General features: G+C 39.4%; 1 protein-coding gene across 1 annotated transcript; it reads right to left on the bottom strand.

The window, feature by feature from the left end:
* Positions 1-20,713: 20,713 nt before the first annotated feature.
* gbe1b (glucan (1,4-alpha-), branching enzyme 1b) lies at positions 20,714-86,882 on the bottom strand. The gene is made up of 15 exons (XM_029446528.1): positions 86,658-86,882; positions 76,802-76,971; positions 73,713-73,828; positions 71,450-71,575; positions 69,947-70,082; positions 66,614-66,704; positions 64,737-64,946; positions 57,110-57,225; positions 55,856-55,983; positions 55,514-55,612; positions 46,892-46,895; positions 45,663-45,847; positions 39,139-39,269; positions 31,178-31,295; positions 20,714-22,460 (listed from the first exon to the last, which is right to left on the bottom strand). The coding sequence occupies exons 1-15, from the start codon at positions 86,753-86,755 to the stop codon at positions 22,398-22,400; spliced, it is 1,791 nt and encodes a 596-aa protein (XP_029302388.1). The 5' UTR covers positions 86,756-86,882; the 3' UTR covers positions 20,714-22,397.
* Between the last annotated feature and the right edge of the window lie 17,366 nt (positions 86,883-104,248).

Here is a 104,248-nt window from a genome sequence, read left to right as displayed (position 1 = left end):
ATCAGTTACTAAGGCTGTTATTAATGTCAGAGGAAATATTGAAGACATTTTAAAAGCCTGATTTAAAATGCAAGAAAGTGCACCGTGACAGATGCGTACATTAATATCTTGTTTTTAATCTGAAAACTTCTCTCAAGGCAAAGTTTTGCATAGCTTATGCCAGTTTGATTAGCAAAGCCAACATGTGCACCCTGACGTCCATAATACCCATGAACATCTGTGCAGTGCATTATTTACTCTCTCAGGGACAGGGTCTGTAAGGACTGGTACTGTAACAAACTCCAGGGGAGAGGAGCAGAAATGTAAACAGCCTCCTAATTGGCTGGCTGAATAATCACCTTATCTCCCCATAGGCGATACTGTGGAGTAGGAGAGGGATCCTCAAACACTGCCTCATTCTGCTCCAGAGCCGGGGAAACGCCGCTTTTGCTGCCTGCTTGTCTGCTTTGATAGTGATGATTAAAAGAAGTGCTGCTCTGTGCATTGTTCCTCCTGAGGAGGAAGACCCCCTCCTCCACACTTCCACCGCTCTACTCGCCGCGATGGTGTTTTATTGACAGAACAAAGTCATTTTGCAATAACCATCAGAAGAATATGGAAATATTCTCTCAGAGGTCATCCTGCTTGTGGGAAAACTGAGGACATGGATTTCAAAAAGGTTAATCCTCCTAATACAAACAATAAAAACCTCGACTTTAAACATTCTAACATGGAATGCGTGTGAATTGTAAATATTTTACAATAACATGTTGCAGATCTGATTAGAGTGCGCTTCACGCTGCTTGTTGTGCATTTCCAGTCTTGTGGATTGCGTGTGTACTGTTCCATGCTCACGTCTGTGGCACACAGCACTCTGGAAATGAGGCATAGTTATAGTAATCAGAGTTCTCTGGCAAACTTCTCTGCAAGGAAGCGAGGACCAACACAAATTGGTAGTTGGGAGCTTTGAGCGATTACGTCTTTGTTAGTGGCTACAGACGGCTGCAACAAACAGCCTGCAGTTCTGCTGTAAGTATTGTAATCAATACAGCTTTTGTGAATAAAGGGGAATGATTTAAGAACACAATCAATTTTGCCCAATGAGCAGAAGGAAAAGAAGGCAGTCCGAAGCTTGACGATTAGAGCCATTGGTGACCTGAAAACAATCTGGGCCCGACCATGATTGGATGCAGACCGAGACACCACTTACTATCACCCTGATGTGGGTGAACAAGAGCTGAGCCAAATGTGTATGCACATCTGAGGAATGTGGCATGGCCCCTTACAAACATTCTAACAGTGTAACTTCACTGTTCCTTCAAGTTACATCAGAGTGGAAGAAATGGTAGAAACAGAGTCACAGAGGAATAAGAGGCTCGCTCACCGTCAGCTGGATGACTTAAAGCGAGAACTCTTAAAAGGCGTCCGTAGATGTCCATCACTTTGTGGTAAAGAGCATGACGCGTATAAAGTACCGTTTAACACCCTTCAGCATAACTTGTATTATTTTAACTCCGATGTATTGATTTGATGTTTCAAGTTTTGGTGGGAAACGTACTTTGTCATGCTTTTTATAAAAAGAGATGATCATGCTTTTATTTTGAAATTATTCTTACATATGAAATAAAATGCCAAAGCAATACAATTGTACAGAAATAAACATTGTTGTTCGAGAGGGCTCGAATGCTATTTATCGTTGAACTCGCCGTCAGTGGTCAAACTAATGGTGGACTACAATAATGGTGTCACTATATTTTTTGATAGCTTCACTGCTCCGTCTAATCGGTAATTGTCGCCTTTGCATTTACAAAGTCAATTGTGAGATTGAGCAAAAAGCACAAGCAGTGAAAGGACCCGACACATTTTACATAAACCTCCAGGTTAGCCAACGTATTTGAAAGAGAAAACGAAGGAAACCGTGTTGGAAAAGAATATTTAATTATTAGTGAGTTGTAAAGATCCATCGCAGTTTACAGTCTGACTTCTTGGATCGATCACCATCCAAACTGGTTTCCTGTATTTTCCTGCACTGCGGGATTATTGCCAACATTTGGTACATTCCTGTGTTTTAGTCTCTTTATTTTTAGTGAGATTATTAATCAAAAGGTTGTTGCCGATGATTTTTGAATGACCGATTAAGAATCTTTTGTGGGTTTGACTGTCTGAACTGTTGAACCAGACTAATTACTGCAGTTTAGAAAGGGAGCAGGATTTCTTGTCGGCTTTATAGAGCTGGCGGAGAAAAAAATTATTCTAAGCTTTTTTGACAATGTGTTCCGTGTTGATCTTTATCAGAGAATGAAGTTGGTGCTTACATGGAATAAGCAGTAAGTACGGAGGTTTTAGGGTGTGGTTTATGCCCTAAAGTCAAATATTAATTCAGGAGTTTTGGGCGCTGTGCATCAGATATCTTAACTTACCTGTGCAGTGTTTTATTGTTATTGGAACTGAGGCTTAAAATGGTCGTGGCATTTTTAGCAAGCCTTGGCCCCGTCGCTGCATCGAGGGGCCTTAAGACTTAACATGGTCTGGGCTTTATAGATTTTACAGAGCTGTGCTGGCATGTGGTTTTATGTTAGACTTTGGATTTTTAATACTATCTGGCCCTCTGTAGAGGGCCCCAAATTATGTTTGGTGTTTTCCTCAAACTGACCACATGACCTAACAAAACATTTCACTTATAAAGTGATTTGACGTCACATTTCTATTCTAAAGTTCCGTCTAGATCAAGCCCAGCATTTATCCGGGAAAGCTCAAGTAACAAATTGATAGAATAGAGTCACGATGCATTTTTGCTAGGAGCTGCAGCAGCGTGCATGAAATCCCTCCCTGTCTTGTGTGCAGTCCTCCTGGGTCCAGACTCAGAAACATCCTCTTTGTGCAGGTCAGACCCCCAAATCTGAGACTTTGCAAGATTGCATTCTCTCGCTCCAGATCTTCCCGCCCCTTTCCCTTTAGGCATCTCTATGCTTGTGAGCCCCTAAGAAATCAAAAACAAAGCGTGACAAGAGAGACTACGCTCCGGTGCTATCAGGGTTACTTCTCATTAAAGCACATCAAATATGTCCTGGGAATGCTCATTCCAGTTATTTCAACAAAATAAACACCTGTAAAATTCAGGTGCACACAGCGAATATTGTAACTTGGCCGTCGTTTGCTGCACTGTTTTCAGAAAGGTGCTGATTTAACTCAGGTAGGTCTGAAGACATAGTTTTGTCAGTGGTGGTTTGCATTACACTAAGTGGTGTCTGTACTTGTCTACTGGTTTGACAAATGTGCATGGTAATTGATTGAATGGCAGTTATCTTGTTTAAAAGCACAACCCCTGGATTATTCATCGTAAATTCACAGTATGAGACCTTTCAGGGTATGATAACCATCTCAGAAACTCTCCGTTTCACAGATATCGGTATTACACTATTATATTTTATTATTATTATTATTAATTATCATCAGTTACAATGGATCTTTACTGATTGAGAACGGAATATTAATAAATCATTTAGCTAAGCTAGGCAGTTGAGTTTTTTACATGTCATCATGTTAATTAATTGACTAAATCAAAAAATAGCACACATATCACATCCAGAATTTATTGCAGTGGTGGGAGTTATATATTTTATATGCACTTGCATTTATTAGATTAGAGAATTAAAAACTTAAAAAGGATGTCATTTCGCGTCAGATAATGTGTAAGAGATTTGTCTCTTTTTTTTTTTTATTAACCGAGAAGAAAGAAAAGCCTTAAAGTGACAACAGGGTTTTAATCACAGCTGTTTGAAACAGCTGGACATAAGCTACAATTGTGCTTCCCAAACTGCTTTCATGGTGCAACGGCCATTTAAAAGATGCGTGTAATCGATGCCACGCACAAAGTCAGGATGCCCTGGGACATGGAAATTTAATGTTTATTGTTGATGAGTTGGTTTTCATACCCGTACATCATTTTGTGGGAACCACTGAGGCGTACTCGTAATACGTTCCCGCATACCCACATTTCACACAGCTTCCCTGTCCACCAAATTGAAACTGAAACTTTATTTTCTGGAGCGATGTCATTCCTTCTTTTTTGTCGTCCCAAACACTTTCATAGCGCTTTTCCCTATTGAAGTCTGTACGTATTCTCCTACACATTTTTATTTTTATTTTTAAATCAGTACTTGCTGAGGGAGTACCATTACAATCATTCCAGAAGTGGCGCAAACGGGATACAGAATTTAGTAGTCAACGGCACACCAGTTCATCCACATTTGTCTCGTGGCTGACAGGCACTGATTTATTTCATTAGTAATAATGAAAGAAATATGCCCAAATAGTACGACTACTGCGTATGCAGACATCAATTTACTTTTAAGAACAAATGCATTTTGGCATCGGTTCAAACGACAATGACATTGGGTCAGATGAGGGAGATTTAAACACTCCACTTCAACAGTCCCTCACAACCTCCTCTGAAATTGTAATGCAGAGTTGACCTGTCTTGCTGCTCGAGAGGTGGAGAAGCATTTGCTTTGGTGGGACAAAATGACAATGGCCATGTTCATGATAACTTTTGGGCTAAACAAAACAGTCCGACAACACATACAGGTGTTTTCTTCAGCTGCAGGAGAAGGAAGATCAAAACTTGCCATATATTAGCTACAAGCTCACCCGTTGAGATCTGTACTAATGGCAGTAGGTGTGGATCACAGAATTCTCAGAATCCATGCAGTAAATCTAAGCATTAGCTTTTATTTAATCTGGGATGTCCAAAATGGATCTCTGGTTCACATTAGCGCTTGATAAACGTGCAGATAAATGCTGAAGTTGCCCAAGAAGAAAGCCATCGATTCACATGGAAACAAGGAACTTTTATGAAAACAAGAGAACATAAAGGATGGAAACGGATAGCATTCCGCAAGGCATTTGCAAAAAAACAAATCACTTATGAACGACTTTTTAATGACGTTACATTGAGGTTCCATCACAGTAAAGGTTTAGTTAGAATAAACAGGCATGAGGTCTAAGAGTAATTTACAAGATGAAGAATGACACAACATAAGGGGGGTACTGTTACGGTGGGTGAGGGTCTATGCGATGGGGTAGTGTACCAGAGGGATGGCAAGGCGATGCATTAACAAAATATACATGGGTAAGTCAGTAGTGGTGAAAAAGTGGTGACTAGAAAGCTTCACAGAAATCAAGCTGTAAAAGTGATTATTGTATCCCACGGAGTCTTTGAATCAACGGCGGCACTGGTGTAACAATGCCAAATTTAGGCATCTAATTCTCAACATTTGCTTACGGCTAATTACAGTGGCGCGATAATAAGCCCCATAAAGGGACCACAGCGAATGGGGGCGACTCACCGAGGTACTAGCATAGACTTCAAACGCAGACGGATTTTACAGAATACGCAATTGAATAGTATAATAATCCATACAGCAACTCCTATATTTTGAACTCGATATGCATTATATTGTTCCAGATACGTAACAAGTGGGTGCAGCATCGAAAAAATGCCAATGAAAAAAGACAGGAACGGAACCACAAATGAATGAGATATACAGGCAACAGGAATTGCATACTCATAATTGTCAAGTCTGAGCAGAACGAAAGATACGCGTGGGTCATCGGGATTGAACGCCACGGAGAATAAAATGTGATCTGTATTTGAAAATATAGAACACGAATCAAAAGTAAGAAATTTATATGTCAAACACCATGCTAGCCATGTCCTTCAATTGTGGTTTCGGATTCTAATCAGTGATGGGCTGTTAATCAGCGTATAGAGAATGTGCTACGAGCAAGGTGATTTCGTGTCCCAGGTGCGATGGTGTTGTTGTCACAAGTAAAAAAAGGTACAAGGCCAAATCCACAAGGGGCCTATAAAGGTGGCGGCTCTGCGAGATAGTGATTGATGGCGGACGGCAGGCAGGTGTGTGTAGGACAATAATGGTAAATGCGAAGGGCTAGCTAGACTGGTTGTGGTGTGGGACGCTGCGAACCAAAAGATAGGACCGATCTGTAGGAAATGGTAAAAGACGAAACATCTAAGGTCAGACCTAGTGGGTTTGATTTACAAGCAGCACAGCTAACGAGACAAATGACTCTGTTAAAGTGCCCGCCCGGGAAGTTGTAGCCAACATAGCGCGAAAACAGGACTTGATGGCACAAAATACGTCGTTGTTATGTTATGGTGTGGAGTGGTACATAAGCGACCCAGGTGACACTAGGGGAAAAACGTGAGAAAGAGGAATGATTGAATAAGCACATCACAGGATGGTGGAAGGCTGTGTGGTAGTCTCCTGTGTCTACGAGGATGCGCGGAAGACGGCGTGCAGAGACGACGTTCAATGCCTCTTCTAACAGTTAACAGTCAATAAGTCCCCTCTTGTGTCCAGGACACATAGCTGTATCGGCAGTATGTAGACCTGGAGATAGAGAAAGATAAGACAAGAGGAGTGAGAAGTAAGATTGACGTAGTTCAAAAAAGATTAATGGAGAGACTCAAAGCAGCGATAAGGCCGATGAAATGGTGCGCGTGTATCAATCTCGCAATCACTCTCGCGTTATGATAAACCTTTTTTTTACAAGTCAGGACATGGATGGACACCGTAAATGCGGGAGACTAAGAGTAGCCTGTGCATGCTCACGATGGGATTGCTTCTGCAGGAGATGCAGGGTCTGACACGGGAGGATGGCGTACTTAAAGGGGAGGAGGAGAGGGTAAAAGACTGGTATAGTAAAAGAGGATGGGGGGTGTATCAGAGGGATATTCAGCTGTCTTCAGATGAGACCGTAGACAAACACCAAAGCCTTGATCAAGAGGAATGTCAAAGTAAGAGGTATATAATCAAGTGTGACAGAGTTTTGCACTACGTTAAGACACTCTGGGTGGCACTGGAGTCAGCAATCGCCGCTCCAAAGTTGTGCCCGTGAGCTGATATCTGGTAGCAATTGCAGTTTAAGCTTTGAGCTATGGAGAAGATGCATCCGGGCGTAGCTGTGCTGCACGTTTCTGATCAGTGACTTAAACTGTCCACATCATTAACATGTACAGTGCTTAAATGTGTGGCATGCAATGAGAATCTTTCCGTAAAGTGGGTGTAAAAAAATCAATACAAAAAACAGAATGTTCATTCAGAACTCTCCAATCAATGCAATTCCTGAACGTTCATCATCGCTATATAATGGCTGTGGCATCTAAAACTTTGGATTCTGTGAAGATCATCTGCCATGGGCAGAGGCTGACTACAAGATTCCTCCTAGTGTTGGTGGACTGAGGAAAAACTTCAGCAAATAAAAAAAATAAGCACACCATAGCCGAAATAAAAGAACGAAGGAACCGGAGCCTGGAAAGTCAGAACCTTAATATATAAACACAGTACAAAGAAATCTTAGTGAGGGGTTTTGTTCGGACGGTGTAGCGTACTAAAGTCTTTGATCAATCCTTTTGATATTCACAGTGTTGCAAGGAAAACTGTGTGCCATTAGGCATTTCAGATGTAGGCCAGAGGAAAAGCTCAAGCAGAACATAAATGATGCTATATTTCCCACAAAAACTGAAAACAGTGGCAGAACTGTAAACAATTAATGCACCCCTGAACTCTCAAGCCGCCCCTCAGCATCAGTGGATGCTGAGCTCGCTGTGGATGTTGTTTCTTTGGCAACAGTTTGTCACCGAGGGAGGCGAGCAGCGCGGAAACACGGACACAGACATTGGTGACTATTAAACAGTCACAGTGGGATTCGTCTCCGTACAGAGCGCCGCAGAGAGAAGGGAAGGTAGAATGAATCATTGCACCTTTTTTAACAAAAACTACCACGTGCCTAACCGTGAATACTGTCAACCACTTTTATTTCCAACAAATATATAGGCAATAGTGACCAATTCAAATCAATCTGCAAACAAGACGAGCAGATAGTCCCAAATTTTGGTACTGGCCATAAGTGGATGGCGTTCTAATTAACATGCCAATCCTTACAACATGAGTGATATCAATGACATTCATACATACTCACATACTTTAAAAGGACCTGCTACCCACAACCTTATAATTCAACTACAAAGAATCAAATATTTCCCATTATGTTACATCTTAGTCCTAAAACATCTCATCAACTACACTTCCGGTGTATCGTTTGATAGAAAATGAAAGGCTATACTGGGGATTCTACACATTTGACTATTTTATTACATATGACGCGAACCGTTCTGCAAACTCTTCTGCTGTTCTTGAAATGTTAAGTGTTTTTCAACTGACCACCATTCAATTTGTTTTACTATTCATTGGGTTTACATACATATAAAACACCTTCTGGCGACCCTGACACAGGTACGAGCTGTGTAATCCATCAGAGAGAAACATCAAGTTTGCAACAATTGTTTTGTTATGCCACGTCATCATTTGTGTAATGCAGTTAAAGCACGCCCCCGTGTAACTTCTGCTTGAAAGCGGCCACTTCGGGGGACCTTTTGCTCTCTTTCAGGTTACAAATAGCAGTTAAAGGAGTTATATATTTCCATACTAGAAATCCCTTTTAAATGTTCAACCCATCAGTATGTCTCACCAGACGCGCCAGGTGCTTTTTTTACCCCGAACCATCTGAGAAGCAGTTCTTGTAAGCTGTTTGGAAAGGACATGCACTTTAAAATATGTATCACGGTCATCATGGGCTGTCTGCCGAAGCCATCAGAGAAGAGCTAAAACATTTTTCCATCGCGAAAATCCTCCTTCATTGTCGTTCTTTGCTCTTCTTTTCAAAGAATACATACGCTCCACTGATACTGACTGCTATGCCGCTCCATCCTACCTCTTAGGAGCCGCCTTTTGTCATTTTTCAAGCAACAGTCACGAGAAGCAGCTGCCGTGCAAGTCGCATGTTACGATTATCTACATTGTTTCAATCATAGTGTCACACTATCTCCCATCATGTGCGCACATTCGCTGCCAACGTTTTGTGAAGCCGATGTGGCAACAATCCGGTCTCAGCCATCTGAACTGCATCTGCTGCTTTCAGATGTTCATTTCTAGTAGTGTTTTATCACTTCACCAACATCCACATTTAAGAATCTAGAGCACAGCATTCTACCAGCAGCCAGATCCAACAGCACTTCCTGTACAACAGAACAGTACGAATATGGCGAATTGTTCCAAGTGTTAATATCAAGGCAAAACTTTGAGAAGAATAGGAAGTAAGCAGTTGGCTTTCAAAGTTCTGTATTGTACGTGTATAAAGTTAGCAAGGCCGTGTTTTTTTTCTAAGACTTTATTTTGTCTTTACGGATTTCTTGTATTCCTCGCATCACACTCTCATATGGAATTTGGATTTCTGCTCACTTCAGAGCAGAGTCCAGCGTGGGCTAGAACTCAATATTGATCAATGTCAAGACAGCACTTATAAAGGATTCATGAGGTGCTTCACAGGAGATATCATCCTCTTGTTTCTGTATCCTGACTGGGCTGCTGGCAAGAAGCATAGCCTGACTATCGTGCACTTTACGTCTCCAGGCTGTCTCGTTGGATCCATACTCGCTTAACAAGGATCAACTCCCTTTAAGCCCTCCTGTGGTCAGCAGGTTGTACTTTAGGAAGACCAAGGATTGACCGGTAACAAACACAAACTGGACTTGGATGGTTTAACAGAGTCAAGGCTCAATCACAGGATTTCTCTGCTATCCAATTTCACAGAGCAGCACTTCTTTATTGAGTATAATGTCATCAGAATAGGAATAATAACATGAACTCACGTGAAATGGAAAAACATAAAATAAGATCACGATACGGACGAGTCCAGTGTATCTTCCTGTAAACGAAGACGAAGAAACTAACATCATTTATTGAGAAAACTTTAAACTGCAGTTATTATCGGACACTAATTAATAAATGGAAATAGATTAACTGCATGTCGGATTCTGGATCTTGCTTCCCAGACTGTAAGGGTATACTACTCAATATTTCAACAGTATGCACAGTAAAGTAGTGCTAGCGGATTTCTGTATATTTGTAAATTTTCAGGTCCTGTCACGTTTTGTGCCTAGTTCACACTCCACATCACCCATACATTTTTTCTGATGGAAATGTCTTTTGATCATGTTTTTACAAGCCAGCACGTTTCACTCACTTTCTTCCTTCACACTTCAAGCTTAATTCCTTTTTGGAAACGGTCAAAGGAGACAACCCCTTGAATGCATGTAAAGTGTATCAACGTTTCGAAGCAGCTACTTATTATCAGTGTTGTTCTTAGCATTATGTCTTTGCATTATTACACTCAAATAAACTTGAAATGTGTCAATACCAGAACAGGTTACACCTAATATCATTTTCTCACTGGAGAGACACTAGGTTTTGCCCTACGCTAAATGATACATTGTAAATCTTTCAATAGTCCAAGTTTTCTGATGTGAGAGATTCCTTATGAAAATCCTTCCTGAGTACATCAAGCTGCCATTCACTCACTGAAGGCTTAGCTGGCAAAAACTTTTCATTATTTGCAATAAAGAGAAGAGTGCAATTTCCTATTTTTGTTTGACTTTAGCTTCATGGCAAGCTGTTCAAACATTCTAACTCATATTACTAGGATGACAAATTAAACGATGCCGCGACTGTTAATTTCTTTTTGCTTATTCTACTAACAAACCCTAACGTTAAACAAAAGAAAAAGCGTGAAAGAGCGATGAGAGTAAAGTTAAACTGTACATTTACAGACACAGACCATTAATAATCTTAAATTACGATAAACTCTGTAAAGCCGAAGGTGAGCTGCAGATTAGGGTGATAATTCTCTGTAGGCCCTTTCAACAATCGTTTCCCATGTCGTCATTCACTAATATTTATGTAAAAAAGGGGGGGTCAACTCAAAACCTTTAGGCCTTTTCATTTTAATCGACTCTCGCAAGGTCGCGCTCTTCGGCCGCTTTTCCTCCATACCCTATTAAACTGTCTGCTTGAATTTTCCTTTCTTCGAAATTAATGCTTATCCTTCAGCGCCGGCGCCACAGGACAACAATTATATGAATTAACGTTTATACAGGTATTTTAAATGTGGCATGTGAGCCTGCTTTGAGTAGATGACAGAGCGCTCGACCCACAGGTCTAACTCAGCTGACAGCGCTTTCTTGTTTCACTGATACCAGGGATAGAGAGCCTCATCACCCAATTGATGTTGGGTAACATGACCTGTACAAATGGATATCTGTCCTCCATCAGCCAAAACCTGACCCGTTAAGCCCGGTAGTAAATTGTCATGTCATTAGCTTGCATTTCTTCTTTATTGATGATAAACGTTTTTTAATAAAGGATTTTGATTTTCATTGTTTCTTCTGTTAATGTGGTGAAAGCACTGGGCTGTTTTATTGTTGATGTTAAAACTAAATCACAACCAAAACTATATTATAATTTTAATGACATCTCCTCAATTAGTAAGAAAGATAAATCAGTATGTCTTTAGTATAGATGGTACTTTAAAACACTTACAGTACTTACTGACATCAACAATTAAAAATGGAACACTTTTTTTTGTACCACTTCCTGATCACATGTCCTTTACCCAGGATTTATAATTCATGACGACAGCTTGATAAATGAATGAATGTTTTATATAACCCATATAAAGACGTAGTGTACGAACTTTAAAGACCATTTTGTAACAGGGAGACTTATTTAACCAAGAATCAAAATATATATATATATTTTAAACAAGACGGTTGGGTTATGATGATCATTTTTTGAAATTAAACCACAAGCACAAGACGGCTGGCCTACCATTGGGGGGACGTCCTACCACAATATGCGCATTCCTTTGTATCCGCACGTGGAACTTGTTCACCATCTGTTTCACGTCAGTACAGGGTTCTACTTTGTTCTTGTTGTTTGTTTGTTGTTTGTTGTTTTTGTTTTGAGGAGGTGGGTAGCATTTTTTCCTTTTTATTGATTTTTTCTATAATGGAGAAAAGACATGACTGAAAGAGATAGAGATGTCAATAACAGCAGTCTCGGACCAATTGTAACACAGGCGTTCTACAGTTTACATGTTTGTTCGACCACAGCCTACCGAGCCACCGGGATGCTCTCGACTCTGTTGGCTTCATCCAAGTTATGGTGTATTCTCAGTCTGATGGAGTGTTGCATTCTTGGAGATAAGAGTTTTAATTATTGCTCATAACGAGGAAGCTTGGAGAACTGACAGACCCATTAAAAATACAGGGAGGAGAAGTTTTCGCAGACTTTGAAAGCAACATGTTGTTTTACAATAACATGACGATTGTAGGCACCGTTCACAGCCCCCACATAGGCACTTTTCTATTATTCTTGTGTCATAAACCATGTAGGTGTGATGAGGAGAGGAAGAGGAGGAGGTGAAGCCATCTGTTATGCAAGACTACAGTCTCCCTGTGCATCCTCTACAGGGTGACCTACGAAAAAGGAGATGCGTATTCCAAAGGGTCCTTCCGACCCCCCGCCGACCCCGGTCCGGGCCCCACATCCTCTCACTCCCTTTCATTCCCCCTAAACCATGGATGGTGGCCACATTAGGCAGATGACTTGTTTAACTAAACTTCACAGTTTGGCCAAGAGGACTGGGTGACAGCAGTGGTGTTTGAATTCATAAGAGATTTAAAGTAATGTGGAATTTGAGTCCTTATCTGATTGAAACCTTATCTACATACATGGATGCCTCACTGTCTGTGGAAAGAGAAGAGGGCTTTTTAAGGTTAATATTTGCCACCATTAATGCTCTAAGAGCATGTGTAGTTTGTTTCTCCAAGCACATATATTTGATGCATTAGGGTGTTTCCGTCCGATCTCTTAATATACAGTCATGTAGAGAATACTCTCTATCCATTAACTGCAACACTTTTCAGTATTGATCGTGAGGAGGTTCAAGTTGTAGTTTTCAGATAACAACACCTGATCAGTTCCATGTCACTCCTGTACTAACTGTAACAGCTTAAGTTTACCGCCTGGAGTATTTATTATTTGGCTAAACAAACTGGAAAACCACGAGGGAGATGATTATCTGTGGCAGAACCACTTCCAACAGACATCACTGCCTCACACATTAATTGGATTCATTAACATAAGATCTACACAGCAATCAGCCCAGTTTACAGTTGGAGTGTTGGGTAGCCGGGTGCTGATCTTCACGAATCCCTGACCTTATCATAAATCATCATTATTGCCTTTCATCAGCATGTTACATCAACAAAAATTACATCGACAAGCATAGGACGAATCCTCAGAGCTCTCTGTTAAATGCAATAACATTTTCTTTCTATTTTCCAGGACCAACCTAGTTCTGCTATTAGCCTAAAGCGTCCCCATGATGGAAGCCAAGTATATATTGTTCTCTCACACAGATAGTTCTTTTCTTGCCCCTCAGTGATCAGGCCAGTGTGAGTTTAAGAGCGGGCACATAAAAGTTATTCTAACGACCGATGAATCATGTCACACCTTGTTTGCCGGAATCTGAAAGAGCTTGTAGAATCAGATTCACGTAACGCTCTCATACTCCGGATACACTGCCGCAATGAGTAAATGCATAATATGATCTTCACCAACAAAAGGATAACAATCCCCTATAGACACTCAGACTTTCTATTTTTGGAATGCAGTCAAAAAAAAAAAAAACACAAGGTTTTGATCATTCTCTGGATTCTAGCATAAAAAGCTCATCATATTAATGAAGAAGAGATACTAATTATGAGTCCGTGGTTACACTGAGACAGACCAGAATCAGAAGATGGTGGCTTTTTTGCCGAACAGGCAGCCCTCTTTCTGACAACACCCTTCAACCCTCATTAGAAGTGCTCAAAGGATCCGCTCACTACAAACTCTATGTTCGAGCTATTAAATGATTTGTGAAAGCAAACACAAAACATAAAAGGATAAACATTAATAACAGGACAGACCATTTCATCATATTTTGTATCGCTACAAGCAGGTTGAGTGTACACTATTTATCCTGTATAAAGGAAAAACACCCACCACTGCAAGAACATCAAATTCCCCCTTGATTAATGCAAAGAACAACAGCACGCTAGAGGAACATTAACATTATATATAAGTGTTGGCAGTGCTGCAAAGTCCGTCAACATCGTCAGTGGCCATCAACAGGCACATAATAGACCTCTTCATAACATTCTGACTCGTCATTAGAGGGGAACAAAAAGGTGTAACTAATAGCATTATGAAGGCTTTGTTCGCATTTAAGCCGCAAATTTTGTTTAACATTCCTTCACGGGCTCATCATGGCTACATGTTTTCTCAGGTTTTTCACGAGCGTTTTCTTTGTGTGGGCCACCAGAAATAAGCGTCCACAGGATACAATTACTCACATGAATGGTGGGGGTAGTACTGAATAGGATGTGAAGTAAGGCAGCATATAGTAACCCATCTCATGGTTATTCATTTTTACATCGTGGAAGATATTCTGATTGGGACCAGGGAGGATTTCGGCACTCATACTGTCGACTAGTGGATGTACATATTTAATGCTCCAGACCATACACTATTATATATATAGCAGTCGGCTGTATTATGTTAGTGTACGTGTTGCAGGATAGTTTCTCTTTGTGGGTTTAACGAACACTTTAATTAATTTTATTTTTTAAGCTAGTGGTCACACCATGTGCCTTCCTGGCTACGACCAGTCAACATATCTCCGACGGAAAAGCCCTGAATCCAAACAATATGTCAAATACCACATAGCTAGTAAACAGAAAGTGAATGCACCTTTTGTACTTTATTAAATAGGAAACGATGCAAGACATGGTGACTTGGTAATGCTTTACAGGCAAATACATTGGACCAACAAATCGAAAGAAATAGTTTAAGCGCTGCTTTTTTTCCTCTTTCGAGATGCAGCTGTCCGTCCCCCACCACCCACAGCTGCTTTTGATATTTTTTCAGCTGTGATGCAACTCCATCCTTTCATATGGCATTGGGTAAAATATTGCTCTCAACAGAGACCCTTCCAAAATCATTTTAGTATGCATACTGACATTTTTGATAACTTAGTTGTTCACTTTTACAGCGTGAAGTACAAATCCTCCACATGTGAAATTCTATGCAGATTGGGATGGTGATACACGCTAGAGATATTTGAAAAGTGGCCGAAGAGCTGGACTCGACAGCAATGGCCCGGACTTCTAATTTGAGTGCACTCCATAGTTAGGACTTGATGAACGTTCAACAAAAGCATGACCTTTGATGATGTCAAAAAGAATACCTTGATGGAGTTTGGGGCGGCCCGTTGAAGGGGTGGGCCTCGTGAGGAACTCCGTGTTGTGGTCCAGCCGTCCGTGACCACCAACAAGCTCATCCTGAATCCAGCTTGATGTTGGTATCTACAAGATTGACGTTAAGGCAGCAATAGCAGTGGGAAACTAGATTAAATCTAAGACACATGAGCACAAGGAAAGGTTTATCAACCAGTGCTTTTGTCTGTTCAACTTTGAGTTAGGCATGTGCTCAGTGGTTTATATTTACATCGAAATCTTCTCTCCATCAGCATTCAGTCTCCCGTCCGCAGCTCCTACAAAGGACGAGTCGAGCCCTAACCAGACAAAGAGAAGCTGCCTAAATGAACATAACTGCAAAAGTGATTCATCCATGGCTCAACCATCCTGCCTTGCTGTCTAATTATCTAATCACGTGCTAAATAATGAGTTCCATCAAATTGATTTCATTAGAGTGACACAATACGACACACAGTAAACACGGTCTATAAAAATAATCCATTCCTCTAGGACCGTTTCATTCAAAATTACTTATTAATTTCAAAGTGAGAGAAACGCACTACAAATTGACATGTAAATGATCTGCCCAAGTATGAATCAACCACGGATCAGCGTAATACATCTGGACACTGCTATTTTCCTATACAACATGTTTTCTTTAATGTGAATTAGTGTGTATTTCTTATTGCACATATAATTATTTTACTTTGCAATTTAGAGTTTTTACTCAGTTGTTCATTGTCACATTAAGGATTGATGATCCACTTGTGAGTCAGTTGTAAAACTAATAATGCATTGTCTTATCATTATAGTAAATGTTGTCTGTACTGTCGTGTGTGTGTGTGCGTGTGCGTGATGTCGGAGTAGGCGGCGAATGTCCTCCACCTGCATCCGCTGCTGCTTCTGAACAGGATGCTCAATACGATGACAGCGTCCTAATAAGGTTGGCCACAGTTTCATACAAGTATGTGCGTTCTGAATAAGTATCCGAGATGATACAAGACATTGCATGAAATATAAATGTAAATCCATGCCATATGCCTCCAGTGAGGCTTTAGCATATAATCACCATTTTCTCAGAAAGTTGCAGGATCAAAATCTGTTACATGATGAGTATCCCTTCAACCAGAGGTAATGGAAGACGTACAATGTGATATATAATTGGTTAGGACAAGACTCCTAAGTCTGTCTGAAGAAACAATATGTCCGGGCAACTTGTAGAAAACCCCTCCTTTCTTTTTACACAACAAGGATGGATGTCATATCAGTTTACTAAGGCTGTTATTAATGTCCAGAGGAACTAGTGAAGACATTTTAAAGCCTGATTGTAAAACAAGAAAGTGGCACTGACCTTTTGCTTTGACTAGCCTATAACTACATGTATTGAAGCTTACTAAAAACCTAATTGGTAAGAGAAGTGCTGTATATGCGGACTCATCTGACATTTCTAGATTTATAGTTGACTGCCGCAAACCCTGTGGACCAATTGTGGATCGCCTTGATAAATGGGAGTCAGCACTCTGAGGTGATTTTAAAGTAATGCCGTTCCTGTGGGACTCGTAGAAAGACGCATGCTCCCCCAAACCACATATCGCTGCATTTTGATTTTTAAGATACACTATCTGTTCATTTAACGTGGCTTCTTTCCCACCTCATGAATTTATCTTTGGATTCTGTATTAAAGGCGTTTCTACTAGTGTTTCACAGCTCTAGTTCTCAGGAGCTCGAGTACTGATGCTTTTCATTCAAGCTGTTTAATGAGGAATGAATAGACTCTAGATACCAGGAGAAGGCATTTAATTACCTGATACAATAGAAAACAAGTGGCACTTTGGGTCCCAAGGATCTCCATTGGAATCAGTCACTGCAAGTGTTGCATAAAGATGAAAAATGGACTGTAATGACAAAAGGAATATCAGCACATTCTGCTCTCTGCTGAGCCTGACAACAGTCTCGTCTCCTCCGCCTGATGTCAGAGTGCTCCACTCAGACGGCCTAATTCAGCCACCAATGATCTTTACAATTATATCAATCACAATAAAAGTAAAGATTCAAATCAGTCTGACCCAAAAGGAACACAACATCCTCCTACTCCAGAGTTTGATACTATACTCCAATGAGAGATTGATATCCATTTCATCTTCATTATTTCAGTAATGAGATAGCTTGTCACAGTTTAGCACATTGCTTCCAGCACAAACCTCAGAAGCTCGGAAAAGAAAAGTGACAAAAACAACAAAATGAGTCCCAGTTCGTGCCTCTCATGTGTCACATTTACATTCAAGTCACAGAGATAAGCATCCTTTTTCCAGAAAAGAAATAATAATACACAATGGTCTTTGAAAAACCGGAATCCTCAAGTCTTTGAGGATTCAGTCCATCTGGAAAAAAAAATATTATGCACCAAAAGAAGACTTTGAAGTAAACCCTTTTAACCCTTTTACACTGTTTACTAATCCAACAAAGATGGCAGCCCAGAAATGTTGTTCATGCTCAATTTCTAGCACATGAAACAACTTTCAAAGTGTTCTTATCATATTATATTTACGTGTATATATATTATAATTGTGTTGTTTTTTATTATTTTTGTTTCATACAAAATGAGCAAGGAGATACAGTACATACATTCTGGCTACCTGGTTAAGAAATACAGTGAAAAATTGGGACATGAATTAAACATCTTCTTTATTGTACAGCGGGTATCATTTTTAAATCAGGATCCTGTGAATACATCTAGAGTAGTAGTATGATATTAATAATCTTCTACATTGATTTATATAAAAAAATACCTCGCTCCGTGTGTCCAGTGTAATGGTAATACAAGATGGTGGATATTGTTGTTTTCACCTTGTGAGTCTGCGAGTGTCATCATGGCAAAATGTGTCTCCTGGAGACACCTACTGCAGAGGGAACTACCACAGAGTGCAGGTGTTTACAAGTCTGTCTGTCCTGTCCGGAGACACATATTGCCACAGCCAATAGTGTCACAACTGTGCAAGAAGCAGTCAAGAAGCTTTACACATGTGTAGTTGAGATCAAAGTGAAGGCTGAGTTTTGAAGAGAAAGGGGGCCGGAAGTAGAGGGTAGGAAGTGTTTACAGCCCTGACCCTATTTGGCATTGCGGCTGGTGTGATGCTATCTCAAGATAGTTTTGTCTAGCTCTAGTTTTAGTTAGTCATGTTACACCATTCGTGTCCCTAACATAATAAGATAAACTACAATGTTCAGATGCTCAAGGCTTCTATGATTTATCCCATCTAAATGTCTTACAAACCAACCCAAGAAAACAATATACTTTACCTTATTATATAGGAGGCTTAAGTTATAGAGGATAGTGTTTTACCATCCTGGAAAAATGCAAATGGATTTAAAAAAAAAGTATCAGGTTCCATACTGTGTGTTCCCAGGCACTCAAACCTGCAGGAAGATGATTGTTCCTGAAATCCACAGGCTACCTCTCCAAAAACACGATGAAGAGTACTTGAGCTTCTTCACTATTCACGGGCAGAAAGAAACAAGCACTCTCTTATGTGAAATCAGAATTTTACTACTCAGTATGTGCTAAAAGCCAAGATGAAGAGAAACAAAAAATTTAACTCTTTAATACATTTCGACGTTAGTTATGTATTGTTGAATGGACTCAGCATGGGTTACAGAAAGTTTTAACTCTTACCATTTATGCTCCATTTTAATCAAACCCGGTTTGAAAAGAATGCCTGACAGGAAACTTCTGTTTGTACATGATGATTTTCAGGTGCTGGTTTTTCTCTGCTGTTATTTGAGACCATACACAGTGCAGACCATTTCTTATCATGGCAATCGATGACATTTGCCATTTAAAATCTTATTGCTTTATGTTAGACTTTGGATTTAATACTATATGGCCCTCTGTATAGGTTCCCCAAATTAGGTATTGGTGGTTTTCCTACAAAATGCCACATGACCTAACAAACATTTCACTTATAAAGTGATTTGACGTCACATTTCTAATTTCTAAAGTGTCCGTCTAGATCTAAGCCAGCATTTATCTGGAAAGCTCAAGTAACAGAATTGAATAGAATAGAGTCACAGGCATTTTGCATTAGAGCTGCAGCAGCGTGCATGAAAATCCCTCCCTGTCTTGTGCAGTCTCCTGGGTCAGACTCAGAAAACATCCTCTTTGTGGCAGGTCAGACCCCCAATTCTGACTTTGACAATATTGCATTCCTCCAAGATCTTCCCTTTAGGCATCTCTATGCTTGTGAGCCCATAAGAAATACAAACAGACAAAGCGTTACAAGAGAGAATACGCTCTGTGCTATCAGGGTTACTTCTCATGTAAAGCACATCAAATATGTCCTGGGATGCTCATGCCAGTTATTTCAACAAAATAAACACCTGTAAAATTCAGTGCAACATCGAATATTGTGAAGCTTGCAGTTCAGTTTGCTGCACTGGTTCAGAAAGGTGCTGATTTAACTCAGGTAGGTTCTGAAGACATAGTTTGCAGTGGTGTTGCATTACACTAAGGTGTGTCTGGTACTTTGTCTACTGTGTGAACAAATGTGCATGGTAATTGGATTGAATGGCATTATATTGTTTAAAAACTAACCCCTGGATTATTCTCGTAAATTCAACAGTATGAGACTTTCAGGGTATGATAACCATCTCAGAAAATATCACGGTTTCACAGATATACGGTATTAACACTTATTATTATTATTATTATTATTATTATTATCATCAGTTACAATGATCCTTTACGGATTGAGAACGGAATTATAATAATAATCAGTTATCTAGCTAAGGCATGTTAGTTTACATGTCAGCATGTTGAATTAATTACTAAATCAAAATAGCACACATACACACCAGATTTATTGCAGTGGTGGGGAGTATATATTTTATGCACTTGCATTTATTAGATTAGAGATTAAAAACGTTAAAAAAGATGTCATGTCGCTTCAGAATAATGTGCAGAGATTTGTCTCTTTTTTTTTTTTTTATTATAAAAGAGAAAGAAAAGAAAAGCCTATAAAGTGACAACAGGGTTGAATCAGCAGCTTTGTGAAACAGGCTGGACAAAAGCTACATTGTGATCTTCCCAAACTGCTTTTCATGGTGCAGCTGCCATTTAAAAAGATGCTTGTATCGATGCAGCGCACAAAGTCAGGATGCCTGGGACATGGAAATTTAAGTATATGGTCTGATGAGTTGTCTTCATACCCCTTACATCATGTTGTGGGAACCACTGAGGCGGTACTCTGTATAGTCCCATAACAACATTTCACAGCTTCCCTGGTCACCAAATGGAAACTGAAAACTTTATTTTCTGGAGTGCGAGGTCGATTCCTTCTTTTGTCGTCCCAAACACTTCAGGGCTTTTCCCTATTGAAGTCTGGTACAGTATTCTCCTACACATTTATTTTTTATTTTTAAATCAAGTACTTGCTGAGGGAGTACCATTACAATGCATTTCCAGAAGTGCGCAACGGGACAGAATTAGTAGTCAGACGGCACATCCAGTTCATCCACATTTGTCTCGTGGCCTGACAGGCACTGATTTATTATCATTAGTAATAATGAAAGAAATATGCCGCAATAGTTACTGCGTATCAGACATCAATTTTACTTTTGAGAACAAATGCATTTTGGCATCGGTCAAACGACAATGACATTGGGTCAGATGAGGGATGATTAAACACTCCACTTCAGTCTCACAACCTCACTGCTTGAATTGTATGCAGAGTGATCCTGTCTGTGCTGCTCGAGAGGTGGAGAAAGGCATTTTGCTTTGGTGTGGCACAAAATGAAATGACATGTTCATGATACTTTTGGCTAAACAAAACGAGGTCCTACACACATACATTTGTTTTCTTCAGCTGCAGGAGAAGGAGATCAAAACTTGCCATATATTACAATACAAGCTCAACATGTTGAGGATCTGTACTAATGCAGTAGGTGTGGATCACAGAATTACAGAATCCATGGCAGTAAATCTAAGCATTAGCTTTTATCTGGGATGTCCAAAATGAGCTCTTGTTTCACAGTATCGCTTTGATAAAACGTGCAGAGAATGCTGAAAGTTGCCCAAAAGACATTGATTCACATGGAAACAAGGGACTTTTATGAAAACAAGGAGAACATAAAGGATGGAAACGGATACATTACCAAGTCATTTGCAAAAAAACATCAGTTAATGAACGACTATTTTAATGACCTGTTACATTGAGTTCAGCAGTCACAGTAAAGGTTTAGTAGAATTCAGCAGAGGTCGAAGAGTTTAGTGAAATGCACGACATAAAGTACTTTAATGTGATCTACTGTAGGAGAAAACCATGCATTACATTTTGTTAAGTGGACAAGAACTGTGTAATTCAGCTTAAAATGTTATTTGTGCATTATGCAACACACTGTGAACAATCCAAATTAGGAGATTTTATCACTTTGCTTTAGCTGCAAATTACTGGCTCAATAACAGCACCATAAATAACCACATAAATGCTCCCAGTAGCTGCATGAATTCAAACAACGGGTTTAGATACATTGAAAGTATAATAATTCAAAGCAGCTCCTTAATTTGTGCAAATTGCAATATTTTAATACGTACAAGGTCTCAAAATGCAAATGAACAAAGACAAATGACCAATGATAATATACCTGGAATTTTTGATTTTTTTCAAGTGCTGATAATACTGAAAATCTCTTTGTGTCTTTGACACCCGAATATTATCTGTATTTAAATATAAGACAATTAAAAGTAAAATTTATTTCCACATGCATAACATTCTGAAATATTTTTATTTTCTCTGAGCTTTTATCACGTTTGAATGCTCGCTGTATTGCTTCCCGGTCATGTGTTTCAGATGACAAGCCAAATTCAACAGAGCCTATAAATGGCTGCTGGCTAGTGGTGGCGGACTCGGCAGGGTTTTAAGTTTTAGCATCTAGCTGCTGGTTAGGTTGGACGCTGCCCAAATGGACCAATCTGTAGTAAATGGGGTTACGAAAGCATCTAAGGTTGCAGATGGTGTTTGAAAGCACACAAGCTCACAATGCTTTTTTCCCCCCATTTAGAAAAAAAAAAAGACTTGGGCACAAAACGTGGTTTTGGGTGTCGTGCAAGGTTGACACTTTAAGATGAAGGTGATTGTTAACACTCAGTTTGAGGTTGGAATCCATTCTCGATCCTGGACTCTGCAGAGACAATCATCCTCTAATAACAGTAATCTATCCCCTCGTTGGCCAGGACAATAGCTGTTCTGCAGGGGATGTAGACCTGAGAGGGAAAGAGAGACAAAGGGAGGGAGAGAAGTAAATTGACAATTGAAGATTAATGATATTAACGAGATAACCGATTTTGGAGATTATTGAATCTTCGCGTTTGTCCTTTTTTAGAAGTCAGACATGGTGGCACTTGGTGGTGCCTTGATGATCAGGTGTGATTGCTTCTAACAATCAAGGTCGACATGATGGCTACATGAAGGGGAGGAGGAGGAGGGTAAAAGACTGGTATAGTGAAGAAGAGGATGGGGGGTGTATTCAGAGGGATATTCAGATCTTCAGATGAGACCGTAGACAAACACCAAAGCCTTGATCAAAGAGGAATGTCAAGGTTAGAGAGGTATATAATCAAAGTGTGACAGAGTTGCAGCTACGTTAAGACCTCTGGGTGGCACTGGAGTCAGCAGATCTGCAGCTCAAAGTTGTGCCCGTGAGCTGATTCTGTAGCATTTCATTTTAAGCTTTGAGCTATGGAGAAGATGCATCCGGGCGTAGCTGGTGCTGCACGTTTCTTGATCAGTGACTTAAACTGTCTCACATTCATTAACATTACATTGCATTAAAAATGTGTGCATGCAAATGAGAAATCTTGCCTAAAGTGGGTGTAAAAAAATCAATACAAAAAACAGAATGTTCAATTCAGAACTCTCCAATCAATGCAATTACTGCACGTTTCATCATCGCTATATAATGGCTGTGCATCTATAAACTTTGGATTCTGTGAAGATACATCTGCCAGTGGGCATAGGCTGAGCTAAAAGATTCTCCTGAGTTTTGGTGGACTGAGGAAAAAACATGTCAGCAAAATAAAAAAAATAAGCACACCATAGAAAAAGAAAAAGAACGAAGGAACCGAGCCTGGAAATGTCAGATACCTTATATATACACACAGTACAAAGAAATCTTAGTGAGGGTGTTTGTTCGGAACGGTGTAGCTAATAAAGTCTTTGATCAATCCTTTTGATATTCACAGTGTTGCAAGGAGAAACTGTGTGCCATTAGTCATTTCAGATGTATGCCAGAGGAAAAGCCAAGCAGACATAAATGATGCTATATTTCCCAACAGAAAACTGAAAAACAGTGCAGAACTGTAAACAATTCAATCACCCCCTGAACTCATCAAGCCGCCCCTCAGCATCAGTGGATCTGAGCTCGCTGTGGATGTGTTTCTTTGGCAACAGTTTGTCACCGAGGGAGTCGAGCAGCGCTGAAACACTGACACAGACATTGGTGACTAATTAAACAGTCACAGTGGGAGCGTCTCCGTACAGGAGCGCCGCAGAGAGAAGGGAAGGTAGAATGAATCATTGCACCTGTTTAGACAAAAACTACCACTGTGCCTAACCTGGAATATGTCAACCACTTTTATTTCCAACAAATAGATAGCAATAGTGACCAATTCTAAATCAATCTGCAAACAAAGAGCAGCAGATAGTCCCAAATGTTGGTACTGCAATAAGTGGATGGCGTTCTAATTAACATGCCAATCCTTACAACATGAAGGTGATATCAATGACATGCATACATACTCTACATACTTTAAAAGGACCTGCTACCCACTAACACTTATAATTCAGACTACACAAGGAATCAAATATTTCCCATTATGTTACATCTTAGTCAGAAACATTCTCATCAAACTAAACTTCCTGGTGTATCGTTGATATAAAAATGAAAGGGCTATACTGGTGATTCTACACATTTGACTATTTATTACATATGACAGCGAACCATTCTGCAAACTCTTCTGCTGTGTCTTGAAATGTTAAGTGTTTTTCTCACTGCACCACAATTCAATTTGTTTTACTATTCATTTACATACAATATAAAACACCTTCTGGCAGACCCCTGACACATGTACGAGCTGTGTAATCCATCAGAGAGAACATCAAGTTTGCAACAATTGTTTTGTTGATGCCACGTCATCATTTGTGGTAATGCAGTTTAAAGCAAGCCCGTGTAACTTCTGCTGAACAGCGGCCACTGCGGGGGACCTTTTGCTCTACTTTCAGTTACAAATAGCAGTTAAGGATTTATATATTTCCATACTAGAAATCCCCTTTTAAATGTTTTTCAACCCATACAGTATGTCTAACCAGACGCGCCAGGTGCTTTTGTTACCCAGAACCATCTGAGAAGCAGTCATTGGAAGCTGTTTGGAAAAGGACAGGCACTTTAAAAATATGTATCACGGTCCATCATGGGCTGTCTTGCCGAAGCCAGTCGAGAGAAGAGCTAAAACATATTTTCCATCGAGAAAATCCTTCAGTGTCGTTCTTTGCTCTTCTTTCAAAGAAGAAATACTCTCCACTTATAACTGATGCTATTGCAGCTCCATCGCTACCTCTTTAGGAGCCGCCGTTGTCATTTTTCAACAAACAGTCACGAGAAAGCAGCTGCCGTGCAAGTCGCATGTTACGATTAATCTACATTTTTCAATCATAGTGTCACACGATCCCCATCAGTGTAGCGCACATTCTGCTGCCAACGTTTTGTGAAGCCGATGTGCAACAAGCCGGTCTTCCAGCATCTGACTGCATCTGCTGCTTTCAGATGAGTCATTTCGAGTAGGTGTTTATCACTTCACCAACAATCCACATTTAAGATCTAAGCAACAGCAGTTACTACCAGCAGCCAGATCCAACAGCACTTCCTGTACAACAGAACATTACGAATATGGCAAATTGTTCCAAGTGTTAATATCAGAGCCGCAAAACTAATTGAGAAGAATAGGAAGTAAAGCAGTTTGCTTTCAAAGTATCTGTATTGTACGTGTAGAAAGTTATGCAGAGGCCGTGTTTTTCTAAAACTTATTTTGTCTTACGGATGTTCTTGTATTGCCTCGCATCACACTCTCATATGAGAATTTGGATTTTCTGCTCACTTCAAGAGCAGAGTCCAGCCGTGGGGCTAATACTCAATATGATCAATGTTCAAACACACTTATAAAGGATTCATGAGGTGCTTCACAGGAATATATCATCCGCTTGGTGTCTGTATCCTGACCTGGGCTGCTGGCAAGAGCATAGCCTGACTATCTGTGCACTTTAAGTCTCCAGGCATGTCTCTGTTTGGATCCATTACTCGCTTAACAAGGATCAACTCCCTGTAAGCACTCCTGTGCATGCAGGTTGTACTTTAGGAAGACCAAGGATTTGACCGGGTAACAACACAAACTGGACTTGGATGGTTAACAGAGTCAAGGCTCAATCACAGGATGTCTGCTGCTATCCACGTTCACAGATCAGCACTTCATTTATTGAGTATAATGTCATCAATAGGAATAATAACATTAAGCTTCACGTGAAATGGAAAAAAACGATAAAATAAGATCACGATACGGACGAGTCAGTGTAAATATTCCTGTAAACTGAAGACGAAGAAACTAACATCATTTATTGAGAAAACTTTAAAACTGCAAGTTATTATCTGACACATAATTAATAAATGGAAATAGATTAAAACTCATGTCAGGATTATGTGATCTGCTTCCCAGACTGTAAATGTATACTACTCAATATTTCATACAGTATGCACAGTAAAGTAGTGCTAGAGGATTTACTGTATATTTGTATTTTCAGGTCCTGTCACAGTTTTGTGCCGAGTTCACACTTCCACATCCACCCATACATTTTTCTGATGGAAATGTCTTTTGATCAGTGTTTACAAGCCAGCTACGTTTCACTCACTTTCTTCCTTCACACTTCAGCTTAATTCCTTTTTGTGAAACGGTCAAAGGAGACAACCCCTTTGATGCATGTAAAGTGTATCAAAAGGTTTCGAAGCAGCTAATTATTCATCAGTGTTTCTTAGCATTATGTCTTTGACATTATTACACTCAAATAAACTTGAAATGTGTCAAATACCAGAACAGGTTAAACCTAAATATCATTTTCTCACTTGGAGAGACACTAAGGTTTTGCCTCGCTAAATGACTACATTGTAAATCGTTCAATAGTCCAAGTTCTTGATGTGAGAGATTCTTATGAAATGCCCTTCTGAGTACATCAAGCTGCCAGTTCACTCACATGAAGGCTTAGCTGCAACTTTTCATTATTTGCATAAAGAGAAGAGTGCAATTTCTATTTTTTGTATTTAGCTTCATGGCAAGCTGTTCAAACATTCACTCATATTACTAGGGATGAAATTAAACGAGCCCGACTGTTAATTCTTTTCTTATTACTAACAAACCCTACTTTAAACAAAGAAGAAAAAGCTGTGAAAGAGCGATGAGAGTAAGTTAAACTGTACATTTACAGACACAGACCAAATAATAATCTTAAATTTACTATAAAACTCTGTAAAGCCGAAGGGAGCTGCAGATTAGGGTGATAATTCTCTGTAGGCCCTTTCACAACGTTTCCCCATCGTCATTTCATACAGTTTATTGTTATAGTAAATTATTAGGCGGTTTCAGTTCAATAATTTAGGCCCATTATTAATCACTCCAACAGGCGCTCGGCAGATTTACAGATATAATATAAAAGTCTTTTATTTTCTTTGAAATTAAAATGAACTTATATTCAAGGCGCACAAGGACAAACTAATTAAATGAATAAAGTTTACAGGTATTTTAATGTGGCATGTGAGCCTGCTGTTGATGTGATGAGAGAGCGCTCGACCCACAGGTCTAACTCAGCTGACAGGCGCTTTCTTGTTTCATGAATACCAGGGATGAGAGAGCCTCATCACACATATGATGTTGGGAACATGACACAGTAAATGGATATCTGTCCTCCATCAGCCAAAACCTGCCCGTTAAGCCGTTAGTAAATTGTCATGTCATTAGCTGCATTTCTTTTTTTGATATACGTTTTTAATAAAGGGATTTTGATTTTCATTGTTTCTTCTGTTAAATGTGGTGAAAGCACTGGGCTGTTTATTGTTGATGTTAAAACTAAATCACAACCCAAAACTATATTATAATTTAATGACATCTCATCAATTAGTAAGAAAGAATAAATGCAGATGTCCTTTTAGGTATAGATGGTACTTTAAACTACTTACAGTACTTACTGAACATCAACAATTAAAAAATGGGAACACTTTTTTGGTACCACTTCCTGATCATGTACCTTTTACAAAGGATTTATAATTCATGACTGACAGCTTGAATAATGAATGCATGTTTTATTAACCCATATAAAGACGTTAGTTACAACTTATAAACCATTTTACAGGGAGACTTATTAACCAAGAAATCAAAATATATATATAGTTTTAACAAGACGGGTTAGGGTTAGATATCATTTTTGAAATTAAACCAGCAAGGCACAGACGCGGCCTACCGACGTCTACCACAATATGCAGCATTCCTTTGTATCTGCACTGTGGAACTTGTTCACCATCTGTGTCACGTCAGACAGGTTCTACTTTGTTCTTGTTTGTTTGTTTGTTTGTTTGTTTGTTTTGAGGAGGTGGGAGCATTTTTCCTCTTTATTGATTTTTTCTATAATGGAGAAAAAGACATGACTGAAAGAGATAAGAGATGTCACATAACAGCAGTCTCGGACCACATTTGTAAACACAGGGCGTTACAGTTACATGTTGTTCGCCACAGCCTACCGAGCCACCGGGATGCTCTCGACTCTGTTGGCTTCATCCAATTATGTGTATTCTCAGTCTGAGGAGTGTTGCATTCTTGGAGGATAAGAGTTTATTATTGCTCAGTAACGAGGAAGCTGGAGAACTGACAGACCCATTAAAAAGACAGGAGAGGAGAAGTTTGCGCAGACTTTGAAAGCAACAGTTGTTAAATAAAACATGGACGATGTAGGCACCGTTCACAGCCCCCACATAGGCACTTGTCTGATTATTCTTGTCATAACCAGGTAGGTGTGAGGAGGAGAAGGAAGAGGAGGAGGTGAAGCATCTTTATGCAAGACTACAGTCTCCCTGTGCAATCTCTACAAGGGTGCCTACAAAAGGAGATGCAGTATTCGCAGAAGGGTCCCCACCCCGCCGACTCCCTGTCGGCCCCACTCCTCTCACTCCCTTTCATTCCCCATTAAACCATGATGGTGCCAACATTAGCAGATGACTTGTTAACTAAACTTCACATTTTGGCCAAGAGGGACGTGGGTGAAGCAGTGGTGTTTGAATTAATAAGAGATTTAAGAGAATGTGGAATTTGAGTCCTTATCTGATGAAACCTAATCTAATACGATGGAGGCTCACTGTCTGTGTGAAAGAGGAAGAGGCTTTTTAAGGTTAAATAATGCCACCATTATGCTCTAAAGAGCAATGTGAGTTTTTCCAAGCACATATTTGATGCATTAAGGTGTTCCGTCCGACTCTTAATATACAGTACATGTAGAGAATACTCTCTATCCATTAACTGCAACATTTTCAGTATTGATCTGAGGAGGTTCAAGTTGAGTTCAGATAAACAAACACCTTATCAGGTGCCATGTCAACTCTTGTACTAACTGTAACAGCTTAAGTGTACCGCCTGGAGATATTTATTATTTGGCTAAACAAACTGGAAAACCAGCGAGGGAGATGATGACTGTGCAGACCACTTCACAGACATCACTGTCCTCACACATTAATTGGATTCATTAACATAAGATCTAACACATGCAATCAGCCCAGTTACAGTTGGAGTGTTTGGGTATCGGTGCTGATCTTCACGAATTCATCCCTGACCTTATTCATAAACATCTTATTGCCTTTCAGCATTTAATCAAGCAAAAATTACATCAGGAGGCAAGCATGAGGAAGATCCTCGAGCTCTCTGATTAAAATGCACATCAACATTTCTTTCTATTTTCCAAGGACCAACCTAGTTCATGCTATTAGCCTAAAGCAGTCCCCATGATGGAAGCCAAGTAGTTTGTTCTCCACATATTCTTCGCCCCTCAGTGAGGCCGTGTGAGTTTAAGAGGCGGGCACATAAAAAGTTAAGTTCTAACACCATGAATAATGCACATTGTTTGCCGGAAAATCTGAAAGAGCTGTAGATATCAGATTCACGTAACGCTCGATGACTCCAGGATAACTGCCAGCATGAGTAAAAATGCATAATATGATATTCACAAACAAAAGGATACCAATCCCCCTATAGACACATCCAGACTTTTATTTTTGGAATGCAGCCACAGTTGATCATTCTCTGGATTCTGCATTAAAAGCTAATCATATTAATGAGGAAGATACTAAATTATAGAGCAGTGGTTACACTGAGAGGACCAGATCAGAGAGATGGTGGCTTTTTGCCAGAACAGGCAGCCCTCTTTCATGACAACACACTTCAACCTCATTAGAATGCGTCGAAAGGATCCGCTCACTACAAACTCTATTTCGAGCTAATTAAATTGATTTGTGAAATCAAACACAAAACATAAAAGGATAAAACATTAATACACTGACAGCCATTTCATCATATTTTGTAATCGCTACAAGCAGGTTGAGTGTACAACTATTTCCCTGTATAAAAGGAAAACACCCAACCACTGCAGAACCATCAATATCCACCTGATTAATGCAAAGAACAACAGGCAAGCTAGAGGAACATTACATGATATAAAGTGTTGGCAGTGCTGCAAAGTCCAGTCAACATCGTCAGTGGCCTCAACAGGCACGAGAATAGACCTCTCATAGACATTCTGACTCGTCTTAGAGGGGAAAAAAAAGGTGTAACTAATAGCATTAATGAAGGCTTTGTTCCATTTAAGCCGCAAATGATTTGCTTTTAACATTCCCTTCACGGGCTCATCATGGCTACAATGTATTTCTCAGGTTTTTCGACAGAGCGATTTTCTTTGTGTGGCCACAGAAATGAAAGCGTCCACAGGATACAATTAATCACATGAATGGTGGGGGTAGTACTGAATGAGGATGTGAAGTAAGGTCAGCATATAGTAACCATCTCATGGTTATTCATTTTTACATCGTGGAAGATATTCTGATGTGGACCAGGGAGGATTCGGCACTCATCTGTCGACTAGTGGATGTACATATTAATGCTCCAGATATACACTTATATATATAATGAGCAGTCGGCTGTATTATGTTAGTGTACCATTGTCAGGATAGGTTCTCTTTGGTGGGGTTTAACGATACACTTTAATGAATTTTATTTTTTAAGGCTAGTGGTCACACCATGTGCCTTTCCTGCTACGACAAGTCCAAATATCTTCCGACGGAAAAAGCCCTGAATCCAAACAATATGCAAATACCACACATAGCTAGTAAACAAGAAATGAATGCACCTTTTGTACATTTGTAATAATAGGAAACGATGCCAGACATGTGACTTGGTAATGCTACGGGCAAAATACATTTGGACACAACAAATCGAAAGAAAAAGTTTTAGCGCTGCTTTTTTTTCCTTTTCGAGATGCAGCTGTCTCGTCACCACCCACAGCTGCTTTTGATATTTTTCAGCTGTGAGCAACTCCTCCATTTCATATGGGCATTGGGAAAATAGTGTCCATCAACAGGACCCTCCAAAATCATTTAGTATGCATACTGACATTTTTGAGTACACTTAGTTGTGTCACTTTTACAGCGTGAATGTACAACATCCTCCAACCATGTGAGAATTAGTATGCAGAGTGGGATGGTGATACAGCATAGGATATTTGAAAAGTGGCCGAGAGACTGGACTCGACAGCAATGGCCCAGGACTTCTAATTGGAGTGCACTCCATAGTTAGGACTTGATGACGTTCAACAAAAGATGACCTTTGATGAGTCAAAAAAGAATTACCTTGATGGAGTTGGGGCGGCCGTTGAAGGGGTGGGCCTCTGTGAGGAACTCCGTGTTGTGGTCCAGCCGTCCGTGACCACCATACAAATGCTCATCCGAATCCAGCTTGATGTTGTATCTGACAAAGATTGACGTTAAGGCACAATAGCAGTGGGAAACTAGATTATAAGATCTAAGACACATGAAGCACAAGAGAAGGTTTTATCACCAGTGCTTTTGGTGTTCAGACTTGATTTAGCAGTGCTCAGCTGGTTTATATTCATTGAAATCTTCTCATCCATCAGCATTCATCTCCCGTCCGCAGCTCTACAAAGTGACGGAGCGGAGCCCTAACAGACAAAGAGAAGGCTGCCTAAAATGAACATAAATGCAAAAGTGATTCAGCCATGGCTCAACCATCCTGCCTGCCTGTCTAATTGATCTAATTCACTGCATAAATAATGAGTTACATCAAAAGTGATCATTAAGAGTGACAACAAATACACACACAAGTACACGGTCTATAAAAAATATCCATTCCTCTAGGACCGTTTCATTCAAAAATTACTTATTAATGTCAAAGTGAGAGAAAATCACTACAAATTGACATGTAAATGACTGCCAAAGTATTAATCAACCAGCATCAGCGTAATACATCTGGACACTGCTATTTTCCTATACGAACAGTTTTCTTTAATGTGGAATATAGTGTGTATTTCTTATGCACATGATAATTATTTTACTTTGCAATTTAAGAGTTTTTATCAGTTGTTCATTGTCACAAAGGATTGATGAATCCACTGTGAGTCAAAGTTGTAAAACAATAATGCATGTCATTAATCATGTATAGTAAAATGTGTCTGTACTGTAAGTGTGTGTGTGTGCGTGTGCGTGTGCGGAGGGGCGAGCGAATGTCCCCTGCCATCCGCTATGCTTCTGAACAAGGATGCTCAGACGGATGGCAGCGTCCATAATAAGGTTGCCACAGTTTCATAAAATATGTGCGTTCTTGAATAGTATCCGAGATGAGAAGACATTGCATGAAATATAATATGTAAATCATGCCATATGCTCCAGTGAGGGCTTTAGCATATATTCACCATTTTCTCAAAAGTGCAGGATCAAAATCGATTACATGATGAATTATGCCCTTCAACAAGAGGTAAATGGAGAAAGACTAATGTGATATCTAAATTGTTAGGAAAGAGCTCCTAAAGTCTGTCTGAAGAAAACAAATGTCCGGGCAGACTTGTAGAAAACCCCTCCTTTCTTTTTTACACAAAAAGGATGGATGTCAGAATCAGTTACTAAGGCTGTTATTAATGTCAGAGGAAATATTGAAGACATTTTAAAAGCCTGATTTAAAATGCAAGAAAGTGCACCGTGACAGATGCGTACATTAATATCTTGTTTTTAATCTGAAAACTTCTCTCAAGGCAAAGTTTTGCATAGCTTATGCCAGTTTGATTAGCAAAGCCAACATGTGCACCCTGACGTCCATAATACCCATGAACATCTGTGCAGTGCATTATTTACTCTCTCAGGGACAGGGTCTGTAAGGACTGGTACTGTAACAAACTCCAGGGGAGAGGAGCAGAAATGTAAACAGCCTCCTAATTGGCTGGCTGAATAATCACCTTATCTCCCCATAGGCGATACTGTGGAGTAGGAGAGGGATCCTCAAACACTGCCTCATTCTGCTCCAGAGCCGGGGAAACGCCGCTTTTGCTGCCTGCTTGTCTGCTTTGATAGTGATGATTAAAAAGAAGTGCTGCTCTGTGCATTGTTCCTCCTGAGGAGGAAGACCCCCTCCTCCACACTTCCACCGCTCTACTCGCCGCGATGGTGTTTTATTGACAGAACAAAGTCATTTTGCAATAACCATCAGAAGAATATGGAAATATTCTCTCAGAGGTCATCCTGCTTGTGGGAAAACTGAGGACATGGATTTCAAAAAGGTTAATCCTCCTAATACAAACAATAAAAACCTCGACTTTAAACATTCTAACATGGAATGCGTGTGAATTGTAAATATTTTACAATAACATGTTGCAGATCTGATTAGAGTGCGCTTCACGCTGCTTGTTGTGCATTTCCAGTCTTGTGGATTGCGTGTGTACTGTCCATGCTCACGTCTGTGGCACACAGCACTCTGGAAATGAGGCATAGTTATAGTAATTCAGAGTTCTCTGGCAAACTTCTCTGCAAGGAAGCGAGGACCAACACAAATTGGTAGTTGGGAGCTTTGAGCGATTACGTCTTTGTTAGTGGCTACAGACGGCTGCAACAACAGCCTGCAGTTCTGCTGTAAAGTATTGTAATCAATACAGCTTTTGTGAATAAAGGGGAATGATTTAAGAACACAATCAATTTTGCCCAATGAGCAGAAGGAAAAGAAGGCAGTCCGAAGCTTGACGATTAGAGCCATTGGTGACCTGAAAACAATCTGGGCCCGACCATGATTGGATGCAGACCGAGACACCACTTACTATCACCCTGATGTGGGTGAACAAGAGCTGAGCCAAATGTGTATGCACATCTGAGGAATGTGGCATGGCCCTTACAAACATTCTAAACAGTGTAACTTCACTGTTCCTTCAAGTTACATCAGAGTGGAAGAAATGGTAGAAACAGAGTCACAGAGGAATAAGAGGCTCGCTCACCGTCAGCTGGAAGTGACTTAAAGCGAGAACTCTTAAAAGGCGTCCGTAGATGTCCATCACTTTGTGTAAAGAGCATGACGCGTATAAAGTACCGTTTAACACCCTTCAGCATAACTTGTATTATTTTAACTCCGATGTATTGATTTGATGTTTCAAGTTTGGTGGGAAACGTACTTTGTCATGCTTTTTATAAAAAGAGATGATCATGCTTTTATTTTGAAATTATTCTTACATATGAAATAAAATTCCAAAGCAATACAATTGTACAGAAATAAACATTGTTGTTCGAGAGGGCTCGAATGCTATTTATCGTTGAACTCGCCGTCAGTGGTCAAACTAATGGTGGACTACAATAATGGTGTCACTATATTTTTTGATAGCTTCACTGCTCCGTCTAATCGGTAATTGTCGCCTTGCATTTACAAAGTCAATTGTGAGATTGAGCAAAAAGCACAAGCAGTGAAAGGACCCGACACATTTTACATAAACCTCCAGGTTAGCCAAACGTATTTGAAAGAGAAAACGAAGGAAACCGTGTTGGAAAAGAATATTAATTATTAGTGAGTTGTAAAGATCCATCGCAGTTTACAGTCTGACTTCTTGGATCGATCACCATCCAAACTGGTTTCCTGTATTTTCCTGCACTGCGGGATTATTGCCAACATTTTGGTACATTCCTGTGTTTTAGTCTCTTTATTTTTAGGAGATTATTAATCAAAAGGTTGTTGCCGATGATTTTTGAATGACCGATTAAGAATCTTTTGTGGGTTTGACTGTCTGAACTGTTGAACCAGACTAATTACTGCAGTTTAGAAAGGGAGCAGGATTTCTTGTCGGCTTTATAGAGCTGGCGGAGAAAAAAATTATTCTAAGCTTTTTTGACAATGTGTTCCGTGTTGATCTTTATCAGAGAATGAAGTTGGTGCTTACATGGAATAAGCAGTAAGTACGGAGGTTTTAGGGTGTGGTTTATGCCCTAAAGTCAAATATTAATTCAGGAGTTTTGGGCGCTGTGCATCAGATATCTTAACTTACCTGTGCAGTGTTTTATTGTTATTGGAACTGAGGCTTAAAATGGTCGTGGCATTTTTAGCAAGCCTTGGCCCCGTCGCTGCATCGAGGGGCCTTAAGACTTAACATGGTCTGGGCTTTATAGATTTTACAGAGCTGTGCTGGCATGTGGTTTATTTCACCTTCAAATAAAGCAAAACTGTTAAGCTTGTTTACAACACTAAAATCCTACATTCCCCATCTTCCCAAATTAAGGAATTACTTCCCTGAGTACAATGTTATCAACGTGTTTTGTATTGTTGTCCTTTTATAAAAGGTTTTAAAGTAATGTGCTCTGGTATATGTACAATATTGATGTTCCTGTTTTATTGTATTTTATGTCTTTTGTAGCCGTCATTCCACCAAGATGACTAAACTGGCACATTTACAATTACACAAAAAGGTATATTAATGTGCACTGTCGCTTTAACTTTAAACAGTATAAATAACTATTTGAACTTGGGTCATATTTTTGTAGTTTTGTCAATTTAAACTAAAACTCTCCTTCATTGCCTGAAATAAACGCAGCATCTCCATTTGTCCGCAGCATCTAAACAAGGCACAATTTGTGTTTCAGATTAAGCTTGTGGATTGATGAGGATGCTTGTGGATGATATCTACTAGAGTTACAACCCGCAGAGAAAAGTAATGCAACTTTGTTTATGCAATCCATCTCGATGCATCTTACAGCACGCTGAGGTAAAATAATTAAATAAAAACAGATGCATATTTTCCATTTTCAAAAAACCTTATCTGGTATACTCTCGATGATATCAGAGTAAATTATTGTCACCTATGCATGACTGCGTGTACTTTATTCCAGTTAGTTAGTGTCACTGCACCGGTCGTTGAATTATTCCAAATGGCATTCAAGGAACGGCTCAGACAGCAAAGGAGAATGATGACCTGACACAATCTCAACTGCCTATTGGCACAGTGTAAATCAAAGACCAATCTGCCCTGACAGGTACAGCTTTCATGACGGGATCCAATTGGGATTTCAAAAACTCTAACCAGCCAGATAAAGCCCAGTGCCTGAAGAATGTGTCCACCACGAGTCAGAGAGAAAAGAATAAAAAACACTGATGGTTTGAATGTCTGTCGAAAATCTGACGTTGACTGCATTTTAATGGCCAACATTTTCAGTGAGGTGCTTTGCTTCACTTTCCCTCCTGTTCATCGAGGCGAGAGAGAAAAAACACACATTCAGAAGAGGACAATGAGAAGCAAAAAGATGCTTGTCTAAAAGTATGAAGAGGCCAAACAGTCACTGTGCATCCAACTGTACTGGTACTGGGGGATGATGCCTAAATTGGAGTTGTTATACATTTATCTTAAAGTTAAGGCAGCAGACTTTCAGTTTTACATTATACCACAGGCACTAAAACCTCAGCAGTTATTTAGCTGTAACACATCTGAAATGCATCCACTTCTTTCCTTTTGCATAATATTGACAGCTATTTTTCTATGTACACTGAAGCTTTATGCAGAACTGGATGCGTTTTCAAACGTTCTGCATATTTTTTCAGTTTAGTAGTAAAATAACTATAAAACATTATACAACAAGCAAACAGAAAAAAACACCTTAAGATCCATCTAGACTCACATGCATTCAACAAAAGGTAACTTAATGGTGTTTTTTGCTGGAGAGGGACGTCCTCTGATATGATACCCGACTTGCCATATTACCAAAGGAAATAACACCCAGTATTATATCCATTTGCAGTGGTGCACAGCATGGTCAGTCGCATCCAGCTATTATTTCTAGATGGAGCAGTGGTGTGTGGCTCCACTGTGACTTCCCTGACCCTCACAGGTAGAAGAAAGTTTAAGTATATGACAGCTGAGTGTAATGAAAAACCACTTTTGGACTCTTTGAGCTCGTCTTGTTTACCTCCTCTGCCTCTGAGTGGCACTTTCATCTGTCTTCTCCCCTAATTGGATCCTCTGCACACATTCCCATCGGAGGATCTGCATCTCCACATGCACACGGCGCATTTACCTCCCTCACACACACACACACACACACACACACAGCAGATTTGCCTTTATGTGTTTACTGCTTCTCTGTATAATGACAGCCAGAGCTTTGCCCTCAAATTTATTTGCATTTCCTCTCAACCCACCCAGTGTCTGAGGCCGCTCCTTAAACATCAAAAGAAGCACCAGGAGGAAAAGATGTGGTTCCATCTAAATGAAAATAAACCCTCAAAAACGGTGTTACAGACACTGTGCAGTAAGGCTATTAGTGGTGTGCCCGCGATTCACCCCATCGAGGCAGAGCTGGAAACACGAGGCAGAAAGTACAATTACTACACATCAAACAAGCTTACAATTAACATGTGATATTAAGAGATTAGGGGTTACTACTGTTGTTTTATTTAATCATATTCACATTTAATATCATGTTTAAAGATGGTGATAAACACTAAATATAGAGGTTGTTGTATTGTTTTTCTGCCAGTGACATTATAACCTAAATCTCTGTGCATCAATATATAGTAATTGCCAGATAATGTAATAACAAGGCAAAATGCAATGAAATTCCCCTTGAACTGATTTCAGATGTAATAAAGCATACTGCTGGTTAACGATATCATCAGGCCGATTTTCAGGGTATTTCATTACATCTTGACAGATTTTTATTAGTTAATTGTAATTAGCAAGAAGAATCAACTTATCCATGTAAAAAAAGAAGAAGATAGGAAGTAGAATTGAAAGGAACAACTGCTGCCTCATTGTCAGTCAATCGAATCATCATAATTTAAGACTGAATTGCTCATGTGTAGAGAATTCAACCACATGCATCCAGAGAAAACTAACAAACTCTGGCTGCGTTTTGACTCACCATCATATTATTTTAGTCATAGCTGCTTTGTGTCCATCAGGGAAACTGTTGGCGGGCCCCAGAAGAGAGTCATGTCCATTATAATAAATACAAATCTGTCAGCTTCCTAGCTTCCTGCCCCCCCCCCCTTCACATCCCTGATCGTTAAGCCTACTGTAATCACAACTGTGGGACTCATTAAATTCCTCTGCGCTGCTCTCTGGGAAGACAGACATCCAACGCAGCTAAAGTGAGCGCTTTCTGAATCACTGGGCTCTGCTATTATTTCTCTCTAATAGCATAACAACACCACCACAAACAACTGACCTATTCCTCTCAACAATGACTGCTTATATTATCACGAAAGTATTGGCCTCGGAGAAAATACTGACATTACAATTGCGGGTCTTCACAAGTCACGTTTACTTTAAAAATCAGTCGGGCAGAGTGTTTAGATCCCTGATCCACTTCTCAGGCCGGAGGAATGCGTCTTCTCAGAGATGATTTTAAGCATCTTCAATGCGCCAACAAATTGATTAGAGGATTCATTATGAACCATGTCCAGCCTCCAAACTCATATCAACAGTTAGAAGTGAAAATTAATGGTGAGACCATGCGAGTGATAAGAAACTTGTAGCTGAACTCCAAACATGTGACAATCAGCGACATTTTGCTCACCCAATGCTATGCAAATAATATTATTTTAATATTGCTTATCTTACTTTAGCATTTAATACTATAATGCACTAACACGCACCTGTTGAGTCACCATGGTTAATTTTAAATAATGCTTAAAATATATAGGTTATTGAAGTTACGGACATAAATTAGAATATTGATTGATTGGTAGACTTCTCCGTTAATGGTGTCTACACGCACAGCAGAGGCACCGTAACGTTAGCACATACAGCAGATCTGACGGGAATGTGGTCCCTCGTTTTAGAGAATACTGTAATGAAGTGTTGGAGAGGAAAGTTAGACTTGTTGGTGTTGCTGGATGAAAAGTTAAAGGATAACTAGAGTTGATAAGATGTATTCACGGTGGACCATTAATGTCTGTACCAAAAAGTTGTTTACCTACTTCATCTCACTGTCCCAAAGCGCCCAAGCGCCGCACAGACATATGCCTTCCCACAAACTACATGTACTCTCTGTGAGCTTTAAAAGTGCTAGTGTGCACACAATTCCCATCTTGCCATTTCTTTCTCCTTTCTGGCCCTTTTAACAGACATTTATTGCATCTGTTGAAATAATCAACCGTTAGCTATTTTGTCAACCTCAAAAGATTAGTCATGTTGTTGTATTAAAGAAGTAAATAACATAGACATCATTACTCTAAAGAGGCACTGCGAGTGTGCACTGGCACGACAGAGGGACGCCAAAGTCTTACAATTTAAAGGAAAACGAGCAGTGTTATGACGGATGAGAGCTAAAAAGGATACTTTCCTGCAACTTCTACAGCCACCCTGTAGTCCTGGAAGCTCTTACTGGGGTGGAAGTTGAAGATAAAGAGCACATGTCCCCGCTCAAACACAATGACCTTGTCCTCTTCATGCTTGGCGCTGACAAACGCCTGCAGGGAGAAAAAGAGAGAGCGAGGAAAAAAAAAGTGAATAAAATATTTCTTCATGAATCCCTGTTCTCATCTTGGATTTATAAAAGTTAGAATGGGGCACATTATATCAGTGGACTACACATTTTCAAATCGGCCGAGTAACGTTCCCACATCAAATCTCAGGTGGCACTCATCAGCAGAAAGCAGCGGCCCAGGATAGTGTGGGGCACACACTGTCAGCTTTAGACAGCTGCACATGAAGAAGCCACCACTCTCCTGTGGAGCGAGCTACTGTTAACGTGTCATTAGCAGAGATTATCAATGTCACCCAACCCCCTATTTTTAGTGCCTTGTTCCTCCGAGCCAATTTCAGGGCAGCATATTCACGGCTGAACGAGAAGATAAGCACCCCTGCAACTACACCGGCAGAGAAGATGGAGGTTAAGGAAAGCGCTGACAGTCTGGAGTCCATTTCTACATGAGAAGTCCACAAATTTGGGGTAATGCCAAACTCCTCTGGCTGGCTGTGACTGCTTTAGCATCGGAAAACAAATATCACCTGCATCCATCAAGTTGTAACCCGAGTCAATGTTCATTCCCACATATAAATAAATACATATAAATGTAATGAACATGATCATAAAATGATTGCGATTATATTGAGAATCTTTTGCCATTTGTCGGAAAAAGCCCAAATTATTATCTAAGTAATCATTTTCCAAGTGTGCACTGAGAAATATCGCTCCCTAAAGGCCCTGTCACACATATCCGTATGACAGAAACGTATGCTGGAGTATATGAAAGTTTGTCAGAGTCCAAATACATCCAACTTTTCATCGGATCGGAAAAGTGAACATATACAGATACGCATGTCTAACCTATTGATAGCGTATCACTTACTTATACAAAATGTATCAGACGAATGCCCAACGAATGCATAAAATATACAAAAACATGGCGTATACAAAATATCGGCAACACACTGGTTTACGTTGATATAAGGTAAGGTATAAGTAGTATTTGTTAAGAGCTCAGCGTACGTGAATATTTACCTACTTAAATACCTACGTAAATACCTACGTGACTACGTTAGAGGAACGTTAGATATAGGCTACGTCGGCTGACGGTGAATCCTACAGCCAATCTATTGATACCGAGTGGATAACCTATTCCTACCCTCTGTTAAGATGATGCCTGACGGAGGAGTAACTTATTAAACGTGTTTCTACAGTACAGCTAGCGTTCAGCTAGCGTTTTGGGAGCTTATTGGGGTTTGAATATAGTATTTAGGGTCCCTGTGAGTAGCTCATCCTCACTTCTTCACAGCACGTCTTGATGAATACATCACCCCATCATCAGAGAGCATGGAGGATGCTGAGAGGCTGCAACAAGAGTACATTCTAGCCGTTCTCCAGCATCAGCATGACGTGAACCAGATGGCACTTTTCCAGCTCCGTTGACCAGAGGCTCTGATACGTTTTGTATAAGTAAGTGATAAGCTATCAATGTTTGACATACGTATAATAATTCGTTATGTATTCGTTATGTATGCGTCAGCTACAACACCGCTGTGGAAAAGTTGGACGTATTTGGACTCTGACACATTTTTAGCTAATTTTCATATACGCCGGCATGTTTCTGCCATACGGAACTGTGTGACAGGGCCGTATGTCTGGCGTATCGTCTGCGTCCTTCAAACGATCACAACTTACCTTTAATGTATATCAACATATTGCCGATATTTCGTATACGCCAGCAACATATTATGCTGCTATAGACTTAGACTCCCGGGGGACACCTCCCTGCTCTCTTCCTTCTCTTCCTCTCTCCTCCCCTCCCTCTCTTCTTCTCCCCCTCTATCTGTATGCATTTATGTAGATGTGTGTTACTAACACAGCATCCGGGGCATCATCCCCAGAGTTTCTGTGTCTCATGTGGCAGGTTGCCACTGATAAAGTTTACGTCAGGATCAGGAATCGTGGCTGCGCCTGCTGCCCTGGTCCTGCTGGACACCGGGAAGCCTTTTTGACATTTTCCTGGATTCATCCAAACTTTCTCTTTTTCAACACAACATCATTTCTGTCAAATGTTGTATTTGTACTATGTTGTTTATCCTGAACACACGACATCTATTGCACGTCTGTCCGTCCTGGGAGAGGGATCCCTCCTCAGTTGCTCTCCCTGAGGTTTCTTCCATTTTTCCCCCTTTAATTATGGGGTTTCTTTTAGGAAGTTTTTCCTTGTGCGATGCGAGGGTCTAAGGACAGAGGGTGTCGTAACCTGTACAGTCTGTAAAGCACACTGAGACAAATGTGTAATTTGTGATATTGGGCTATATAAATAAATTTGATTTGATACGTTTCTGTCATACGGATATGTGTGACAGGGCCTTAATATGCAAGAAAAGTCTTCTAGTTTGACATTAGGTTTAAGAGTCTGTTATGTTTCTATTTCTGTCTCTGCCTGCAGCATCATTCTGACCTGAAACAACACCTTCGGGTGAAACTTGGCCAGGCAATGAGAGCAGGGTAAATGCCTACAGTAGAACCATTTGTGACCTCAGCACTCCGAATGGAAATCCTTTTGCGAAACCACTGTACTAATCCAATATTTCCACAAGCTGTGACCTTCCTCTCCTCGCTCCTTTTCTCCAACGTAAGTTAAATCAGCTGCAGCCGGCACAGTTTGTGGAAAAATTGGATTTTAAACGTCGGTTTCGCACAGGCAAATATTTTACGTATCAGGGGAGATATTGAAAATACATTTGAATATGTAACACTTCGCTGGATAAGATGTGAAAAATAAATGTTTTGACTTTTCCCCTAAGGTTTGCTAAGGGAATGCTATGTGACTGAATCATAGTGTAACATCCAATGACCTCAATATAAATATAATAAAAAATAAAACATCTAATGCAAACACATATCTAAAGGTTGGGATTCACGTACAGCTTTTATTATTACACATAAAGATATATATTTACGCTATATTACTAATAAATAGAAGCCTCTTATGGGTAACTAGAACACAGACTACTCTGGATGCCATAGACTGCTTGTGTGTGTACTGGTTTATATCACAGTGGAACACCTCAGGTTACGCTACCTCTGCATTAACAGGAGCTTCAGTTCATGTCCAGAGTTCGGCCTTTTGAAGCTCACAGCTGCACATCTTCAATGAGTTGTGTGCAAGTCACACTTTTATGCAAAGTCCCTGCATGTTTTTAAAAGCTCTTAATGGTTTGGGACATGCCTATATTGCAGGCCGTCTCTGTTGTTTTATAATCCTTCACAAGCTCTTAGATCTTCCATTGCTGGCTTTTTAAAAGACACACAATTATACGCACAAAAAAAATAGGCAGCACTCTGGTATCCGTTTCATCACTTTCACTTATATATTTTAGCATCGACTTATATTGTCTAATTTAATTCTTTATTTGCCCTTCTTTAAATGCGTTGCATTGGTTTTTTTGTGCTATTTTTTTGAAGCTACAGCTCTTGAAATAAAGTGAAATAAAGAGTATTATTATTATTATTATTATTATTATTATTATTATTATCATTATGTTTCTATTTCTGCTTACCTCCCTCACACCTGGGACAACAGATCCTTTCTGCTTCTCATTGTACATTGTACAAATCCTTGGCTCCTCGCAGCACAGTGAGATATTGAACCAAGCTAAAAGAGTATTCTCACTAAGCACGATTATTATTATTATTATCTTGGCAACGTCATTGATAATCTGCAGAGGATTTAGACTCATCTGGTTATTACAGCAGAATTTCTGAGCAGTTATTGGCGTTATCTGTGAGTGATGTTCTACAAAGTCTTTTTGTGATATTGTGTCAATCCCTGAATAAGCCATTTCTGTCTCCGCCGCTTCCCAGCGCCGTCTGAGACTGGAGTGCAGGGTCAGCTACAGAACAGATTTATTATCTATTGCTTCAGTCTGCTTAAATTTCACATAACGCCTATTTTGATTCATGTGTCCACTTTGACTCCACCTCTTCCCTCATGTCCATTGTAATATAACAAAACATATTTCTCTCCGGCTGGTCTTTTATGACCAGTGGCACAAAACATTTATCACATCTACTACCCATTGATTGATCAAAATCCTATGTATTAGATATATTTACATGAGTATACTTAAGAAAGGTGTGTGTCTGTTCATCATTAGAAACATTTTAAATGGTTTTGGAGTAGGTATTCATTTGCCTTGATTAAGACTTGACCCCATTTAGTCCTGGAGCAGGAATTGGACTAAATGTCCAGTACAGCCGACATTGCAAAGCGTACAGGAGCCTTTCGAGGCAACAACCTTGTTGTACTGAGACAACAACATCATTTATTTATTGCCTGATAATCATTTGACAGCTAAATATAACAGAACTTTGTCTCATGTGTGATCAAAAACAAAATCAGAAACACTTTCTATGATTTGAATAATGCATAATAAACATACTTATAGTATAATGCTTCATAATTTGATTATAGCACTGTATAATGCTTTATAACAATAATCATAACACATGATATAGTATTTTATAAGGACTTCATAATTCATGGTCACACAGACATTTCTCATTGTGTATTATAATTCCTATAGTTGCAATACATTAAAATCATTGTTATAATGCATTATAATGTGATACGTTACTCTAAGAGGTCATTGTTTGCTTTAGGTAAAGTAAAAGTACATTTTTGGGTTCTTCTTGCATAGATTTAATGATATTTTGTTCACGTTACTAAAGTAATGACCATTCAGAGTAACTTATGACATTATAATGCATTACAACACTGATTATAACGCATTACAACAATGGGAAATATAATACACTATGATCCTCGCAACAACAAAAGAATGTCAGTGAGTGATCAGCAATTATGTAATGTTATGATTACTTATTAGTCATTATAAGATGCTTTATAATGCGTTAGGCTTATTGTATAAAGTATTAATATTTAGGAGTGCCTAAAACTATAATTATAGAGTGCTATAAGCAGATTGTGAAGCATTATAATTACGTCAAAGAAAGCGTTTCCACAAAATCTGTTATTTCATGATCATAGCTAAAGAAAACAAAAACATGAAAACTAATTACATGCACATCCTCTCTGGCCTCCCTGAGATGTAACTGCCCTAATTGTGTGTTATGCTCAAGGACTCTTGCCATCAGAGGTTATAAATAATAATAATAATAATAATAATAATAATAATAATAATAATAATAATAATAATAATAATAATAATAATAATAATAATAATAATAATGCCCAATATACACAAGCTATCCTTGTGATGGATGGTCTTCCTGTTTCCTAGTCATCCTAACTGCCCAGAGCCTAACACATAGTGGCAACCTTCAAACATGATTTGAGGTAATAAATGAAATAAATAACACAATTAGATGATGTCTTAAGTATATAGTGTAAAGCTGTGATCTACTTTATGGTTTCACAAAGTAAAAAGGCAAAGAAACAGCCAAGGAAAACAGCCAAGGAAAACAGCACCCAATGTGCAATCAGCAGTGAGGCCAAATGTATGCGTCTTCCCTGCCAGTAGCATCCTTTGGGATCAGCATTCCCTCCCATTCTCTCACAAGGGAGCGCAGAAATCAGCCAGGCTCTGCTTTTCCTTTGCCTTACCTCCAATGCTCTGTTTCATCTAGTTGTAAAGGGTGTAGTCCAGTAAGTCAGAACACACTTCTGATTGATAAAACAATGTACAGAAATGATACTGGTGAACCAGACAAGTCTTTGATTCTGCTCTCTGATACATTTCTTCGTGTGCTCCATTTGTGCGTCTGTCGAGGAGAACTACGCAGGTCAGAGTGTAACGCGGCAAGGTGAAGTAGCTCGGATCTGAGGACTCATTCCCGGAGATGTGAGGGAGGGTATTTTTTTAAATCAATTACACAGACTCACTTCTAATCCCTGTCAATTTAGCCACACTCTCCATTTGCATTATCCCATTACTTTGCTACCGGCCCCTCAAGAGAAAACATTTTTTTTTCTCCCATAGGCTTCAAATGTAGGCAAAGAGAGAGGCTGTCGGATGAGAGAAAAATCTATTACTGTTCACCTTGACAGCAGCCAGAGAAACAGGGACATCTGCAAAATGAACTCTCTTTATGGTGCATTTATCTCCACCTGTCTGACTACTCAAGCAATGTGGAAAAAGAAAAACTGTAAAAAGGTGTGTGAAGACGGTGGCTTGGAAATACATTTATACTTGAAAGAAGTAATCTTATATGAGCTAGATCATTTATGAGCAATTGGCTTGGACACTAGCGGTTATTAAAGAGTCTGTATGTGACTAAAGAATGGGGTTGTGACATATTTTCATATGGTTTTGTCACAGAGTGTCAGCACAAAGCCTCCTGTACGGTGGCTGTGTGATGTCCTTACCGGTGGGGCAGCCAGCCAGCCGTACTTGTCTTCAGTGCGGTTCATGTCCCGGTCAAAGACGTAGAGCTGATGGTAGCGGAGCTGATCCGTATCCAATAGGTTAAACTGCCGACGGGCGTAGTGGTAACTCTGATCGTTGCCTTCTCTAGGGAAATCCAGCCACTCAGGATGGCCAAACTCATTCCCTGCAACACAGAGAGGGTTATTAAAGAATGTACATAATGAAGGGAAAGGTACACCGTCTCCGTGAATAAGAATACTCAATCATGGCGGTTCTATTCAGGTTTTGTGCAATTTTTTAACAAGACAGAAAAAGACAGAAAAAGACAGATCAAAGAGACCAGAGTCAGCGACAGTCTGCAACCTTCTTCTAACCCCAGCAGAGGTTAGTCATTTCCATATTGAAACAGAGCCGCGATGCTCTTGCGACGTTTTCACTACAGTGTGCCAACCTTCCCGTCACCCAGGACTCTGCCCTTTCATGAATAAAACTTGCAAACAAGTGAAAACATTGCAAATAAATCCCATAGCTTTCATTTGAGTCTCACTTTTTCAGCAAATATATGCAAAAATTATTCACCAGGATATGTTTATGTATTATTTCTCCATAACGGAGAGCAAACTTTAAGTGTAATGCTGGAAATGGGGAAGAAGTATTCATACGTCGGGCACAAAAAGAGAGAATTTCACAGATCTCTCTTTATTACACTACTAATTCATTCATGTCTATTACAGCAATAACTTCCTTTTTGAATTATTCTGCTACCTTACAACCACCAGAACTACTGAGCTGTTAATGTAAATGTTCAGGAAGAGTGTTCGGTTTCCTCAACATCTTTTAATTGAGAGAGAAAACCAGAAGGGCTACGGCAGAAACTTCAGACTAGCAGCATCGAAGGAGAAAGGGTTACACAGTCCATATGTAAAGCTGAATGCATACCGCTGTGGGAAACAGCGGTCCTGTTGCTACAATACTGTCACGCCGGGAGATGAGATAATGAATCAGTCATCGGATGTCACCACAACATCATAAAACAACAGCCAGGATAATTGAATTCCCGGCAGAGGAAGAAACACAGACAGGAGAGAGAGAGAGAGAAAGAGAAAGAGAAAGAGAGAAAGAAAGAGAGAAAGAGAAAGAAAGAAAGAAGAGAGAGAGAGAAAGATGCATGACAAGAAGAAAAAAAAGAATACAGGCTAGTTGTTTATTTGGTGCTAAGAGCCCCCACCTCCCTAAAAAGAAAACCAGAGTGATGGGATGATGTGGAACAGACAGGCACTGACAGCAGATTCTAATTAAATACATTATGTAGGTGTTAAAGAAGTAGCAAACAATAAGGAATGGACTGCCAACAGAACAAGCTCACTGCAACACTTGCCTAGGAATTAGGGCAGCAAAGACAAGCAGAGAGAGAGAGAGAGAGAGAGAGAGAGAGAGAGAGAGAGAGAGAGAGAGAGAGAGAGAGAAGGAGAGAGAGAAGGAGAGAGAGAGACTTTTCTTGTGACATCTGCATGAATAACAAGCATCCCACACAGCTGAACTTGAAATGTAAAGGAGAAAATTACACCTCAGACTTGCAACACTGGCAGTCGGAGGCAGATTTTCTTCCCTGCACTCCAACAAGAGTAATGTGTACACTACACATTCATTGTGCATCGCAAATTCTTGTATTGATATTTCACATGCAAATATTCTCATCAAGCACAGGACCTGTATTGTGTTTAGTTATAGATGTGAAGAAAAGTCAAATATTGTACATTGCATACATTTGTACGAATTAAATCATGTAGCCAACGATGTAAAAAGAAAAGGTAGTGAGTCATACTGTTTGCAGTAAAAAAAATATATAAATCTCATTTTCTGTTACTTTAACAAGGCAGTAAGCGTTAATACAATAAATCAAAGTGTAGCTGTAGTCATGAATCTCTGGGAGATAATTTGCTCACTAATCAACTGACGAATATCATTTCTGATATTTGTGTTGGTTTCTCTTGGACTATCCTCACACTGAGCTCATGATCCTCACAGTGGCTCTACATCAGCTTCCAACAGACTTAACTTCTCTTCCTAAATCAATGCAAATAGGTAATTCCACTGTCTGTAATCCTGGGAGAATGAAGAAGAACGGCACATTGTGTGGCTGTGTTAGTAACAGGCTATGAGATGAGAAGTTTTCTGTAATTAGGTTGTTTTAATACAGGTCATAAAGTCAGCAAAATAACTAAGATTCTTAGCAACAGTAAAATCTGATTTATTTTTTGAAATGTGTTGACCATTAAAGGTTTGGCTTTACTGTAGCGCAAGAGAGAAGGTCAAAAGATTGTTGCTTCCTCTTGGGAGTGTGAATCAATACATTAACTTTTACACCAATGTGGCCTTTCATTTTCAAAGTTATGATCACAAACAAGGAATGGAAGCTATAACAGAAATCCTTTCAGTGAGGAGTACCACATTGCAGAAATTGCACATTGGTGTGTCTTGAAGTAAGAAAATACAGCATAGTGTACTATGTATATAAATGATGCTTTAGATGGCTTTGGGTCTATTTGGTGTGATCATCTTGATTTTTTTGTTGAATAAGAATATCAGCCAATTTTCCGACAGACTTCATCATTCCTTGAAATAGCCACTCGTTTTTCACAGATTGAAATTTGCCTGCACTGCGTGGGCTCAGCCACTCACAATGGGTCTATCCAAGCCCATTGGAGCTTGTGTAAGGATGCTGCTCCTCATCTACTTTTCTTTATTCCTGTTTCTGCTCACCAGTGTCAGCTCAGTGCCCAACATGCTGCCATTGGGATCAACAACCAACCATGTATAGACCACATGGTTTTGTCTTTAGACGACAAGAAGACAGCAGTACTGACATTGTTTCCCACACCATGGATGAAGCATGAGACATGCTGTACTGTAGTGTGGCAGCCCAGAACCTTGCTTCTGTGTTAGCAGATTAAGACAACTGCACACTTCTTGGTAGGACGGAAGACAATGCCTTCTTGTCCTTTCCATTCTGAAATGTCGGTGGAAGTTTCTCAGTGTTTTGAAGTCTGTGTCTCTAGGGCCATCTGCAGTAAGCTTCACCATTGTGGCTAGGATCATGGCAGGAGTCTCTTAAAAGGTTAAAGCTCCCAGTTTTGACTGAGTTGTTTTTGTATCTGTCGTAGCAACACAAATGAGCAATTTCACCGTGTATGTTACAGTCGCTGTGGGCTGTGTCACGGTCCTGGCCACAAGTCGGCAGTTGATATGTCTCGTAGGCATGACTGCCCGCAACAAAAAGACAACCAAGTTCTCATGAGTCATGCCATCAGCAGAGTGTCTAAAGTGTCAATCTCCCCGGTGTCCTTAGAGCGTAGAGGAAGAAAAAGACTTCCTTAGCTGTCCAAATCATCCTCTCTGCTAAACAACGTCACTACTGTAAAGTTCAACAAATGTTGAATTGTTTGGTTACTAATGTGTAATGACCTGAATGCCTTGTATTGAACGACACAATGTACTTTTAAACCGTGCTGGAAAGGTAACAAGTACATCCAATTTTAAAGTAACTTGTACTTTACTTCATTTTATGCTACTTTCTAACCCACTACATTTCAGAGGGAAATATTGCACTTTTTACTTCACTACATTTATTTGATGACTTAAGTTATTAGTTACTTTGCAGATGAAGATTGTTTTAAAACCTACAGTATAATGAGCATATGAAAATCAGTGCATTGTTATACAGTAAATGAAATCACCCAGCAGTGTTTTTTGTATTGTAGCCAGCATTGAGCCCCTGAGCAAGGCACGTAAGCCCTGAGTTGCTCAAGGGGAACGGTCCCTGTAGTTCACTGGAAGTTGCTCTGGATAAGAGCGTCTGCTAAATGACAAATAATAATAATAATAAAGATCTTAATACTGTACTTCTTCCAACACTGCTTTTAGATCTGAGTTACAACTGGACAAGCCACCCTGTGGAACAACACTGGGGTATGTGTAAGTATCTCAGGTGCAGGCAGCACTGTGATGGACAACCACCGGCACTGGGGGAAATTGTTTCAGGCCAGTACTGCAATAGGCCCAATTGGCCAGCCTGGATTCTGACAGGGACAAACAGGTGTGTAAAGAACTGATAACAGGGAATACAAGATGCAGACGCACAGTCCACCATTTAAAGCTAAATCACTTGACTAGTCACTAGGTTATTTCAGCTTTCTGCAGTAACCTGATTTCTGAATCTTTGTATTACTCTCCATTGAAGGAGACCGTATTGCTAACACGGTTAACAGAACTGGATCTTTCTAACTGACCTGACGGGCAATTTGGAGGTTTCTCTCCACATCTGTGCTTTGCACTGCATACCAGAAGTTTAGTGACTTCCTTTGTGACAGTTTTACAATATTGATAGACCACTTTGTTTTATTTGACCTCCCATATTTTGGCCGGTGCAGACATACCCCTTCCTGCCTGATATATTGCATGATAGCCTACAGTCAATCAGGATTTAATGCACACGGTGGGGTCTGGTTGATTGTTGGTGGTTGACCTGCTCTATAGGCTTATGGGGTGACGCAGATAGAGGGCAATGCCTGTGGGAAATATATAAAGCATTGTGAAAAAAAGTAACCCTCCATCAACATGTATTTGATGAGGATGCATCAAAGCTACGTAAGGCCATCCTAGTAGAGTTCTTCAGAGGTCCACCTGAACCCTTGGATCCAAAACCTGTACTGGTTCAGATCCACGGTTTATACAGTCAATCGGCTGTGTGTGTATTCAAAGAGCATTGCTAACGTTAGCAGCCATAGCAACGAGCACTCTTTACTAAAAGGGCAAACAGCCAAAGTTATCTTAATTATGCTAGATGCAACAAAACTGCAAAGCTGATTCTAAACCAGTGACGCTTGTCATCCGTCACTGTGATGGCAAGTCAACCTTTAGGATGGAATAACGAGTGGATTAGCAGAAATAACGAGAGGAATAACAGAAAATCTGGACGTATTCCACCAACTTTCTTGGCAAACATGGATTATATGCATCACGGCCAGGCACAGGGGAGAAGGCGAACATTGCATTAGGTAAGATGCAAAAAATGTGTTGACAACTTGTACATTTACGTTAACTTGTTATTAGCAATCAGCTGTGAAATCATTGCCGATCGGGTCTGTGTCTCCCGGTCGGGCTGGGGCTGGCTTTGGAATCAGGAACAAGGAATAAGCCCCATGATTACCTCGGGGAACACATTTACAAGGAGAAAAGAAATCCACATTCAGATACACTTTCATTGCCAGGCATCAATACGTGATGTTCAATGCATAATTTACTATTTGGGTGCATCAGCTCTCTGACTGGCTCGACAACATCTACAGTATGTTTGACTTCCTTCATTTCCCAGAATGACTTTCGACGGGCCCGAGGGAAATGTGCTCGCTGTGTTGCATACAGTACGTGTAGGTGGTGTTAGTGAGAGCACACTAACAGTAGTATTCAACATTTTATGGTGAGAGAAAGTGAGAGATGGATCAATGTGAGTAATGCACTGTTAAGACTGTGAAAAAGAGGTTTTTGTACTTCACATGTCACAGACAACACATCCATGAAGATGCAAGAGCTGCGTCCCATTTCCATGCTATATACTAATTGTGAATAGTTTGCAGGTTTTAGAATACAGTGTATTCATATTAGAATACTAAATATGCTTTGTGAATGTGCCGTTCATGGACAGTGAAAATGGTGGAGTTACTCACAGCTGCAAAGTTGTTTAAACTAATTGTGGATAGGCTCAGCGAAAACCTTACAAAACAAACAAAACTAAACTGGAGGAGCGGTTTGATTTCTCTTGAAGTTTAATGAGCAGCACTTTTCCAAAGCTGAAGTTTGATTGACATCTGTCACCACACGTCTTGTATCGCCTCTGAGTAAGAAACTTAAGAGTACTTTAATTTCTTATACTGAAAAACAGTACATTATGAAAATGTGTATTTATTTGTATTGTGCATGCTGTAATGCTATTAATATGAGATTTTGCTTCGGCGGGAGCTCAGCTTTACCAGCAAAAAAAGTGCACCATGTGATTTCCCTGGTTAGTTTCTACTCTCTGCTTAAAGATATCAGTCACAATGGGTTCATTGGGACTAAAACTATCATCCAAGCCTTCATTGACCAAACTGATGCACTGAGACCAGCTGAATTCAAAAACTATTTTGGATCATTTGTCTGCTGATTATACCAACAATTTCATTCAATAACACTCCAGTACAAGATGGCTAATTTCTGTCTGCTGCCTCCACCAGTTACAGACTGAACTGCTGCTCAGAGCTGTTTTTGTCCACCGGGGAAGAAAAGCAAAGACTTCAAGCGCCCGTGAGCACAAAGTCACTTGCTGTCAGACACTGAAATACATTTTGTTTCAAATTTTCCCCATGGGTCCATGTAGCGCTGATGATGCAAAATAAAGCACCGAAACTGTCCAATGAATGAGTTACATGTCAGTCCATGAGACCTTATGTTTACAACTCTTGGCTTGTTTGTAATACGTCAGTGTGAACCCTAAATGGACTAGAACCTAAAGGAAACAATAGATCATTGTTTTCTTTTGTTTAGAACTGAACAGGCATGAACACATTCGTGGCAAAATAATGAGCATATAAAAAAGGAACCGTTACTCCACACTGCACTCGAAATATTTCAACATGATGTGACTTTATGTACTGGCCCACACTTGACCTGCGCAAATAAGTGCACCACCACACAACAAACTGTACCAAGAAACGCAAAGTATTTTGCCAACAGTTACTACAGTGTGGAAATGTCTCACTCCATTAATGGGCTTTTCCTTATCATCCACCTGCTCTGAGAGATTGTGTGTGGCATATGGGGGCAGGGAGGGCATGTACCAACATATACAAATGAAGCGCATCAGGAAGTCTATCTTTATGCTTCACTCGTTCACAGTTCCATCTCCTTCTCTCTCACTGCTCCCGCTCTACTAATCAGCTGATTATGGGCGTTTCAATCTTCTTGCTAAACCAACCAGATTTGCCACAAATTCCAACCAGCAAGTCATATCGCTCATCATATTTCACACACACACACACACACACACACACACACACACACACACACACACACACACACACACAACACACACACACACACACACACACACACACACACACACACACACCCACACACACACACACACACACACACACACACACACACACACACACACACACACACACACACACACACACACACACACACACACACACACACACACACACACACACACACACACACACACACACACACAATTCTGTTGAGGGGACTCACGGCTAAATTATTTTAGGAGCATAAACGTTCATGTTTATTGCCAGTTCAAAAAAAGTATTCATGGAAAGTCTAATAATTTCAATTTAAAATGATATTTTATGTCTTCATAGCTTACTGTCCCTAGTGCAGTGGAAATGCTAGTGAGTGGAAATAATTGACTCTTTTATTCTGAAATTTCATTAAGGCTCTTAAAATGATCCTCTCTCCTTGTGAATGAGTGGAGGCTGATAAACCTGCTGGGACCGGTGTTTGTTATCAGGAGAGTAGCGTCTCAGACAATCTGAATAGTTGAAGATCAAACTGGTTGGGAAAAATTAACAAAGCATTGAATTCAAACTGAAAAATGACCTTTGCTTCTCCATTCTGTAAAGCTACCCCAAGGACAGACTGCATAATGAATCAAAAGGGAAAAGTAAAAAGTGACTGCCAGCCTATTCAAATGCTCCACTCAAGAAAAAGAACATTACAAAATAAATTTCAGCTTGGATCAGTGACTCGATAACCTTTCAGTTAACATTGTGAAACTCGTCTTTCGTTTGCTGTTATTTTTAATAACAATTGTGTCTTTGTGTTTGAGGGAATAAATAGTGACCTTCACAGCAGGTAGGATTAAGGAGGGGGGAAATAAAATTAAATTAGCACTGCTTTAGAAAAGGCATAAAGACTTTCCTCAGTTTGATAAGAAGAGAAAGAATGAGAAAGACAGACTTCAAACCACTTTCTCCACAGCGGCAAAAGAGGTCAAGACAATTGTTGGTACCCGTTTACATTTGTGAATGTGGCATTATGATTGTAGAACTATTATTATTATTATCCGTTTCATGTAAATAGAATTTCGTTAAAAAATAAATAAAACCAAAACATTTTATAAATCATTTTAATCCTTCATAGTCCTAATAGTCAGTAGTCTGTTTGGAGCTTTGCTTAATAAATAAAGACGTTTTTTTATGGTATTCTACTAATTTTGAGTTATGGCTCAATATGTTTTTAATATACTTTTACGCAAAAGCACCTTGAGCTGTGTTAAATAAAATTAAAGTTTCCTATTATAGAAAACCAGAGTTTTATAGGAGCAGTGGGACAAAGAATATAATATTACTATTTTATAGTACAGTATTGGTGTTATTGAAACAATGAATGAATTTGAATAGAGCTAGCAATCAATGTGGAATACCATCAACGTGTAAATTAATACAAAACTTGGTTAAGTTTGTCGTCTATATACTAAGGGACCAGAAAACTACATAATGCAATCAAAGATCTGTTAGTCTAATGCAATAACACCACAGCACTCACTATAGAGGTGATGGAATGAAACACCTTTCTGACACAGTAAAACTAAACCGTCTTTAACACAGGACTTTTCAGTTGAATAATGATTTTAGATTATTATGCAATTAAGTCCATACTGCAGGTTGTACAAGCGTAAAGAAATTACTTTTTAAAGGGTATAAGCATTTATAGTGTACTCCTAACCTTCAGATATCAGTTGATAATGTTTGTACTATTTCCCTTTGGGCTCGTCACAACTAGTTTCCATGTGTATTAAGCCTGCTGTCTTTTCAAGTTACACTGGAGCACAACAGTTTGTAAATACAGGGCAACATCCATGTGTCACTATATTGCTAGACATGTTATGCACTTGAAAGCTTCTTAAAAGGCTCAAAAGCTGCGCAACTGGCTCAGCTGTAATATAGCACAAGAGTGTTTAATGCCTCCTAACGTGCCCCGTCACTGCCTTTGTCTTTCATCCCTGTTTTGAGCTACTTTCAGTTTTCTCTCTACTGAATGTGTGGCTCATACAGAAGTTTCTGTTTGTTAGGACTTTACTTTCGCACAAAACCCTTGCTCAGCAACTTACTATCAAGTCGTTTATTCAAACCAGTATGAATATTACTAGTATACAAAAGAGGCTATCGTTTAACATACTAATTACAAATCATTCATTTGATCAAGCTCTGAGAGAGTGAACAACCCTCGTTTTACGGCAACCCGGACACAACAGCTCTCTTTGTCCTTCTTAAAGCTCACCTGCATGTCAGTGATGAGCCTATTTGGTATACCCGAAAAGGAAAAGGGGTGAACACTAAACAAAGTGGGGAAAGCTAGGTAATAAAAACAAGTAAATTACCCAACAACATGGCGCAGGAAGAAGATAAAGTATTGTTTACCTGTCAGTTAAAGTGCGACCTTTGCTTGAAGAACGAAGTTAGTAGATGACAAGACTCATAACTTGGATTCATTTTTATGAAAACATTTTTAGATTCTTCTTCGGTCGACCCTTTAAAAAATATTTGAGGAATGGACTCATATTCTGACTTAATGACGGCTTCAAAAAGTAGAGTCGTCAGCACTTTTATTTCATCTCTCGGAATAATCGTACTTAATGATTGAACTGTGTAGAAGTGAGCGATGTGTAGCATGTGTATCCACATCCGGCGATCAAGAGAGACTTGGTGTCTAATAGACGTTTTTAGGCAAAACATGTGCTTTAAAAATTAAATAAACTTGGAAAAAGAAAAGTAAATCATGTTACCTGAATCCACTTGTCAGGAATGGCCATAGCCAGTCGGTAGTCAAACCCGAGTCCTCCCTCCTCCACTCCTCTGCAGAGAGCAGGCATCCCCGACACATCCTGCAGAGAAGTCGCACCATTTCATATCACGTTCTCCGTTTGTGTGCGCGGCTTTCTTTCCCAGACGTCAGCCAAGATACCACAGGCCAAAAAAGAGTGACATCCCATTTCCTTTTGCATTACTTCTTAATTACACCAATGAATATGTAAGTAAGCGATGCCTAACTAATAAGTGCTTTTAATTAAGAATAGCTGTGGGCAGTGTCATTGCAAAGTAAGTGGATGCTGAAGGTGTGTTTTTACCTCTGCAACAGTGATGCAGTCGGGATACAGGGTATGAAGTATGTGATTGGCAAGCATCAGGTAGACCAAAGAGTCCTCATCCACCTGTAGGCCAAAGTACTCACTGTAGTCCCCCGAGAAGCCTGAGCCTGAGGAGTAAACACCCACTCAGTCAACTCTCATCATGTTTTCCACCGAGACATCTAAAAAGCTTCATTCCTCCTCTTTTTTTCCTTTTTTAAAGTGCCGATGCAGTTTTATTTTGAAACCTTTACATAAATCCTCATTCAGTTTAGAAACTATTCATTGATTCAGTATCTGTTCTCAAGTGTATGAGCTACACAGTAAAATGCCACTTTACATTACACTTTATATGGTAAAAAAGCACATACCAGTACTTGTAAGATATATAACATCATATTACAAATATTACAGACTGTGTGAGCGCTACTTAAATGACTGAATTATTTCATATTCTCCATGTGTAAAGTTTAGATTGTTTTTTTTTAGTGTCTATGTGTGGACCCAGAATTAGTATTCACAATCTTTTCTTCTTTAATATAGATTTGATTTTCTATTATTAAAAAAAGGTGGTAATTCAGTCACCAAGATGCATTATGTGCATCCAAAATAACTGACAAACATGTTGAGTGCATATTCTTGCTCATGAAACATTTTTGCAGACAAGCTGCAGATTTATTAAATGTGTTTCTGTCATCTGTGTTAACATTAACAAGTAGTCTTATTTTAGCAATCTTTTTGCTGGCACATTGCTATTTCTCTTAAGGCATTAGCGCTAACAACTGTTGCTTGATTTGATTGGCTCTCGGTGAATAATTGCTAAATATCTAAATCAGACAACATTGTAGCGTGAAAAATGACTCAGAAAGTTGACCTCATTTGAAATACTGTTGAGGAACATGTTTAGCAAGTCTTCCGGTATAGTGGCCGTTCTGCCTGCGACTACTTCACTTTTCAGTGTTTCACACAACTACATTTATTTATAAAACCTAATTTGGAAAATGTGTTTTATCCTGGGCCATTCAGAAACAGGTTAATTCATTAGGCAACAGTTACATTATTGTGGCCTTATGTTCTTTTTAATTGAAACAAGCTTTCACCACATGATGGGTGGGATCAATCAGGGCCCTTTCAACCAAACATATTCTTTAAGCTTCTGGAGTCTGTGGTGCACACAGCAGTGTGGGATTCAAAGAAGAGGAGGAAGAGGAGGAGGATCTCCTGAAAAACAAGATGCGCACAAATCGGACTTACCGATGCCATGGTGATGGTACAGCATAGAGGTAACACCATCAAATCTGAAGCCGTCAAAGCCGTACTCGTCCATCCACCACCGCAGGTTTGACAGAAGGAACCGCAGCACTTCCCAGCTAGCAAAACACATACACACACACAGACACAGACACACACACACACATTCAAGGTCAAACAAACAAAGGTAAACAAGAAGCTGTGAATTATTCACACATCTCATCATGCACTTTACACACCAGAGATTAATTTTCACCGCTACAGGACATTCACATATTGATAACCAAAGCTCCATTATGTCGGAGATGGAGTGTCAGACCCAGAAGATGGTGTTTTCATGAACAACACTGTAGAGAGGATGCCGTCTGTCACGTATCCAGTTGTCAGGATGAGAAAATCAGTGGCTTACAGTTCACAGCAAAGTTCTCGATTTCCATGAGACCACTTGCACATAGTATAGCCCGGCACATCCCCGGGTATTTGAACTGATAGGATTTCATGCTACACTTGGGTAAACAAACACCATGCGGGGGATTTGAGTTTCCTGTCCTGAGGATGAAATAAATCAGACACTTCTACTCGCTTTGGCATGCATCTTCTACGTATGACAAGCTTCTCTGTCCTACAAGCGAGAGTGCAAATACTTGAAACAAAACCAGAGCAACAAAGTACCTGAATACAAAGCGTAACTTGTGGCTGGGTTTTGTTTCCCACGATGTGAAACAAAGCACGCAAATGATCTCTGCGCCTGTTGGCTGGACTGTGTTGGTGGAGGAGGTGGATTCCATAAACGGCCCCGGCCCCCGTTCCTGACTGAGCGATGGGAGAGTCATCTGGATCTGAGCAGCCACTCAAGGCAAAGTACACTACCCACCTCACCTCCCCGTTCAGTGGCGTGTTGCCATGGAAACGCCATAAAACTCAAGATTTGGTAGTCTCTCTGCAATGTGCGTAATGAGCACCGAATTAAACATTGTACGCACGGACGCTATGCTCGAAAGCAGCAGTACAGCACAGTGGATGTGAGGCGAATGACACATTCATGACACGGATTCATTTTTGAACTGCTGCTTCTGCTCAGGCTGAAACTCACAACGCCGATGCTCTCCGCACACTCTGCTCCGACAATGGTTGTAATAATGCGTGTCTAGTGTACCTGGATGTACCTAAATATATTTTCTATTTTTGTGAGACATTGGTATCCATGGTACGTCTATGAATAAAAGGGTGTATACAAATACCACAGGAGCTGCCCCCTGCATGATAAAAGAACAATAGCATGCAAAACAATAGAACACGTCAACTTAGTGATGTCTTACTTGTAATAGTTTTGGCCTTGTGGCACATTGTGTTCACTAAGTGCACTAAAAACACAAACATTTGAATGTTTACCATCCCCGTCTAGACATAATGGAGTCGAACGCAAAACACGCTGCTGGGCAAAGTCATACAGTAAGTCTGAATTGTTTGTGATTTGCATAATTAAAAATGGAAATGTGATAATGAATGGGGTTTTTCTTACTTATGGAACGCATCTGGGAATTTCTGATTTCCCTTCAGGTCCTTCAGGCTGTTTGCAAACCTGATTCAGTCCCTGAATTAGAAAAGTTAGACACTGAATTTCATTTTGGGTGTTCTTTTGCAGTTGCGACTCCACACCGAGGGGCAGTTCAACATGTTTTGCTTCAATGATGCAATTTCATCATGTCAAAAAGTTGGTGAAGCAGCGAGGAGTCTCAGATTCATGCTTCAACAACGCTTCAACAACATCTCAAACTACAAAAATCCATCCAAACACTAGACTGCTCTTGCTCTCAATAACACCTCCTCTTTAGATCTTAGCCCCCTGAATGTTCCGACATTAAAAAAGGCAGAGGATTACATCCTCTATGGCAAAAGACAAAATCTCTGATATTGTTGGCCAAGTAAGCCATGACACAAAAATACATTTAGATGCTTTGCCTTCTGTGCTCCATTCCTCAGGGATGACCAACCTCAGCACTGTTTGACAGGTGTGAAGCTGCATGTTACATCGGCGCTTCCTCCTTCCCTTGAGGAAGAGCACAAGGGAGCCTGCTATGATCCGATATAGCAGCCTGGCTGGGTGGTCACGCAGACCCTGTGATAAATAGATTAGGTCCTCCACTCCACTGCGCAGAGCCAACAAAGGCTCAGACACAATGTATCCTCATGGGATGGAGATAATAGCCAGTGAGAGCCAGAGGCCTAAGATGAAACCATACTGCCACATTAGGACCCACAATGCCATTCATCATCAAGTCCAATTACAGTTGGAAAGTTAGATATCCAAACCCGATGCAATACGCTGCTTATCTATGCAGCTCGGTTATCACTCGGCCTGTGGTGTTAATACAAAAGCAAATTGCATCTTACACTGTCCTCATGCTAAAGCTTAGCAATGACAGTGAAACCTGGTTAGGGAGCAGTAGTAGAGTAACGCTCTAATATTGCTGCTTGTAGAGTACAATGAGGTAATCTATCATATGTGTTCTTGTTGTTTTACCTGCAAGAACACACGGCTACAAAAGTCTCAACAAGTCAATTCCAATAACCAATTTTTTTCTCACATCAGCTTCATGCTTAGTTGCACCTTATCAGAGCTTATTTCCTCCTCCAGCTGAACAAGACTGTGAACCGTATTGTGGTATTTGTGTTCCGTTGCAAGCAGAGCAGATATCGAAGCATGCCATGTTTGTAGAAGTCAATTTTGCATAAGGGGTCAAGGTAACTTGTCATGATGGCAGAGAAAAGAATTTAAGTCTCTGTTTTCACAGCATCACAGGTAAGCTGCAGATAAGAGCAAATAAATTTAAGAAGCTGACAGGTCATTCCACAAGAAGTGTGATGTTCAAACAACGATGCCCGACAGCCTGATGGATGGTGTGCATTTGTTGGACCAAAAAGGACAAATAAGGTGCCTCATTTAACGTATTTCAAACTTTTCTCCAATCCCCGAAGCCCTCAATGCGTCCAGGACAGAGGAATTGACAGGAGTGACACCAGAAATAAATTTCTTGGTTGAGGCTTGATTTATTTATTTATTCAAACATGGAATTATTCATCAAGCTTGTAATGGGTACATTATATACACACATATGCAGCAACGCAGATTCTTGAAGGATATCACTTGCTAATGCTGTATAATGTCTTTTCTGTGACTTTTGTGAATAAAAGGTCGACATTGTAAATCACGTCAGCTGTCACATATCCTTCCATTATACAATATAAGCAGCAGTCCGGTTAAACAGCCAATCAGCAACGTGTCTCTTAAAATACAATTATGTGCTCTGTGCTGGACATGTATAAGAAATACATCGTTATACTTTGCAACACGATGTTAAGCAGCCCTCAAGATAGTCTGGTAGAGCTGCCTTGCAGGGTAAACGCTCATCTAGCTCTCCCTGTATTGCTGTGCTTTGTGTCAGATATCTGCCATTTGTCTGGCATTCTTTAGGCTGCTTGGCAGCTAGCTGCTTTTGCTCATCCTGGGAGGGATATTCTGCTGCCTGTGCGACTGTTTGTTGAGCAACCTGTAATTAGTATCACCTTGTTCTTGCTGCCTTTCAGGATTCAATTGCAGTGTGGCAGGCTAATTCTTCCTCCTTGGAGTTTTCTCCAGAGGGCCATATTTTAGTGGCAGGATATCTCTCAAGGTGGCTGTATAAGTTATTGAAATATGCATGACCATTTTGACATGTTTCCTGTATCATGGCTGTACAGTTAGTTAGCTAGCTGTAGTCACGAGACCTTGTAAACTATTTGAGACGTATACGTACTCTTGCCACTGAAAAGAAAAACTCCCTTTTTAAAATTCATTGCCTCATAATTCACTTTGCTTTTAAATACTTTAAAAATTATTTTCTCAGCAATCTACACAGTAAAATGTATGTTTGAGGAAGATTCTTCATTTCATTTCACATGAAAATGGCTGACTGCTAACAGAAAGCTTTCTGCACGTATTACTGCCATGGTATTTTTTTTTTGCCATTTGTCAGATAGTTTTAAGGGGCTGAGGGGCATGAAGGTGCAAAGCTGCTATATGTTCCTACCCACTGGCTCCATCCAGCACCTAGTGGAAGCACTACAGGGAGCTCCAAGCAGCCACCATGCACACCTCCAGCTAAGCTGAGCTCATTAGCTGGAGCTCACCAGAGGGGAAAAACAGCTTTTCCCCTTGCTGTGTGACTTGATGGGGCTGGGGAAATAACTCATGGGTACTAAATACTCAAATGACTGAATTTGGACTGAGTTGACATTTCAAGTGTGAGTTTATTGACTGATCAGACAGCAGCCAGGTCCAAACTATAGTCCAAAGTTGGCCGAAGTATGTAAAATGCTCCAAAGGTCCGTTTCTTTACAATAAAAACCTGTCATTTATCAGCAGGATGGTTCTTGGTTTCCCGACATGTCTTCCCGTATGTAGTTTACAATTTTACAATTTAAAGGCTGTCTAGCTTTCACAATGTAGGCCCAACAATAAAGATATAAACAGATCTCATACTATCAAAAGTCATGCCTAGGGAAAAAAAAACAAGTTCCACTATTTGATCTCTTTAAAAAATAAAAGCGTAATTGTACAATGAGTAAAATATGATACATGACAGTAGCTTGTAGCAATGAAACCTATATGGCATCAGTGGAGTTTCTGTTGTGGAAGGTAGACTTACATGGATTAAAGAACATACCATGATCAATGGATTTAGCACTATATTATACATCAGAGAACCTAAATAATTAGATTATGCCTTATTTGAGCTCTCATACTGTAGAATATACTAACAATGCAAGAAGTGCTAATCTCACTTCGTGAATAAGAAATCTTCTGTCCTTATTCATTTAGGATCAACAGAGGAACGGAAATGTTCACTATTTACACAGCCCCATCCACACATTAACAAATATTTGAACGTAATAAAAAGACAGAGATTTATTGCTCCTTGGTCCTCATACAGAGGGCTGATGTCTCAGCATGAGAACACGGAGAAGAGCTAAAAAGAGTTCTTTTAAAAGCCTGGCCCTGGGCCTATTTTTCATATCTTAAGAATTCACACAAAGATTGATGAAAAATGGATGCAAATGATCCTGAGAGAGGTGGGGGGGGGATTACAGAACAAGCCCACATCAAGCTTCTTAGAACTCTCACATCTGAAGGCCCTGAGCTGCAAAAAGGCTCGGCTTCTCCGGCTCTCCAACCCCCTACACGCCGAACCAACCATGGGCTCCATTCACTCAGTCACACTCTCAAGGTGACTTTGACGTCTTTGAAAAGGTTTATGAAGTAAACAGCTGCTAACAAATAATGCAAATATCCCCTCGTTCATGTCTACTCAGCTGTACATCCTGATAGGACAAGAAGTTTTTAAAAAGTCTTTATCTGATGGCCAATTCACGTACACGTAAAATATCCTATGATGTTTCAAGGGCATTTGCAACATTTCAGCTCAAAGCAAAAGGTTCAAACAAAGAATGCATTACCTATTCCTCCATTATACTCAAATTATTCATTCAAGTCAACTATTTAGTAAGCGGAAGTAAACGCTAAAGATATGCCACGAACCTCCCGACATACACCAACTTTAATGTCAGCAAGGCCAAACGCCTGCAGCATGTGTCCTCAAATGCAGACGCAATTCACTCAACTCAAGTTAACAATTGGATAGCAGGCATCTGTCTAAACAGCGTTCTCTGCAGACTGAGCTGAATGTGGAACAGTTAAAGAAAAACAAACTTTCAAAAATAAAAAGGTGCTCTTTGATTAAGATGCTGAAGTGGAAGCGGAGCAGGAGAGGCAGCAACAAGAAAAATCTATCTCTGCTCCGATAGCCAGTATCAGTACGCTTCTGTCAACCTAATAAGAACATCATGGTGGGACTGTGATGGCTGATAGCGGGCTGCTTGATTAAAAACAGCCCGTGTTTCACACTAGGATCACGGCTAGCCTCGGAGGTTCATTTCCTTCCAAAGGGAGTAGCAGAAAGTCTTGACACAAACGACACGACCAAACAAGCGGTGAGAGGCAGAGAAGACAAATGAACTGGCTGTGACATTGCGGCTCCCCTTTGGGCTTTTACAAATGACTCCTCATATGCCTCCCAGTCGTAGCACATGTCTGTGCCGTATCTAATGAGAGCTTCGGATATGAAGAGAGTTCAATAAGTAATGAAAGAAGAACCTTGTGCGTGAAACTAAACATTGTATAATGTATTGGAAACTGCTGCACACAGACACGCGCTTATTAAAAGAGAGTAAAAAAAAAAGAAAAAAAAAAAAGGCATTTGATAGACTCATCAGTGCCCGTTCCTCTTTAATGTGCTCTGGGATCATTTTCTGGGTACAGAGGCAGCAGTTGAGACACTTAATTAACAGGGCCTACAACAACACCAAATCAATAGTTTTGGTGTATGCTAAGCACCAGCAGAGCCTGCCGACTTAAGGCCTTTCAAGTTTTCCTCACACTTGTAATTAGCTGAAAATATGAACTTTACCAAAGCCTGCCAACGCTGTAACATCAAACCATTACTCATAATGCATTAAAATTCAACACCTGTCTGGGCTAATGTGTAGAAGGTAAAATCAAGAGCATTTGAGGAAACTTACATTCACCATTAATAGCCCATTTTACGCCTTAGGAATATCAGATTAACAGCGAATCTGATTGCATGGCCATTTTGGTGAAAGATGTAATCTGTCATTTTGAGATCACGTCTTGCTTTTGACCTTCAACACATCACGCTGCATCAGATAGTCTGAGAGAATACAAAGAGTGGTACGTCAGCTCCCATTTGGACTCATTTATCAATCTCTTCATATGTTGCTTATCCATTTTTTACTTTTACATTTGAGAACCCTAAAACCAGAGTGCTCATTTATCAGCCTTGTTTTCAAAAGTTAAACATGTGTTGCAGCCATGGTCGCTTTAAAATCTCTTTCATGAGTTTAGTATCATACGTAACATTTAAATGCAGCTTTTTATCCCCACAGTTGGGCATAATGTGGAGTGGAAATTGCAGTAATCAGTGAGTGGACAGTTGCCTTGCTTTTATATCGTGGATGACGTGAAAAAAGGTTGTCGGATTTAATTAAGATAAAATTATAGTAGCATAAAGTCAAAGACAAAAGCAAAGAGTTCCACTGTGCTGGATTAATGCATGTCTCCTGTAAAGAACACAAAATAAAGAGCAGGTACATTTATATTTCTAATGTGGATCAGGAAGTAATTGCATTGCGATATAAATGCATTGCACAGCTTTCTGTATTATATATGCTCTTTAAAGCTCACACAACTTCTATAAAAAGACTTGTTAGTGTTCAATGCATCAAATTGTCTTTAAACCATATGCATCATTGCACATGTACAAATGCATCATTGCACAATTGATTTTGATGCACATTAAACTAATGCTAAAACGGTGCGTGTTGTTTACAGGTCTTGTTGTGTCATTTAAATCTAAAATCTAAAATATACATTTCTTTAAATACACCTTTTCAATGACTGCTCCATCTATGCCTGCAAGCCAAATCCATACATACTGTACACTGCAGAGTGGTGGATGTATACAAACGTGAAGGTGAGGTAGAGATGTCAACAGTGGAATCAGACGGTGAGTACCTGGAGTAGTTGAAGAGGCGGCTGTCCCACAGCGGGTGATCCCCTCTGGGTGGAGAGTGGAAGAAGCACGAGTCGGAGCCATCGAAGCCGTTCAGGCCGTCCTCAGTGTTCTTGGAGGCGTGGCTGTGAACGACATCCAGCAGCACCACGATGCCCATCGAATGAGCCACATCGATCATCTGCTTCAGCTCCTCTGGGGTGCCGTAGCGACTACAGATACATGCATACACAGATTTGTATTAGTCCTAAACCCTCTCCATTTCATGGCCTACAATTAACTCAAACACACACCTAATCCTAATCTTAACCTTAAATCTAAATCGCAATGTCAAAATTACCCTCAGAGGACGAATAGACGACCTAATGTCCTCACATCATTAGACCTCTCTGTCCATGTTTAATGCCCAACCAAAATACCAGACCTAAACTCGCACGCTCCCCAACAAATAAACCTGGTCTGTGACTAACTGGTGATGACCAACAAAAATGTCCTTGGTTTTCAGTTTGTTTATCTTAAATTAGCATCAAAGTGACAACAGGCTTACAATATAAGAGAAGGAGCAAGGGCACACAAGGAATTTAGATTTTATTATTAGATTTTAGATTTTGCCTGAATGTGTTTTTGGAATTCAAATAACCAGGACTATAACGGAGCACTACATTATTTTGCAAATATAATCTTGTAAGATAATTTTTCTAAAGATTATTCATTCTTTTATCATCAATATTCTGCAACAATATCATCATCATCATCTCATCTAAACTTTGCTTTTTTACCAAATTTTTTATATTGCACTGTACAGTTCTACGTGCCTCTTCAAATTGCCCCACCAGGACAAGTAAAGTGTTTTGAATTTAATTGAATTCTGACCACACTGTGGGATTTATTCATTTGATAGATTTTGTATGATAATATATAACCCTTCTACAGGCCTTTAATACCAGTTACAGTGTCGTAAAGACGACACTGCGGAACTCACAGGACACTCAACAGAGTAACCGTATGCATGTATATAAACACCTCCATATACAAACACACATCTTTGTGTACACTCCTCATATTGTCCAAAAATGTCCCATCTGTCATTCCAGCTATCATTTTATCAGCTTCCTTGCAAAACAGGACACAGAGCGACAGTATAACCCCGCTTCCCGGTATTCGACCGCTCAGGTTTTAAATGACACAGAGATCAATCATGGGTGAAATTACACTATATACATTACACTCTGGGTTTAGGCTCTATTCTAAGCAAGGAAGGAGGAATCTCTGAGAGAAGATAAATACTCAGACTCGTCCACCTTTATCTACTCCTTCCACTCTCTGGATTAACAGCAAATGTATTTACAGAGAGATTATTGCTAGTGCCAGACTTCCTAACCTTGATTTGAGGTGACTATTTTTTTTAAAAAGTGGGAAGTTACTCGCTCAGTTTCAAACCCTCACAATAAACCGGTTTCTGTAAAACTAATTGTAATAAAAAGGCTGATACTGCATGTGACGGGTGAAGTGGTGTAAGACTTCAGTCCTGGTTGAGCTGAACGGATTCATCGCGTTGTTGGAATAAAGAAGACCGTAAACAATGTTTTCTGCCGCAGTAAAACTGAACTCACGAGTGTCGTCTTCCACATGATGGGAAATGCACACTGGCTTTTGTCGCACACATCAGTGTCAACATGTGCATGCATCGTCTCTGAACAAAGAATGTGGACTATAAATAGAATAAAAAATGGGTGTTTTGATATTGAAAACCATAAGGATTATAACTTTAAATGCTTTCCATAGTTGTTGTTGTTGTTGTTGTTGTTTTTAACATGACAACTTTGCAATCAAGGGTGTACAACACACATAAATCATACTCTGAAACTGACACATTTACCTGGAAGCAGCAAAGTAACTTGTAATCTGATATCCAAAGCTTGCATAGTAGGCGTGCTCCATGATCGCCATCATCTGAATACAGTTGTAACCTGCACACAGAGGGAACATAACCATTTCAAAAAGATTATTACATGGGTTTAAAGCTTCCCTACCAGATTATTGTGATTAACTTTGTCTAATGGATTTAAATACTTCAGATATTAGCTGTAGGTGAACTACAAAATTATGTATGACCAAAAAATAGCGTCAATTTGAATAGTTTCATTTCCCTACAATAGCTGGAGGGAGCGTTATTCTTACGTTCTTCTTTCTTACGATTCCTCTTAAAACTAGAAGAGCAGACCTCGGCCGAGAGCGTTTCCATAACTAAAAAATAATGCAAATACCCGCCCCTGTAATTCGGATCCACTCCAAAACTATAAAAGTTTCACCCTTCCACCAGGTTTCATGAAAATCGGGCTAGTTTTTCCGTAATTCTGCCGACAAACCAACAAACCAAAAAACGACCACTGGTGGTCCGTGAGCAACCCACCCCTAGTGGTCCGTGAGTATATTGGTAAAATGTCACATTTGAAATCAATATATTAAAAGTTTAAAGTGTTACTCAAACTGCTTAAAGATCACTAGTGTAGAGTGTAGCGTAGATGTAACGTAGGTTAGTTTTACGATCTTACGCCATAAATGATCCGCACGTTCAATTTGAGCGCGAGAAAATCCACAGTGGAAGTTTGTGTCGTACTAAATGCGGTGCATTTTGCGTATCTCTCAGTAGCAAACGATCTTGCTGTGGGTAAGTTGCGGCTCCGTTCGCGCTGACATAAACTCAGTAATAAATGTAGTCTACGTTGCATATCATGCGTAAAATCTATCAGCATTTACCGTTTAGATCGCATATGAACGAAATGCTTGTAGAATCCGTAGTTGTATTTGTATTGTTGACTTATGTGTGAACGAGCGATACAGAGAAGGTCACATGAAGCTCATTTGTAATGTATTGCTGGAGTGGTAAGCAGGCCTATTGTTTTTGGATATTTGGGGAGTTAGGTGTATCATATCGCAAAACATCAATTAAAAATGCTAATAATTCTTATGATGCGTGTTGTTGGTTGGACAGACAAGGATAAAACAAAAAGTCTCTACAGTTCCGTAAGCGTTTGGCCACTTTAATGTGCTACAGGTTAGAACTGGATACTATTTGACCAGTGTCGGTTGTAGTGTACATGTGAGCTCCAGGCATTTCCTTTTTGACACAAACTCTGGCTTCCTAAAGACAAGCAGCGGATACAGGGAAACACTAGCTATCAGAGCCAGGAGGTCATGTACAACATTTCAAAACGACCTACAAAAACTGCTTCTATGAATAAGAGAACAACAGGCTTTTAAACTGCCACTGAGCACTCCATAGGGAGGCCCTGCGGTTCCTCACTGTTGTGTAGCACAGTTATTTATTTATTTCACAGCTTCTTTTCAGGCTAAAGAGAGAAAAAAAACATTGGCTTCTGAAAGGGTGTGACAAAGCACTGGGGTGAGAGGAAGTTTCTCTCTTTTTATATTTATATATACGCTCGCTTTTTATATTTATATCTACACTCTCTCGACAGTCAGGAAAATGAAATGGCAGGCAAAGGCAGCCGTCACGAGAGACGATGGAGTTCAGTCTCCTGGAGAATGCTATTGTGCAGATTCCCTGAGCTGCTGCAGGTAGATTCTTTGGCAGAATTGACTCTAGCAGTTTCCTTTCCCACTAAACAGGATGACACAACCAAGGAAACAGCATTTATCTGATTGCTCCTGGTTTGCTGTGCCGCTCATATCTGTACCTTTTAAAAAATGGCAGTACAGCAGGCTGTATTTGAATGCAAAATAATGCCACATCTCCTAAGAGCAGAATAGCAAAGCAAGACAAAGATCTGTTCTCTACGGTTAAAATCACATTTGAATCTAGCTTTTTAATATATGTCAAGTAGGTGTTATGACGATGAATCACATCACAGTGAAATGAGTCACACGTGTAATGAGAACACGTAAATCTCTGCTCACAAGTCAAAGCACATTTATTGATTTTTCTTTAAAAAAGTATAACTAATCTTAATCCTAGCTGTAAGCAACAATATGGACAACTTCCTCCAGTCTGGAAATGTGGCACTGAAGCGAAAAATATGTATTTTTAGCATTTGATAAAAATTCATTGTTGAAAGGTTTAAAAAAAAAAAAAAAAAAAAAGTTTGGTCAAGCCGAGACAAGGTAAAACATTTTTATTAATGTTTTTCAAGCGCCACCATTGGGAAAAAGTTACTCTATGTTGCAGCCAAATTAAAAGTAATACAATATCTGTTGGACAAACAGGAAGACTGGCACTGTGGCATTGTTTAATTAATAATTAATGTTTAAAATGTTTGTGTGTGTCTATGCAAACTATTTCTCAAGCTGGGTCATTTTTGGCCTCTTCAATTCTTTTATAAAATAAAAATATTGTCTTAGACATGAAGAATAATGTTTACAGTAGCATTAAAGGCCACACATTGTGAATAGTTTACCAATCAAAAGGTGGCTCGTATAAAAATATTTAATAAATAAATTATCCGAATCTGAAAATAGCTGCAACAGCCGGTGACATTTTTAACCAGAGGTTCAACCAATCAATAAACCCAAAGTCAAGTCCAGACACCCAACATGTCTAAGGGTTATATGGAACTAATCCAGACCAACAAATCAGAAGTTACTACTACTAGTTACTAAGTTTTTACTGTTTGATATCAAACTAATTGTGAATAAGTCTGTATGATACAACGACGATAACTTCTCTCTGCTATTGGCTGTCTGAGTCCAGATCATGGAAATGGAAATAAGTCATCAGATTTGGAGCCATAACTGCTGTGTCCGTCCAACGGTCAGTGAGCTCTTCAGGTCATGCCAGTGAACAGGATGTTGACGTGCTGAGGTGTCTTTGTGAGATTGTGACAGGTCTGCCATTGAAAATACTACTACTGGAGAAACAGTTAAGTACCAGTGTTGACAGAGATGGCACAGGACAAAGGAGTTCTAAAAAAAAAAATGGACTAGTGTTTTTCCAAACGCATTGCTGGCTCTGATTTGATGTGTAGGGAGGTACTCACAAATGTCACCTTTATGCTTCACTTCCTCTCTGTTCTTGGCTTTAAAAGATACAAAATGTTCTCAAGTTGAGTCAACAAAAAGCTCTCGCTGACACTTAGATGAAGAGGATCACAGCAGGATGATTGCTGTGCACTTTTTACAGACTTGAATAGCCAACAAAATAAGAGGGGCGACAAAAGGGAAGAGAATAATCTTTTGCGGTTTCAATTCTTACCCAGGTCTTTTATATGAGGCAGCACGTTGTTCGTGAAGTTGGTGTATGTGGCAACCTTTCCCTCAGATGAAGCGATGCCCACGTGGGCCTCGTATATTCTCAGGCTCGTGGGCTTCTTTGGCCGAGGGTGAATTTGCTGGAGAGGGAACCAAAATTAGACAGAAAATCATGACTTTTTTTTCTAAAGATTGCTGAAAATACGGTACAAATGGTGAGTAATTATGGGCCATGAGGTCAAAGACACAGTGTGGGTTTTCTGGGTCTCTGCATCAATATCTTACCACTGAGGCTGATAATGGTTCTGCACAGGTTAAACATTAAAAGATCTATGAGTCACACTGTCTGTGTTACACAATGGGAAAGGGATTTGTTTCATACATAGAACAAATTTCCTGATGCTACCCACCAGGCCTTGTGAAAACACTATCTGAACATGATTGAGCCACTTGTAAATAAAGCGAATATACTTCCAGTAAGAGCGATAAAGAAACCAAGGTGGTCTTTAATAGCCTCTTATTTTTTTCGATTGTGCACACTTGTGCTGAGGGCGTGAAGTGGCATTGAGACACATTCAGACCCTCTTAGTGTCAGGCAGCCGCATTAAAGGAACGTTTCACCCGCAAAATGACCTTTTGTATATCAATTACTCACCACGAGTTACCTTGAAGAAAACGTTTTTCCTTGTAAGCATTCACGGTGAAAGAAGAATCCAGAAACGGAGAAAAGTCTTGATGAATCGAAGTAAACAGCAAATTTATATCAAAACATTTGTTTACAAACTCTCACACAACTTGTGCAGTATAATCCAAGTCTCATTTATCCGATCATATGTTCAATATTTCCCAAACACATTATTCTTTGGTAAATCCTTACTATTTAAAACACTTTTGCATAAACAGTCGGAAGAAAAACTGTTTGATTACTCGTTCACCATGGAGGCATGTGAGAAAAACAAAGTTTTCAAGAATTCAAGGTAACACGGGATGAGTGAATGATGTACAAAATGGTCCTTTTGGAGGTGAAGTATTCCTTTAAGAATTGCCACGACGACAGGTGTGGATATAAGAAGGACCAGAACACGAGCTTCTGAGCAAACACAGCGTACATTTTAGGGACATAACAGACGAGATTAGCTTGATAAAACATATATTTTAAATCAATTTAATATTTTTTAACCATCAAACCAGGAAAGTTGTGATGAGGTTTTAAAAGAAAATGAAGCCTCAATGTTTCCTAAAAAAACTGCACCCGATCAGTTTAATTGTTTTTCACCTTAATTGTACCCTCGCATCCAAAACCAACCATTTGTTGAATTTGATGCTTCAAAAAAGACACAAATCATTGCTGCAATTTTGGCAGCAAAGAAAATGCTTCCAGTAACAAAACATGAAGAAAAAGTGTTTTTATGAATGATTGCACTGTTTCTTCCAAAGCCAGTTTTCCTCCAGAGTTTTGTATTCTGTTAATGTATTAAAAGCATTAAATAATTAAATAATAACTCACAGTGTAGGGCTGAGGGGGATCCCAGTGAACCCAGTCGTAGATGATAGACTTCTCGTCCCTGTTCACATATTTTGCCCAGGGTGAGATGCGGTACAGCCGCTCTCCCTTCTTGGTGTGAACTACCACCTGGGAGAAACAGACAAATGAGTGTTACGTTATGGCAAGGGAACTTAAACAATGACAGAGACAGGGGACACTTTACATAAGCCGGAGGAAGGGGACAGACATGTTGTCTAATAAGCAGGGATAAAGTAAAAATGGAAAAACAGTGATGCAAACTCGAAAACATTATTACAAAAAAAAAGGAGAAGAATTTGCCAGAAATAACCTCCAGTGTAAGACGCCTGGCCACAAATCAACAGAGTCTTCACTGTCTCCTGACTCCTGCATGATTCTGTCCCTGGACGTATGCAATTTTAAAGTCAGCATTTATTTACATCTTCCAGTCATGAAATGCTTACATCATAAAACTCTGCTGTTACTTCCCATCCATTACACAGAAAATATGGAGCAGATTGCTCAACCAATAAACCAAACATTTGTCAAAGTGTCAACATAAAAAGCACCCCTCTTCCAAAGAGCTGCTGGTCGCTCTCCAATGCAAAACTCGCAGCTTTAAACCCATTATGCTCCCAGAGAGCACTGAAGACATAATATGGTGCAGAGGACAAAAGGCTACAGTATTGACCAGAATACTTGTGGTGAATCTGGATTCAATAGTAATTATCTATTGTTTTATTTGTTGTGTTGGTTTTAACACAGCTCATCTTGAGAGAGGCTTTGAGCCAGGGAGCGATTTAGAAATCTAAATCATTATCTTTTGCCTCTCATCTATTATGTCTGCAATTCAGAATTGGAAGGGGGTCAAATAAGTATAGTTTAGAAATCTAACTGAAAAGATACTTTGCCTCCATCAGTCAAATAAGAAAGGAGAAAGCCAGCATGAGAGTTGGAAAAACTTGCCAAGAAATCGATCCTGTAGTGTTACCCACAGTATGTGTTCCCCCTGTTTTGTCCCCTGCAGAAACGGGCATTAGAACACAACTAATTCTGGCCATACTGTTGTGAAGTAATGACCGTTCCAATTCCATACCCCCCTCTGGGTTTTTTTCATTATGGTCAGGCCACCCGGGGTTTAGCTGCCTGGCTCCCCTTATGACATGCTTCACAGTTTATAGGATTAGGAAAAGATAGTTGGATAAATGGACTGGCTCAAAGCCCGACAGAGCGGTGGTCCTTCAGACAAATTGGCCGGCATTATGAATATTAAAGAAAAATATGACTGCTGGGCAGGCTGAGGGTATGCATGAAGAAGAAAAACAGAAAAGCAATATGCGAGAAGTTAGGTGTGGATTTGAAGAAAAAGAATACGAGGTGGGCGTTTGATCGCTTAGATAACATCTTAGTTCTCTAAAGTCTTGCATACTCTCAACATAAAGAGCTCATTGTAAATACTCTACCACTGTACAAGAGAAAGGGACACTGCTTGTTTATGGAGATAAATTGGGCCCAGAACAAAGGGGATAGAAGGGCAAGCTGCTCTACATGAGAGTGATTGGAGCTAGGCTCGTGCTTCCACGAGGGAGTGCTGTGGAACTAATTCTAAAATGGAGCTCACAGCAAGACAGCCATTCATGGGCAGCAGGGGTGCACAAGGAAAGGCCAGGTGCCAGCTTTTCCATCTGCTTCTTATCGTCCTTAGACTGACCTCCGCTGACAATGGGAGCTGGGCAGCCTGTCCCGGGCGCAGGAGAGTGCCAGCGATGACCCGGTCCCAAGGAGAGTGGAGCCACGATGCCATCCACGCCACGTCTGGCATCTCATTTCAGGATTATTTCTCATGCACGCCGTTTGCTTGGAAGACAATGCATAATGGGAGGTGCGTCTTTTGCATTTTACCCTGATGAATTTTTTACTAGAGCTAAAAAACAATCATGTACACCCACAGCGGGGTTTGCACAGACAAATGTGACACACTGTCCTGAGGGATACCTGCCGCAGACAGGAGCTGAGACAGGAGCTGAAACGAGAGCATCAGCTGGCTTTCTCAGGCGCATCTACCCTCCACTGTGCAGATTGTGTACATACAGTAATCTCCCTTGTGCGCGCTGTAAGTATGACATGCCGGTGACGGCCCCACGCCAGGTTTCAGCTTGGTTCATAAGACACCACACATGACAGGGAATCTCCCTCACACATTACGTTGACAAAATGTCACCCGCTGAGGGAGTGAAAATAAGTATGAAGGTGTTCGGTTCTCTACCTTGAGTTTGGAGTTGTGGTCCACAGCTGGAGACTTGTCATGCTTGGGTGGTAGAATCAATTCCCACTTGCCAAATTCTTTCTTGGTGTAGGGGTGGGAGAATTTCTCCCAGCCATCTATTAGGAGGGGCAGAGCGAGGATTTAAAATTGCATTAAAAAATGTATTTGTTTACAACACAGAGGCAAACATCATACGGATTAGTTGTATACTGAAAGAAAGCTATACGATCATAGACGTGTATGACAGAGCAGTCCAAGTCAGTGCATGAATATCTCTCATGTCTTTGGTAGGAAGTGGTCACAGACAAGAAGGAAAGAAATACACAGTTAATGAGGCAGAAATAGGTTGTTTATTACCTTGCGACCCATGAGGTCCTGACCCGCAGGTTAAAAACTAATACTCCTTGTCTCTATTTTGTATTGCTAATGTGCAAATAAGCCTGGCTCAGTTTTAATGTACCATGCTGACCAAAACAATCCTCCCATCACTACTACAACTGTGCTGTATTGTTTGGTAGAAGACTGAGATCTTTGCAGTATATAAGGAATGTTTATAGGATTATTGCTTCTTATGGCACGTTTGAGCGGGCTTTGGGTTGTGTGCATGGTAAATAGTGCGTTTGGAGAGCAAATTTTGCATTGGACGAAATGCAATATCGGAACAGATTTAGCAATTTGTTAATCTCTTTAAACAGATATTTGCATATGAATCAGATAAACAATCTGGTCGTAGAAGTCGTCTCTCAACTTCAACTGCAGCCTGGCATCTCTAACTGGACTGTAACAATGACCAGAGCATGGAAGAGGAAGTCTTTGCCCCGATATCCGCTGGCTAACACTGGAACCCAGATATGTTGGCCGCTGCCCCCAGATCATCGTCAGTCATCGTCCGACCAATAGCGGAGGAGTTCAGAGTTTGGTACTTGAAGCTTTAATTATTTTTGATAACAAATTAACCAATTTACATTTGTATTCTTCCTTATTAAAGTGTGTTGTGCTAATAATTACTTTAACTGCTCTATTAGCTCCATTTCAATATCCACAATAACACTCGGTCTTTACAAAACGTCTCGCTCTTGTTTTTGTTGTTGTTTTTATACACTGCACTGCTCTCCTGTATCCTGTGACTTTTGCAACAGTGAGTAAAGCACCGGGCTCAGTCATCTAAAAGAAAAACTGATAAAATACCACTTCACTGCTCATTGAATTATATCTCTGAGGGAACAACAGAGAGGCCGATACCACATTACCAATCGTCATTGACTGACAGGAATACATCAGGACACAAAACATTTATTATAAAAGCAGACACCTTGGCATGTCAATTTAGGATGTCGTTTTACTCAGTAATCCATATCTGTTTGCTATTCATGAGCAAAAACAACAGCAGGAGAGAAAATGAATCACAGGAGATGCTCCAGAAGTGACCGGGCACAACACCAGGACTTTTCACAGGCAGGGCAAGTCACATTCTTCCACTATTTATTTATCTCCCTTTGCTTAAACTCCTCAACAAATAAAACAGTGCATTATGCATCCAACCTGCACCATATTCATGAATAGGGCTGCTGGACTGTTTCCACATTTACTATGAAATTGAAATCAAATAATATGACTGAGCCGTGTCAAAATGTAATCTCTCGCAGAATTGAATGTTGGAATTGAGCTGCTGCCCAAGGTCCTGGGAAGATAATTAAAAAGGGAAAAGGAACTTGGAGAAATACAGAAAGAGGGAATGGCAGCAACAGAACTAACTAGCACAAAAAATGTGTAGGGACAATAAACAAATTGACAAATCTCCGCTTCTGCACACAGTATCAATCTGAAGGTATTACTATTAGCATTTGCTTTCCTTTATCATTACCTGCAGGGCGCCAGTTCAGAATGGCTGTGGCACAGAGGTAAGTGTTTGTGCTGTGCTGTGGCATGGCAAATGGAATCTGAGTTATGTGCACAGGGTTGAATTATTTCTCCATCCTTCTTGCGATTCCTTTTTTTCTATTATACTTCTTTTTTTTTTTTTTTGTTATTGTTGTTTGTCCGTTGAGAGCAATATATATTGCTAGTGGCATGTGTAATAGATGCATTAATATATTTGATAAAGAAAATAAATGACACAGAGAGCTTGTATTACCTCGTACAGTATATCTATTTGATAGATGGGAGCAAGTCTCATTTAATCTTGTTAATGACGACAAAAATAAATGATCTTGCTGCATTTTCACAGCCGACATTAACTGAAAATAACACTCAAAAGACTATTAACCTGAAATTACTTTCAAAGTCGGGACCACAGGGAATAGAGATTTCAGTGCAAACACAGAGGTTGCACTCTCTCAACAACTTTGCAGGCAATGATGAAATAACCAGCTACTAAAATATTAACAAACACTCCCACATTCAAAAAGAACTCCCTTCAGCATGCAAGTTTATCCTGTGTAATCAATATTTTCCACACTTCCTACTCCCAGGTTGGTTGATCAAAAGGGCTGATAACATTTCAGCGCAGTTCTCTCCGCCTTTTCTTAATTTGTGACCCCTTTGTGTTCAAAAGTGCAGAAATGTCATATCTCTTATTTAATGCACTGTGAAGATATGCAACTTTCCTGTTAGCACTGAAATCTCTTTGTCCTTTTCTGTCCCAACAGTTTATGTAGCTCCATATTAAAGTGTCAATTCCTTTTTAGTAATCAGATGTATCATTGCAATTTGATTGCTATTATACAACTGCAATGAAGCATCATTTCATCAATCAGCTTGCTGCATGCTTCTTTTAAACACACGGAGGACGCCTGCCCTGCCAAAAACAAATGAAGATTTCCCAATGATAAATACTCACCATTTTATGAATATGAACTGATATTAAAAAACAATAACGCAGGAGGTTAAAGCACCAAGTTTTATCTTTAATTTCAGTCTGTTATCATCCATATTGGGTTAATTTAATAGGAATTGTGACTCCTTTAAACACAGAAAATGCATAAGCATTTAATAAATGAGCAGCTGAGTGGAAGCTTTAGGGCTACAACCTGGACACCACACTACTAACATTCTGTTCAAGAGCTGACAGTTCTCTTAAAGCTACTTACTGAAGTCACCGCAGAGGAAGAGGGCCTCTGCAGCCGGAGCCCACTCCCTAAAAAACAGGCTGTTGTCAGGCTGTCGCTGCACACCGAAGGTCTTGTAGCTGCGCGTGAACTGGTCAAAGCCTCCTTCTGCCTCCTCCAGCTTGGAAAGATGCTTCTGTAGCAGCTCATACCTTCAAACCACATGACACGCACACGCACACACACACACACACACACACACACACACACACGCACACACACACACTGGTGAAGACACAATCTGTACAGTAATGCTGAATTGATTTCAGTTATTTGCTTTTTGACGACCGCTACGAAAAACATCAAGTGCATTAAGGTCTGGATGTTACACGTGGGTGGAGAGTGAAATAATAGTAACTGAGACAAACTGTGCAAGAGTTTCTGCAGCTTTCTCTCTGTATGAATGTCATGTAAATATGAGTATTTAAAGTGAAATCATCATGTTGTGCAATACTTTCCATATAAAAACATGCAACAACAAACACGTCTTCATTTCTAAACTGCTACAGCACTCCACAGAATAAATTATAAGGATATTTATTTTTATTTTAGTAGTAGTCACCATTTTAAAAAACACACTATGTTCAGTAGCCTAGACAAGTAGACATCAATTTAAAATGGTCTGGGGAGAAAGATGTTCATCAGTAATAACCAGTAATGCTACCATAAGTGGAAGAAGCAGCCCCTCTATTGTGTCAGTGTTATCACTAATCAGCAACAACTATTCAGAACGATACAGTTAGTGGTGAAAGCAATTTTCTAAATCATTGGTCACACTCGCATGTCATTCCAACACAATCAACAATCTATTTCACCGAGTGATTCATTGTTTCCACTCATTTCTGTATAATTATTATTATAATTATTATTATAATAATAATAAATGATGTCCTAAATTTAAAGGGTTGTCCATTTTCTTTAAAATAGTTTGGACATTTTACATTAGAGGCAGGAACTACTACTAATATTATTTTAAGTGTTTTCTGTGAATAATTAATGGAAACAGGCAACTCAATAGATTAAGCTCAAATACAAAACTTAATTAAGCACCAATTTTTCACAAGTTTCCAATACATTAAGTAATTTACTTGTCATTGTATTAACAGTCACTGTAAATGTGGATTTGATTAAATAAGTAAACACCCACCAAAAGAAAGATTTGAGACTGTCTAATAAATATTTGTGTACTACGCACGCGTTTGAAAAGGTTTCTTAGTTTGCACATCTTAACAACTTTGCTAAAACTCTGCAGCACATTCAGTGCAGCAGCGCTGCATCGTGATGTTTCCATGCTAACGTTATCTCTTTGAGGTGCTACCTCGGGATGCAGACATGCCTCATTCCCTCAAGAATGTGTGACTACAGGCATATCCTGAGAGATAAACCACTGTCTGTTACCTTCAACTGGGAAGGATAGACTAACTACTTTGCAATTTATCTCACTTAAGTTCCTGCAGCCAGCTGGTGTCCATATCAGATTCCCCCCGGTACAGAAAGCCTCTTTCTGCCAGCTGAGTTAAGTGCACTCTCTCCCCTATAGCCCTGAAGCCAAGCTCAGACTGGCCTGTGAATGCCCTGGGGCTAGTGATGATGGGCTGAAGTAACAGCGCGATTTCTCAGCAGCTGCTCCGTGTGTTGAGCATAGTAGATACAGACAGAACTTGCCAAATGTAAACCTTTAAAGTCCAACCAATGATGCCACATGCCTCCTTTGCCACTTTGTCACCATTTCAAGAATATGCTGAAAGGAAGGACAAAGGGAGGATTCATATAAGGGCAGAGCTCCACTGCCACAATATTAATAGGCATGAAAGTCATGCCTATGATTATAACAAGTGAGTTCCAGAAGGTTGGACCAGTGGGAGTCGTAAGCCAAAATCCTGTATGGCTGCAGCGTTCACCGGCACACATCTCTTGCATCTCTTTCCACACAAGACGAGATGAAAACACACATCACAAATTAATTGTGCCGCTGAAGAAATCCCGTCATCACGATGTTAATGTCAGAAGACAGATTATCAGTAGGAAACTGCACTTTAAATGTAGCCATCACTTTTGTTTCATTGGTGCCTTGAGTTCAGGTTAATGTTCAATTTGTTCAATGAAAGAACGTTAGAAAATAATTTCCTTTCATTTCTTTTTTTTTTTATTAAACAAGCAATTTGTTGTATTTTAGCAGTTTAGTGAGCGCAGCAACAGTACACTTTAGTGATCACTTTCGCAATAGTCAACAACGTTATCGCATATTTTCCTCATATTGTGCAGCCTTATATAGAAACTATTATAAACAGCACTGAAACTATAGGCAAAATATAAACTTTCATTCATTTTCCTATTATTTATAAATCAAACAGAAAGTGTCTGCGAGCACCCTCGCTGTCCTCTGTGCCTTTATCTACACATTGTTTTCCTCATCCTCTCCTCCATGCTGGTGCTGGTGACACGTCTCTGTACCTTTCCCTGTTTTTCTACAGTTTACAACAATATCTAATATAGGACTGCACGTGGTATCCATAGGCAACACTTAGCCATTACACACGACACACACAAGCTGCAAAGAGCAGAGTCTCAGAGTGTGACCATTTCATCACATATGGCGAGCCTTTTTTCCAAAGCGCTGGCCCTGAATTCTTAATGGGGGGAGAGTGAAAGTTACAATAGAAAAGCAGAATTGGAGCTCAATAGGTAACTGTTGTCTTCCTGTCGTCCGTTAAACCCTAAACAGTCTATGGTTAAAGCCCATCACATTTCTGAGAAGGTTATGAAGTACTTTAAAACCTATTGGTGCAATTTTGCCAGCTCATTCAAACCTATTAAAGCTAAAATTACAGCCAACCGATACACAAGCCAGACAAACGACAACAAAAAAGATTGAAACACAAAAGCATTTTTGATTGTCACGCTTCATACACAATCTTAAGTGGCCAAAAATGTAATAATACAGCAGGGAAATAATTTACCTCAACTTTGATAGTAATGTGCAAATATTTTTGCTACGATTTGAATCAAAAATTTGGAGGAATTTTATAACATTATGCAATCTTTACAATCATTCTTCTGGCATAAGTACTTGTACGGTGTGTATCGCTGTCAGTCCATGTGCCTTTTTTAATAAATGTGTCAGCAATGTCAAAAATATGACAAAGAGATTATAAAATTATAGGAATATTCTTAAGTGTTAATTTTGTCAAATATGAGAACCTTGAATCTTGATGTGAGAATCAACGGTTCCTGACATGATACTGCTCTTCAATTGCCCTCAAATGTATTTCCTAATTGCAACACATGAAAGCCTCATCTCAGTGTCACACCGGGCCGGCACAGCGGCCGTGTTCCTAAAGAGCTGCTGTGTGGAGAATGTTGGACGCTTGTTGAATTTGATATTAATCAAAGTTTAAAGTGATAAACTGTATGACATACTTGTACTATTACTATTAATAGTAAAGCCAATTTTGAAGCCAATTTGGAATAGTGGCCAAACTGTGGAATTACAACTTCCGGGTCTGTCACTTGATGGCACTGGGTCCAAAAAAAGCGTTTCCCCCCCCCCCCCCCCCTTTACACTGGGCAAGGTCTTTAAATCAGCAGATCCTTTGTTGCACTCAGAAGTCACATTTTTTGGGCTTCATGCACCACTGAGCAACTTTTATTGGAATGAACAGGGCCCCGCCTCCAACACTTTGTCCAGCTTTCCTAATACGTCCATGATTTACACACCCGGCAGACAATGAAGGAACATCATCTCTCATTTAGAGTCGTGTTTCTGTCCAACAGGCTAATGTCAGTCCAACATTCAGTCCCCTTTTCGCTCTACGTCAACTCCTTAAGGAAATATGTGGCTCTTCATCTGCTAAATGCTCCACTATGTTCACTAGCTTGTCCCCAACAGTGTGTCTATTGTTTGGAGCAGGGTAGGAAGCCTACATTGGGTTTATCAGAGATATTTTGCTGAAAATAACTGCCTGCCGTGGCTTTAAAACGACACTGATGAAAATCAGTGAGACTGATCCAAAAGGGAGTAAGGTTAAGGGCTGTAAAACCAAAACAATGAGCCAAAACACTCCTTAGATCTAAGAGCCACATCACAATGAGGTGCTTTACACATAGACATGTGACCAAACAGATTTATGAAACACACAATCTTAAAAAGATCAGATACATGCCTGAATTGTATGAAAGATGAGAGACTGTCCACTGTTCCACTTCTCAATAGAACAAAGCAAATATTTCCGTGTTTCTAAAAACACTCCTGCTCATCGTCAGGTAATGCCCGACGAGAGACTGCTAATCTCTGTAGCCACAAATTACAATAGAGTCCCAACCTGTCCCTCTATTCAGTGGTAATAGAGCAGAAGGAGATTACCGACACGAGTCACAGATTACAGTCCTGACTTTCTTATCTCTTGGTTTGGGTAACTGTTCGTTATCAATACAGATACGGCAAAAAATATCATATGGCACAACTAAGCTATTAAACTTACAGATGTTACTGCACACAGCTCAATTGCAAGTGACAGACATCAACCTCCCGTCAGAATAATTCTATTTAGTGTCGGATACATTTCTGCTACTGCTCAAACTATCAAGTTAACCAAAAATGAGATGAAGTGCCTGAAAGTGGGACTTGTGGAGAACGCTCTCCAACAACAGTAGAGCTAGGGTCATAGGACACATGAGAAAGCTATTTAGTTAGCCAAAGCTCTCCTGAAAATCAAAGCTCAGGTTCAGGAGGTGCTGGAGAAGGTGGGTAAGTAAAGATCTCATTGATGAGAAAGCTGAGTCTCAGAGGGTGCTCAAGATAGCAATCCAGTTGGGGGAAACTCTCTAGAATAAGATAAATGAGCCTCAGAAACAGCTGGAGAGACCCGAGTTCAGCTGTGAAGCATGGTGAGGAGAAGCAGAAGATCAGACAAACAAACCCTGAAGGAGACAGAACTGGAGTGGGAAAAGAAGCAAAGCAGCATGACGTCCAGGCAGGATGATCTAGAGACAAAAAAGGTCCACGAAGAAAAGCTTTCTCCCTGCCTGACCCCAGCAGTGGAAAACCAGGATAACTATTTCACCCCAACATTCTGTGGCAGGATGATCTCTCTTTCTTCCAGTCTCGTGTACATTACATGAACTGTTTCTTGGGGAGTTTCTCCTTCAGGTGATTCTTAGAAAACATGGCCTTAATGTGAAACTGGCTAAACAAAAACTATTGACTTGATTAGATGTTCAACATACCTGCAGACTTGTCTTAAAATCAAATAAGTCCTCATTGTTTCATTGCTATAGAAATAGTAAGTTTAGTACTTTGGATATATTAGGAGCAAACAAACAAAAGGTGGTGTTGCATTACAGAATATAAGCGAGTCACAGTCGACCTGTAATATTACTTTCTGTGTTACATGTTTTGGTAAATACAATACATCTTATAGCACCAGGAGTTAAAACTCCGACTCAAATCTTTCATCCAGAGGTCAACACAAGTTCACAGAATATACTATGGTCAGATTTAGCAAATCCATTTGGATGCCACTCTAACTTCAGCCAAAAAGGAAGTTGTTGCTTCCTTTTCTACACAATGCATCTAATCTTCATCATATGTGAAAGGAATCTTTGGGCTGGTTTTATTCTGAACTGTTAACAGATGTTTTGTTTTAATCACTTGGATTCTCCATACCATTTGGTTGTGGGTTGCAAACAACTTGGTCCTACAGAACTTTCACTGCACTGTCAACACTGCAAAGCAGATAAGAAAACAAATTCAAAAGTTTTTCGTTTGGTTATACTTAGCTCCACTCTCTCTTCCTGGAATTGATACTTCTGCTCCCAAAAAACAAAGCTGGCAACATGCAAAACTCGAGGTTTTAAAATCGTAGTCCACAAACGAATGTGTGACATCACGATGACTACATCCACTGCTTTTATACAGTCTATGGTTAATTACAGTCAGTCATACAAATACTTTTGAAAACAACAGTATTAGATGAGTTAAGGCCATATGAGTTAAACCAACAATAGAAAATAGATGTTCTACACCTGCATTGGGCTATTATTTTATCATATATACTGTAAGTCAGTTCAAAATGTGTCGTCATGATTATAATCCACTTTCTTTTTTTTAATTCTCCCCACTGAGCAGCTGAACTTTGTAAGTTGCTCATATGCTCAGTGTTAGACAATAGGGCATCTAAATTTAGAGTGAGTGTTCAGGTCTGTTGCTTTGTGTATGACTGATTGTGACAGCTGAAACACAGAGGTGCCAGTACAGTCTACAACAGCAGGGAAAAGGTTTCTCTCTTTTTTTAGATCTCAGCTCACCAAAATGGCTTCCGTACGGCCCAGCAGCAAGGTGACTTTCAAATAATGTCATAAACGTCCTTCTTTGACTAAGTGCATTAATGATGCTAAAGAGGGAACTAAACATTGAGGTTAAATTGATGAAAGCTAAACTTCCCTGCGAACTTCAAACCTTTGTTGACCCTCAAGCGAGGTGCTCCCTTTAAAGAAGGTACATAAAACATGCACTTATTAAAACTGGTAGTTTCAGAAATGTGATCCAGTCATTTTAATAATAATAATATTAAAGATCTGTCAGTTGCCTTTTTCCCCACTTCTCTTTAATTCCTGTACTTTAGCTTGTTACTTTTCAGTCAGAGCACATGCATCGGTAATCACCATTTCAAAGTCAATAATGAGTTTTGCTTTAAAGATATTGCATCACCATCACAAGTGTAAGACTCAGAGTTATTGCTGTATTTTCACTTTGAAAAAGAGTTGTGATGACATACTCAAATCTTTGCAAAAAAAATAAAAACTCTTTGCGGTAATAAGCAGTAGTCCCAATGGTCCCCATTTTCATTTGGTCCAATTTAGGAGATACGTGGTGCCACAAGCTGCAAAATCCTAGCAGCACTTCCTGCAGATTTGCGCAACAGGAAGGGTAAATAATGAAGCATGTCAACAGAGCACTGCTCACTGGGGCTGTAACCTGCGTGCAGCATCAACGGTTGTTCTCAAATTCAATCTGAAACTAGCATCCTGATGAAATAAAATAAGGTCTGCATACAACCACGCAATAACTCATTAGAGTGCAGGCCTGCAAAATCTGCAGGAATAATTTTAACTGTCCGTCCATACTGGCTGTATCAGGTGTGAACCAAAGTTCAACAAACCCGAGATGTGGGCAGCCTTGAGCCATGACATGGCGGTGAAATCTAAAGAATCTGTCTTTGTGATCATAGGTCTCTTTCTGATAAGCCAGCTGAATTATCACTGTGCAGCTCGGCGAGGGGACTCAGCGTGGCACCTGAGCCTGAGAAAACTCATGATTTCTATACCCGTGTCCATGGTGTGGTGTTTGTGCGTTGGGCCTTAGGACACCAGGGGATTATCAAGAATTAACCTTCACACAGCAGTGCTCCTAAATATAAAATAATTTATGTGCAACTTTTATCAGCGTGACAGGTGTTTGAGACACGTCTAGGGCTCTGTGAAGCCAGCGATCCCAAGCTGTGTCCGAGATGGAACTGACGCTAATCTCTCGGCAAGACTAGAGCCTTGCTCACATGCTTCAAATACAAAGCAGGTGGTCCCTTACCTGCGACATTACAGACACGATCTGATATGGTAATGAAAATGGATTGAACTATATGGCCCCTAAGCAGAATCTTAAAGCCTAGTTGTGGGAGATACCATACAGTGATCAGATATTGTAGTAATGTGGGCTGTAGATCATTATCACGGTCTGCTTGTAAGTAAAAGACATTTCGCTCATTTTTTTAATAAGGAAATCCAGAAGGTAAGGCTAATTTGACAGGAGGAGAGGAATTGAGCTGAATAACGACACAGTCACTGTGTGAGCCATGTGGCCTTCAATCCAGAAATGAGCATACAGGATCCTCTCAACGATGCATGCATTATTATTCTTATTAATGGAAACAAAACACAGAAATCTCCATGTTGGAGAAGCTTTCAGAAAAAAATTATTTGAATGATTAATAGATAGTTAATAATAATAATTAATCTGCTGACTAACTAATCGATTAGTCCACTAATCGTTGCAGCTCTACGTTACTCAATCTTATAAAATAAAAAGCACACCTTTAGTCTGTGTATCAGGTTAAAACCAGAACCAAAAACATAAAAGGGAATAAAAAAATAAAAAAAGACTGCACAGCCTATTGACTTACAGAGAGCGTTTATTTACTTTTGGAGATTAGTGTAGACACAAGGTCAATGCATTTAAGGACACACAGCGGGTCTTTTCAGGTCTATGCAAGGTGCTGCACTAATTCCAGCACATTTTTTGATTAAAATATGTTTCAGTGTTCACAATAAGCAGCACTTTATAATTCCCTGTAAATATTTACTGTATTATTTTGGTGTTAAAAGTAAAGAAATAAACAGATCAGCAAAACCGATGTTTACATGAAATTCACGTTTAATCAATTAAACTTGATCCCATGCAAAGGTTTGTTTAGGCTCTCGTAAGTGTGTACATTTAAACGAGTAAGTGATGTGAGCCGACATCTCTCTCTAATGCTCAGATATTTCTCTCAAAATCATGGTCTCAAAATCATGTTACAAGGGGAACATTTAAAAATATAAAAAAGACAAATGCGTATATAAAGTCTATACATTTATATATAACATAAGGTACTTTACAGTGTGACAAATGTTTTGATCACAATGGTTATCACCTGAAGTAGGATTCAGGTTCATTCTAACCCTAATAATAAGAGGGCTGTTACATTATTTATCAGAACTTCCTGCTTTGGTTTGTGCATTACTGGCATAACGATTTAACTTTATTAAGAAGATGCATCATGGAAACATTTCTAGTCTGGTCAGAAAGTCTTGGAGTCTACTTCTGTGTGCAGTTTGATACCATCAACCATCACACTTTGGCAACCGCACAAAAAGTGTGATGGGAATTTGTGCTAGCCATAATCCCAGATTAATAAAAGCACAAACCCACACATGCACACTGCACAATCACTAGTAGCACACACAAAACAGACAAAGTCAGCTACTTAAGACTTCCACTCTAAAAAATAATTTGTATGGAGGCAAAAACTAGGCTGAAGGGGAAAATCATGCAGCATATGAGTGCAGCATAAAGTCAATTAATGTATGAGAGGTTATTTGTGCTGCAGAGCCTTTCACACAGCAAAAAAACAAACCACTTTCCGAGTTGGAAGAGTCCAACTCTGGACCTTAATCCAATTTAAAAGACACACATATTAGAATAACTGATGCCTCGATAACCACCAGATACAATGGAAATGAAAACTCATTATTATGAAGACCAAGGCCCGCAGAAAGCAAAGGATGTTGTGATGCTGGACCACAGCAGTGCACCGACTCTAGCATCCCAAAATACAACAGGCGAGGATCAGACAGCGTTTCAGCCCAAAGCACCACCTCACGACGCACAGTGGACGTCATCTGACTGCGAAACACATGGCCTACTCTTGAACTGTCAAACATAGAAAGTTGAGACACGACTTTCCTTCTTCAGCAACTTGTAACATAAAATGGTAGCGGTTCATTAATTTTGCATAAACTGAACGTCCTCTGAACGCTTGTTATTCAGTAGGCAGGCAATGAGGGGAAGCTATGCATGAGAGGGGAAACGCAGCTTTACATGCGACCTCTCCGCATACAATGTCAAACCTGAATACAGAGGGCGACTGTCTGATGTGTTGCAAAACATCGCTTTTAATCTGTTAGTTGTGTATTTTTATTTCAAGACACGAATGCCACCGTAAACCTTGCTACTGCTCGCTTCACCGGGGCATGATTTTGGCGACAAAAGGTGCACAAAAGGGCCGTTTAAGTCGTGTTTTACCTCCTCTCGTAGTCCTTCTCGTACGCTTTGAGATAGGGATCCATTTGGACTAGGTTGCTGAACTCAGGAATTGCAACATTATCCTCTAGGTCTGCCATGGTTTCTCCAGACGAAAGCAATCGAGCACCGACTGCTGCTGGCCCGGACGCTATGTGCCATGAACAGAGGACAGTAGCATCTGGGCGACTTTTTATTATCTGGAGACAACAACAAATCAGGCTGCTCTCTGCCTAGCCCCTCCTATCACAACCTGCGGTGTTTCCAGCGGGTCAGAGATAACAGAGCCGAGCCATGCCGTGCTGTGGTACAGTGTTACTTTAAGATGACAACAGAGGAAGTATCTGGCGCGTCAGAGGAAGATGAGGAAGATTTGGATGCAAAACTCTGTTGGCAGGATTTTTGTCTCGGGCTAGGGACACATGATCACATTTCACCGAGCCTAGCTTCCATAAAACTGGCTTCCTGTTGCTTTTAAAATTGATTTCAAGATATAATGGATTACTTACAAAGCCCAGAGTCCTCGCCTCAAGTTATTTATCATATCTTGTATTACCCTATGATCCAAATGAGATCCTCGGATGCGTCCTTCCTTATCTCATCTTTTAAATCACTTTTAAAACCCGACTTGTTATTGTTTGTCTCTCATTTTGGGCACATTTTGATTGATACTTACAACATTGTCGTTGCATTTTGTAGGACTATTCATTGTGATAAAAAATGATTCCTAAGGATTTTGGTGATCCTGTGACCTTAATTTGAGCAACACTGTCAGTCTAACACAAAGGATGTATCAACAAGCAGTGGTGGAGGAAATACTCAAAACCTTTTCTGGAGTAAAATTAGTAATAGATTGTAGAAATACTGTTGGAAGTAAAAGCTCAGAATTCAAAATCTTACTTAGGTAAAAGTACAAAAGTATTAGCATCAGAATTTACAAAAGTGAAAGTTATGAAGTAGAAAGGCCCATTTCAGAATAGTGTAAATGATATCATTGGATTTTGATTATGGGTGTATGAATATATTACTTTAATATTGCACCTAATGGGCTCATTTTAATTACTTTATATGTTGTGTAACTTCTGAATTTGCCACAGGGATCACTAAAGTCTCATCTAAACTTAACCTATGATAATACATAATAATGTATTTGTTGATTATACTTAGTATTATTAATCTGAATTGGCAAAGTAATTAAGATCTGAAGTTTTCAAAAGAAAAAGAAATCTAGTGGAGTAAAAAATGAAAACACTCAAGTAAAGTACAAGTACCTCAAAATTGTGCTTATGTACAGTACTTGAGTAATGTAGGCTACTTAGTTACTTTCCACCACTGTCAACAACCGCTGGTCACTTTTCCAAACATTAATGTACAGACATTCATAGTCCCTAAAGGATGTTTCCTAATCATGTTGGTGACTGCATGATCTTTTGTGTAGAAGCAGGTGGAGTCCAAAGTCAGCTCAAATTCCTCTCGACCAACACCATGGCCTAATACACACTACAGTATCTCGAGAATTACTGGCTAAAATTCTGTGAAAATACTTGCGGTCTCTAGTTGATAAATGCTGATGATGTTAAATTGACTGCAACTTCACTCTCCTAAGGGATGATCCCTTTTGATTTCGAATGACCTCTTAGCTTCTCATTTTGTGCTTCCCTCAGGACATTTTCAGCCCATCTGTAAAGGCTCTAAAAATATTAATTTCAATTAATCAAAATAAATTAATGCTTTAATGCTTTTTCAATGTCAGTTCAAAATGAAACACATGGCTTTCTGCAAAACTAGCCTCACAGTAAAATGTTATCACCTTTTATAGGATACTTCAACATAAATAAATGAATGGAAACACTTCTTGTATATGCTTCATGCTCAATGGAGAAACTTAAACTTCATCAGAACAAACTGCATAAATTGATGTTGCTTGTTATTCAGTGAAAAGTGCTTTGGTAATACATGAACTGAGACAGACGTCATGAAGCAAGATCCCATTGATTTTGGCAAAGTTGAATACGGACAATGTTTGTTTAATGTCAAGGTCTGCTGTCTGTTACAGAACTGGTTGAAGCTGCCTCTAGCACTCAAGCAAACTCCCAGCACACAACAGATATGATCTGTGTGTGTGTGTGTGTGTGCGTGTGCGTGTGCGTGTGCGTGTGCGTGCGAGCGTGCGTGTGTGTTTGTGGGTGCGGCGGAGGACTTCTTTCCTTTTAATATGCCCATCTGTCTAAAATGCAATGCTTTGATCTTATTGTCTGTGGCCTCAATATGTTTTGCCACAAACGACTTCACTGAAGTGGCAGAAAGAACTAATTATTTTCTTTTTTTTAAAGTTTTTATTGGTGACAAACAAAAGCAAACAATAAACACGCTTCCTGGTTTACAAGTCACTATGGCATAACTAACTTAATGGACTCCAGAAGGATAACCTTGCTATAATCTAGATTAAATCCCTCCTGGAAAAGGTTGATAAATATGTACACTGACTGAAGAAATAGTGCGGCTCTTGAAAGTGTTGTCCTTGTCAAAAAATAAAACTGTCCCAACTCAAGGTCACAAAGAGAGTGTCATTCTAAAGAGCCATCTGTTTGTAATAGATGAAACAAGTGTGTTACCAGAAGGTTATGCCAATAAATGTTGTCTGTGTAATTCACAGCTAAATGACTAAAGGGGTATGTGGAATAACACAGCACCCAATGACAACTGCAGACAAAATATTTTATCTGAAGGATGTTAAGTTGATGAGCTGAAGGAAGTGGTTGATTGTTATTATCTGAAAACAATATGGCAAAATGAGCATCAACTACAATTTATATTACCTAGGCAATCTGTTTGATTCCGTTGGACCATTTTCTCTGCTGTAATGGACAACATAGAGATATTTCACATGTAAAATTGCAATATAAGAAATATTTGTTTTTCTACCAGAGGTCACAGACAGAACCATTATTTCTCCCGGCCTGTCTTTGATCGCAGTACCGTTCATATATCCTTGCTTCACCTGCCTTTAGCAGCAACAAGAAACAAACACATAAATCACCTGTTGTAGATTATCAATCTGTCCCTAAAAATTAAGATCACTCTGCAAGGACTCCGGGCTAAAATACATCCCCCACCAAAAATCCACACAAGGCAATTTGGCTTTATATTTTATAAAATTGATTATGTTGCACAAAGTCAATATAGGGCTAAATAACACTTCAGTGATGATACAGATCCTAAGTGACTGCATAGTCTAATCCACTATAGACTGACAGCAGCTTTAGTGAAGTAACCCACACCAATCTCGCTGTCATTTACAACCAATCCATGGAGTACACAAAATAATGAAAACACTTCATAAATAATCACAATTACAAACACTACGATAAAGATGGGTTATATAATGTTCAATGCAACATGTGTCAGCTATAAAAGAGGTCAGGCAATCTGATCTTTATGTGATTTTTCCAAAGCAGCACAATTCAGCAAATGACACATTAAATATGAGCTGCACAACAGGAATGTAAGAGACATCACATTAGGAGTTGTACTTGGTATGTGGCCTAATATAATCCCACAGTTGTGTCAGAATTTGCGGTTTTCGGTTGACTGGACGTTAATTTGTCTACCACCTGAAGATGCTTAGTCAAAGATGTAGGCTTAAAACTCCTCTACCTTTGAAACAGAGACAGATCCTCACACTGAAAATGCAGATATTAATAATTGCAACCTGTGACAGCATTAGAGAGTTCTGGCCTCTATCCCTCACACCCTGTTCACCCGAATCTCACCCCAACAAAATCTTCCTTTTCTCCTTTTCCTTTTCCCAAGACACCATAAATACAACCCTGGCTGCTGTAAGTTATTCATTCAGAAGAATTTAGATGATGTTGTTGATGATGATGATGATGATGATGATGATGATGATGATGATGATGATGATGATGATGATGAAGGTTTGCTCTTCCATCTCTCACTGAACTTTATGTTGCATCTGCAGAATCCTGCTTTAGTTGGAAAGACTATGACAGATGCAAAACACAATTGAAATGCCAGTTCCGAGTGTCAGTGTGACTTTAATTGAAGCCGACACAAACAAGCTTCTCGTTCAAATAAATTGGTGCGAGTATACAGGCGTGCTACGCTGATATCATGTGTAATGAAAAAATACAATTAGTCTTTCAATACCTATAATTATTTATCAAAGGATTATAATGCATCCAAGCTGAGAGAATAAGTTCCCAGAGTGTTCAATCATCATAATACACCTCTAAGGCAAAAAAAATACAGCTGCTGGAAGATAGAAGATAGAGCAGGGAAGTCAGTGAATACTAAAACTGTCACTCTAAATGTTTTAATAAGGAACATAGTGTCATATGAATAGACAAAGACAGACTACAGAAGCTGCAGCCATTTATTAAATAATTAAAAAGGATGGAAAACAATGTGCTGCATCTTAGCAGCAGCATCTCTTTGCAAATCAAAGCTTTGAGTTTAATCACTTTGTCCTAATTGCAGTGGTTCCAACATACGTTTGCATGCAATGCCGAAAACAAGCATGTTTTTTTAGCCGCAGGAATCCTGGATAAATATAGGAAGGAAAACATATTTTTACAAAGAATATTAGTGGAGAAATTAGAAAATGTTGAACTTGTCTTGTGGCATGAAAAGATGCAGCAGCCATTTATTCCAAGAGAAATATTTGATTTATTTAGAAATATCACATTCATGTATCATTCACCAACAATGGCGCCATTAACGTATCAAGAAAAACTGCTTTTCAAAATATCTTCGCAACTGGGAAGTTGACAGTTAGCTGTGGAAATAAAATGCTAAATCATGTACAATGTTTCTGAGGGCTATACAAGGAAACTATAATAGGCATGTAAATGAGCAGAGAAAATAAGAAGCAGACGGAGAAACTCTAAATGATTTAAAAATGAGATAACTAACAGGTTTACTGTAAGACCTTGATATATGTTAATATATTTATATGAGAAAAAAAAAAAGGTATTATAACTGAAAACCATCAGTTATTTCCAGACAGGGAAAGGTCATGTCCAAATAGCAAGGAGTATTGTATATATCAGTTTGATGCCAATATGGATGAATAGAGACACCTTAGACTCTTATTTTAATCCATGTTTGCAGCCAATACGATTCCCTGATACGAGCACGGCATGGATTGCAAATCTTGATTTTGTATACTCAGTACTTGATTAAGATTAAGATGATGTATTTTTGGAGGGGTAACAATCGTTTTTATGCGACAGTGGACACTGCGTCACGGCAGTCTACTGAGGAAAGATATTTTCAGAGGAGCAGCTTTTCAAATCAACAGACATCTCCCAGTTGTCAGACAGGAGTAGAGTCAGCTCTTCTGTTTGTGAATTTTAAAAAAAGGACGATTTATCTGCATCAATGCGAAATACATCAATCAAACCAAACAAAAGCATAAGGCAATGGTTCTGGAAAACTGCATCCAACAATATAATTAGTATACATTTCCTGTGTCTTAAATTGCTGCTGATTTCAGAGTCTGTGAAAGTGAATATTACCTAATTCCTCATCATACAATTAGGTTCAGACAGTTTAGTGGTTTATAGTCCATGAACACCGAAAGATGTGCACTTCACAATGTCTTTTCTTTGAAACCAATCCCTCTTAAATTGAACCTTATAAATGAACTGCAACTATAACATGTACAACAATGTAGAATAATTGAAAGAAATTAAATTAAGTAAAGCTACATGATCCAGGCACGATACAGACAACCTCTTTTGTTGGGGTTCAAATTATATGTCAAGTATAAGTGTGCTGAAATATTGCAACTCATATAATTCCTCTGACAGAAGGACATCACTTCTCCATGAATGCTACAAAGTGGGAAGGTTAACACTAAGCAATAAAGGGAGCCAGACAGAATGGGAATGAAGCTAATGAGAGGCGATAAGATTCACTCCAGCCTTCAATTTCAAGGATGGAGGAGCTGGGATCTCGGAAAGGACCAGAGACTGACACAAGAGAGAGATCTTTAATGAGAGACATTAGAGAAGGCAGAAGCAGCGATATCAGTGTGTATGTGTGAGGCAGAACACAAAGCATGTGCTGACTGAGCCCACCACCAGGTACATGAATACATATCAGCTCTCTCATGATTTCTCGTGTGCAAAAATAATTATTCGCAAAATGTAACGACCGGTGAAACCACAGGAAAAGGAGTCAAAAACAGGATTTTATTAAAAGGTCAGTCTTCACTTGACAAAAAAATGATTCAGTACACAGGTGGTCATTCAGAGAAAAGGAAATCAAATCCGGCAGAAGGATGACAAAGACGAGGTCAGGTAAACAGGGAAAATAAAAAAATGTTAAATGGGTACAGTAGACACAAGGACAATAAGATTGTAACGCTATACAAAGGGTACTAAGCCCTGGTTCACAAAACACAGGTATTCTTGTTTTTTCAAAAACAATCCCATCTACACAAGTACTGTTTAAAGAATCTCCAAAAACAACATTAAAACGCTGTCAATGCCAGTGGGCAGGTTGGGCTACACACGGGTCTTGTCTAAAAACAGCAACGTTTGCGGCGGGGTCTGTGTTGTGGGAGTGCTGGATGACTTCTGTAGTGCACTCTGACACCCCTGATCCTCAATACAGTGGCCGAGTAACTGTACAGTACATTTATGTACGCCACGTCCCCTATTGCACAAAATGTAGCCTCATTTGTGACGCCTCACAAAGGATATAATGATGCACATGGCTCAAGACAAAAACTCAGTTTCCCTAGTCTACACATCAGTAGTAAGCAGTTTCTTCTGGGAACTATTTTCTTTCTACCGAACTACACCCACCAACCGTATCATCATGAAGAAGGAAGCCGTTGTCAGCTTGTGGACGAAAGGGAGAGGGTCGTGCTCACTCTTCTGCGGATGTATTTAGGTAGAAAGAAAATAGTTCCTACATGAAACTGCTCACAACAAGGTCTGTGGATTATCTTGAGTAACCAGGTCATGATTTCTGGAAAGAGACATTGCCGTTGAATCTTTCAAATGTACTTCTTTGGCGCTTTGCACTCCACAGTGCTTTCTAGTCTCTTTATATTCAAGAGAAGGCAGACATGTCTATATCTCCCAACACTTGAAATCTTACACTAAAACAGAGATTGATAAATACGAACAGTAAAAATGTATTTCTTTATTATGGGGTGAACTGTCCCTTTAATATACATGATTCAAAGTGGTTTCTTTATGGTTGCTGATGTAGGTTGAGGACACAAGGAGGTAGAGCCTGTATGACCACACTCAGGGTTTTCGGCAAAACTAATTTCTGAATTTCAGACTAGTCAGCCCCCTTCAGAAGAAGCGAATTGTTAACACCTGACCTCACCATATAACAGGCCAAATGGTTTAAATCAAGCAGTGGGGGCTCAGGGGACGACGTCAAAGAAAAAGGGTGAAGAGGATGAATTTCAGCTGGGCCTCAGGTCAAGTCAAGGCTTCTTTAACAGAAACAAGGAGACGATTGTCAAATAAGGTTAAAGAAAAATAATTACACTGGCCTCTTAATAATAAAATACAAGACATAAACTGATGACTAATATAGTACATGCTGTGGTCATTATTGACTTGCATGACACGAGAATATAATTTCCCTGTTGGCTTCAGTCCCTTGAGAAACACAATCCTACCGTGTCTAGTAAAATCAAGTCCAGTACATCTCCTGAAACAGTGAAAGTGACAAGGACATATATTGCGATTAAAATAATGGTTAAGGTCAGGTTTAACAAAAAACATAATGAATATGTTTTATGGTGTTACTCTGGCACGAGCAGGAAATGGACCCAAAAGCAGGACGGAATAACAAAAACACTCGACTGACTGTACGCCGGTGAAACAAAGCAAGGTAACAAATACTAGGACTTAGAACTCGGAATATAGCTGGACCACTTACTGAAACATACAAGACGAACTGGCACAGACAAAGGAGGGAGCAGAGACTAAATACAGGAGGGAAGAAAGGTAATTAGGGACAGGTGAAACTGTAATCACACAGGCGGGAAACACACGAGGGCAGGAAGTGAAGTATCTGAAACAAGAGACAAGTGTGAGTTTACCAAAATAAAAACAACGACTAATTGTGCTGTATTTTCATTGTATTTACTATGTGAGTTTGTGGCTCCACAACCTTTTTAGGATCCAACCATGAAACAAAAAACTATAATTTTCAGGAAGGACAAGAAACAAAAGTGGATCCACACCTCATTTATATTTTAGCCTGATACTTTTATTCAGAAAGACAAAGGGCTGCCTAAGAGTAGTTAAGGTACATATTATTTCATTCTTTCTTTTTTTATTTTACAAGGAAGACACGAGTTACAGAAACCTGGGTGTGGTTGGGTACATGAGAATTGGCAGCCTTCTGATCGTCTTATTATTTGAATATTGTCTTTGAAACGGTGTTTTAACTGTAATGTGATAATGAAGTAAAATTGTCAGGCTATTGACTTTTAAGTTTCTTTTACAAGGCTATAAGCCCAAAACAGTGATGAATTTGAAGCAGTGAAAATGTGCATTAAACTAATTAAATATCTCAAGTAAGGACATAATGTCATCCATTAGCCTCAATGGATGCATGATTGCCATGACAATCTTCAGTATAGTGCCAATAAGAACACGTCTATTAATATATAAGGTACTTCATGGCCTGTTCAAACAGGGCCAACTGTTACCGACTCAGAAAATATTACTTCTATTAATAAGGCTACCTTAACATTGTAATATTTCATTTCACCTGACGCTTGTCACAGAGGGAGAACATGTTGGTATTAACATGGTTTGAATGCACAATTAAAGGCAATTACCAAAAGAAAAAAAGCTGTCCAGCTAATTCATTTCTTTGTGAAGAGGGATAAATCAGATTTAATAAGCACTGCTGAAATGAAACTCAGTTTTAATGCACATTACAAATCTGTGCTGATTCCTTTTACAATGACATAATATTTTCTCAGTTACTGATATATTTACACATAACAATGGAGAACTCATTTGTGCTTTTCAGATTCATTTAGCACCAAAAACAGACAGTATAGTTTAAACTCATCTATTGTGTTGATCTGTGTTCGAAGTGTCTGCAGCTGATCGTGGATATAAAATGATACTCATTTATATAATTGATTTTTCTTCTTAATTTGAATTTTAACTATTATATCTTCTGTAACATTGATATTTAAATGCTAAAGTAGGCCTATTTATTTATTGTGAATCATTTACAGGTTGGACATCTAACATTCACCTATTGTATTGTAGTATTGTGGTCTACTGTGATGTAAGTTGTGGGAGTTATAATGAAAAGGGAAAAAAGGGAAAGTTATGTAAAATTGTTCCATTATCAAACACAGGATATTGATATTAGTTCATTAATGTTATTAATGTTAGACCTATTGCATAATTTCTTTTTCTTTCATTCATGATTAGAATTGAAAGTTGAATTTAAATTGCATTGCTAAAAACTGTTGCTACTGAGCACAGCCAGCACCCACACATGACAGCCCACTCTACTTGATTGAATAGATATTTAATTCACTTTTTGCAAATTTAAACTTCCACTGTGTCCCTCTGCGATGACTTGGATGTGTTTTAAAAAGCTGCTGCAGTTGCTGAACTCTAATGCTACTTCCAACATTTGCTGCTACCGCTGTTGTTGCTACCTGTTGTGTTTTACAAGCTAGCTCGCCTGCGGACAGTCGCACCATTGGGATTATGATGCTTTGTTTCAGGATGGCTTTTTGGAGAAATTAACCTGTTTGGAGCTCCCTACTGCTGATTGTGCCTCTGTTTATGTTTGACATCTATCAGCAACAAAGGTGAACTTCAGGCCAGTAGCTGCAGTGTGGAGTCCTGCTGCCAGCAGCTTCACTTCAACAAGGTAAGTGCTGCTTGTGCGCACATGCACAGTGTGTGTTGGTAATGTCATGGCTCTGTCAAGTTAAAATATTACAATAACAACACTTTAAATTGTTCTTTGGGTTTGCTGTCATGATATTTGCTGGTTTAAATTTGCTATCTAGTTTTACAGTAGGCTATGCAGTTGTTGCATTGTGATTAGTTGTGGATTCTTGCAATGGCTTCACTCACATGTTGTCACAGTCTTTAGCTTTAGACATATTTCAATCAAAACCAATAGGTTTATGTGACAGCTTGCTTTACTCTACTTCATATCATCTAAACTACTGAGCTCCTGTTTTGGGTTTTATAGACCAACTACTGCTACACTCAGTTTTACTCATTGACATTGAGCCTAGCCACAGTGATAATCATCTGCTGCTTGTCAAAGCTACATACTGTAACTTCATGAGTAGAGACTGTCTGTGAAGTTTTGTGATTTCAATATGAATTTTTAGTATTTGATTGAGTCTGCTGCTACAAGTAGGTTGGTGGTGATGAGTTTAAGAATAAGCTCAAAGGTGGTGAAAAGATGATCTGATGCTTTTTGTCTGTTGAGTGCCACACTTTCAAATCTTAAAAATAAAAAGCATTGATAACAAATCTGTTTTTTTTGCAGAGGTTAACAGCAGCCTTTTTCTGCTAATAGAAAGCATGACTCCTTTTTTAAATTTTTTTTTTTACCTCAAATCAAACTTCCTTGTAAATCAGAAAGTGTGCTAAATTGTGTGTTGGGCCATTTATATACACACCAGAGGAAAGAACTATAAAGCGGGAAAAACAATCAAGAAACCCTCAGTTGTCTCAACTGAAAAAGATACCATGTTTACAGATGTTATGGACAAGTGGGAACATAAGTTAAAAAAAAAAAGACAGGCCCTAATATTGAACCCTGCGGGACCCCACAAGTTGTGTCTGGCAAGCAGGATGATAAATTGCCTACAGTGAAAGAAAAGGTTCTATGGGAAATGTAGTAGCTGAGCCAGCACAGTGCTGTATCTCTGATACCCACCCAGTCCTTGAGGCAGTCAATTAAAATTGCATGATCTACAGTATCAAAAGCCTCACTGAGGTCTAAAAGGATTAAGATCGAACATTCCCTAGCATCCACTGTTAAAAGTAAGTAATTTGTTACTTTAAGGTGACCCATCTCACTGCTATGAAACACTTCTCATTATAATTTTTAAGTAAATGTTGATATACAGTATTTCTAAAAATGGTCTAAAAATATTTGTTTAAAGAAATAGCAGAGGAGATATACTGTAGGCTAGTAGCTGTATTTCTAAAAATAATTTATATTCTATATGATACACTACTTTACACTTTACTTTTAAAGATGTTATGACTTGGGGCACATATACCTGACACACACAATAACTTACTAAAATAGAAATGCTTTGGTCAGGATGTATAAATCTTATTTTTTCCAACCTCTAAAACAATGATTTACTTTCTCTTTTGGAAAATTTAAAAATAGTTCATGAGGCGGACTTTAATGCCCAAGTCCCTTCAAACAGTGAATAGGGTTTACATTTACATTTTACATTTTGGAGAATACAAAATCAGGTTGCACATGGTACAGGACTATAAATAAGAATGCATGTCCTCCATTGTGGTTTTTATTTTCCCCAATAGTAATAGTACTGAAAGATATATGAGTAGGTAGATGCATAATTAGTGGTGAAGGGAAGCAGTGCCACAGACTATTGCTTTATGTTCAGATTCACAAATATACCTAAATACCTATACCAACCATAATAATAATAATAATAATAATAATAATAATAATAATAATAATAATAATAATAATTATTATTATTATTATTATTAGCGCCTTGACCCCGGCTAAACCTAAGGTGTGTTTTAGAAATGAGCTACTCATTAATTAAAAATATTTATTTTTCATTTCTTCTTTTTAAGAAGCTTTCTTTTAATAGTTTCTTAACACTGGCATCTATGGGTATAACTACAGTTAATATAGTTGCACGCAGTATTAAATTCAGTGTTGTACAACAAATCTTTTATTTGTACATCTATACCTACTACTCACCCCTTGGAGGGTTGCAGGGAGATCCTATCCCAGCATGCATTGTGCAAAAAACAAGAAAACTCCCTTGACAGGTCACCTGTCAAACTCACTCCTTGCATGTCTTTGGACGGTGGAAGAAAACTGTATCAGAAACCCTCAAGATAACATGTGAATTCCAGAAAGACAGGACTTTGGTGTATTTTATTGGCCGACCTTAATATTAGCAAATGTCTTATGAGCATGTTATTGTGTTTACCTTGATAAATAACAGGAATCTAATTTGCTTCGGTCTTTCTATACGGCTTTGTAGTTAAGGCTACGATCCACTATACGTGCTGACAATTAGGAGGAATTACCTCGACAATGTTGGATGAGGGTTAGTTAGTTTTTGGGTCAGTGGGTCATCATAGCTCATTTGGAAAGGGAAGTGTATACTATGATCATCCTGAACATCCTTTCACCATTTATACAAACTGATTAATGCAGTGTCATTGGAACGACAACAACATAAATGTATTAGAGATAAGATTTGGAGGGATGAAACCTTCTTTTTAATGGTCACACATGCAGAGCACACAACACACACAGTGAAATTTGTTCTCTGCGTTTAACCCATCCTAGTACCAGGAGTCTAGTACTAGGAGCAGTGGGCAGCTCATAGGACAGCGCTTGGGGAGCAACGGGGGAAGGGGGATGTCTGGTGCCTTGCTCAAGGGCACCACGGGAGGGCAGGAGGTGAACTGTGACCTCTCCAAGTAGCAGTCACACTCCATTTAGGGCTGGTCGGTGACTTGAACCAGCAACGCTACGGCTCACAGTCCTTACGGCTCAAGCCCCTACTGACTGAGCCACTGCCGGACATAATGCACCATTGGTAGAAAGCAACAACATGCATACATTATTTCCCTACTATTTAGTGAAATGGACACGACAGGTGAACAGTAATGTGCTGTTAAGGGATTTATTGACCAAGTCAGACATTTAAAAAAACAAAACAGGATTAAATGAAATAAAGTGATCTGGAATGGAAGAACACCACCAAACAAAGGAAGGATAATAATCTTGGGTCTGCACAGGTGTGTGTGTGTGTGTGTGTGTGTGTGTGTGTATGGTACTAATAGTGGTTAAACATTGTGACTAATGTTAGCTATATAGAAAGCTGTTATTTTATAAGAATAATGTCTGAGATTACTTGTAAGACAATTAATTATTCATATGGAGAGTTGCGCTCTGCATAAGAATTCAAATATTATGTTTTTGCATATGTAGTTCAGTGTGGATCTATGTAGCCTAAGACAAATTAGTATAAGGTTGTTGCTGCATACAGCATGTTAGTCACAGATCAGAGGAATATCAATAGTTATTTTAATAATAGCCTACATTTTCATGAATATGCAGGTTGTATACCAATGCATGTGTGCATGCATATATCTGTAAGCCATTTTAACAGTAAACCTCATTCTAAAGCCTAAAATGATGCTAGAAGTAGACTTTGATACCCTGATGTCTTCGCTTTATACCTGAATTGAGCATCGTTGTCGAACATTTTTCTATTATTGTCAGTTGTTGTTCACATGTCACCAAAATGTTCTCCTTCAGATGCGTTCACAGCATTTGTCAATCATTAGGAGTCTGATTTGTGACCGTCAATCAACAGTCAATAAAGTTATTTTGTAGACTTCAAAAAGCCTCTCTTACACATCACTACAACATGGTCTCTATCTGATGTGAAGCAGGAAGTGTCCTGAAGCTTTGTGTTGCCTTTTGTTTGTGAAATTCCTGCAGGTCACAGTTGTTCCAACAGAACAATTGGTTTTGATAAACAAAAAACAAACATTTAAAATGTTTTTTTTTCTAACAATAGAATGTCTGACTGCAAAAGAATACATTTTTTAAGGAAAATATTGTAAATAGAACAGGAGGCAATCAGCCTTTTACAGCAGTTTAGATTTCTTAACTGGTAAATCAACAACTTTACAGTATGTGATGATAAGAGGTCAAATGTGTAGTTTTTACTATAAATAAGTATTAAATGAAATATTGTAGCTGTGTCGAAGTGTAAAACGATGAGTTAAAATCAGTCCAAATTCCTCACATACTTCTCCACATAAAGTATAGACATAGAGAGAGTGTGTGTGTGTGTGTGTGAGTCTCTGCTAACAGCCCAATTAATGGCGATGGCATTGTTCTGCAGGCGAGGTGAGAGCAGCCCATTATATGTCAGTCTGACTTTACCTCCTCCTCGCAGTGCCCTGATAGGGCACTTCTCTGTGCAGACCTTGTTTTGGAGTAATGCCACAGATGGTGATGAGCCTGTGTAGTCCCTGTAGATTTCCACGGTTTATAAACAGCAAGACAAGCAGCAGGTCCTTCCGATCTGAACAAACACTTCTAAATCAGGGGTGTTTATCATGCCTGTTTGGGGTGGAGGTTGTAATTATTGCAAACAAGAGCAAACATGCAAAGAGAAATGGATTTCACAGATCTAATTGATTGGGGGAAGAGCAGCAGATTTAGATGCTGTAGGCCGCTCCCCCTCCCCTGCCACAGTGCTGCATGAGATTATTAGATTTATTATAGTTTATAGCACCTGAAGTATTCATCATTTCCATTGAGATGCATTCAAAGCGATACGGGGTGCATTTGATTTCCTCGGGCTAAATTAAAAAAACTTAAGCACAGTTGGAAATGGCTCATTGCTATGTACCGCACAGAAAACAACAGATTTCTGGCTCATAATAGTTGAGATCATGAATCTAACCCTGCATGCACAGACGGAGAGTGTATTTGTGATATTTGACAAATTCCTCTGCGAAATGAAATGCTGCGCACGCTGAAAGCAGCATCAGTGTTTGCTTTCTCTGTCTGGCATAAGAATCACTGCATTTTGATGTATTGCCTCACCCCTGCAAAAAAAAAGAAAAAATACATTGTTTTTGTCAGGTGAATTCTTTCCCAATTTTCCAGGCAACAATAGGAACATCGGGAAATTGGTTTGATCCATGACATGTTGACATTTCATTTGGAGGAATCAACCAAAATCTAGCGGCAAAGAGGACGCATGAAATGTGTCAAATGAAACTGCTGAAATCCAGAGTGTTACGGGAATGGTTTTGGAATATTTATCAAGTAAATGAGATATATCAGAGCAGCACACAAATCACAGGAGAACTAATCAAGATTTTTTTCTTCCCTTGCACTGTTAGTGAGAGGTAATACCCAGGGGAAATTATTATTATCTGCAAGGCTAGTTTTGTTTTCTGGTGCTTTAATGTGAAACATTTAACTGTACGAAAATAACAAATTGGAAAATCTGTTTTGATCGACAGTATGTGACATTAAGAATCCCTCCGTTGGCCGTGTGGAGCACTGAAATGCAGGCTTTATGTTAAGTGTGCTTTTGTTTTTGTGGTTCACCTTGTTTCACATGTACAGTCAGCGACTAGAGAGTCATCTAAAATTAGCAGCACAGTTTGAGAAACAGCAGGTAGTGCACCCTACTAATAGACTCTAGAGGTGAATTAGCCATTAGCTGGAATGGCTTTTTCACCTCTAAACCAGATGTTTTTGTGAGGTTGGAAAAAGTAAATGGAACACTGAGAGGAAAAACTTGTTGATTGGTCCAAACTAAATGTGTAGCACAGCCACTGTTAAACATGTCACTTTCGAGTAGATGTAATATACGGTACCAAAATGTGATAAAGGTAAATATCTTTTACAGGGGACATAAAAGAGATGACGTTAAACTTTAGAATTTTAAATCCAGCTCATTTCTTTCACTTGATAATTCTCAGTGGGGTTTTTAGGTGGCAGAACGCCACTTTGTCCTGTGGCGTCTGGCATTGCCACCCTGCGCGATCGGCTTTGTTTTGACTAAAGAGGACATATCGAAATACTCTCTTTAGGGAAGAGTTGCAAATGCAACCTAATGGCGCTGGCATGGCACCTGTCAGGTCTGCAGACAGAGCCATAGTTAGCACACAGCACAGCAACACACCCTAATCACCCTGCTGTGGTCTGACAAGCTGCTTGAGAGACGCACCGAAAAGTTTGAAAAACACGTGTAGAAATCTGACCATCAGCAGGCTGTTATTATATACTGTATTAATTTATCAGTGGGGTATTCCGCTTGACCAAAAACATCATTATACAACTTAGCCTGAATGCATGTTTCCCTATGTACCATAACTTATTTACATCAGTTTATTTTACTTTGATGTGAGCAAAGCTTGTAATTGCGTATACCTCAGTCATCATGTTTCCTTGATGAAAATTTCATCGGTGTATAAATTATGTATTAGTCATGCATAATGCACTGATGGAATCCAACTTTCTTTCCACAACAAAACTTATGAAAGTATTTTTTTATTTTCAATTTCACTTGGATGTAACTTCCATATGTGTGATGGTTGTATTTAACAAACTCACAGAAAACCTTTTTCCAAACACCATGATCATATGTGCAAACACTACTTAATCTGAACATTGAAGAACAAGCAGACCTCTCTGGGAAACATGTTGACCACAGTGCATTACTGTGCCCACATGCATCACTCTGTTTGGGTTGAGATGTTTTACAGCAGTTTTTCAGTGGTTTGCAAAGAGTGTGTTAGTCATTCCTTTTAAAAGCCTGAAGCGAGCAGTAGAGGTTCTTAATACGCAGAAGTGGATGCCAGCCACTGGCTCTGGGAGGAAATGGTGTGCAGGCCTGTCAAGAAATAGGTACAGTAATGTGCTGTGGGAGAAAATAAGGTTGTGTTTTGAATTAGACAAAATACAATCTTCCTTAGCACACACAAGATGAACATTTTGCCTGCAGAGAGAGAAATCTGTTCTCAACTGTCCACATGGCGCTAAGAACCTGGTAATGGCTCGTATTCCAATTATGAGAAACCTGATTAAGAGGGGTCGCTAAGAGTTATGGGTGGAATTTGGTTTTAACAAAAGACTTGACAGGAAGCAGCACTTATAACTGGCACCATCCTTTATTTTCCCTGCATTAGACTGCTCAGTGGTACAATAAAGTAGATGTTTAAAAAGGAAGGCAAAGAAAAAGGCCGATCAAGTTTCCATACTTTTTTGCAGACTGATCTTTCTGTCTATACAGAACACCACTAATGTGGTTTTTTTTTTCTTCAGAGACAACAGACACACTCCGCTAAAGCATTTTGATTTCATGGAGCTGTGTGATATTCACTATTATTATTTATCTACTTTCAGTGGAATTGTATCATGATGATACGATGTCATGGTGTCATGTTTGACATAATTCCATCGTCTAAAAATGTAATTTAAATGAATCATTTCAGACCAATTGCACAAAAGAAACGACAACATTGTTTTTCTTTGTACATGAGTGAAGAGTGTGGTTTGAAGTTATGCATACCAGTGGAACACAGTTTATTGCATGTACACGTCAATTTAATAGTTTTTTGTTTGCATACACTTGCCACATTGTGACATATTACTATAAAACAAAACTACCACTTGCTGTGGTATTGATTTCATCAATATTGCCATAACCAGAGATGAGCAGCAGCTGCTACACTCTGAAACTACATGAGCATTAGCTCATTTAGTCAACGTCTTTCAGCTAACATCAGTGTTGTGGTCATTGTTTCAGCTCGACATTATTTATC

This window comes from Cottoperca gobio, chromosome 13 (assembly GCF_900634415.1).
Source record: "Cottoperca gobio chromosome 13, fCotGob3.1, whole genome shotgun sequence".
Taxonomy (NCBI): Eukaryota; Metazoa; Chordata; class Actinopteri; order Perciformes; family Bovichtidae; genus Cottoperca; species Cottoperca gobio.
The sequence above is the reverse complement of the archived record's forward strand: the minus strand, read 5'-3'. Positions and strand labels throughout refer to the sequence as shown.

Excerpts from the sequence above, each read along its gene's own strand:
- gbe1b (XM_029446528.1), bottom strand. The coding sequence starts at position 86,755 with ATGGCAGACCTAGAGGATAATGTTGCAATTCCTGAGTTCAGCAACCTA. Across the intron at positions 76,972-86,657 it reads GAGAAGGACTACGAGAGGAG|GTATGAGCTGCTACAGAAGC; the intron begins GTAAAACACGAC and ends TGTGGTTTGAAG. Across the intron at positions 39,270-45,662 it reads GCTGGCTGGCTGCCCCACCG|GCGTTTGTCAGCGCCAAGCA; the intron begins GTAAGGACATCA and ends TTCTCCCTGCAG.